Genomic DNA, 144179 nt, shown 5'->3' with positions numbered 1-144179 from the left:
ATGTTTTTGTTTGTATGGCAAACATCCAAGCATATACAGCACATGCATAGAAATGATAGGATTATGTCGTTCACTGAATATACGTGACTGGTATAATTGGCTAACAAAGGAAGCAGGCCAGATGTGGGAATACTGATTGGTTACACCATTTACAAGCTACCGTGCATCGTTTACATGCTCAAATCAATCTATTTACAGTCTCATATATAGGGTCCAGTCCAGGATCAATTTGAAAAGCCATTTTGTTTTATCCGTCCACACTGAAGTGACGTCCACCCCAGAATACGTGGCTTTCTGGAGTGTGTAGTTCACAACCTAGGCGATGAACTACACACATGCACACAAATTCACACCTAAATACACCTAAGTCAATTTATGCAGGTTTGGGTGGGATTAAAGTGCTTACACAAAGTTTGAATAATAATGTGAATTGGCTTAATTGAAGTGGAATTATGGTTTCAACACGGATTTAAACCCACTGAATAGTAGAGCGCTCTGCATGGTCAGGTGCATTGCTGTTGAGCTACATTTAGCTGTTGTCTATTGCCAAGGATACCTCCTGGTTCCTCTGGTGCTCGACTCTTTCACGGGGCACTGGCTGATAATTAACTTGATTAATTGTCCAGGTCCTCTGAGGCAACCAAGCTAATTAACACACATGAAGCAAATATTTACATCCTGCTCTTGAATGAAAAGGGTGCTAATTGTCAATGTGTAAAGCTCAGATTGTTTGTTCTGTACCGTGTGCTGACTGCTCCAACCATTCCTGTAGGTAATGGAGTGTTGCTCATGTATAAAAATCCTCATACATGACAATGTTACAACCACATAATGTCATCTGACTGTTTTAGCACCTATAGCTGTATCTCCCTGATGGTTGTAATTTGTAGTAACTGTCAAAAAACATATGAAAGCGTAAATCCGGTACTCATCTTCTCTGGCATATCAAATGTAATACTTTATTGTGAGGGTGTGCTGTGGTAGATTTGGTGCATATTTCATATTTCTGCCAGTGGTTATGTAATGAGGCTTGTCGCTTGAGGTTGTGTAGACACCAGCGACTCTGCTCTCTCCTGAGTAAGTGCCAAGAAAGAGAACATATAAGGGGGAGGCAGGGGGAGGCAGGGGGGTGTAAATGTCTCCTGTCTGAATCCCAAAGGCTTTATACAAGATTGAATTATCAACCATGTGAGGACAAAAGGGAGAAACGGGTAGAGATAGAGAGCTGTGCCTTACCTCGGGGCTTTGAGGTGTTGGGAGAGTAATATTAAGGGTTTGTCTATTCTGACCTTTAGAACGGTAAGGCAATAAAATGACAACCAAAGTTCAGTACAGTCAAATCGGTGGTTAGACTGCGGTTTTGAGGGAAACTTCGCCATAGCACAGTGACACTTCATGTCATCTTGAATGGTTGGCTGGAAGCAGTGACAGTGTAATGTAAGTCTAAACCGTCGCCTGTCAGGGTCTCATCTCCTCGAGTGATTAAAGATGGCAGGACAGTTAAACCCTCAACCACAAGAGCTCTTTGGGGCGTCATGTCACGTTCACTTTTTCCGGAGAGTCTTGATGGTGTTTTACAAACTTTAAAACGCACTGTTGCTTTGTTGCGTCTTTCCCTGGTTCTCAAACTAATGATTCCCTGTTATGCTCGCCCAGGGGATCGGCTGGCAGTTATCGTGTAATAACAGAGTTGCTCTCCGGAGTGGCCCTGTTAGTTTTTTATTGTTGTACGTTCTAATTAACACCAGCGTTTATTTATTGTGGGTCCTGCATTTGGGACATCCGGATTAGCGTTTCAGGTGTTGCAGCTCAGCACATTCGCCCTGAGATAAGAGCCTTGCAGGGGGTATCGGTGACTATATTTTGCTTTGAAGTTCTGAGGGCTGCACAGAGTTCGCCCTACTGCCAGTTTAATGGATTGGCTCAGACTTTGTACAGATGCCACAGAGACAGAGCTGTTTGCTGTGCAGGTTAAAAAAGTTGAATGAGAAGCTGCTCTTTCTTCTGTTTGTTGTCTATCTGGATCCATCTATACCTTAGTGGATAAATTCATGTATTCTCTGGCTCACTGTGTTACCGTGAAACGAATACTGGTAAACAAAAGCAAAACAGAAAATGAAAATACTGTAGCTGTCAGTCATTTCACCCTTCAGTCAGTCTCAGTGAGGGAGAACTGCATATATTAGCACATCTAACCTTTTAGATCTTGAAAAATCTGATTTCAGTCTTGAATTCATGCATTTTTCACACACGCCTCCAAGCGCCTATAATTGAGGAGCTTCATATAATTGAGGAAATACCTGACAGCAAAAGGATTTCCATTTCCTTTTGCTAAAGGACATACAGTACATTATAGCAGACTGTATTGCCTATTTTACTTTGCAGACAAAATAACAGGTCCCTGTATGGTGGTCAAGTATCGATCCTGCCACCTGCTAATTGACTCAATTGGTCCCTATTGCTATGGACAACAGTAGGAACAGTGTGATTCCAGTTAAAGAAAATATCAAACTAAAAATCTCCTCTATCCAGTACCAATTTACAGGGATGCATAACATTGTCTGCAAAGCAAATTTGGAAAAAAAGAAATGGGAGAAATACAATATGTATTGATGTGAAGGCATTTCAAGTTAAATGTACAGGATGTTGGTGAATGTTAAACTCTGCGGGACCTATAATGTTCTGTTCTGCCACGGGCTGTTTTACAAGACGAGGTGCATATAAAGATGGTCACACTGATTTCTCAATATTTTCCACAAGACAATCACAGCACCATACACACCACAAACAACGAGCTCAGCGGTGTTGTTACGAACAGCAGAATGACGTTAAACAGCTTATACAGACTCTACAATCACCAAACGTAGCATCATTAAAACTGTATGAGAACATCTAGAGTGCCGAGTGTATAGCTGAGACAAACCTTCATCGCTCAAAGAGCTGCAGGCTTTCTTTCCTCAAGAAATCTCAAAAGACCCTACACACACTTCTGGCAGCATTAAAGTGAGCAGTGCAGCTGTTCTCAAGACAAACCCAGGTCCCCCTTCTAATTAGGCAAACAATCTCCATATGTATGACTTCATTGCCCCACATGTATTGTATGAACATTTGCTAAAAGGGTAAACAAGTGACAAAGATCCACAAAATTCATTTCATGTTGCTCCGATACAGAAAACACGGCGTATTTGCATGTTACAGGTGTGGAGCAATGTTGGCGTCTACAGTAAATGACATGCGAGAGATGTGAGATACGACCTCACTCCCTACTCACAAAATGTGTTGCATACCTTAAGGACACTGCTGAAGAGAGGACTTAGACAGGACATTTGAAAAAATGGAAATCCTAATCTTCTAATCAAGCTTAGAATCAGTTATCACATTTCCCTTTACTGCACATAATGCCTAAGTTAGCTGATGAATGCATCCGTGAATGCTCCTTCCCTCAGCGCCTGCGTTCATCTTCTGCATGCACAACAATACGTAATTGCCATCAAAGCCCAATGGGGCTACACAAAATCTGACTTGACTTTTTGCAGTAATTATTCATAAACGCTGCAGTAACTTGGAGTTGTGTAAAGTGCGACCATGGCTGATGAAAACAGATTCCATATTCTGTCAATATGTGGAAAACATTAAGTCCCAAATTGGACACTTAAGGGTTTGTTAAGAATGTTGCGTTGGTGAAAAGCATGTCTAAGAAAAGTGTCTTTGTTTTAATAAGAAAGCACAACATATTAGTTATTTAAATTGAGTCAAATGCAAAAACACAATGTGCTCCCTAGCATCTGGTTATAGAACTCAGCCGTGATAAATAAAGCCCAACAGTTTTAATTAGTTGTCAGTTTGGATTCTGAGGTTGTGAATCCTCCTCCCACTATTCTGACACCCCTCAACTCATTTCCCTGCTTTCTTTCTCCTTCCTCCTTCTTATGTTCCCTCATGCACACTCTTTGTCTGTCTGCACCATTTTAGCCTCTTTTCCTTCTCCCGACACCTTCTATGTGTAAATTGAAGGAGGCATTTCAAGGCTGTCTCCATCTTTGATCATCACACATTGGACCCCAAAGGACGTATCAAATATTAAAGAAACAGAGTTACTCAGGCGCACACATTGTGCCACACAGCACGCTGTAAAAAGGCTTAGTGTGATCTTTAGTCAAAATGGAAAGCAGTGGTGGTGTAGACTTGACAGCAGCAGATCAGCGGAAAAATCTGCCATTACACACATTTCCCTAAGGATCCTGTTACCTTTATATTCAAACAGTAACAGAGCGCAGAAACTTTTCCCATCAAACATGAATAACAAACGACAGGCTAGACTCTTATCCAGGAAGGTCAAATCACTTGGCGTGAAGGGCTGAATGTTTTCAGATTTCTCTGGGTGATTTCACTGATTGGCACACTTTCAACATAATGTGGAGGAAGTAATTATTGAAATCATCTGAGGGTTAGCATACAAATATTTAAACAATTATCTGAGAGAGCTCTGATAGGGGAGACGTTCTCCTAGGACTTAGAGAAAGTGAAGCGAAGAAAAGAGGATGTGAAGTTATATTTAATGGATGAGGGTGGGGGATGGCCCTGTTTGTTGGTATGATGCCCTTTACTAGATGCTAGGAAGCACTGAAGGGAACACATACCTCCACCAATGTCTCTCTGTGATGAACTCTAACAGGTAACAAGACCAGGATCGCCCCCCTCTCCCCACTGACAAACTTGTCGGGTTACAAAGCTGCCACCAGGTCGATTGATGTGTATTTTCGTCAATTAATAAGTAGTAAGTGCACCAGGTTGAAGTGTGGAGTAATTAATTCATGAGATACAGCATGTTTTGAAGAATGAGCCACTCCCACTTAACTATGGCAGCCAATTGTAGCAAAATGGTAAGGAATCAATCAAATCACCCCAAGATGGAGGAAAAGACAAACCGAAAAAAAAACCTCAATATCAAACTCTGTCATTAAATGACGCTTTCTCACCTGACCTGGCAAGCCTGTGTAAGCATTGGTTTCCATTAACCCTGGACTGTTGATGGCACAGATGTTTGTCCCCTCATTGATTCTGACAACACTTAGGGAATTTTATTGGCTCACAAAGTGGGCAGGTGTGATGGGAATTAAATTAATTGAGCCTGTGAAATACTGTTAATGGTGTAATCAAATTGATTTATTGAGGTAGAATTTCCAACACATCCCTAATAAGATCAACCACAAATATCAGTGTGCAATCTAATCTTCGCCCAACACCTTACTCAGCATTTAGACAACTTTTCTGCAGTTTTTCCTGCTGTGCTTAAAAAGTGCAAAGCTCCAAAGCTACACAGCGGTTAGGAACAGCCTGACTGAGATGCATGCATAATTTCATATTTTTCATGTAATTTAATCTAAATGCGTCATTTAATCGTACATTGTTTACATTCAACAATCAAAGGTGAGAATTCCCCTGTGGAAACATCTGGCTTCTCACCTAAAAGGCATTCACAACACCAAACAGACTTAACACACTTAACCAAGAAACATTGCTGAATGTTTTAGATGCAACGTTGAATAAATGAAGTAAACAGACCTCATTTTGGAAATTTGTTTTGATCCCTCAGGCAATGCCATATGGAAAATGACATAGAAACTGTTTCTCTTGAAGCTGGTGTGGAAGGATTTGGGTTTGAGTGCCATTCTATTGTACTATTTCCAAGTAGGACATCAAAAAAGTTTTGAATTCTGGAGTTGCCTGGTTTGTAGCATTATCTCTATGAAGCTCTGTGAACATGGCCCCCAGTGGTGCCATCAGTCCCTCGCTGTGATGTTGCGCTACCTTCTTCTTCTTCTGCCACTGCACACTGCATTGGTGTATTCCCACTCTGCCTCCAAACCACCAGAGGCCTCCCGGCATTTAGTATTAAAATCCAGAAATGGTGCCACAAAACTGTCCTCCCAGGATAAACCAGTTTTGGGTCACATTCATTCATTAACATTATTGAAAATAGCATTGAAATGAGGAACGGCAGCAAAGATCCATCACATATCATTAGTTGTGATTAAAATTTAATGGAAACCTTGCCCATGATGTCAGCCCTGAAGACATACTGATGGACAGGAAGCTCATTAACTCTGTCTTCACTTTGTCAGCAGCGCAGTTTGTTTTATCTTGACAAAATGGTGGTTTTACTGTACAGACTTTTCTTTTACTAATTTTAGATCCATAATTGTAAAGATCCAGTGAATATTAGTGTCTGCGCATTTCTAAAGCCCCCGATCTTTATGACAGATGAGGCAGGAAGTGCTCAGAACCTCCAAAGGCCCTGGACTCTGGAGGAGGGAAGCCAAAGGAGGAAAGCCAAAGGAGGAAAGCCAAAGGGTTGAGGAGAGTTCACCTGACAGGTCCATGGAGAAATGTCACTGTGAGCACATTAGCACTCCGCTCCTCTCAAGTCCACTGTCAAATGTGAAAATGCTAATATCCTGAAATCCTTGTCAGTAACGTTGTCTGTATTACAGAACGCCAGGCCCCTTCGCCATCTTTTTAGAGTTACTGCATCTTTGCCCGTGTTCTCAGTAGCATCTGTGTGTGCAAGCGAGTTCCTTGTGGATAGAATCTAATGAAACATTCAAGTTTCACAGAGGGCTTCTGCTCCATATGGACGCTGAGCAGATGCTGAATCCATGTTCAATGGTTTAAATCAAAACCCTTTGAGCTTAAACTTGTGGGGGAATTTTGTCATTTAAAAAAAAAAGAAGCAGAGGAAGGGAAGATGCAATATTCGTGTTACATGGTAAAACATTTCCATTTTATTATCATTCATTGCTAACTTTCAAGGACAATTTGATGAACTCTACTATTTCAATTTCAGTATTTGTATCAAAGCACATCTTTGAAACTGGGTTTCTCTGACAAAGGCGCACACACACACACACACACACACACACACACACACACACACACACACACACACAGGCTATGCATTATGTGCCTCCATGTGACCTGTACACCCTCTATACCCACTAGGTTTCAGTTTACTTGCTACGCCTGTACAGTCTACATCTACAACAATCCACTGCACCAGCCCAGCAGTAACAATTGAAAATGAAAATGTTGGGGATTTTTAGCTCATTTACATCCAAACTAGGTCTCTTTTTTTTAGTTATAGCACTCTGTGGATATTTGGCGATGCAGGTCTGTAGGTCATGTGCATTCTCTCAAATACTCTACCTTAAAAATACACAACGTTTCTGGATAGAATTTCATTGCGAAACACTTTCTGATTCAATGAGAAGCATATTTGTATCTGACTGAACTGAACTAATTTCAGTCGCTACAGTTTCAATGTGTTTAAGACGTATCATCATACAAAGTCAGTGACCTAGTTGCAGATGTAATCTTCATCACGCCTTTTTATAAAATAGCCCCATAAATGTCTGAGGCTGTAGAAGGTGTGTTGTTGTGGGTGACACTATTATGATATCACATCTCATCATATTGTGCTCCCCTCATGTATGTACGTAAATAAGAGACACTTGCTAATATAATGCATGCCAATACATCAGCACACATAGTGGCCCCAATCAACACCTCCCTGTGTCAAGCACACACGAGCACACAGATGCACATGCACATATGCACACTGATCTGACGTGTCTCTATCAGGTGTGCTGGTTGACTGGGCGAGCCTTGTGTATATGGAGGATGGTTGAGCCATCTGCTGCAGTCGCTGAGACTGATGGAGGGGATTTCAGCGTCCAAGTGACGGAAGCAGGGAAGAAATAACTGAGACCCATATGGTTAAATATAAACGAAGCCATTAGGAGCCCACAATTACTAAGCAAGCTGACTTTGAAGAGATGAACAGCGATGCTCCAGGCGCTTTCTCTTGTCATTGTTTTTAGTCACGACATCAGCGTTAAGATAATAGTGGAGAAAAATACAGTCAATCACAACCTTACAGAAGCTGCACATACACCATTCTCTTGTTATTTGATATATATGCATTTCAATGTTAAACATATTTAAGAGTTAAGGTTGTGATCTGCTCCTATAGCATTACTGTCACGTCACCGATTAAGAGTCACTTGACCTTTGAGGAGGTCCTGTTCTTACAACATTGCTCCATAGAAACTGAAGCGAGCGATGATTATGCTGATTATGTAACGAAATTAGAATGATTACCGTAATGTGGAAACCTTTTGTGGCCCTGATGGCATCTACAATGGAGTGGACCCCAGATAGAACACGTTTATTCTATGTAGTAATTAGAGCTGTTCCGAAATGTAGTCTTGTCTTTTAGGAGAATGTTCCTTAATTGCTACCTTTGCTGCTGCTGTAAGAAAAGATAATAACAGCTGGTCAAAGTAATTGTTCCTTTATGATGAATTCATTTGTGCAATTGTACCTGAACGTTTCCCTGCATTCATACGGCTTTGCATCATTGCATCCATGATGCTAAATGACATTATTGTACAACATTACCAGCATAGAGCGATGATTTAGTTTGTTTAATTTTAGGAAGAAGAGGAAGGAACAACTGCGTCTTCGGACGATTCACCTCACCAACGAGCCAACAAAGGCTGTTTCAACAAACCACCAGAGACTGCATACCACAGCTTGAGGACCACTCATTTCAATCTATTGGAATATCCCAAAATGCATAAATTTCAAGCAGTTTGTTTTGACAGCAGCTCAAATTAGGTATGCAAAGTAGGAAACAATAGCAGGATGCAGTGATGTGCATTAACAAGCATACAGTGCACCGTTTAAGTTTCTATCTGGGATGCAAGTGGAGACCTGCATACTGGCTCTCTGAAACTGATATGCTGGTCAATGAGTGTGATTACCATCTCCCTCCCACGGCTTTCCTGTCAGACACACAGATAATGAGACAACACGCATTACGGCTCTGATCTTGTTTTACCTCGTTGATAGATCCAGCGTAGATAATCTGTTTGTTTCATTGGTGTTGTGCCATCAGCAAAATGTGATACACCAACCACTTTGCTGCAGACCATCTACTATTTGTCCGTAGAGACACGTGAAGCTATTGTCTTCTGTTTTGATCCGCAATATGGATTGCTGCACGTTTAGAAATTGCTTTATGTTGTCAAAAGCTATGCACATATTTGCTCTCTTAGCTTTGAACTAATCATTATATTTATCTGGTACTGTTAACCTTGGACAGCGGTCTCAACCTCAAATCAGTCTCCTTGACAGCCCACTGGTATCTTTTCTCTCAATTTATGACAATTGAATTCATACTAATACTTATATTTCATCAAAAATATATAGAGACAAAACTGGCTTTATCTTCTGAGAAACAATACATACACCAACAGATATAGCTACAGTATTTGTATATCCAGAACATTTTTCTAGTTAGGATTGGAAAAAGAAGCAGGCACGTTGCTGGAAAAAAATGCAGAAGTAAAATGATCTAATCAGGATGTGATGAGAGTTGACAGAGCTGCACCTGATGGAATGAAAATGGCCTTTGTATAATCAGCCGTCACGGTAGAAACTGGTAAAGCTACAAGCTTTAATTTGACTTGTTATCTTGTCCTTTCTCCATACGACGGGAAGCTCAATTAATGGGAAGAGGAGGTGTTTAGGATTTGCACAGAACACACTGTGATTACAACAGCTGCAGCTGCTTTACTTTTGTGTTAATATGTGTTTTTACACTAATTTCACACCATTAGTTTACATTTTAATAATAACAATTTGTCGTGCACCTTTAATTAGCAGAATTCATGGGAGAATGCTCCTCTTGCAATTACAAAAAATTGGGAAAGCAAACATTTTTTTTCCCCCTCTTTCCCATGTCTGAATCATTTGTTCAGGCGGATAAATATTAGCTCCGAAATATTAACAAAAAAAAAAGTCATACGGTGAAATGCAGCTTGACTCTGAGGGGTGAGCCTTTAAACCGTTGCATGCCTAATCAACATCCACTGAGAGTGTTCTGGCTCATTACGCAGGCTCTTTGTGCCGACATTAATAATGCAGAGGCAATGCGAGAGCCATGATGTGCTCAAAGACCTGCATCTTGTTAATGCACCATTAATCACTCAGGTTAAGACAACAGCCTTGGGTGGAGTTGACCCCCCTCTCTTTAGGGTGTGAGGTCAGCGAGCTGGGCACCTGGCCTCCCTGTCCCAGGCCACAACGACTCCACATGTAATAATACCACTAGGTACTTCATGCAACAAGGAGAAAAGCATTTACATATGATGTGTTATTCTAGCTAGGATATTGGTTAGTTTGTTTCCTCTTAGCATGTCAACGTGAACCTCACATTGCATGTAAAGACGTACACCTTATAAAATATGGACAGGCACATGGAGATGGCGGCAATAATGATTGTGGCTCTGAATTTATTCATTCCTCATAACCCAATGTGTTTATGTATAATCCTAATGGTGATGACACGTTTCCTTTTCATTTTGTTTCATCCTGCCATCCTGTCATGAGTGCATGCATCCTCAGAGTAAGGCTTAATTTACACCTCGCAATAAAATGTGATCTGCATCCCTCACATAAGGAAAAACACATGTCAATGCAAGCTGTAAAGCTGTAAATGCAGAATGCATCGTGACTGGAATGCAATTCAGTTTTGCCAACTCACATCACGGATATTCTCAGGCCTACAGTCAGACGTCGTGACCTTGCCTTATCCTCCCGGCTCCATACACTCTCACTAATAAAGATACTTTGAATTGAAGGGTTGGTGGGTAAATCAAAAATGGAGAAAGTAAAATTGTTAAGAGGAGTGGCTGAAGATCGCCCCGAAAACACAGCCTTGAATAGAGTGAAGACCCACTTAGTTATGCAAGATGATAAGAAAGAACCAAAATGTAAATGCAAGTCCAAACATTGGATGCAATTATCAAGATTCCATATCTGGATATACGTAAAGAGTCAAATGGGCCTATATCAATATTTGAATGCATGCTTTGGCATATTGTGGTAGATCTGTAAATGTTTTTTACGGATCCGGTCAAAGCTGAGGAGGGTTCTTACAATCGTTTTCTCCTGATATCCAAATGAAAAATTTAATGGAGGGAATTAGAGGCAGAGGTAACCACAAGAGACAAAAAGTGACCTGAATCATTCTCACTGTAGACAGAGCTTTGCCACACTTTGTCTGACTACTTTTCCTTCAACTGGGCTAGGCTACTAGTTTGAAGGCTTTTCTGACTCATTCCTGTTCCGTTTTCCTCCCACCTGCTTCTTGAACTGAAATCAATGTGCAGATTGTCTCCAGCAGAGCAGAGTCTATCAGGCCCCAGCAGACTGATATGTCCATGTAGCTCCAGCGCCAGCGTAGGACTCTATAACTGACTTATTCCCCTGTGAAGATGGATAATCCCGAGTTTAAACACACAGATTCTGTGATTAATATGTCTGGCGGTTGTGACCATTGTTCTCTTGCTGTGATGCCTTTTGTAGAGCTCAGGGAACACTGGTGAGCTGGCAAGAGAGACCTGTATAATTATGCACTGGCACAGCAAAGCAGCCCCCTGGCAACATAGACAGAGTTTGACAGGACCTTTATTAGCAGCAAGACACACAGGGCATATATTAAGAAACAAAGGCACAATAGCCGGAGTGATTCATATGCTGACTGAGTGGTTTGCTGCTTTATTTAAAATTTGTTTGTTTGTATAAGATATTATATATATACCACCCACACTCTAATTCCTTGATGTTGATGCAGATATGGCCTTACAGTTTACATTTTACACAGGTCTGCAGTTTAGGTCAACTGGAAGCTCCAAATGATGTGTAGGGTTGAATGTCATGTTGATGTGTTGGTTTATAAAGGACTGGAGATGTCTCATGTCCAAGTGCATGTTGATATGCTTTATGTTCCCCATGACCCTAATCAGGAATAACTGCTGTGCAGAATGAATGTGAGGATAGACAATAGTATTAAAAGAGATGGAACATGTCCCCTTATGTTTATTACACGTGTAAGAAGCCTAACAAGAATTAATAATAAATCTGTAGTCATAGCGGTGACCTGAATTGCCATATTGTGAAAGTTTTGGGGAAATTCATCGGAGCTACATTTAGGCATATGAGAACATTTAAGGGTTTGAATCCCTCATCGAAAAGTGTCAGACTATTTTAAGTTGGTCCCACCTCTGCAGAAAAGTTGTGTGTAACAGTCTGTTTCACAAAGTTTTAGTATTAGACATTCAGCAGCAGAAAGTGAGAAGAAACAGCTCTAGTAGAGCTGCTCAGTGGTCAGCAGATAAGCCTGTGATTGTACCACAGCTTCCTGCAGTGTTTGTATGTAGCTGTGTGTGTAGCAGGGTGGTGCTGAAAAACAGCACTGATGCTCAGGAAAAAAGTAAGAAAATAATTCAAACTTATCCGTATCCCCAGCTTGTGCTATGTTATTCCTTAAATTCTTCCTTCAAAAATTATTTGTATTCTATTTGATGGACTCATTTTCTGAGTAATGTTATCAGCATAGATAGAGAACAACCTGGATTCAAGGCTGCAAAGTTGCAAAAACATGACATGCAGCCCAGATGTGTCAAACAAAGTATTCCTGCTGTGTAAAATATGAGAAATGATGACACTGACCTTGTAACTGGAAAACTTTCTACTCTACAACAAAGAGAGCGTGTTTTCTTTATATCCAGTCACAAGGCAACATTCATTGCCTTTTGGCCAGCGCAAAATCCCTCAGACCCAGACAGCTCAGAGAGAAGCCTTGAGCATTATTTGAAGAGAAAAGAGGCTTCTGCTGAAATTCAATATTCATCTGACCATTAACCTCTGCCTGAGCGAAATACAGAAAATGCATCATTCCACTCAGATAAATTCTTACGTAAGTTGACTTCAGCGTGCACCCACAACAGTAAGCTTCGCAACACCTCTACATCAAATCAAATTTAGATAGTGACACAATCACCTTTTTTTTTTTTTTAGATAGAGAGTGATACAAATCTTATGCGTGAGGCCTTCATGGATCAAAGTATCTTTACTCTAAGCTTTCTTCACAGCAAATCTCAATTGCTCAATCAGACACCTATCTCTGCTGAGGCGCCTCTGGTTAATGACCTTATTTCTCATTTGGGCTCCTCCCTGTTTTCCTCTGGGCGCAGAGAGTGAATGCTTAATCTTCAGAGGGAAGCTGTCAGAACATGATAAATGCTGGTGCTAGACCGGCTCTCAAAACCTGCATTAATTTTTTAGCACGATTACTAGAACAATTTTATTTTTTGAATTCAACCGTATGAGATGACTGGAGAGGCACATGCAGTGGAATTAAACAGCCCTCCTAACCACCAGCACTTAAGCTTCTTTGAACCCAGCCAGTTCTAAATTAACTTTGGTTGAAATGTCTGGAGTGATAGTTTTAATAATAAAACAAGGGTTCCTTAAGCTCTTGTGGGGGTCCTGAGTACCCTGCAACTGGAACAGGTGTCCCATCAGTCAAGCAGGCACACTATCGTCACACTTTAGGTGCTATATAGTTACTGTATACAAATACTTTTCAGCAGTAAAATACATTAAGTATCCAAAGTCATACTGAAGAATATCAGTCCTATTCAAGTAAATTACTACATCAACATGTATCTGCTACATGTTCAATATTGGCCCAACAGTGGGGATCATTTTATGTCTTCAATTTCAGAGAGTTTGGAATGAAATAAGACACGTTATAATGAGAAGAAATTGCAGTGTTTAGACAGATGGCTGCCAAACCGTCCAACTCCGAGCTGTAGCTTCCAATCAATGTTCTGTTCATGCTCTGCCTTGTTCTCCTTTCATGTTAGATTAACTAGACTGATGAAAGGAACAATTATCAGGTCCTAAATTTTGACTTACACAAAGTTTGCACGCTTAATGCCAAGCTTTGATACAAAGAGACGTTTCCCTTCTCCCTCTGTCTGCTGTGGAAAATTTAACGAAAGAGACAGAGGGGAGAGATAAAGAGAGCTAAGGAGGCTGAGACAGGGCAGGAGGGGTGAATAATTAATGGGTTGCATTCAATTGTAAAAAACCCTAGATGCACAGAGCAAGCCTGTAAATATGGTTAGTGGGCGCGAACACACACACACGCACACACACACACACAGACAGACAGAAAGAGAGTGAAAACGCAAGTATGCCAAAAGCTCATGAGTGTAGGCTGCAGTCTTTTATCCCTGCAAGAGAGATTTTTGTGAGACAAAGAACCTTGAAGTTGTTGACGCACAAAGACTACAAGAGGAAGAAGCATGGACCCAAATATGTTTCATACTTCAGAGAAAACAACAGGAGGTAAGCACAAGGCTGCACACAGAGTGGAGACAATGAAGATGTGCTCTCTATTTTGCAGCAGCAGTTAAGGAAAGCAATGAGTCAACCTCCAAAAGTTCTTGTAATTCTGTTTTTACGGTTAGTATTTTGTTTGGGAGGACAGTGGCGACATTCAGAGCATCTCACCGTCTCCAGCGACACTCCGGCTCACGGATATTGTTTCGTATGTTCAGGGTTTCTACTGCATTGGGGAGCAAAAAAACAAGAAGTGATGTGGTCATTGAACCAGCAGTTGGTGCGATGAAGGAAGGTTCCAAATTAGTGGCATTTAATACTCGCTAACAAGATCCTAACACACTAGCGTCTAGGCTACCTGGATCATAGGTATGCAGGTGGGATGGGCAAGATGGCAGGCAGCTGGTTCTGTCACCTGTGAGGGAGTAAAGATTAATAGAACGTGTGTGTTATTTAACGCCCATAACGCAACCCGAGCTCTACGTAATCCACATCACAGGAGCTGTGGTTGTGAAACATTTTGTCTTTTGTGCTTGTGTGTTGCATGAAGTGAAAATGAACACCAAACAAGTGATCAAAGTAGCGAGTAAAGAGAACAACAGCCCAACGCGCTCAACCACTTCTGTTGTTGTGCGACAGAGCAGAGTGTGAATCGTGTGGCTGTGTTAGGTCAGCGGCTCCAAAGAGGGAGACGAGGTGGAGAGGTGAGTAAATAGGCTCACAAGGAAGGAAGGCAAAGAACTGTGAAGACAAAGAACTTATTCCAATTTGGTGATGCAGAGGCAAGAAGCCAACAGAGGTTGAAGTTGAGCATCGTGTTCAATGTTGGATGAGATGAAGAACAGTAAGGTGAGGATGAGGGCTGTGATCAGTCTCAAGTTCAAGTGTTGAAACATTGAATATTTTCTCAAACAACTTGACCTCGTAAAATAAAAGACAAAATACAATTTTTCAGCTAGGAGTAACCCAGAGGTTGGTGTATTTTTGGAGATATTTCAAGTTCACATATCACGCCTGTAGCCATTGGAAAAGGACCCTGTTCGAATTCGGCTCAATTTCTTCGACAGTCTTAAGATAGAAGTTCTGCGCGCAACAATACAAGCTTAAAAACAGAACTATGTTATGCCAAAAAAATGATTGTAGCGCCTTGTTTTGAATATATTTATATCTAAGTAAACATAGAACTTTAAATGCCTGCATATATCATTACATCTTTCAAAATCGTCCAGCATCTCACTTTAAACACACTAAAATATGTCAACTGCATTTGTATATCCTTATTAGTTCAAACTTGTGTTAAATTATGTTCATGAGACTGTAGTATTTGGGCACCGTCTGTGTTAAGTGACTCACTGTGCTCTGATGGGATTGATGGACAGCTGGACAGGCCATCATCACCTCTAATTAGCCCATTAACATCCTAAATCACCGTTTTATTCAAAGCACCCTGATATAAGCCCCTATAAAGTCGGACTGCAGTTGTGTCTCGGTGCTCAGCTTTCAGATGGCAGCCGGATCGCACGCTGACAGCCCTGCACTCTGGCTACGGGCCACTTTTACAAGGCAGTGTGTCAGAACTGCTCTGTGAGAAGGATCTATCATGACTGATGACAATATACCTGAAATTAAAATTCAGTTTAAAGGTCAAATTCGATGAAGGGTGCTCATAAAGTCAAGTGTATTTGGATAGCAGTAAATCAAGGTTATAACCGCAAAGGCCTTCAAAATACCAGCGCCCACGAAGAACATCACTGTACAACCTTACATACAACTACTGCTGGGTATAACTGCTATGGATGTATGCAATAAGGAAATCTTGGACAGGAGTATGCAAGATGTGTTCAATAACAAAAAGAAATTCAAAGTTTGTGGTTCACTAGCATCAAAGGGATGATACACATTCTAAATCTAAGCTACTGTAAGGCTCATTCGACTGTAATAACCGCCATGCACTATTTATATTCAGCTCCCTGTACCTTTGTAATGGTTGTAAGATATTTTCTGCCAAGCCTCCCGCAGCACGACTCACTACGGAGGGGAAAAAAAAGGACTGGCAGCCCAATTAGCAAAGATTGGAGGCATACAACCTAATGCCCTTTGATTCACTGTTTGTGTTTCTGTACTTAACTTCCAGTTCTACTCCTCTTGGCATCCTCACAATGTGCTCTTTCTACACTCCAGCAGCCCCTCATGCACATTTGACAAGAAGGAGTAGGAAAAAAAACGACTTTCATTAAATCTTTAGTCTCGGGATTAAACCCGTGACATCAGACCAAAGTCCATCTGAGCACGTTTTGAAGTCGGATAGAACCTTCTAAGAGGAGATGAATGGCAGAATAGAGGAAGGATTTCAGCGTTGGCAGATTGCATTAGGCGAGCCGGGCTGTGCTGTCTAGTTCCTCTTCGTAATGACACTAGTAAAGAGAAGAGAGCCCTCGGACGTGAGTATGCCTGAAAGGGCTCGGTGACAGACTGCGATGTTGACAGAAGTCTTTGATATGACCGGGTGTGCCCAAAAGTGAGTGTGGCCCGCTGCTCTAACAACTAAGCATCAACCTGCCACTGTCCAACATATCACTGTGTTGCCATTATACAATGGGGTGAAAGGAAGCAAAGCAGAGGAAATGATTGCAGCCACGTTAAACTCCTTTCATCCTTACGTAGACGTACCACGACAACCACACTGTCATCTCGTCTAAAGCTTAATGCACCAATTTTGAAATGTAATCTTTTTTTTTAACCTTCCCTCACCCTGAAGTCAGAGAATTCAGCTCAATGGCTTGGTACGACGTAGGGGCGTCACGGCAACCAAATGTTTGTGGTCGACACCAACCAGAAATGCAATTTTCGAAAGAAGGATTTCCAAACTTTCTCATTATTCAAATGGCAATTTTGTTTTGGAAGTAATATATTGAAAAATTCTAAATCAAATGTAAAATGTACAACTACTAAAACTAGACATATCAAAGCACAGTCAACATTTTACTGCACAGCTCAGTTTAGTTTTCTTGCTCCTTTGAGGTTTTGTCGTGTTTTGAGTGTCCTTGAGAAGCCTCAGCTATGGTTTTCTGTGTCTGCATTTACCTAAGTTTGGATACGAAAAGAAAAGAAGAGAGAAGCTTTGGTCATGGCAGCAGTATCAAACGAAGTTGGCACCGTAGAAAAATACGTGTTGTCACAATTTTAGTATCAACTCGGTAGAAAAGAACCAATACTTTTGACACCCTTAGTAAAGGCATGTTAATGTTTGCCACCAAACATTCAACAACTTCACCTTTAATCCCCTAGAGGGGGGAATTCACACATCACACTCGTCTGTTGATACTGAATGATAAGTGCACTTACCCAAGAGTCAATAGAATAAACATAAACACAAAAAAGACAGAGCCACGAGAACATTACAATCGATTAAATCAGTAAATAACATGAATGTAGTGAAAACATTAACAGTAAAAGTGATGAATACTGCAGTTGAGCAATAATATAGCAATATAGGAATCCAAAGATTCCTTAGAGCTCAGTGGAGCTATTTCACTGAGGACAAACAGAAAAGAAGGGTTATTGCATTTTTCTCAGCACATGCAGAGAATCATGTGATTATAGCCTCCTCTCACTGACCTCATGACACTCATTTGGATCCCAAGGGTCCACTCCATTTGTCTTTGTCGACGTGCCGCATATTATGAAGTGACATGAGGGGAAAGCTGCTGAATTGGAGTGCTGGTGGCAGGTATTACCGAGCAGATGATAATTATAGTTATTTAACAGAACAGGCTGTGTCACCTTGTTGAGTATGCTTTTTGCTAATATATACAAGGGACAGATACACTATCAGGAAGGAGAAGGTATTAAATGTGTTAAACCCCCGTTATAGGGAATTTAAAACACGATGAAAAGTGATCTGAGTGGTCAGATGATCAGGTGATGTTTCCCGTGATTCCTTTAGTTTTGTCTTTACTTTGTATTTCTTGAATCACTCTGAGCTGCACTGGATGAGTTTACTTGATAGATGTCTTTTTCTGAGCAGGGAGCACAATATCTATTCTATGTGAAGGGGAATAAAATTGGGATGAAATTGCTAAAAAATTGTAAAAAAAAACAGAAAACAGTGAGTTAGTTAAACATCACAAACAAAACCTCCCCTCACTGTTGAACAAATTACCATTTGGATTCCGTGGTGTGAGAGATTGATTTCTTTGTTGTGGTGTGGCTCACATGAAGCAGCATACAGACAGAAGTCATCAGTCCTAGCTGACACAAACTGAATGTGCGTATTTTGTCTGCCAAATTCATCAGACAGTTGGGCTCTGTGTTTTCAGTATTTCCTGGAAACAAACACTGAAAACAATGTGTCTCTGAGTGATATGTGGTCATCTGCATGAATCACAGTCTAGCAAGAATGAAGAAGGTGTTCTACAGTGAAAAATATGGCAGTGACACTGGTGAGACCCCAGCTTGGCTCCGAAGTAAATTGCTGCTCTATATGGAACAAAGTCAGAGTAACAGGTGGGACAGAAACATTAAAGGGAGTTGCCTGCAAAAATGGGAGGAGGATATGAAGCACTGGACTTGTGCTCTACAACAGAACTGGTGTGAAATAACTAAGAATATGAACCGCATATTTCAGTGGACTCTACCCTGAGGCGCACATCATTAATGCTCAATCAAACTAATGGGTTGAAATGAAAAATAACGATAAAAATGAAAAACTAATGGAATGGGTTTCAATTCATCTCATTAAAATGTACAAGTTTCTTACATTATGCAAAGCGTGTGGGAGGCCCATGTTAGAGAAAGCCCTGCTGAGTGGTTGGTCAAACCTGCCGTGCGGGACAGATTTGGCCTGGGAAAAAGGGTTTTGAATGTTACATGTCCTTTAACTTCTCAAATATAATGTTCTTAATGCCTTTGAGGCCTTAAGGAACGGAACATTCAGCGCCCCTACATGTAAAGAAATGCATGAGAAATGACTGTTCACATGAGGAAAAAGTCCTCTTTATCCATTCATGCATGCCTCAACACTGAAACCCTCTTTGACAGGGTGGCAAGAAGCAGAGGGATGCAGTATTCATAGCCTCTGTTTCCAGGAGCACAGATAAACTGGAAACTAAGACTATACTTAGATGCTCAATGTGTGATTTGAAATTTGTTGATTCCTTTACCGTTACATTTTTTTGACCCCTGATTGTCACCACAGAGGGAGGTGCACTCAGAGCGCACGCTTACCGTGACAAAACCATCTCGCCTGCACACTGTGGAATGTGCTGAGCACCGTTAGCCGGCTATTACTGGACTATTAGGATGCTGCACTTGGGGACAGATTTATCTGGTTGGAGGAGTGCTTTACCTGGCAGGTGCCACAGTCTTCCTTTCATGTGATTTATCTGCAGTCAATAAAAGAAATGCTTTCCTCTCGTCAAGGCTGGAAGAATTTCCCTTGTTGGATTTCAAGCTTTGATAAGCTATCTTCAGCATTGCTTAGTTTTTAAGCTGGAAGGCCATCAGCGCTTTACAGATGGAATATTTGGTCGTGTAAAGCAGAGTGTCAGCCAAAAATCAAGTCAATTTCATTTAAAAAGCACATCTAAAAACAACTCGCCTGTACAGTTGAGATAAAACATGAAACATGAGGATATCTCATCCCCAAGTCTGAGGAATACATTTACATTTCATTTTGCTGTTTGTGTCGCTCCCGTCACTCTGATCATCCGGCGCTCCTCGTATGAGATCATGTATTCATTTAAAGGACAACATGTGCAAAAAAACAACTCAAACTCAAACTCTCAATGACTCTCAATCAAAATGAGTTTATCATTCAGACTGGACTGTCAACTGTGGCAAATCAACAGCTACATGTGGAGAAACAGAGATTAAAAAAACATCCAATATTCAGCATTAACATCTCTTTTTTAGTATGTTTGCAGTTCTAAATGGTGTTGTTGTCCTCTGGGATGTGGTTAAGCAGCTGTTTTACAAACTACAGTATGAAATACTGAGGATGCCCTCAGGAAAGGAATGATTTTTTCTGTCTGAGCTTCATTTAAAGTTACATCACGCAGCATCGTGAAATGGTGTCCTGTATGTGGTGGCGAGGTGTTAGGTGAGCTGCTCTGGAGCTGAAAGCTTGTTCTGGAGAAAAAGCACTGAAGTTGAATCTCCATTAAGAATGTGAAGTCTGGCACATTCAGGACATTGTGATTCAAGCTCTTGTGATCCGCTGCGTTTGGCTCCTCAACAGCAACGCTCAAAGCTGCACACTGAGTGTTGATGTTGTAATGCGACATGAAAAATCGGTCCAAGCAAAGTGGGACACACACAGACACACACACACACACTTGTTCATTCCTTACCTGGCCCTCATGCATATTTCTCCCAAAAAACGACATTCTTGAATTACAAATACAGGAGCCACCCGGACAAAGTCACTCCTTCCCTCATACAATCCTTCCACCCTTAATTGCATGTAGTAGGTTGGTAGAGCTATGAATAATTCACATTTTACATATATTCAGTGGGGAGAAGACATGGATTAAAATGGCATACAGTGGAAAATGCATCACACGGCACAAAATCTTTATGAACCAGCATTTAATTGCTGAAGGAACGCATCACACAACCCAATTCTGTTTTATTTCTATAGTCCTGAACTTAAATAAACAATGTGTATATGCTGGAGATTGTGTTTTCTCCTTGCACAGAGCCAGTATTGATAGATTTGTCACTGTAGAAATTGTACATATATAAAAGAGAAAAGAAAGGGCAGATAAGGTTTTATCTAATTGTCACGCTGTGTTACCCTATTTAAAGCAACAGCAAGGAACTGTTTTGTCCCAATCTATATTTTCACAGTGAGTTTTACACAGAAGACTTGAATCATCTTCCCTGTTAGCCCACGGCACAAACCCTCGCTCGGCTGTTGATGGAATCTGCATTTTGCACTAAGAAACTTTTAATGAGTGAACAAGAATTTGCCCTATTATCTCGGGCTGTGTCGGAGTCAGCTAATGGACGAGGTCCTGGAAAAAGGAGCAGGATAATGGAGAAATCGGGGAATTAACATTTTGTGGGTGGGGGAAGGGCGGGAGTCCGGGGGGGTTCGATGTCTCTCATGGAAAAGGAGTGAATGCAGATATGCCAAACGAAGAGGTTACAGGGCATGTAATGAAGTGGCTTACACTCCTTCTCCTTTTACACACACACACACACACACCCCCACACACACACCTTGCTTTCTACTTCAGTACCTTGAACATGACTTATCATGCAGGGAACATATCACACTGAACTCACAGATCATTCTGTACTCTGAAAGAACAAAAACACAACACTTAACACACCTGAGATCATGCCATTGTCACCATTCAGATTATTATTCATAACTCAATGTAAGTATCCGATATGTAGTGCACCTTCCTCTCTCACAAACACAAACACACACACATACACACACGAGCACAGGGGACTAGTTTCACAAGGAATATAAAACATCCATGAAATCTGCCGTTGGATTTTACATCCCAAAACGTGATTTCAAGGATCACGATTTCAATTATACTAACAAAAACAAAAGGTGCCAACACGTCAAAGTCAACACCGCAGATAAAGATGTACGCTGCATTACACTCTCTCCTACAACATACTGAAGTGATGGTTCTACTCTGCTCTAATACCTCACTCAGTGAGTCATGTCGTGGAGGATCTGTCACTACTCTGTGTAGAAACGAGGGCAGGCTTATTTCCAGCTGCCTTTATTGTCTAAAAACAATAGTGGTAGTCATCAATTTGACGCCAACAACAATTAAGCTCCCGTTCCTTTCTATGTGTCAGCAGAGATTGACTCATTTGCTGTCCCTTAAAAAAATCCTTGAGACAACTGAGCAGCACAGTATTCTCATCTTTCGTTCTGATAATGGTCCTATTTTTCCTCCTCATTTAGAAGCCATCGTTCCCCTGAGGAGTTGTGCTTTGCAAAATGCTACAGCTGTGACATGAGGTGTCGTCAGCCACGGACCAGTCTGACTGGTCCGTGGCTGTAAGGCCGAGATTGGAACTTGTTGTTTGCTGCCACACATGAAGGAATTTGTTGAAAGCGTTGGTTGTGTGTGACCAAAATGACTGACATACATGAGCGCAACTTTTGAGAATGTATTTTTTCATTTTGCTCTGTAAGTTCAGTAAAATGCAGATCTCCTTGATTGTCGTCGTCTTTGTTTACAAGGATGAGCAAAATCAGAGGGTGTTATGATGCTCCAATACACACCAGGAATTATTTACATTGGCACACGCATTGACATTGTATTTAAAGAGTATTAAATACTGACGTTAAGTAAATGAAGTTAATCGTTTCGCAAATGTATGCGTGTTAAAACTGAGCATAAGCCTGGTCGAGTGTGTGGGAGGATCATAATACGCCTCCGGGACCATGTGGGACCCAGACAGACTAGCAGGATGAGAGCTAATTCATTCACAATAAAACAATGAAAACACAATCTGGAAATGAAATCTGATGTCATAAATCTAAGCTGCACTAACATGTCATGTATTTGCGCTTTGCTCTCCACGCTGAGGACTTTATCTGCATTCTCTACAGTGATCGCGTTGGCCTTTAGGGGGCTTAAGATTTTCCTCTGAAGCATAACGGCCAAAAGGCAGCTCCCTGTCAGATTAGGACCTCACTGTCGCATCCTGCCCAGTTACACTCTGATGGACCCATTAGTGGGAAGCGTGTCATGGTGAGGCTTTGGATAGAGGATGTCAAATTGAGTGGTGTGTGTTGCTGTTAAAGCAAAATTATTTCTTTTAGTGCATTTCACAGTCTAAAGCTATGTTTTAGAGAGAGAGAGCGGATACAAGCGGAATAGAATTAACACAACATGAAACAGCATTAAAGAGTAATACAGCGTTCTTTAAGAGGAAAATTAGTCCCATCATCTTATTGTTAAAAATAGGATACAAACGTACTTCCCTTGGTTTTGCTGCCGTATTATTGTGTAGTTTTGAGTTGCAGCAAATACTGAGCAAAGACAGTTACAGATTTATTATGAAGTTGTTGCATTGTGACACCAGAGAGGGAGCATGTGGTGGAGTGCGGCTGTCCTGATGAATGTGATATCATCTTTGCATAAAGTGAGGAGCACGTTGAAATAAAAATAGAAAAGAAATTAAATGTTAGGCGTCGCTACTTTAGAAGACTTTTTGGTGGTTGGCAAAAACCCAAAGGCATATTCCAAATGTGGAATCGCTTTCGGCAAGTTCTGATGTTTTGGCTGAGAAAAGAGTTTCTTTCTGAGTAGTTTCCCCATTATGAGATCTTCAATTTTACAATTTAATCTTTAAACCCCCAAGTGCAAGTTCCAAGTGGGTATTAAACTTTCTACACTTGTAATAAAGGCAGTTAGTAAATTGACCGTAGTTAAAATGTCATAACAGAATGCGTGTGTAGTTGTTTTAAAGCAAATAAATGAAAATAAAATTGCAAAAACCTGCAACAGATTGTAATGGAAACATGCAAATACATTAGTAAGACAGATGTAATGTTGTATTCATTAAATATTATCGCTCTGACCTGGAACAGCCACTGCACATGGGCAAAGACAACACGTCACTCTCTCACCTCCTGCCCCATTTTCAGCAAATTCTTAGATTTATTTTCCCCTTCATCAATGCGAAGTGCAGAATCCCTTGTAAATTAACAAATCATTTGCGATATGCTAAAGGAGGAAATGTCCTATCAGCTATTTACTGTTACAGTTCTGATTAATTTGCTCTCCACTGTCAGCGAACTGGTTGCTGGTAATTATTTCCAAGTGATTAATACAACTTTAAATCGATAAGTTCCCTCACCCTCAAATAATAACTGTGTCTGGAATTCGCTACACTCTGATGAAATACGATATTCAAATTCCAAAATAATGTGTAAACTCTATTTTAGTGCACAGTATTAGTCAGGCTAAAGCAAAGTTTGCCAGTCTGACAGTGAATGCAGCAGCAGGGGACTGAGGAAGTTCAGTGGAAGCTGGAGTTCTGCGAGTTTTCCCCCAAGTCATAGTGAGAAAAAACACCATTGCGGTGTGGATTTGGCAATTCCCCCCCCCCCCCCCAACTCCTACTCTCTGCAGACAGCTGATGTTTATCTCCTCTGCCCATCTGGGCCCTGTGACTAAACATCTGGTGGAGCTGCCACCGCGCGCGCCATGTTTCACAGAGTGACAGTAAAGGGGCACTCCTGTCCACCCCGACCAAACAGATATAGGGAGGCGGGGAGGAATTCATCACACAGATGTCATGGCTTATTCTCACAAGCTGGCTCCCTGACCACAGTCCTGTCCAGCACTCAGGAACTGCATTTTCTTCTTTGGCTCAGTGGTATATTGTCATTATCCTGACGGTTGCTTTATTAGTTTGTAACCACCCAATGAGGGAGATTTGAAGTACGGTGCCAATTCTGTGCCTGCAGCTATTTTCTTAATTCCCAGGTTTAGATTATGATCTGAATACAGCATTATTATCATGGCCCACAAAGACAAAATTAAGAAAGCTATTTCACCGGCCACCCATGCTCCAGATCTTTTGAAGGTAGTGTGATCAGGAGAACCATTAGATGCACCATTTTCCTTCTCCTTTGCGGTGCTTTGAACGAAATGTCTCTTAATGGTGCCACAAAAACAGCTTCCCCTCCATCTTCATTACCCTGAGCCTCCAATCCCACTTCTTTTCGGTAGCATTTTAACTTTCTACAATTAGAGGGTTAGGGTTAGGGTTAGATTAGATGATTCAACTTTATCCTAAACTAATCTAATCTCATCTTCCAGCCTTTTGTTAAAGAGTAAAAGACAGAAAGAATTGTAGAAAGTTAAACTGCCACTGAAAATAAGTGGGATTGGAGGCTCTGGGTAATGATGATGGAGGGGGAGCTGTTTTTGTGGCACCAGTAAGAGACGTTTTGTTCAAAGAGTAGACAGTAGTCACACATCCATGCCCTTCTCTTCTAGTCCATCCACTAGAATCAGATGCACTGGTAGCCTTCATACATTATAGATGCTACGTTTTATAGGGATGATCTGTACAGTGTGATATAAATATCTGCGTTTGGGTCCCAGCAGAATTGGAAAGAAGCGACATAAGACACAGCATAGTGTCGGTGCGGGACATCTTTATTATTTGATTTAATGTCCAAAATAAGACAGGAAAGGTGTGCGCATGACTTGCAGAGGGAAAAGCTTTTTATAATTCATGAGGCCTAGCAAATGTCTTGACACCTCAACTTCAGTGAGATATTTCTGCAAATATGTTCTAAACATTAGTGAAAAACATGTCACTGCCAGTCACTACACCACCATTTGCTTTTAAAAAAAAAAAAAAAAAGCTGCACTGGTTTACGGTTTTGACAGGTGCTGCAATCTAGCGCAACTTTCCAAGTCTAAAAACACGTTTTGCACTTCACATTGTGTCCTCTGGTACTGGCCAGACCACGGCAGGAGGCTGCACTGTATGTTACATTGCAAACGTGGCATGAGGAGAGAGCGAGAGTGAGTGAGAGAGAGAGTGAGAGAGAGAGCTAGAGAGCTAGAGAGACAGTTTCCCCAAATCTCTCAAGCGCAAACCTCACACCTGCTATGTTGACACAAGGAGTAGGAGGGATTTGATATGCAAAGAGCAGATATGTTCATAACTCGAGGAATAATGTCTCTTTGATTACTAGAATCCTGAACCCTTAATTCAGCGTTATATTTCATAACCTTTTGGTAAAACACCCTGGAGAGGATCTAGTACAGAAGTGTGTGGTTATGCAGTCTGTGGAACTGTGCCAAGCAGCAGCAAATCAGTTATGCTTAAGGCACGTACAAATAATTTATTGCAGCGCTCTGAAAGCATCGGGGCTGGGATGCAACAGAGAATAGAGCGCTGATTTCCTTGGTGGGAGCCAGAGGTCCAGGTATTATGTTTTTTTACACAGCCACCAGACTACAGTAGAACACTGAATGTGCAATAGTAATGTGCGGTGTGTGTGTATGTGTTTTTGAAAATCATGTCAAATGAAAATATAGAGTTCATGACAGAGCGGTGAAGGTACCCCTCAAATCCGTTGACATGAAGAAGCACTTTGTGGGAGATTTGACAAAAGAGACAAAACCTCTGATTGTTCACAGCTGTGTGGGAGACTCACATGAGGCAAACCTCCCGCGCACACACAGTGAGAAATCTCTTGTCAATCACATTGAACGCTTTTCTTTTCTTTTCCCTTGTTTTTTCTCTAAAATAAAGACTTTCTATTTCTGCTCTACATTCAGCATCTCACGGCCCTTCTCCTCTGATTTCTTGCAGGAGCCTGCTGTGGAGACCACTGGGTTGTCTCGTGACTTTCTGCCACCTCGAAGACCAAGAAAAAAGCTAAATGCATCAGAGTGTTTGCTGAGCGGCAGAGAAGAGAGGCTATTCCTCAGCCTTTGTTCTTGCCAGTTCCTTCTGAGACATCTCTCTGTGGACTACGTACCAGCTCAACCTGTGCTGTTTAGTTACTGCACGTAGCCGTCACTCTCAGGTGCAGCGAGAAAAACACAAAGACGAAAAGAAGAAACAGAACAAGATAAGGAGGAGGCTGCATAATTAGCATTGCTGAGTTTGTGTACAAAACCATGAGAAGACACTTCTGAAGACGGCTGCTGTGAAAAACACTGAGGCTAGCCTTCAGGACATTTGCATGCGTGTGTGTGGGTAGATGTGTGCAAGCTTCTTTTATTTTCAAAGGACTTGAAATTGTGTTTGGATGCGGATTTAGCCTCTCATTATGACTATGCTAGGAGGCTTTGGGAGAGGGAGGATTGGGTGCAACAGGGACGTCTGTTTCTGGGTGTTACTCTTGGTTTCTGATTGCTTGATTGCCTCTGCGGCCAAGCCAAAAATGCCAGGCCACACACACCTGAATTCAATACGTATCGACGGGGACATATCTCTGGGTGGGCTTTTTCCAGTGCATGCGAGAGGCAATGATGGTAAAGCCTGTGGGGAGCTGAAGAAGGAGAAAGGGATCCACAGGCTGGAGGCCATGCTGTTTGCACTGGATCGTATCAATAATGACAATGAGCTGCTGCCTAATATCACCCTCGGGGCACGCATCCTGGACACCTGCTCCCGAGACACCCACGCACTGGAACAGTCGCTGACATTTGTCCAGGCGCTGATTGAGAAGGACTCAACTGATGTCAAGTGTCTCAGCGGAGGGCCGCCCATCATCACCAAGCCGGAGAGAGTGGTGGGAGTGATCGGTGCATCTGCCAGCTCCGTGTCAATCATGGTGGCCAACATTTTACGTCTCTTCAAGGTCAGTTCCTCTAAATTTACTTTTAGTTTGACTTTCCTCACATTGGAATTGTAATCTTGCACCTGTGTTATCATCTGTACACCTTTATACAGTGTATGTACATCGCTTTGGATAGAAGCTTATGCTAAATGACTGAATGGAAATTTATTTAGACTTGTTTGAACTTAAATGGTTAAATTAAGATAAGAGTTCACACACACACACACACACACACACACACACACACACACACACACGCACACACACACACACACACTGCTGCTTTTCCTTTGACCTTATTTCCCTCCTCAGCTTAAGCATGTATCCCTAGTGTCCAGGCAGATCATTACACCAAAAATCCTCTCACTAACATCATTGACCAATATTCCTTCTTGTTGCATCCCTCTAATTACACCATGCATGACACCACGTGAGCTCATTACAGTACTATTGAAGATAAAAATGAGTTTCTGCGTTATGTTGGCTCTCTAGATGCAACCACAACCTGCAAATGAGAACAAATCATAAACAGCACTTGACACAAACCAAGGCAACAAGCAAACTAAAAAGAAGGAGTTAAAACATGTTAATTTTGCAGTATTCAAACCAGACTCAGCTGCTATGGACGTTGTGGTTGTGTGCAGCAAAAGACAAACACTAGTCTTCTCGATCCATTAGTCTATTTCTGGTGCTAAGTCCTAAGAGGAGGTCTGTCAAACAAACTCGCCTGTCAGGGAGGCACACACCTTTATTATCTTTGCTGCAAAGAAAAATGAAGCACTGTGGACCCAAACAGCAGTTCTATGAATTGAAAAAGAACACCCACAGCACGCAAGCAAAGATCATTGCTCCCTATACTGCCTGCTCAAACAGGCGGTGAGTGAGACAGAATCACTACCCAGTAGGTCGCACACAAACACGCGAACAGGGCTGCAGAGAAACATCAGTGCATCAACAGACACCTAACTGCTTCACACCTTTTCTGCAATGAAGATAGAAAGACAAGTAAGGCATGTACCAGCACACATCTTGTTGCTAAATATGGAAGCCTGGATGTCCAAAATCTGAAAAGCCTGTGGTGACCAGCACCTGATGCCGCCTCAGAAATGATTCAGTAATGTTGGCAGAACTGTCAGCGTTACCATATTTGAGCACTCAATGTGTGAAAAGAGGTCCAGCTTGAATAACAGCTTACACCTAACATGCTGTAGTGTGTATAGGTCACGGTAAACGGCTTGGCTTGAGTGAAAGGGTGGACAAATCATTGGCTGGGCCACGGACACAGCAAGCAGCAATGTTGTGTTGTTTGACAACAGCTTCATCACAATAGCGTCTGTACAACGAGCTTCATAAGAAACAGCCTCCAGCACCACAGGCAGTCCTCATATAAGGACAGAAGTGTGTGTTGCAGAAGACGGAGGACTTTGTTTCCTCTGAAACCTGACAACAGTAGATCCCTGGCAGACAGAGAACCATGCCAACCTACTCAGAAATGCAGTACAAATTTCATTTTTTAGATTTGTGGTCTGAGCAGTCTGCGCCGTAGCAGAGGAGAATGCCACCATCAACAGTGAATCCTTGACAGGTTCACAAGTCTCACAGAAAGCGTTCAGCACACAATGAGACTTGCTAATATTGTGGCATTGGCTGTGACAACACTGCAGCTCAGCCAGGTTTGGTATTTTGCAATGCCCAAAGCAGAAAAACCACAGCAGGCAGTGAGTGAGTCCCTAAATGAACAGTTCTCTCTCTCTTTTCAGCTTTTTCAAGTGGATCAGGAAGTTTTAGTCTCAGCAGGGGACACAAAAAGAAAGCGATAGACAGATGGAAAAATCACAAAATATGTACATCGCCTCAGGAAACGGCAAGCGAGGTTGCTGTGCCGTTCAAATATGAGAACTAATCTGAAATATAGCAGAGTGATTGGAGGGATACTGAACAGTGCAGGGAGGCTTTTCAGATAATTTGCTGTTCCGTGCAGTCAGTATTAGCCAGACTAAAAATAATACACATTCTCTGACATCTCCCGCATGACGTGAAGGCAGTGCCACACTAATCTGTCAGAAGAATGTTTGACAGATTTCTGGCTTGTTACGGAATGCCACTGTTTTGAGAACAGCACAAGTACAAGTCAGGAGAATGGATGGCAAATAGGATGTTGTTGGTAGGAGTGTTGCGATAAAAATAACAGAGCGAGAGTTTTCCCACTATGAAAGCATTTGAGTTCAGTATTGTTGGGGTGAGAACAATGTGACCCAACATCTAAACATCTAAAATTATATACGGATATTATATAGTCAGATCAATGAAGCTTTGCCGAAGCTTGGAGATGTGAAAAGCACATATGTTTGGTTTACTTTTAATCATATTTATATCAGATCTAGGCCACAAAATGGGATTTCATATGCATGAGGTCGACCTCGTGCTCCATTATAATCATTGTTTGTTTTGGCTCATTTGTGCCCTGTGTTCATTATTTCCTCCATGATTTCATCTTTATGCAAACAAGTAGAGAATGTCCATGTCTAGTGTGAATATAATTTGTATTGAATTCACTCTCTGGTAATACATATTTGATCTTACTTGACTGCCTCATATTATTTGGCTAGAGTAGTCGGATATTTTGTGACAGTTAAGTACATATTTAGTTCACAGAGGCTTTTAACGCAGTATAATGAAGCGGTTTGTTGTTTTTATTTTGAGTAAAAACATCAGTAGGTGAATTTGTCAAAGTATCGATGATGCTGACAACACAACGCACTTTTCATCACTGAAATGTTAATGTGCAACAGGATAAGTGTGTATTAAGTATGGGTGGATGGAAGGTTTTCTTTTTCTCTCAACTCCACTGAAAACAAAATTCCATTCTTTTTCTGGTGGCTGTCCAAAGGCATGTGGAGAATTGCTGGAAATCATTAGAAGGGGGAGGTGATACAGGTTGGGGAGAGTGGGAACGCTGTAGATTGATAATATCTAACAGAATAACAATGTGATGTTGTTATATTTTCACTTTATAAGCTTTCATGGGGGCTGTTTGAGCGGATACCCGACTACGTGAAATACTGTGGAATGCGTGAGTGTAAAAGCCTGCAAGACTAAGAATCACCCCGCTGCTGTTACATGCAATGTGAGGACATTGGCTAATAAGAACAGCTGTGGTAGTACAGTACTTTCACACTGTACAGCTCGGCAGGTTCCGGCTCTTTTCTCCTTCATTAAAGTCACATAAAACCATGAGTAGGAGTCCACTGAGTGGCAGAGATGGTTTCAGTGCTCACCGCTTCTCCCTAATGACTTCAGCAGTCGACTATGGCATCGTTCTACCTTTCCATGCATTTCTTTTCCTCACCTGAGCTGATAGGATGAAGCTATTATCAAGCTCACGTACTGAAGAAGATGGTGAGAAGTACTTTCCTTGCGTTCCCAGATATAAAAGGTATGTTCATAATGCAGCACAAGTATTAATATGGGCTATTATGTGCTGGTCAGTGGCTTGTCTAGTGGTTTTATATCTGTTGATGTACCACTACTGCTGCGGGCTCCGCTGTTGTCCAATTTTCTCACACTGTTTTGTTGGAGTTGCTTCATCAAATTTTCATGGTTAGTTGATGAGTAATACACCCAAAGAGCACAAGCACAACACTACACACTAAAACACAACATGTGCAACCAACATAATTCTGAAAGGGACACTGTTCACATTGTTTGCTGTCCTCATGAGGGACAATTTTGTTTCCTGACAGTAATTTGTGTCATGTTTGCTGTTGTTTTTTCCGCCACTTACTCGCAGGCTGTACCATATCCTCCTCACGGTTTTAGAGTGGCTGAGGGCAAAGTGTCTGCTCAGCACTCCAGAGCAGGCAGGATTCCGTCCCTGTGGTGTGTCATGAATATTTTACTATACTATTACGCAATTTACGCTTGAGGATTGGGGTTGAAATCTCCCTCTTCGCATCTCTTCATCACTGGGTCCTGCATTTGGTCTGTGATGTTTTCATCATTGGGGCATTTATACTGCTATATAAGCAGGACTTGAAGTCATTAGTGGTCGGTTGCTTATGATACTCTGGACAGACTGAGTGTAATTAAAGCCTTGGGTGTGTGATTGTTTCTTTTACATCACTGCACTGTCTGGCGTGAGGAATTCTTGCTGCAGCAGTCAAAAACTGCAGAAGTGTTTCAGGTATCCGAGCCGACTTGCTGAGACAATCACAAGCTTTCCCACAAAGAAGGGGGGCAGCTTGGGCCACCTCCACACAGCATCTCTCCAAATTAGCTACAAGTAGGTACAGTCAGTGTTTCCAGTGTAGCAGAGTGGGCTTGGAGCTGCACAGAGACAGAGAGGGAAGAGAGCAGAGGTTGTAGCTACTCAGTACTCAGTTCAGTGGATGCTCTGAACAGAAAGAGGGGGGTCAACAATTTGCCTGTTGTGCTGTCTGTGAAGCAGAGGCCTTGTTCCTGCCTCCCTCGTCCCTCATTACAGACAGAGGAAGAGGCCCTTAGGCACAGTGCCTCCCTCTGCCCCTCAGCATTTCACCATGTTGAGATGGGGTTTTATTTGATTAGGCCACTGGTCTAGAGTGAACATACAGTAAAAGCTTTTGAGGCTCTGAAAAAAAAAACTGTACATATTGGTAAATGGTAAATCTAACAACAAAAGAAAATAAGAATTCTTAGTCATGGCCAAACCTGAACCAAAGGATGTTAGCATAATAATGGAGGAGGAGGAAGTGTGCAAGTCTACAATAGAATTCAACCCATTTGCTACATTGTATATTTTTTAACAAGATCTGGTTGGTATTCACCTTAAAGGAACGCTGCGACAAACTGAAAAACTTTTGAGTGACAGGTTTTAAAAAAAAGCTAAATGCACAACACATTCAGTGCTTGTACCTACTTCTGGGGACATCGGCACAGGTGATGAGTGGGAACTGATTTGATTGACTGAAGTGGGGGTGTTGATTATTTCACCAACTTCTTCATCTTCAACATTGTGCCAACTCTCACTTTTCCACACTCGAACTATTCCTCATCAGTCTGAGACACCTCGTTTCAACTCACTCTCAGTTTGACCAATCACACTTTTAATTTGTCAAGGCATCACCATTGTCTCAGTATTCTCACCTGAACAATGAAACAGATTTCACATGGAAGTAGGATGAGGCCACCAATCAGAGTTCATTTGTTTGGTGTGGCCTGGGCCAATTACTGGGCAATTACTGGGCCAATAACGATTCTGGCTTAAAGGTCCTCCACAATCACACTGGTGTTTGGAGTCATTCCGGCTGACTAGTTCCATTTTTGGCTTTGAATTTGGTAGAACACTATATACCCAAGTGGTGTAAGCTATACTGTCCTATTAAGTATAGTAAACAGGAGTAGTCAGGAGAGTCAGAGACGTCCATCAACCTCAGTCTGAGACGAGGTGTAATCCGTCACATTAAGTGAACATGTGTGGGTGTATTGTGGGTGTTTTTAACAGACCTTTATCATTTGTACTTGTCAAACATAAGTGTAACAAATGCATGCTGCTTGCTTTCTGACAAGGCCTACACATCATTAGTGGAAAAACATTTTGCAGATATTTCCAATATGAATGTATTTACAAAAAAAAAAAAAAAGAAGACATTCTGCAGACATGTCAAATATGAACATTTTTTCAATACACAAATAAAGTCTGTGATGCTGTGTTTGCTTTAAAAGAAAGCATTTATATGAAAGGAGTTCTTAGGTTTGAACTATTGAAGAAGTCATGACACGTGTCCAACAAAAAGGATTTCATTTTAAACACAGTCGCAGTCAATTTTACATTCAGGGGCTGAATGCTGACAAACGCATTGTTACAGCATTCTGAAAAGGATAAAAAATGTCCCAATTAACGGTCATTTTGTCAAGTGGTATTCCAGTCAGCCACACAAGTTGCCTCAGAGAGTCTGCATCGATGCAACACTCTGTCTTGTTAGTGCCTCACCACCCACGGACGGAACTCCCAAGGTGTGACCTGTCACCTTCACACAGCCTCAACGCTGGGACTAGTTGGTACTTGAGGAGGGAGGTCTGGGCAGGAGAATTGATTCAGACTTAACACACTCTTATTCTGTGCTAAGAGTAATTTAGTGCACACTGCACTACATTAATCCATTCCCTGAAACTCACTACCCATGCCCAATAACTTCCACAAGCTCAAAGAAATTTCCACAATCGCAAGGTCCAACTAACACAAACAAGTGGGTCAAAAGTGAGCAGCAAGCAATTGTATACAGCCTCCTTCACAGATCAGTGGCCACTCAACTTGACTTTTACAACCGAGCAGAGCGAATTCACATTGCTGTCTTTCTCGACACTAGATTGCAGACGTTCTCCATCTACCATGCCCTGACTGCAGAGGAGCATCCCCTTTAGTTCAGGATTAGTTCTGACTCAACTCACTTTGCCCACCCAGGCCTGAATGGTCAATTCCCAGAACTGTCATGAGTGAAGCCTGCCCTGAACCTTCTCTTTTATTCTCCATCCTCTGCCTCCTAGTGTCTACAAATCCCTCTGCAGGCAATTTGCAACGCTGCCAGTAATCACCCAGCCCAGTGACAATACGGTACTTTGTGCATTCCTTCCCGTAATGTTAGGTTTCACTCAAATTAATTTTGGGCATTTAATTAGTGTGCACTAGCAGGTCTACTGAGGAAATGCCGGCAGGAGGGAAAGATTTTTTTCATCTTTTCTTTTAATGTATGATTTAATTCTGCTGAACAATGCTGTGAAATTCTCAAAGCCAACAGGGAGAATTAAGAGCATGTGACCTGGTAATTGACAGATTAACCAGAAAGGTACTCATTCAGGTTAAACCCCTAAACATGCAATGTTTACGTAAATGAAAGACAGTTGTAACACAAAAAGGAATAATATCGAATTTTTAGTTAAGCCAGTATGAATTGCATGTGTTTAGGGCAGTCACCATCACAGTGGCTCCTGTCTCTCTATATCCAAAATGTGTATATGCTACAAGTACCCTGCTGAGACTTTAAGAAGATAATAAAACACACACACACACACACATACAGAGCCCAACAAAAGAGCACAGTGATCACACAGTTTGGTTGAAAGGAGTGTGGGATTAAAGGCTTGGAGCTGTCCAACCTGTATAATCTCTCCATCAGTCAGCATCAATCAATGTCCTGCCGTGTGCTGCTGCGCTGCTTAAAATTTACACAGACTTAAACCAATGTTTGACGGAAGAGAAAACTTTGAGTAGCTCAAACATGTTTGTATTAAAAGTAATCAATGACACTGTGACAGCAGCGTATCGATTCAGAGAGAGTGAGTTTGTTTTTTCTTCTCGTGAGCAGTCAAAGTGACAGTCAGCTGGTAGAGAAGTGAGTGATGAAATGTGTGCTCAAGTGCGCTATGTGGACGATTCTTGCTAATAAATATCAATCATTCCAGCATGAAAAGGCCACGATCATAAACATTTAATGCGGTCACTGTAAAGCAGGCTGGGACTTTAAAGGGATTGTCGGGCTAATGCCGGCCAACATCCGCAGCCTGAGCAGCCACAGGGACAGAAAGAGAAAGTTTCAGCACCTCCTGGCTCAGTGGCTTGGACGTCAGCCAGGTCACGAGACAACACAGAGGCTCTTATGAGTCACTGGTGTGTCACAACAGAATTTACATTCTGGACAGAAGCAGACAGGATTTAGCCTGAAAATATAAAGACCAAGCTGTTATCTGGAAATAAATAGAGCTATTTAGTCAATGCAAACAGCAGATGTAGACTATTTACAGGTCTTTGTAGTGATTACGATTTATTAAATGACACGTATGTAAACCGGATATCCAGTGAGCCTGAACACAAACATAATGTAGAAAACAAATATAGCAGACCAGCCAGCTGGCAGAGGAGAATCAATTCTCATTTACGGGCTAATTATCGTCTCAAGAGCTCCCTCACTCACTAAAAACACAATAAATCCTGACAGACTAGCTGCCTGTCACCACGTAGCTTTAACCTGCCAGCATGGAGCAATCAAGGTTTGAAGATCTCTTTCCATTATAAACTCACACCTGGATATTGACTCCATGTCAACATTTCAGCTGTGACAACACCGTGTTCACTGTAATCCTTCTGTAGCTGGATACCAGTGTTCAGTAATACAGTGGAGGATTGGAATGTATTGCTATTGATTGCTTGCAATTGTGACATGTTGATACAGAAGTTTGCATTACTATTTTTTTCACGATTCTACACCATCAATCATTTTGTTCATCAGGCATTATTGGAATCTTTAATACATACAGTACATACATAATAGTCATCTGTTTATTCAGGGATACTTGGACTCGGTGCAAGGTGCTTTGTATCTGTTAGTTTAGTTGTGATGTGTATTTGGAATTCTGGTTTAGTTGTTGTATTTTATCTTTATGAAGCCAAATACTCTCCGAATTTAAGATTCAGTTTGAATAAATTAATTTGCAAGCTCGGGGGTGGTAAACCAAAATGTGACTTATGAAAGGAGCCTCATGTTTGAGCTTTCCAAGTGACCAGCTTATCTCATTTCGACACAGAGCTAATACCTTCATGGGATTTTTGCCCATTTAAGTTACACTATGAGTACAAATGGTGTAAAGAAAAGGTTTGGTTACTAGGAAATCAGATTTATGAACCCCCATTATACATGCCATCTATTCAATAATGCCTCTGCATATACAGCACTTGATCTTATTTAGACTGCTCCTATTGTTTAGATTTCTGAAACTTTATGAAATCTGAACTTTACTCCTGTAATTCCCCTCAGTAAAACCGATAAACTGAAACATGATCCAGGGTCTCCAAAGAATGAAGTCTTGCGCCACTGGCAAAAGCTCTCAGCACCGTTAATTCAGTGTAAATCAAACGTCATTGGAGGCAGATTAATCACATCAATGTCACATTCCTCACTTTATCATGCGTGACTTTCTACATCAGACAGACAGTTTACTGGTGTCTTTATATTGGAACCTGCTGTCCTCTGTACCAGCCCAGATTTATTGTCTTCTCTATTTCAATGACACTGCACTGTCAACGATACAGAAAGCCCCCACAGGTTCCCGATGACCTCATGCTGGAGCATGACCGTTATTTAAAAGCCACAGTATCGATAGAGCGGAGAGTACAGTAAGGAGATGGGCTATTCCAAACACATTCAAAGATGAGCCTTTAGGTGTAAAGGTGGTACAAGCTTGCGTGAGAAAGTCAATATCTGGAAATGAGAATAACAAATGAGAAATATCTTTTAAAAGCCCTGAGAGAAACCTTTAATAATTTCTTGTTCTATTTTCTCTGGCAGGACACGTGAAGGGAGGAAAGTTGTTACAGCACTGATTTATGCATATGACTCGCGAGAGCAGTTTGTTTTCTATTGTTATCATTCTATTGTTATCATTTTATTTCTACATAACACATCATAACCCTGTACTGCAGCAAGTCAAGGTGTTTGGGGGATGCAGAAGAAGAAAAAAAAGGACAAAATTGGACTGCCTGTAGATGAGAGACAGATGATAGACAAAGTGAAACTGAACATAATCCATTCAGTAAGACAATTTGAGGCAGGAAGATAGGGAAGAGTAGGTAGAGCGGTAGTCTTGGAATTGGAAGGTTCCTTATTTCCGGGCTCTTCCTGGAGAGCCTGTCGAAGTGTTGTTGAGCAAGATACTGAACCCCTAACTGCTCCTAATGTGCAGGTTGGCTCCAGGCATAGTGTGCCTCTGCCATCAGTGTGTGAATGTAAGTCACTGAATAGTGCTTTGGATTAAAAAACGCCATACAGAGTACCGAGTACAGAGTTATTATTTAAATAAACAGAACTGTGTGTTTTTGTGGAGCTAAAATGTCCTTTTAATAAGCAGATTTTACAGCCGTTCCAGTGGCTCGTGTCCTAACAGCATCTGCCTCCTTTAGAACTGATTACCTGCAGAGACAGTGACACACTTGTGTAAAAGCCATTACCATTGACTTGGTGAATGCATTACTGCCTGTGCTCTGTCCTAGCAATTAATCAACAAGTCAGTGTTAATGGAGGCATCACATCCTGGTATAGACACCTCTATTGCTGCAGCAGTGAATCCTTAAGCCGAATAAAGCAAAGTGCTTTGTTGTTTCAGATGGCAAAGCTTTCTCACACTTTTGTCTAATCTTTAAATGCATGATAAAAGACACATCTTAAACACACATCTTTAAAAATGTTTCATTATGGAGGAAAAATGGAAAATATGTTCAATATTCACATAGACTTTGTAAAACAAGATCAGTCAAGAATAGCCCCCAGTAAACTTCAGAACACATGAGATGAAATGATTGAAGAGCAGGCTGGTGAACTCACCCTTGAACATCACACACACGCTGAAAAGGCCTGAAGCTCTTTGTATGCCGAAACCCATGGCACACACATTTTAAACATTTTCTTAAATTCAAGCAAGAGACATTCTGATTGCCCAATGGGTCCAGCACCTCTGAATAGGATCAGGGGGTATAAAAATGATTTAGACAATTTTCCTTGATTTCTATGATATCTATCACATTGTAAGCGCTGTTGCTGAGGGAAATGTGTTACATGGTTCAATTGGACATTCTGTGGACAAATTGCACACTCATCATTATGTAAATAAAAAAGTGGGTGGGAGGGACATGTATCCATCATCTGCAGCCTAAACTGGTTGAACAGGGCATCCATATTTTAAGTGCTGTGTCATGACACTGAATATTTTCAGCGTATTAGACAGCGTTTAAACAGGGATTGGTTAGACCGTTAAGCCAGAATTATGCCTATTTGGAACGTTTCATCAGTTTGACGTAATGATCCCATAGAGAAGAATTTTTTGATTTCCTCATTTCCATTTGCAGGTCGTAAACTTTCAAGATCTGCCGCAGGTGAAAAGCCTGGTTTGCTTACATATGGAGAAGTTAACTGTCTGTTGGGATCAGTGTCAAAGCATACAAAGCAATGACTAGATTGAAAGACTCAGGCAATCTGCCCACACTGCTTAGAGTCATTAGTTAGGCACAGCTTGATTTTGAGCAGAAGAGACTACAGGCGCACTCCGTCTAACTCTGTTCACTGGTAAACGCTGCACACCGTATGTGCTATCAATGCTTTTCCTCGCTCCACTACTGTTTTCTGCAAGTTAAGCTGAGAAAAGGAGTAATGAAATATTTAACATCCAACAATTGGGGTTTGTAGTTCAGTGCCTCTCTCTCGCTCTCTCGCTCTAAGTCACTGTACAGCATCACAACCCAATATGTAAGTCAGGGAGGACATTTTTTTGTTTTTGTGAGACTGTAGAGGCACCATGATCTTTGAAGGCTGCACGTGTGCAATACCAATCTGAACATATCACACACTGAAGTGACCCACATGCACAAAAAAACAACTTACCGTCACTTACTACATGCTCATGCAGGTACCTATTGGATTCCAATTTCACATATGGAAGTGTCAACATGTGATGAGAAATGATCAGATTCCATATGGTTTTTTTGTTCACACTGTTCTATAAAAAAAATCAAATCCATGTCACACATGGAGGAAATAATCAGATCTGGGCGACTTTATATCTGCAGTCTGAACATAGTCTAATAGAGTGTGAAGTTTTCCTCTGGTTTACATCAGTGTTTCAACTGTAAAGAGGTTGCTGCCAAAAGATTCCGTTGAATTGGCCTCTGAGGGTTGGGATTTAATTTGATTAACCAATCTATGCAAATTAAGTGCAATTTGCATTTCCTTTCGTGGAGTTCAGCACAGTTACTTCTTGGCAATTAAAGTGCTTCAGAATAAGAGTGATAAGGCCACCCCATTACACTACAAAGACATTCTTAATACTGTGTCAGCTCCTTAGACATCTAAACATGTTTTACATTGCATATTTCCTTCTTCTGGCTGTGATACTCTGGTAATGTCATTGTTTAGCAGTGTGTAAGATGTCTGCTTGACTTGACAACATCACAATCCCTTTCTGAAAAAAGAACCAGTTTGATTTGAATAAAACCTTTCCTTTTCTCTCAACAGTGCTTCTTTACAGTTTGTCACACAAAATATTTAATATTTTATTTAGAAAAGGAGACTTAATTGCTTTGTAATAGATAATTAAGTGGTGCTAATCAGTGTCTTTGAAGTACTTAAAGGGTATTCAGATGAGACTCGAGTCCGTTAAGAATTTGCAGTTACACCAGATTTATTTTAGAGTTCTAGATTGACAACACATTGTCTACATGAAATGAAGTTTAGAAATTAGACCTTGCATGTTGTATATCTTAAAAATATTAGGAAGTTCTGAGGTCAAAAGCACAAAACCCCCTTTTTTTTTTAGCAATGTGCCTTTGATTTTGGTCATTCAATGCACAGCTGATGGGGTACAGCCAAAGCACACAGATCAATAGAGCAGGCAAAGAGGCCTTAAAAGCTGGCAGGATGAATGGATAGCTGAGTGCTCTGAATTATTCAATGGTGCTGCTCAATGTTTACACAGCTACATTCGAAAAAAGCACTGACCAAGATGTAAAATAAGAGAGCAGACATCCTTCACTAATAAGTTTTTATCACATATGGTCCGGAAACCAGCACCTGGCGGGTAAGCAGACGGGTCTGTCAGGTGACTCCACTCTGGGGAAACTTTGGTGGACAACTTTCAAGGTAACACAGTTGATAGGGAAGCCACTGCACTAACCTCACATTCAACTAAATAGGTCAGTCATATATGTACACAATGCATTTAACCTTATTTCTGTTTTATATACAGCCCACAACACACAGATTGGCGCTACCTCTAAATGTAACTCTTTTGTGTTTTCAGCAGTTGTGCACCTATTGTCAGTGTGTCGGTCTATAGAAAACACAGCAAACGTCTCCACTGTTGTACCATTTCCACCACTGAACTGCCAATCATTTATCCAGTGATACTGTATCAAGTAATCATTTGAGAGGCATTCTGGGGAATATAGATCATCACTAAAACAGAAATGAAAGATTCAGAGAAGCTGAATCTGTCCTAATAGGTTCATTCATCTAATGTTAAGTGAAAAACCAAGTTGTTTTTGAATTCTAGCCAATGAGAATTAAACCAATGATCCTTGATGGATAAACAACAGTGATCACTTGCCAATAGTTCCATCCTCAGGGAAATTCCAAATACACAGACTTCATCTACTCGGTTTTTGCAAGGTTGTCAAAGGGAATCTTTCGATTCAGGGTAATAATAATACTTTTTTTCTAGTATTAAATAAAACTCTGCTGATGTGCATACTAAAACACCAAAGCTGGTGATGTTAAAATGATGCTTTAACACCTATTCAATGTACTGAAATAACACTTTGTTTCAGACGCATGCTCCTTTCTGTGTGTTTATGTTTTAGCAAAAATGCTGATGATGTCGCAGCTCTTGGCCTTTGTAAGCATTAATGTCAGTAGTATTTTGCCTTGTTATTGGATTTGACTTTAAACTGAAACTGTGGGCAAGCAAATGAAGTTGATCGTGCCCTTTTCATTTATATTGACCGCTTACAATCAGTTTTTACACAGAGTGTGTACAATAGTCTTATTTACAGGGTGATGTGTTAGAGTAAAATGTTGTACAGAAGAAGAAAGAAGGGGCAGTTAACAGTCTAACAGTCTTGTGATAAGAAGTAATTTACTTCAGACCACTGATTGGCCTGGTGCAGCAATATAATGAAAGTCCACCATTTATTTAGAAACCTATAATTAAACCTCCCTTTTTTTTGCAACTCTCTTAAAGTTGTACTTGTAGGTTAGCTGCCACACTCAATGTGTTAACCTCAAAAACCACTCCCAGGACATTTTTATACATAAGTCTCTATTCTATTCCAATCAAGGCTATAACTCAAAATGTGCAAACATCCGGCATAACATCTCGAAATCTTACAGTAGTTCTGTTTTTTAATTTGTTTCTATTTTTAAAACTGCAAGTGACAGCCTTAGATTGAACGATGACAGGTTTGTGAGGACTCACTCGTGCTCTCTTCTGCTCGGCTCTGCTCAACACCTGCCAACACAAAAACCCTACATGTCATGTTGTGAACCTGTGCTGGAGTCTGACCGAATCTAATTATTTTTCAGTCCTTGCTCGGAGCCCCTGTCTCAATCTCCCAACTCCATGCTACAACTACCCCTCATTTCCAGACTCTCCATCGCCGAATGTAATGATCAACATCCACTTTTATGAGCTATCTGTAATGGCTCTTCACCAATTACAAAGTAGTGGGATAATTGGTTGCCTTGGAGAAAGGTTAGCCTCTCAATTGTTTGTCTCCAGGGGGCACTTTTGAGGAATCATTTGTCAGAAGAAGGACATGAAATAAAGCTGTGCAAGAGAGGGAGTATAAAAGTGAATGAGTGTGGCAAAAGAGATGCAGAGGAGGGAGTGCGCTGGCGCAGTGGAAGAAGGAAAACATCATCACCGGATCCACCTACAAGTCTAGATCCTGTTGAAGTAGCCCAGAAAATATTTTCCCTGTGAAGTTCTAAATCATTTAGACAAGAAGAGGGATATAAAGCTATGTACTGTGCCACCTCCTACCAAGCCTCTGAAATAATTGCAGAAAATACATAAATGTAGGCAGAGTCTTTAGGCTTTGTTTCTGTTTGTGTTTATCAGGCACCCACAGATCCCTTCCAGTGTAGGCGTCTAGGGTAATGGATTAGAGTGCTGGTGCCAGTGATATCACGGCTGAGAAAAAAACGCATATTTTTGAGTTTCTTTGTCTCCATGTGAAGCCTCTGTATTTCACTGCTTGGTTAAAATGTGACTGATATGCCCCTTGGTGTGGTGGGCCAGTGTAAATATAATTTAGTATAACAACATTGGCAAATCTTACCGTGTGGAAGAATGGTGCAGGAACAGGCTGGCCAGGCAGGGTTTTAGCCTTTGTAAACAGCTGTGGGATTGCATGGGAATGTAGTTATACCAGGATTCAATACTGGAGGTGTATACAAGGGCCTTTAGGACCCAAAGTTTGAAACTCAATTATTTATCCAGAGGGTGTGAGAGCCGTCTCCAATCTGAGATGTTTGGTTTTGTGAGATCCATCTACCACTTCCTTAACCACTGAATAGGAGCCATAAATGATTACTTGGTTTTGTTTTGTCAGACGACGCAGATAATCTGTGGTCTTTGAGGTTTCCTGCACTTTACTTGCTGTTCACAGACATTTAGAAATCACATTATATAGTGTCAATTAATTAAGAATCTGAAAATACATTTCTATTACACCTCCTGCCATCTCTGCTGCCTCCATGTTCATGTGCTTTCACAAGCAATCATCATTCGCTTAAAAAAGGAAATGGAGAGGAAATGGAAAGGAAATATGAGATGCAAACATAAAACAATAATGAAGTAATAATGAGCTGATTCCTGACTTCCTGAGAGGGCAACAGTGTGTTCAAACGCTATAGCTTCATTTAATGTGCTATATGTCATTCATACTCAGAATTAAACGCAGCTCTGTGGGTTGCTTGTGATAAAGTTATAAAAATGCCCATTCTTGTGTTTTGCTTCTTAGTAGTTTGGTAAGAACAGATCTGAGGGTCACACACATTAAATTTAATGAAAGTAGTTAATATTTAATTTATCTATACAGTACATATACACACAGGTTTTCAGCAATATTTCTGTGCAGACTTCTGATGACTTATGGGGAATATTTGCAGTAGGTGAAATGGCCTTAGTAGGAGGAATAAAATGGAAGCCCTGCTAAGACACAGAATAGTAATAGGCTACATGTAGTATCCCGACACCATTTATAAGGGTTAGATTTAAACAAATCAAACAATATAATTAATGCTGAGCGGATTTGCACAAAGACAGCCCAGTGCTCAGTCATTGACTGGGATCATTGTTGAATGAGGTGGAGAATTACCACATGCATTAGTGACAAAGCCGCTGCTGTGCCGCTTCTGTGTTTTAAGAACCATCTCACCCCGGACGTTTACATTTGCCACAACACTTATTCATGTATCAAATCGTGAGTTTCAATCGGCACCAGCAATAGCAGAGCACATTCCAAAAATATCAATGAGGTGCCCTTTAATCTGACAAAATACAGTCGCTCTGATGGCCGTTCATTACACTCATACAGTTCCTGGTTTTGCGGCCTGCCAACACTCAATACAAGCAGATTAATCTGGTTTAAACCAAGAGTCTAAACTGAGATTACTCAAACCAGTGGTCTTTCATTAGCTCTCATTCAGTAATGAATTCCTTCTTCAGGCCTCAGAAAGTACTCATTACCCTGCTCACTCCACTGGCGGCCTCACATGTATTTGCTCTCAAACACTGCAGCACATGTTACAGAATAATTTCATGAACTCATTACTTAACAGGAGCTTCTCTTCCCAAGGAACTGTCTTAATTCACTGACATCAGCAGAATTTCACCTGCGCCAAACAAACCCAGTCAACTGTCAATCGAACTGTATGTCATAAGACAAGATAAGATAACAAGAACTTTATTCATCCCAAGGGAAATTGTTGTATGTCCTCAGTAAGGAAATTATAACAGACATGTGTCAATATGTCACTAAACTGAATGTACTTTATTGTTTTAATTTGCAGCAGTCTCATGGCTGTCTTCAATTTGTTTTCATTCTCATCCACTTGGGACCACTTCATGCCTTCAATATTTCACAGCACACACAAGCAGCACCGACATCTGACTGCTTCATTTGGTGTGTTTTTCTGTGTGAACACATTGGATCACAGTGTTAGTGAAGACTCCCTGTACAATCACACGCAAACTGCACTGAAGCCTTGCATCAACATTATTTAATCAATCAATGAGGGCATCATTCTAATCTGACTGCACACTCACACACACAGTTGATCCTTTATGCCGCTGTTGTCTTGAAAAAATATTTGAAAGTTAACTTTACAACCAGATAGACAAAGTGAAGAAACCAAAGCTTCAGTAACACAAATCAAAAATATACTAATCAATAGCTCATAACATGGATGCTGACAAAGTATTTGCCCAAAGATTCTGTATTTTGCTGCTGTATATCTTTAACTTCCTTTGGAGAAATGGGGCAGGGGATAATTTATGAACGAATTCCCTGTGAAGAGCTTTAGGAAAGCTTTAAAATAATCCCATCATCTTTGGTCTGTCAGTCATTGGCACTTCAGCACTAATGAAATACAGATACCACGCTTTGATGTGGATTGGCTCACCTTGGACATAAATTGAAATAAGGCAATCACAACTGTGAGTGCTTAACATCGACAGCCTTGTCACCTACAATGCAGCATCTTGTTTCAACAGCATCAGACTGTGTGAGTCATTGTGGATGGGAGGAGAGGCGCTATGTTTGGCAAATGCAAATGCCAACAGTGCAAATGCGGTATACGATTACTGATAAGGTGTAAAGTCCTGGTATGTTCTACCGTTTTGTTCTAATTAAAGGTTTAATAAACATGCTGTCTGATTTGGAGCAGGTACTAAAATTACTGCCATACCATGAATAATGCATCCTATACTAAACACTGTACTTCTCAATGCATAAGCAGGCCAGACACACCCAAGGACATTTTGCTGTGTCTATTGCGAGAATTTGAGAGTTACATTCTCTGGATGTTTTTTTTTTTTTTTTTTTTCATTTTAATTTGTGAATTCCAGAGTGATGTGGTGGAATAAGTGCAGAGGGGGGAATTGGGAGACAGGTTGAGCATTGCTCACTGTTGATAGAGTTTAAAGAAGCAAAGAGAAGGGATACCCCGTTTGATGAATGAGATGAGTTTACCCACAGGGGAAGCATAATAAATTAAAATCTCTCGTGTGGTTTGCAAACAGGATTTATATTTGTATATCCAGTAAGAGGATATTCTGGTGGGTTTTTTGCCATTCAACTGCTATGCTTGGTTTACAGTTATTCTGTTGCTTAATGCATACTGTAGGTGCATGCATGAGCTTGGGAGAGGTGCAGGAAGCCTGCTACTTTCACTTGATTTGCATATTTCTACAAATGACTGGTGTCAAAGTAGAAGAGGCTGAGATTGTGCCAGATTTCCCTACAAATAGGTATTTGTGATTTAATATGAGTCACGGACCAACTTTCCCAGAGAATGAATGAAACAGCACAGATCTCTGCTCAGGAAAGAGAAGAACAATGAGCAGAAGGTGGTCTGTGTTTTATATGGATGGGAAGATTGATACTCTTGATCTCTTATAGACTTCTCCTGATCCTCTTTTCTTCGTCATCATCATTTTTGTTCTGCCCTGGCGATTCGTTGGCATGACAGCACACATAGGAGACACATCAGGAGTGGGCCTTTGCCTCAGCAGGGCTCATTAGGCAGGAAGGCAGAGGGAAGAAGCAGCAGTTGATTCTTTGATGAAACATTTGTCAACACTTCTGCATTTTGTTGTCGGAGCCACATGTGCAGCTTTGCTTTATTTGTTCCATTCTGCTCTGGTGGAATGGAAAAGAAAATGGGTTTACAGGGTAAGAAGAAGTCAAGTGATGTTTGTGATGTCAACTAAATGTCAGTATGTGTAAAGATGTTTAGAACTCTAGTCATGTGGAAAGTAGACAGTAAAGTGTGATGATAAGAGGCAGCTGTGTGTAGTGTATGGACTTGCACACTTTGGCCCTTTGGGACCCATGGAAAGTTTGTCCATACATCACCCCCTCTGTTTCTGCAGACAATCGGCAGAAGCATTAGGACCCATTTCCTTTTTTGTTGTTGTTCTGCTTTTGTTGTGATGGAGGGGTTTAGTTTAGTTCAGTGATAAAGTGAAAGACATAGTTTGTGGCTCATGAACACATCAGATGGAAATGTCAGATCATACACGACTGCTAAAGAAAGATCCCATTTAGCTTTGTTTCTATGAACATGTTGAGAAAATAATTCAAACTGGTTTATGGAACAAGTTGCTGTCACAAAGTTGTCTACAAAAAATGTTTGCCAGCTCCCAAACGTGCAACATGTCCCCCATGATTGTCTGAACTCACGTCTGATTCATGACACGAGTGTATGATACCCAATCTGATCATACCCAGGGGGAGATGTTGATGAATCCCACTTGGTGTTCAATATAACGCTCAATTGGTTATTTGCACAAGTAATTGTCCCACAGCTCCAGAAAATGATGTGTAGATGTACAGATGCTTAAGTAGTCTCAGTGGAGAAATGAGGGAAGCCCCAGTTTCTCAGAAATGACTTTAAGTGTTTTGAACAAGCACTGTGTCAAAGGTTTACTGCTTTAATGAATCCTCACCTTTGATTCAAGACTTCGGCACAACATTGAACTAAAAGAGAGAAGGAAAGCAACTTTTTGTGCAATAAAAACATATTAATTCTTCTTCTGCAAGATACCAAAGGTAGCAAATGCTAAATCTAATAACTGTCAGAAGGTAAATGACAAAAGTCTGTCTCTAATGGCTGACAAAGGAGCAATTATTAAAGCACATAAATGACTTGTTCCTACACAGATAAACATCTCATTTCTATAATTTAGTGTTTCACATCACATTATTGTTGACAGGATAGCGATGCTTAACAAATCTAAGCAGTGTTGAGTTATGATTTGAAATGCAAAGTCATGCATTCCTGGGATTTATATTCTCTACCCTTCAGCAGAAATATCCGCAGAGCGATCATTTGTTTTTCTCCCCTCCCCAGTGCACGATTTACCAGCTGGGGGGAGGGAAATCTCTTCAGCTAAATCAGTAATCAAACAACACGACAGAGTTTACAATACATAATCATGTTTGAGAGGACAGAAAGGGAAGAGAAAACAAATTGACCAACGTTAATATTGTATACCATGACATTACGCATGTGTGAATCAGCAAGTGAGATGATCAGGACCAAGAAAGTGTTAGTTGTGTTTTTAAAGGATCAAATCGAATATTTCATGACTTTAATAAGCACATCACTGGCTCAATGTATTCTGATTAAACACAAAATGACTCCACAGTCACATTCAGGTATCTTAGCCATCCTGCAGTGCTCCGCAAAAGGTTACTTCCCTTTTTTTGTCTGATTGCATAGAATGATTGCTGATTAGTGATTGTTTTTGGACAATTACTCACTGGTTTAACATAATATAATATAAGATAATATAAAATAATATGAGCTGTGAACATCACGAGTTGTAGAACACGAAGGAAAAAGCCTGATTTTGTTCAGTTGAGAGCTTTAGAGTTCATTATCAAAAACATGCACTCCCATACATATCGTCATCATACATGCACTATAGGTACACATTGCTTACACCAGGTTACAACAGATTGTTCCTTGGAAACAATCTGACAGCCAGACACGGATTCAACAAGGTGCTGACGTGCAACAGAGATCATGATCAGTGCTGACGCCTACAGGTTCTTTGCCACAAAGTTGTGAAAATCCTTATCCATGCATGGAAATACATGCATTCTATGACAGGGGTGGGTCAGGCTCTGGTCTCTTTACATAAACAGACAGAGAAAGAGAGATGGGGAAGGGACAGGGAAGGAGGATACGCACACCTACATATATTTATATAGTGTATGGATTTATATTTCAATGCAGTATTGTATGTTGTGTGTATCCTTTTCCTTATCTGCAGTACTTCCCCTTTACAATAGGAGCTGTCACTCACTTTTTCACATTGATAGCACATCATGGGAAAATGAATGCATGCGTTTCATTTTGTCAGCCACAGAGAAAGAGCTAAAAAAAATTCCTTATGAAACTTTATGATACCGTGTGAAGAAAAAATGTGGGAGAAATTAGAAAATATATATTAAAAAAGTCATAGGGGTATTGCCCAAGTTCAGATAACAGCAACTGCTACTCAGGCAATTCTTTGACTCAGCATGCTGCCGTTGCTGGAATTTAAATCTCTTCTGGGGCTGAGATCTAAACCTTTAAGAAGGCACAGTGCCGTGGCCCTGCTATTCCCATCATTTACAGCTTTTCAAAATCACATTAGTGTAGCAGCAAAGTCCCATTAGCTTGGTTATGATTGGGATATGTGGCTTAGGGGATGTAGCTGATGTCCCGGAGCCCAGTTTGACACAGCATTGCTTTGATCCAGCACCCGCTGCCTCTAACCCAGGGTGGCGTATGAAGTATCAAGCCCACAATCCTGCAACTGTGCAGCTGTGCCTAATGGTTCACCACCGCTTCATACGCAAGCAGAAATCTTTACAGGGCACCCACAGAATGTTAAACCGTTCCTTCTTCACATTTCATTCCAAAAAGGGTCAACTTTCTCTCATCTAATCCTCACATACTAATTAAAAATTCTCTGTCAGCCTCTGCCTGCTTGCATGGTGTTTATGTTCTGTGAACCACTCTCAAGGGGACAACAGTTTACTGGTTAAATAAGTAACCGTATGTTAAATTGGAATCATTTGTGTTGTAATTACAGCGGGAGTTGCACATGGTTGTTCCTCTGAATTGAAAATGTGAGGGACTCCAGCTCGAGAGCGACATGGGCATTCGACAAACTTCTCCATGCTGGTTAAGAGCAAACCATTTTTGTGTAAATGCTAGCTCCACTTCCTCTCCTCCTCCTCCACTAATGGCAAAACAACCACCATGTGAAAGTGCTGCAGTTAAACACGCTCTGCCAGAGGAGCCGCTTAATCGTTTAGGGAAAAAAAGGAGTTCTCTCTTGTTGGTTGGAATGACAATGAAGTGCAAAACCTGCTTGCAGTTTTCCTGCGAGTGTCTAATGAGAGAGCTGCCCTACTTTGGGAAAAAAAAAAAGAAGCATACTGAGTCTTTCTTTTTGTGGTGCACACAAAACAGCAGATAAGACAAATATAGATAACATCATTAAATCAAACAACGTGGAAAGAAAATACAAGCTTGGTTTTGACGAGGTGCTCAAAAATGGTGAACTGGATACTGAACAGCAAAACCCCGGAGACACAGTTCGACTGATTTCTGGGTAATTGTACAGTTATTTTTGTGGTGTGAGTTGACTGTGATGCTCTCAGGGATATAAATGCAGCTTTGACGTTCAGTGAAAAAAGGAAAAAAGAAATCACACTGGGTTCTTGTGTTTTTATCAGTTTATGACTCTTAATTAGTTGAGTTCAAATGAAGTGAGATACCGTATCGGTCTGTGAATCCATCTTTGTTTGGATGCTTTTTATATTTGAAAGCACGACTCTATTCAGCGCTCATAACAGATCAAGTCTTCGCACTTAAAGAGGCTCCATATACAGTATATATATATATATAACATATTAACAGGTACATTTCACACAAACTATTATTATTATACAAGTTCTTTTTTGGCCTCGCCTGTGAGTCATATTCTAATTCTCCTTTTGTGATGTATTTCTGTTCCTTCATCAGTGTGTGTGGCCAGTCCATCTCCTATTTTTCTCAGATTTCAATGCCAATAGGCTCCTGATTAGGTCTTCATTTATAATTTTGGCCGACCACCATAATCCTCTGCTGCATCTTAGTGGTGATTTTGCTCTTTGTGGTTTCCCAGGGTTTTGCATTCGTATTAAGGATGGAGAGCCTGTGTGATGTTTTTACCTCATGTCTTAAGTGGGAGGAATAAGACACGAAGGAAACAAGAAGCAGAAAATGGAAGGAACACATAAAGAGAAATTCAGCAACTTTGTTCCTAAACCATCGTCTGTTGTCGAGTTGTTTTGTGATTCAGACCTTCACTGCACGCACGTATTCATTTTATCAGTAACCGATTTCCACTAAAGCTGCATATGCGTGCGCGCGTGTGTGTGTGTTTGATAAAAGACTTTAAGCACAGGCTCGTCTTGTTGTCCAGTTTCCTCACCTAAGCCTCCTCTTCTCCCCCTCCTCCCCTCTCGCCTAAATCCTCTGAGCAGGGTTAAGAGAATTGCAACATCCTACATGATGAGGAATTGGATTGATTCCCGGGACACATGAGGAACAAAAGAAAGATGAAAGAAGAGCTGTGGAATGTACATTAAACACTCCAGCAGGTTGTCTGTGTTAGAAATATAATATAAAGAAAAGGATTATGATTACAGTATTCTGATTACTGCAAGCTAATGGCGTCTTTTTGAATGTGACAGCCTTGGTATTTGTAGGTCCCTTTCGTATTGATAGATTATGTATTTCGGAGTCCTTTGTTTACTCAGCTTGTCTCATGCAATGCTCTAGTTCACATTCCTAGAAATGAAGTGTAACAGAACTGAAAATGGATAAGATTAATGGGACATTGTTAAAGCGGATTGTTGCGAAACATTGTGTGCTATTTCTTTTCTGAACTCACACTGGGAAGACTTATTTGTCTGACAGGTTTTCTAGCGTGGATGTCAGTGTTATTTTACGATACAGGCGCGGTTAAAAGACTTGACACGAATATGAACGTTAGACACCGACAATTGTAGAGGTGTCAGTGGAAACATTATAGCTTGTGAGTGGCATCTCATTGCTTTTCATTGATGTCAGGTGATGTTTCACTGACCTCAGGGCTCTTGCTCTGCTGTGGCATAATCACACCGACTTGCATGGCAGCCTCCACAAAGAAGATAAGCTAATCAAATCCTCTGCCTGAGTGCTCCGGAGGGAATTTGTGTACGATGGCAATCTGTAAGTATCACTAGCAAAGAGCCATGATCAAAGGATCCAAACTGTGCTGCTGTGGAGACGTGACAGACGAGCTTGACACTGTGAGAACTTACACCTATCGACGCTGGCGCACTGATTGGCCCGGATAACCTTCAGCATTCATGCAGAATGTCATCAAACAGGTTCAAAAGGTGACGATGAAATGTGATGGAAATTTTAGAAATGGTTTATGGAACAAGTTGATAGTTGTTGACAAAAAGTGTTTGCCAGCTCTGAGACGTGCAACATGTCCCTCATGATTGTCTAAACGTTTGACTATTTTCATGCACAGCCACCAATGAAGATGAACACTTTTCTATTATGAAATAACAGAGAGTTGTGTAGTCTTGGCAGATATACACACCTGTGCAAACTGTTCTTTAGTTTTCTTCTCTATCTGTAATTGATGGCGTCGTTGCTTATTCCTTTAATAGTTCACTTCAGTTTACACGGCTAGGGGCCAATGCTTTTTCTTAGATATCTTTTCCTCCTTGTGACAAAAGTGTTTTGAGGGTAAATGTCAGAATGACATCCAGACTGCCTGCAGTGGTACAAAGCAGAAAACCATAACCCAGACTAATGTGTTTTTTTATGTATGTCCTTCATGTCAGGGTAACCATCGGTATCCGGCTTTATGGGTCAAGAGAGACACACCAGGCAACAAAGCACAGAATTTAGTAAAGGTTGCCATGTTGACCGAAAGTACATGCTTGTCCAGCCTCCGTGCTATGAGCCTTTCGAAGACGGATGTTTATTTTAGATTTCACCAAAGACTGTGTTTGTTTGTCCTCTGGTCATTCGAATCCCAGTGTGTCCAAAAATCACACACGCCACATTCCCATCAAAAAGATAATTGTGAGGTTTTGTAAGTAAAAATGAAAAATGTTATTAACCAATTATGTAAATAGACACATTTAAAATCCCCAGTTTCCACAGTCGATATATTTGGCCTCTGATCTGCAGCCATGTGATGAGATAGATTTATATCTATAATAAACTTGACAGATTGAGGTCACATACATACAGCGTGATGCAATCAAAGGCAATCAAGTGTCATTCGTCTTATAAAAGCACAACCACAAGTACAAATACAGTGAAAACGAGGAAAAATGAAAAGTACTATTGAGGTAATTTGTTCCGTCGGTAAAAACACGGAAAACACAGAGATTGCAAAGCATCCTCACCCATCAGCAGCAGCTACAACCACATTTACACACAGATCCAATAGTCTAAAACATTTATTTACAATAATTAAAACTGTAAGCATAAAATACAGACAAAGAGATGAATAGAAAACATATGTAGAAGGATTCAAGTGTTATATTCTCATTCCTGTTTTTGCTATTTTTAGCTCATTGTAATGATAAATACCAGACAGGATGAGTGGCATTTGGTATTTCTTGCCATTTCTCACACGTGGGGTGCCATCCTCCATCTGTCAAACATTGCTGCTATGGCTTAAACCCAGCAGTATGCATTTCTGCTGAGTTGTAAATGCATACAGCCTCTCATTAAGAACAAAATTGATGTCGCAAAGTAAATAATTAAGGAGCGATGTTTGTTCTGCGGCGTTGGAAAACATGTGTAGCGTTGCTATCACAAGGTGAGGCTGCTACATTGGTTTTCATTGGCTGAAAACATTATTATGACTAAGGTTTGGTGGCCTTCTGGTCAGATCACTGCAATGTGTGAGAGAGGAAGCAAAGCAGCAAATGCCTGATGGGATCTGTAAAATTGGCAAAGTAGTAAACTGTATAGGACCTTGATGGATGGCAAGGAAGAGAGATGCAGGGTAATATTTTGGGAGGGGAAATCTCATTTTCTCCAAGCTAGCTTAAGGGAGCACTAAACTCAATCAAACATAAATGTAATCAAACATGTCATCGCTCTTTGTAGCCGTAGAGGGATCTTTCCAACTATGGACTCCCTCTCCCCGCCTCTCTCTCTCTCTCACTCTCCCTTCCTCTCTCTCTCATACACACAAATCACACACTGTTCCTCCCCCCCTCGCTCCAGCCTTTCTTACTCCATAAACAAAGAGACAACAGTCACAATGACTGAGGTCACAGTGAGGTTACCTTACAGAAGTGCACGAGGGAACCACTATATTGCCTCTGTTTGGTTTAATAATTCTGTTTCATCTTGCTGCCTGAACCTTGCATTAAGGTGAAATTAGAGGCCACAAAGACACAATAAGGACGCTTTAAAATCTGAGCCACCACTAAATTGTTTTTGTATCAAAGTTTTAGTGTGGGCCTTTTCAAAATATGCATAAAACATTTATTCAGTGCCTGAGAAAACAACATGGCCGAGGATGGCTTCGTCTCTACACTGAGAAGATGACTGATAGTACCCAGACTTATTGTTGTTGTCGATATCTGAGAGCAACTATTTGAGCCCCTCAGCACCAACCATATGTCTCCACAGGATAACGGAGCTGCTGGAGTGTATTGATTTGCCTGGCTCTTCATCTGAGAGCCACCAGTAACACTGGAGGTCTTTTCAACTTTCTGTAGCAGGGGTTGGAATACAATGACAGAGGAACAGGGTGCAGCAATGGCTCTTCCAGAACACCACTGTTTATTGGTATTCAGTAACAGGTCTACCTTTAGGTTATGTCAATTGCTGTGTTGTGTCCCAGGTTCCACAGTCAAAAGCCAACCAAAATGTATTGGATCATAAATTGTAGAGAAAATGGGAAAGTGGAAAGTGGAAAAGGCTTTGTTCTCTTTTTAGTATTTCTGATCAATATATAAACCAATCTGTGATGGCTGCAAATACCGAGTCCCATTTATTCCAATAAAAGCTGCTCACAAAAAACATTTCTCCCACTTCCTCGTGTGTGTCCAAGCCAGTGCCCATTATGCATGTGAATTTGAGTGTTCCCCTGAGTGAGCCAGCCAACTACCCACACACTTGCATGGCACTAAAATATAATATCTTGACACAGCTTTTGCTGGCATTTAAATTATATTGGGCCTAATGGTTCAAAATAAACCCAATAATGCAGAAAATGTTCTTGTTTTACAGTCCTTCCTTTAGTCATTTGTATATTGCTTAAAAAATCTTTCTAGGCCAAAATGTTGATACTGAGGTCCTTCTGTCTCGTGTTTGTTATCTGGCCTGTGAATTCACTATAGCATGATGATGTGTCTGCAGTGGTGTTCAGACTATAGCACAAATATCAGGTTACAACAACACGTAATTTGCCCTTGGATGCCACTGATGTAAGGAGGTGGTTAGGTGTTTTATGAGGTATGAAGGCAGTATGGCTGTAAGAGGAAAACCGACTCAATGTACTGGAAAAAAACAGCCGCTCTACTGATCCTGCAACACTCCACAATGTTAGATAGGATATATACTTTATGTGCTGATGGCTACTGACAATCAGAACACAGTTGCCTTTATCAACACAAAGCATTGTGTACCATCTGCAGATTTGCTGGAGGCTGTAGAAAACCACTGGCTGTTGGCCATGAGGAATCTCTACTTGCTGGAGTTGCTGCACATTTTCATGCCTGGTGCACGCCGACATTGTGAATCTGCTCAGGCACATATCAGGAGAGAGGAAATTATTCTGTTTATAACACGACAAGAATGTAATTGTGAGACGGGAAGAGCACAGTCATTGTTTAGGCCTTTGAGCCAGTTGTATATGAAGTGGTCATTTAGGTTGTTAACACACTTTAGCAACTGACATTTGCCTGTGCAGGTTAATGAATATGTTTGCTCCTTTTCTGGCATGTGTTTAACTCACTCTAAATAGACCTGTGCATGATAATTGTTTCAGGATTGTAGGGAGCAGTGGCTTTATTAGAGCCACTTACCAGTCAGGCCGAGCTGGCGGGCTCACAAGTCAAACACATGTAATGATGTTCCCCTTCCCCTCTACGTTGCATGTGTGGATAGACGTCAACGTTTATTGTCAAATAATGCTGTGGGTGGGGTGAATGCATGGGCAAGAACATGAAGTAATGAGGTCTAATCTCTAAAGCAAAGAGTCCAAACTTTTGCTGCCTGCTAGTTATGTGTATGTAGAGAATGAAATATGAAAGGCAGCTGTGTAGATGCTTCTGTGCGTAAGGATGCAGATTTAATGATGCCTTTGGGCCTCTGGAGTCTTTCGTTTTATGTGTCTGAGACATCTTTTGGCAGAGTGAGACAAGGACAAAAGTAATTTTTACGCATGCAGTGTACAGTGTACCTATAATTTCCATCCAAACTTCCTCTCAACGTTGCCACGTCATCTAAATTCCTGTAATGTGTTTTACGATATGGTACTCACAAAAGGGAACAAATAGCAGCTAACAATGTTTAAATAATGCACACACACTCAGGTCTGAGTGTGTGTGTATTCACTGGCGGAGTCCAGTACAACTGCACGACTGACAATCAAGCATCACTGTTTTTGACACAGTATTTAAATAACACAAATCAGCACTATAGCACATTGACAAACGGATAGTTGTGCATTGACAAAGACACATTTATGAAAGGACAAAGTCTCTAGTGAAAAACATGCACTGTATATACAGTTTGTATATATATATGCCGTATACACTCGTATATTGTGCCGTGACATGATTGAATTGTTTGTGTAAAGCTGCCAGCACCTACCAGTCAAAGACAGAACTGTGTGTCAGGGTCTAAGCAGTCTGTGCCTGACAGAAGGATGTTAGGACAGACAGACAGCCTTTTAATTTCCTCAGACTTGTAGCGAGGTGGCACAGTTAGAACTTGGTGGAAGTGTCTCTCCCCCAACAAAGCTATACAAACACGACACATTTGCTCAAGGAAGGATTTTCTCAAATTGCAATTTCCCAATGCGGCTGCTTGATAAATAATGTTTACCAATGGTCAATAACCATATCAAGGAATATTATGAGCTGAAGTGCAGTAGTGTGGAATGAATGCGAGGAGAAAATGTTCCTAGGTTCATACAAAGGTCTGTTCTATTAGGGATCTACCATTTATAAAAGACTCGCAGGAGTATAGGTGCTGATTTCTAAGAAGGGTTCTCTGTTTACATATGAGGCACATCTAGACCAGCTGCTATCAAAATACAAAGATCACCTTGGCTTTCATGGAAATATTCAATAGATAATGACACAGGTTTTGAAATTACAGATAACAGATGTGTCTGCCTTCAAATTGACATGTGTACAACACACACCACCTAATCATCTCTCCCCTCAATGGAAATCATTACAGTCAACAACTTACTGGAGCTCTGTAGGCTTATAACCCTCAGAGGGAGGCTGCCCACATTTGTGACACCGCCACAGGAAACCTATCTGTGCAGCATTTCTTACAACCTCATGCACATGGACACTTCCATCATTGTAAGTTTAATAGCCATGAATTAGTTCAGAACAATGAAAGACATAATTTGAAATAGTCTTTGGCGAGGAGCTGTGATCCTTAGAAAAACATTCCATGGTGCATTTCCTCCTGTGAAGTACTGATAAAGTAGGCCTATGACTTTGAGGTGATTGATTTTGGTTTAAAGACAAGGTCATGTTTATTGACTTGCAAGTGCATCGTGGCAGCTTTGACCCACCCCAAGGTTAGGATGGAGAATATGTAGTAGAAATGTGTTTAATCAACGGTGAAAGGTTTTAGCCAGGCCTTTTTTATAGATGCTGTAAAAAGTATGCAGGCGTACACATCAACGACCTCTTATAGTGACATTGGATGAATCATTTGAGAGTGGGTGGATGGATTGCATAAAGTTTACACAAATCTCTAGGGTTGCTACACTTGGCAATAACCGGACAACTTCACAATACGTTTGCTTGCCCAGATAAATCATTGTGTCAACACCACTTATATGACAAAAGGTTGTGACAACCAAGCTCTGCACCTACTGACTGAATCCTATGATATCCTACAGCAGAGGGAGCTTAGTGGTTTTATACTGCATCTGCGGGACAAGAAAAGGAGTAAACAGACTGAATGGTGCGCTTGCAATGTAATTACAGAGGAAAAAGCTATAGAATAATAAAGTTGTAATCCATCCATCCATAAATAAATGGTTGCCAACTAGAAGTGAAATAAATAACATGTATCAATCACAAACTAATTCTAACTTCCATTGTGCCATTTTGGTTTAAACAGGCTGAGGATAGACTCCAAGCACGCAGCATTTATAATGTGGGGAAATTAATTACTTTACCGAAACAAGTATAAAAGAGAAAACAGGGGGAGGTAGTTTCAAAGCAATCATGCTCAAGTAATGAAAACTTTCAAAAGTTTCCAATCTCTGTATCACTACCTATTACAATAGAATCTTTGTCCTTTCTTGATATTTTCATATTACAAGGAGAAACAGTGGCATAAAATGAACAAATGGACATGGGAATGAAATAACTTCAGAAAGAAACAGTTTTGTGATTTCATTCTCGACTACATAAACCTCAAATCCAATCGCTCAGTGCCGAGTGTACAGCATATCCGTAAAACTCTGGAGAAGTTGTAAGTTAAAGAAGGCAGAGGGAAGTTGATGTTGTAACGGCTCTTCGGGGTCCACTCTAGTCCTGCTGTGCACACAGGGTGCAGAGGTACTAGAAGAGACTCTCATTTCACTTTTCTATTAACTGTCAGTCTCCCATGACTCTCTCCTTCACCCTCAAGTGTATTGATTTCTCACAAGAGCAGCCCCTCAGTCGCCACAAAGATTGCTTGGACTTGGATTGATTCTCTTAGATTTTTGGAATTAGGTCAGATACTGAAAAGATTGGAAACAAAAAGAACACAGCGACGAACAATACGGACAAAAAGACACAAAGAGTGCACAGCAAAAATCAGTTGATTTGTCATCTGCGTTCACCACTTTGAGATCAGCAGCAGTTTATCAGGAGGTTTTGAGCATGTTGATGTGGCCTCTCTGGTGCATGTTTCATTACTAACTCTGGAGAAATACACTCCTGTTTCAGCCAAATCATAATTTTTCGCCAGTGTCTTGAATTAGTGGGTGTCACACAGATATCACACGCTTTCCATCATAACATGGCCCTATTTATAAGATTCCCTATATGCCAGTCCTGCTCTCCAGGGAGGTCATTAATTTGCCATGCTGACAGCGGTATGCCCCACAAAAAGTCCATCAAAACTTACAGGCTGCTTATCTTATGGTTACTTTTGGAGCACTAGAAAATACAGACAGGGGAATCACCAAGCGGGAAATAGATAAATCCTCCTTTTGTTTTTAGACAACATTAGATTAACCAACTGTAGAGTGTTCACAGCTGATATTAAATGTTCGATCTTCCTGTTTGGGAAAAAGGAGAAACACACTTCATCATAGTAGCACAACCTACTGCCCTGGATTAGATGTGTAGGGAGACACGTTGTCCTTATAGGCCCTAAAACAAAATTCTCCTTCTGGCTTTCATTATCAATATACTGAACAATAAATATGAGGGAGAGAATAAGGCAGATGAACAGATGTTTTTCAGTGGAGATAAAGTGGTTTCTCTGTGAATGCAACAGTCTGTGACTTCACTGACCCCATCTGGTTGTTTGGTGGGTGGCTGTTCATTCTGCCTCAGCACTTATCAGTGAACCTCTACAGCAGGTTGACCCTGTGACCTATACAAGCCGATATGGTTCTTTTCATTCCGGGCATTGTGCCATGCTGGGTGTGAAAGGTAGTTAATGAAGTGCCCTGTGAGGAGGGGGCTGTGCTTGCCCATCCGCGCTCATCCCTCCGTCTATCCTCCCTGTTTCAGCATCACTTTCTTATTTACGGCCATATCTCAGCTGCATTCTGCTGAGCTACGGCGTTTTTGCCCCCCGAATTGGAAAGCCTTGGAGGTGTGAATAGTTCATCTGTAGAGAGATAGATCATTTGTCGGGATTTGCATGTTATAGAAGGGAGCGAGAATACAAAAGTACTACAGAAATATAGCAGTGATACCTGATGTGTATTTGCATAAATATTCTTCTGTTTCTGCACAGCGAATCGATCAAAACAAAGGATTGAAAATGCATGGAAAATCTGAAACACAAGAAACGTATCTTTGGTCTTGATAGCTACAATCTAAGGGTATTACAAACACTACTCCTGCATGATATGAACACTGAATTTCCATGAGTTCATACATAAAATCAGCTAATGATTGATGGCTCTTTGTTAAAGAAATGTTTAACAGAGATCAATGATCGCTTTCTTCGCTGATCTATTCTGTATTGATCATTTTGTGTGGGACACAGAAATAGATAAAAGGTTTTAATATACACTTGTATATTCCTTATATATCACATTGAATGATTTTTGCTCGTTCCCCCACAGAGATTGATTGCAGTCTGTTGCACATCTTTGCACAACAATGGGGCGTCTCAGAGAAGCATTTGCTTTGTGCAGAAAAATGCAGTTTCAGCTACAGAACAAATTGACCATGTCAGTATTTGAAAACAATATTTGATGTCATTAGTCGGCTCAGAGCTGAAGCCCCTTTTTTGTTCTATTTTCAATTCTATTTTCATTTTTGAGATCGTAGTATGGATACAAAGAGATGGTGTTTTAGAGCTACAGTGGGAAGTAACAAAGCACAGCGAAGCAACTTTTTAAAGGCAGGATTTTTACCCTGATTTGGCAGCCGCTGAGTAATTCTCGGAGTCAGGCCAAATTTCAGTCTCAACGGCTGTCCATTGATGTTGCGAGTTTGATTAATTGCCTAACCCATCTACAACTGAGTGACCAACTGTTCTGACATGTCAGAGATTTTATCTGGCTCTCTTACATTTTTAGAAGTCTCATGAGTCGGCTTCTTGAAGTCTTGCAGCTTCACACTGTCAATATGGACTCTGAAGGCTTTGGCCATTCAGTACGGATGATGATTTTGTGTGTTTCAAATGGGCAATCATTTGAAACATACAAAGTTATTTCACATATTTTCCTGGCTTTAGAGGTCTGAGCCACAGATCTGGAATACTAGGAACTTTGAAATTGACTTGTGACTCTCCTCTGTCTTGGTGTTAATGGTGAAGTACTCTTTGGTTGCAAAACTTTTGATTACACTTCTCCACCTGCAGAAATCTCACATACGTGATAATGGGACACAACCAGAGCATAATTGCTGAATGACAGTGAAGAATAAGCTTGCCACCAGCTGTGCTCAAATCAAAGAGATGCTTTTTATAAAGTAAAAGGAAAAGTCTTCTTGAAGTCATGGCTTTCATCCTGCTGAGTAAATGACACTACACAGCATGTCTGAGTGTCTGAGTGTCTGAGTTAGAGTGTGTCAGGTTATGGCTGTTTGTCAAACGAGCAATAGGGCCCTTCCATAAAGATATTGACTCTTTATTTAAGACATATGCAGCCGGAGTTTTTTGAATACGGACGTCCAGCTGAAGATGCTCAATGCTCACAGGTGTGAATGTGTGTATGCTTGCTGGATGGATAAGAGGTAGAGTGTTGCTGAGGAACCATATTTGTGCTACCCTGCATAAATATATTTGAATTGCTAAATAGAAATTACTGAAAGCTAAAAGCAGGCATTGTTTTATTTTATTATATATATCATTTAATCATTCAAATAGAAAACCCAATCCAAACTGACTCTTAGAGGAAATGTGAGGGCCATTACCTAAGAGCTTCACAGTGATTTTACTCTTATTCATCTTTTTGCTGTTTCTGGAGGCATTCTACTTTATAATCCACAAGGGAGCTGTTGCATATGTAGACAAGGGAACTGGAAAACACTTCAATAACATCATAAATATATAATAACCGCTCCATTGTTAAATAGCTTTGTGCTGGGCTCTTTCCTGGCCATGCAGGCGATGGTCATGAAAAGGACACAGTAACCATCTCAGTAATCATCTGTTATGGAAAGATGGATAGGCACTCATCCTGACCACGCTTGTAAACTGGTTCAGTAAGCAAATCTGCTGCGAATCCCGCCTTGAAAAATTGCAAATCAGCAACTACATACCATCAGAGTAGCATAACCGGAGATCTCTGGCTAGTCCCACCCTGACGGAAGGGCATCCCGTCTTTGAGGGTGGCTCAAATTGCAGTTAGATTTAGTTTAGTGTGCTGTAAAACAAACACAATTAACGCAATGTTTAAAAGAGTTGTTAGGAGGAACAGGATGTTGCCTGGAGTAAATTTTCCCATATTAACAGCAGCACAAAAGTATGTTGTTTGTCCCTGCATAGATCCAAAAGTTGCAGCGTAAGGCGTACAGTTCATATTAATCTTTCATGAAATCAACTACACAGAAAATACAGTGTACTACTTCTCCCCATCTACTCCATTTGACTGCACTACAGCAGAAATCCTTAAGTTTGCAGTTTGTGTTAAACGTTTAATCACGTGAAACTAACAGGAACGCCAAACGCGGTGTTCTAAAAGATGGTGGATAACTCAAAGCCCAGCCATGTTTCATTTATGATGTTTGTGATGTTTTACATTTTCCTGTAGCTGATAGAGTTGCAATAAAATGTGCCAGAGTTCTGCTGACATACCCACAAGTTTATGTTGGTTCCAATTTCATCACTGCGCATCAACACCAAAATGTATTTACCTTAGGAAAAAGGCTTCATATTACGCCCTGAAACATTTGTTGGGTTTTTTTGTTTGTGTGAAAAAAACCACTCGTCTCTCTGATCTGTCTCACACCCAGACCCTGATCATGAACAAGCCTACTGCCAGGGAATGTCTCACAGATACAATTTCATATGTTTAGCAATTTATGAAGGTGCAAAGAAGTGCCGACTAGATACTTAAAAGCGTGCTTAGATGAATATAGTATAGACACATGCTTCCATAGAAGTAGAACACACAAATATATATGTGCCACATAGAGGATTGCAATAATATCTCATACGCTCTGTGATCGCTTGCTGTTTGTGGAGTGTACAGTATAGAAGGCCTCATTCTCATCTCAATTGGTGCATAGCTGACCTATTGGGGAAGGTCGCAGTGGATTGAGTCAACAGCTTAATCCCATGTGACATTGCTCTAATGGCAAAGATCCACAAGCCTGCACAGGATAACAGAGTAAAGAAATTGGGTAGGAATGATAGATGATAGGTTGATGGATGGCAAAAGCTGAATGGAAATAACAGAAATATTAAAAACTGCAAATATAACAGAAAGGCTAGGAACATAAGGGGGAAGTTGGTATAAGAGGCTGAAACAAATAAAAGCCAAGGCAACAGATTTTTTTGAATCAATAATCACGCTGGGAGACCTGCTTCTGCTGCTTGTTCTATAGACACATCGACATATTACTATTGTTACATGTCTCTGTAAGTCCGCAGGAAAAATAAGACAAAATAGGGATCCAAACAAAAAAGCCACACATTTAATTGTGCAATCAATGTAAACTTGAAAATACCTTTTTGCCACCTTTTGTGCAAGTGTCCATACAGGTTTTGCCACTATTGTTCTACACAGACTGTAGAACATACTGCCTTACTGTGGCTTGCTTTATTGTTCTGCTGTGTGAAAAACCAAAAAAAAATGATCGTCGGCTTCACGTGCAGGTTAACAGCCGCCCAGCTATCAGTTCATTTAACCAATCAGTACAACCAGCAAAGCCAAAGGAAAAGCCCACATTTTACATCTTTGTATGGATTTAACATTGCCCCATTGTATGACACGCCTCTTAGAAGAAGGATGTGATCAATCCCAAGTCCAGTGGTGAATAGTATCTATTAATATAACTAAATGTGTTGATTTCACCGTGTTGACCCATATAGGAAAAGTATTATGAACATTAAATATGGCAAGAGTACCCGTTAGGAAAAAAAATCAGAGTTAAGAGGTTTGAGCCCTTATTAAAAATGCCCTGTGGGCGTCTCCTTTGAGAGGTGGAACAGCGTGTCTGACTGGAAAGAGACCCTGGGGCAGACTCAGGGCACACTGCAGGGACTACATCCCACAGCATGTCTGGGAGCAGCTGGAGGAAGCTGCTGGCAAAAGCAGGGCAACCTTGACCTTGCTAAATAGACAGACGTCCACTTGATGATATGGTAGAAAAAGAGAGAGAGAGAGAGAGAGAGAGAGAGAGAGAGAGAGAGAGAGAGAGAGAGAGAGAGAGAGAGAGAGAGAGAGAGAGAGAGAGAGAGAGAGAGAGAGAGAGAGAGAGAGAGAGAAGCAACAGGCTGGATATTGGCATGAAACTTGGTTCCACACTGAAAATGGAGCCAGGCTTTGAAGGCAGATGGTTTTGTGAAATCAAAATGTTCCAAAAATGTACAATGCCACTGCACTTTTCCTTAAGCAACACTTTTTGCTCCACTATTAGCCACTATTTTTGTCTTTTCTCTTTTTCAATAAAACCTGAGATTTTGCACATTTGCAAATATACAGTGGAACCTACCGCGGAAGGCTGTCTGTGTACAATATTTACATAGACTGATCCATATGATCACTCAAGAGTTACCACATGAATATTCAGGGCTGAGTCACCTGATTGCAATTTACATAATACATACCGATTAAAAAAGTTTAAGTAGAGGCCAAAGGCACCTCAGCAACTCATCATTGATTATCAGTTCTGAAGCTAAAGCAGACAAAGTCTGAAGTCACTTCTTTGATTTGACCTCTGTCTCTGTCTCTCTCTCATTCTGCTTCACTTAGTTCCTGATTGAGCAGGAATGAGCTGCTGTTATACCCACCGTGCAAAGAGCTGATGAAGTCTAATTTTGGAAGTGACTCACTGAAGTCCATTTATTGGGACAACTATTCTGAGTCCTCAATCACTTTAAATTGGAATTTCTCTAACCATCCTAGATAAGATAATGTTGTTCTCTTTTCTTTATCCCAGTTGGTTTCGTTATTTGTAGAGTCTTATCCATACCAATAGATCAATGAGCAAAGTTACCAGTGGGCAGAAGTTCTTTGTCCACTTATCTTGTTATAAATTCCTCCCCTTATTTTGGTTTATTACACCACAAATGTTATACATTTTTCAGCAACATGTGGTCTGGCCAGAGAAATCCGCAAATCCTCAAACTGTTAATTATAAAACAAAATCAGGAAATGGCTTCAATTCTCATTGTGACCAACATTTTATAATGTCATTAATTTCTGGAGAATTTGAAGGTGGCAGAGGGGAAGTACATGCCTTAATTATCTGTCGGCTTTAGGCTGCTTGGTATTGTATCACTGATAGAGAAGTGCAAAACAGATGTTTAGCAGGCACACACATTGAGAATAAGTGTGGGCGAAACAACACTCAACCCTGCTTGGCTAGACAAAATTGGCAGTGGTCATGGGTGCAGAGCATCAACATAATTATTGTTTCAAGTTCTTCCAGGATTAATGATTTACATTTTGAAACCACAGGCAATCCAGTATAGATCGGTTGTGGACGACTGACCACATGATGTTCAAAACATTTTTAATAATAGGCTTGATTAATCAATAAATCAGTGAACGGGCCTGTCATGCCACACAACACTCTTACTGAACCTTCCCCAGAGATTAAATCCATTTTTAGCGAACGGATACAGAGAGCGCTGGTTTAGAGACGTTGAATACAAAGCAGATATCCATTGTGTTAAGTGCAAATGCATCAAGGCATTTCATATTTCAGGTTTATTAATCATCTGCTGTGACTCTCCCAGAGCTCTCACATAAGAGGCTGACCGTTCTTAGCTGAGCAAAACTTCATTGTGAATCATTGATTTGAGATGAAGGGGGATTTTCCTGTGCAACAGTTATACGGTACCTTAACACACATTCAACAGTTTTTTTGTGTACTTTTAATGATAGTAATGTGATGATAATTAAATTAGAAAGTCATATTTAATCTAACCAGAGGCAGAATCAGCCAACTCTTAGCAGTTATTGCTCTTTTTACAACATCCTTTCATGTTTTATGGTAAACCAAAGCATTATTGTCTCTGTAGCAATTCATTAATCACAGTGTCACTTAGTTCAAATCTCAAAACATTCTCAACCTTTAGTTGAGATCATTTGCATGTTTAATGCAAGTAATAATTCAATTTGTAATGAGATAATTAATCACTGTTGCCACTGTGCGGATTAATGATTGCCGTTGCTTAACAAATACAATAACCACCCCATGTAGGACCCACAGAGAGAAATAGAGAAGCTCTTAGAATACGGGATAAACAATATGTGCCAGGCCAATCACATATTTAATTCAGCTGCAGCATTTTCTGTTCTGTTTTGTATTTGCTATGGCAAAGTATGAAAAATGACTTACCCATTTGTTGCAAAGGGTTGGAAATGAAATGAAACACAGCGCCCCAGCCACAATAGGAAACACATTCTTATAGGGGATTGCTTGTGTGTTTTCTTTTTTCCGTCAATGCAGAGATTTATGCAAGCGCTTACAATGCAGAAATGGCTGCTGGCTGCTGCTTTGCACTGTCTCGCACATGTGTTTGGCATATGTTTTTGTGTAAGGGTGTACAAATGAATAAAAGAACAATGGAACAAACAGTTGTGCTGGCTGGTTTGCACATCAGACACAGAGCTTCCCACAAGTGTAAAATATGTTAATGAGAGTTAATATGACCTGTGAGTGTTGAGATTCCAGCAATGAAACTGTTACTCATGTAGGGCTGAGAACAACCTGGAGCTGTCATTGCGTTAACTGGTTAATCAATTAAAGTAGCAGTCTGAAGGATTGTGGAGTGGGTGGAATCACAGGGGAAACAATTCAATGGCTCCATCCTTCACCTTCCTACCGGCTCCATACCAGAGTGGCATCCTCCCGCCCACACACACACGAGACATGACTGACAACTGAGACAGGAATTCCCCTTGTGCCAAATGGGGATATTTTTTCAGCTCCAGGCTTTTTGAGTACATCAGATTCCATCAGCAGGACGTGATACTGAGAGATGATTGAAAGCTTCTCAGGATGTAATGAGGATACAAGTATATTCTACAAAAAAAGTTTTTATTAAAAAGATCCGCTCTGTATCTTACACTCCTCCAACAAGTAAACCTTTGAGGAAATCAGATATTTGAGATAATGTGATATTTCTACAGTATGTGTCAAAATTAAATGATGGATGAAAAGTCAATAACAAAGGAGATGATGTTATTTATTTTTTTCTCTTGATGTTTTTTTTTCACTCCAATATGAAACTCATTCATTGTCATTGGATAAGCAACATTCTTTGAAATGATGTTGTGCTCTGCAGCTGTTATTTACAACCAACGTGATCCTATAGTCCATTCCGGTCTTTTTCTAATGGAAAATATATGAAAAAGCATTTAGTTTCATCTGTGATACAGGTAATGTATTCAAATGATGGGAATGCAGGAAATAGGAGCTCTGTCCTGTAAAATGGTCTCTTCCGCGGTTCGATAAATTGCTCAGTGTTCAGTAAGATACAGAAGACTCATCAGAGTCGTGATAAATAAGACATTTACGCAGCATATGTAGGAACATCTGCCATGTTCATTTCCTGTGAACACGGTTGTCACACTCATGGATCCGAACAGCACAGGAGCCAACGACTGAGCGGGGAGAGGAAATGTAAGAGGCGCTGAGATGTAACATCATATTTTTAGCGTTGCTTGGTACTTTTCTGAAAGAGATAATGTCATTAACTCGGAGTAGCTTGTTAAACTGAATTGACTTTTTTTGAAGACAGACATCTAGTGAAATAGATAACAATGCATAAGTCTGATTCCATGTTTCTGTGACTGGATCTCTATGAAGCATATTTTATAACCTATAATTTAAAACTCCAGTCCCTGTTTTCATTGATTTGGGCCTCATTCTGATTGATTAGCTCACTCAGGATCACATTAAATTACATGCAGAATTCCCATCATTTCCTCATATTGGAGGCTTTCATAGAGACACTCACTAGCATGTACACAATGGATCCAAAAATGTTAAATAAGTGCTGTTGAGTGTACGCTTTTTCTGCAGATATGCACTGTGTAGTGAAGCTGGGAGCAGCGCCAACCTGCTTTAACGCAGCTCTTAAGTTGTCAATAGGTAACAATAAGAGGATTTTGTTGACAGTTATGTCTGAGGGTCTGTGTCTGTCTGGGGTTTTACAGCATCCTGAATGTATTAGAGATTTTAAGGAGAAGACTACAGGGTCTAGACTCTCGATCTGCTGACTCACATTTCAGTCTAGACGTATAGTTGTATAAATGTCATTTTTGCACACTAGCTGACCTAAACCCAATTAAAAGGAGTTGTTAGAAAGCAGAAAGTTTCATGCAAATGTAAAGAGCAAAGCAATAGAATGAATTGTTAGACAGAAGAGCAATATATACCACAACAAAATATTGATTTAACTATCCATAATATTGTTCAGTCTGAGCCTGAACAATATTATGAAAATTATGAACACAATTAATTTGTCTAATCTGAAGTGAACCATTAGTCTGAACACATTACAGCTACAAATCCATCAGAATTTATTTTCATAGTCAGGATTCTAAACAAAAACACCATCATGCTGCACACCAGCACTACTGTAGAGAGATAGTGTTCCACCATGGCCGCCAGAGAATCGGTGCAGGGCGATATCGATCTGTCACTACTAGACTTGTCCAGCCAGAAACGGTAGAGATTACAGCTGCAGCTATATGCCTCGAACTAAAGACGCCATGTTATTGATCAAGAATTACATCAATCAGACTGAAGTCACAAAATAAAAAACACAAAATAGGTGTCAATGACATATATTAAGGTGCATACGCATGACAAATGACTCAGGGGCTAGTCTTATTAGTGATTCATATACAAAACTACTGGCATTGCCCAAAGAGATCATGTTCCATACATGACAAACTGACTTTAGAATAAAGAACAATCTTCAAGAGGAAGTTCATCTACCTCAGAGGAAGTTTTGGGGATGCTGGCCATTGCAGACTGTTGTGCAATAGGAATTCAGCAGTGTGTTCCCTTTCAGACAGACAGGTCTATGTTTGATCTTTGGCACTGGCATTTCTTGTCTAGAGCTTATATTGTTCACTTCCTTCTCACCATATTGATCTCAGTAACAATGGGTGGAGGGATCTCAGTGTGCTTTATGACTCAGCAGACTGGTTCTGCTGAGTCAATCCAGGTTAAGCCAGGTTGTAGAGAAAGCAACCTTCCTTTTCTTTTTTTTTGACTTGGCACAGGAGAAGTGTTTTAATGGCATAGAGGCAGAAACTGTTGAGTGGCTGAAAATAAGATGGCACATAAAAAATTCTTTACAAGACAATGGATTGATCAGTCCGTCCACCAAGAGGCGCTTGGTGCGACTCATTACTGTCTTAAATTGGAAATGTACACCACAGGGCTCAGGGGTTAAACTTTGGTCAAACCTGCTTTGTCTGCCCAGTGAGTGTCTGTACAGCCACGTGGGCCAAAGGGCTCTACTAAACACATTTACCAGTTACTTCTTATCATAAAATTGAGCACAACTGCAACGCTTCCCTTTTATTTTATGTCTCATCATCAAAGGGTTAACGAACACTTTGCTTCCTGCATAACTGCCACCAGCAGTAAAGTAAGTTCATCTTAATATGCTAACATATCTACTGGACTACTTACTGAGACATTTCCAGTGCCTCGCTTCATGCTATAGAGTTTCTTTGCATGCAAACAGTGTCTATGTTTAATATTTCTGTTCACTTCTAATGAGCATCATTACTCCTGCATTGATGCCGAGCCAAATGAGCTTGTTGAATTTTTAAAAAGGCTCAGTTATTTAAAGCAATGATATGAACATTAAATCTGCATCAAAAATCTTGCTTGAGACTTGCATCACAGCAATGAAGCATACTTCCCAAGCCCATTAGCTATTAAATAGATGGAGTTTAGGTGAGGGGGGTAACCAAAACAAAATGGTGTTACCTTCAGTTCAGTTTCGAAGTTGCATGTAAATTCTCTTTCATGTATTTCATGCCTGAATGAATGGATCACAAACACCCCGCATCAAAGTGCAAGAAGCTCAGCTGCTTCAGTCTGAAGAGATGTGTGCATAGCTTCAGTAGAATGGGGTCATACTGGGACAGCTTATTAAGACTTAACCCTTCAATCTGTTTGTGAGCAGCGAGCCTTCCTGAATTGAGTTGCACTTCTCTCCTTGCTGGTATGCGGCACATTCGCTTTGTGAAGTCTGTGTTTCTACCCATAATCGCTGTTTTTTTTTTTTTTAAATCTGTAGAAAGAGATCAGAGGGGATATTTGCAGAAGAATGACATTTCTGGAGTAACAGCTAAGAACAGATTGTGTTCTATTAGAAGAATCGCAGTGTTCAGGACTATTGCTGTAGTCCAGTGAGCAAGAAATCTCCCCAGCAGAAACAGAATAAGCTTTGCCTGTCCGGCTTCTTGACAGAATGCTGAAATTGAGTGATTGTTGCAGCAGTGAAAAATCCCCCAGGTGAAAAATACAAGGCGGTAGATTCACTGCATCTTACCCATATTTGGTAGATACGGGACCGGACATGTCACAGCAGCACCACAACACATGACAGCAGCTAAATTTAAAAAAAAGCTGAATATACTTCTAGAACAACGTTAAGGCCAGACTCAACAATTTTTCCGATACAGTTTCTTATCACAGATTCTTACAATCTCACTTCTGCTCCTTTAAGGTTTTGGAAAGCTACTGTACACAATGGAAACAGAATGTGAAGGCACAGTCATGTGTGACTTCAGGGAGAATTACTGATGATCTGTTGGCCCCCTGGGAGCAGACCTGAAATAATCATGTTGGTTGGCTCAGAAGAAAGATGATGGGTGTCATTTTGATTTATGCCGTGTCACCTTATGTTTTAAGATACATATGCATTTGGCAGCGTGGTTGAAAAAAAACTGTTCATCATCTTCGTTATCTGATGTGGAACTTGAAGACTGTATTCTAAGCGTGAATTAGGGAAAGGCCATTTTTCATTGTGCAAATAAATGCAAGTAGAAATCTTGAAAAATGAGACATGATTAACACCTTCTCAACACATTTACACAACACTTTATTTTCAGTTGGCTACATCGCGCTTCATGACGTCAAACCAGTGTGAAGGGGGGAAAATGTTTCACACTTTTGTTGCTTCCAAGACAGAGAGCGACACAGATGCAGAGAAAGAAAGCTTCTGTATAGCATCAAAAAGAGGTAAAACTGTGGGTGTTTGGTGTCTCTCAGCCTGCTGTTACAGACAGGTGTTACATCTGCATGTCTGCTGAGTGCTACCAGTCCCTAGGGGAGCAGATTCAACACATGCATGCACAGACATGGTCAAGGTCTGCCTCTATAAGTGTACCCGAGTGGAACTTGCGCATAAAGCATGCCAGCCTTCAGCATCGATGTCATTCAGCCCTCACAGCTCATGAAACTGTGCAATTCGCACAAGCAATTCCAGCTCAAATCAACAACAGACTCAGAAATGCTGGGTGGGTATCACAGTGTGATGGCATGGGACAAATGAAAAAACTTCGGTCCAGGAAGCTGATATGCAACGTGCACTCGGTCCGTTGCAATTGATTCTTTAACAGGGGAATTTAACAAGGCAAATTCTAATTGGCATGTTTGTTTCAATGGTATATAGGATAAACTGCTTTGATCCATCGAGGCACAAAGAAGGCCAGACTGCAGCAGCTCAGTAATAATACAATGATTTGACAAAAGAGGTCTTTATTTTATATGAATTCATTTCAAGTGTGTACTTTCGGTCGACCTCCTTGTGGCTACAAAAGAGGAAAGTTGATGATCTAGTTGCTTGAGTTATTAAGAGCTGTAGGTCAGGGTTGCAAATTGAGCAGCTGTGCACCTCCAAACGCTGAAGTGCAGCAAGAAGCAGGGGGGCACAGAAGCAGCCAGATCAGTGCGGTGCTGCAGCTGACCACATCAAAGGCGGCAGTGTGAAGTGAGGGAGAGAGGAGGTTAGGGGAGGGTCTCAGCGTGCTTTAACTCCGAGGGGTGTACCTACAGATATAGTAGGACTGCTGGCAAGGGGGTATATATACTATGATGTACAGGGAAGAAACTATAAAGAACAAGTGGGAATAAGAAAGGCAAGTTAGTGCTGTAGGTAGACAACACTAATGAGTATTCCGACAAAAATAGGCTTTCTAAACCGTACTGTTCTTATATTTAATTTCAGACCTCACAGAAAAAGAAAATGTGAGCGGTAATTAAAGGTGATCTAACATCCTGCAGGTCCCTGTGAGTGTTCACAGCGCCTTGTTCAGCATAAGGCCGCCACCAATCCCTCCATCTCGGCAGGGAGGCTCGAGGATGGTGGCACTCTCAAGAAAGGCGAGGATAATCTCGTTCACTTGCCAGTCACCAGCTGAAAAACAATAGGCAGACCCAGTGACTGTTTGCCTAATTCTTGTAAAGGTCACTGCATTTCTAATCACTTTCAATCAAAATACAGCTAAAAAACATATTCCATCTGCTAGATTCCCACATTGTATGCATCCATGAGAATCCAACCAAACCCTTCTAAAAGGTCTTTCTTAAGGTGAGCAGGTTAACAGTTTACTTTTTATTCTTTGTACATCCGACACCTTTAGAAGACATCGGCATGCTTTGACTTTGACAGTATGTGGTCGCCCTCTGACTTTATTGTTTTTATACCTTCCTGTCAACAAAAATATATCTTTCTTGATCCAGGCTCTGATCATTTTGAACCGATAGTTTGCCCCATCATTAAATGATGCTATATCCAGGTGTGTATATTCAGCCTCTTGTGTCACATTAAAGGCTACTTTATACGTATATTACTTGAAATTCTTGCGTTAAAATGTATTCATATGGAAAACGTGATCTACAAGGAAAGTGCTCTGGTCTCATAATGGATTGGCTCATGCACATTACAAGGTGTTCAAGTCAATGATTACAGGTGCAGCCAAAATCCATTTCAGTTCAAAGTGATTTTGACTCTGCCCTCTACATCTTAATGCATGAATTTATCAACTCAAGGGAATTGGGAGTGGAAAAAAAATGCATCAGCATGAAACAGTATGTCCATATTTGAAGTTAAAGCATGAAATACATTACTGAAGGTCATTAAATCTGGTCAGTTAACTTTCCAAACTGTGCAGCATAGCCGAAGAATGATCACACAAACGTTGAAAGACGTAAATCTGAAATTGACGTGCACGAGCAAAATTGGATTACACACCATGTAAGAGTCACCACGGTGATGGCCTCGGCTGGATAATGAAACTAGGAATGTAGTTCCATTTTGCAAAGCGTTAATTTCAGGATAAATTCTGACTACCGTACAAAGCATTTGCGCAGGATTACCCTCAATCATTTATAATTATCTTAAAAGATTTGAACCTATTTGGATATGATTTTACTGAAGCCCCATGACAAAGACTCTCCCATATAGATCTAACAACGTTTCCAACTTCTCTCCCATTAACCACGAATTGCTTTGTGAATTCTAACAGGAACATTGAGCATTATTGCACCTTTTTAGGCACTTTGCCATGTGTTATATGTTTCAACACTAAATATAACCCATATTATGTTCAAGACAAGTGTGAATTCATATCATAATCATATTCAGTGTTGCCTGATGGGTGTGGAAAATCCTTTTCGGAAAGTACTGTGGCTAAGCCCATGATCATGGGGACGATTTAAAGTAACACGGTGTCAAATGTAGACGATGAATTAACCACTGAGGAGCAGTTGAGGAATTCAGAAGACGTTAGGTGTCTTATAACAATCATATATTTGAGATTAAACACTTGAATCACATTTTCTGCCAAGCCTTCTTACAGTACATCATCTCCACAATGTACAGTATGTAACCGACTGTCTATCCATCTCCCTTTCTGTCCTTCTCCCTCACAGATCCCTCAGGTGAGTTATGCCTCCACAGCCCCTGAGCTGAGTGATAACACACGCTATGACTTCTTCTCCCGGGTGGTGCCGCCGGACACCTACCAGGCCCAGGCGATGGTGGACATCGTCAAGGCCATGCGTTGGAACTATGTATCCACGGTAGCTTCAGAGGGGAACTATGGAGAGAGCGGCGTCGATGCTTTTATTCAGAAATCACGAGAGGACGGTGAGTGTTTCTTTTTGCCTTTAGAGTTTAGTTACATGTATAGAGCATCCTAGTTTTATTTAAAATGACATGAAAGAAGCCACACAATATATTTATTATTTGGAGAAATAGTATAAGTGCCTACCTTTCATAGCTTGATGTCTCATTCAGTCTCTAATTGATTTGCTGTTCACCATTAGGCTTCAACCAACGCAGCCTGAGGGTAACTGTGTTTGTACCTTTACCCAATGCCCACAATCTGGAAGGTGGAGCAAAAAGCCTTTCAGCATAGAGTGTGGTGGTGGTGGTGGTTGGTGTGTGTGTGTGTGTGTGTCCTCTGTGTGTTTTTGTAATCTCTGCATGAGTATAAGCAGGGATAACAGCTCACACTTTGATTTTCACATTTCTCCAGACAGAGTGTAGACACAGAGATCGCTTAGAGACTTGCTTAATATTTGCATTTGTATGTCATTAGTATGCACATGACTTTTTTTGTATTAAACATTGTCGCAGCTTGAACTAAACACTGAGATTAACACAGAATTAACAAAAATGTACGTTTGAGATGCAAATGTTTCATGCAATTTTTAAACATGAATACCGGGTATGAATAATGTGGAAATCAGACTTCCTTTCATGAAATCTGAGTTTGCACAAGGCTCTCAACCTTTATCTCCAGGGAAAACTTTTAGCCGCTTCAGAAATACATTAAGGCAGCGAGGGAATTGAATCTGACTTTCAAAGACTGAGATGACGACAGTGTGAATGTGAAGCAGCGGGGCTACACTCAAGCAACGAGTATTCGGAATACAGTCAGTTTGGCACAGGAAGCTGTCCGCACATGCTCAGTCTGACCCGTGCCCTCTTCTGAGGCAGAATGTAATCACTACTGACATGTCCAGTCCTCTCTGTGGCACTGTGGTCCCCTCAATGCTGCCAGCTTTAAGCTGCTGCCCATCACCAGTGGTTCTGGAGAGGCACCAACAGCAGATTATTCCTGCAGAGCTCTCCACACTCGGCAGCTGAGATGGATAACAGCTAGAATGAAGTGAACTCAGAACACAACAGTGTAAACAACAGTGCTGGGATGAATTACATTTTGCAGTTTTGCTTTTCAAATATTACATAATTCTAAGATTTATTGCTGCAGAGTTTACATACATGCATGATAACGTCAGATAGGTTGCATGTTAATGTTTATGCCTCTATGAGCTCAGGCCAGATGAGACTCCACTGAAAGTGAAAGGATCGTTTGTATCAGTACCTACACCATATATATCTCTATGCAGCTTTCAGCTGGGTTCAGCTAATTGTATTGGCTTACCGCTCAGTCTAAGTTCCTGTGGCTCTCACACACCTCTGCCTTTATAACATCATGAGCAGCTGCTCCCAGCACTGAAGTTCACAGAAGACAATCTAATACTGCCAAATATGAGAAAGCACAGGGACAAAGACAAGCAAGGCAAGCGTCTTGTGAAGAGACCGAAGGAAGCAAACTGCTCACTAAATGGTGACTTCATGATACCTTCATAAATATATAATATTAGTACACTCAAATGATTGCATTGTGCCGAGGCCCAGGGGCCATGACAAAGGAGTTGTGACCAATTTCTTGTTTAGTGAGAGATTTCACAAATTGAATAATGTCACTTGGCAGCAATAGACAGCATGTCAGGCAAATACTGTCAATCACACATGCAAAATTGTTTGGTTGAGTTTTGTGTGGTATGAGTACATAGAGACAAACGCTCTATTCAACATCCTGCACTCTATTCACTGCCTTTAACTGCAGGGAATTTTGAAGCTGAAACAATCGTTTGCTGCAAAAAAGAACTTTTCCCATGTTGCGTTTCATTACGGGGTTCTTTTCAGTAAATCAAGCATTGATTATGCAAGAAAGGCTCAACAGAAGGAGCTGTCAAAGCCACAGGTACTTGGTTGCTAAATGGTTCTTGGGCTTGTAGGCTCACAAAATGAATCAGGCAGATCTGAAGGGCTGTTATGTTAAAGCCAAAGGCCATACTGATGTCAACCATCTGAAGTCGCTGGAGTACCTGTTGGAAACCTATTATCGCTCTCAGTGACACATTTGAGAAGCTCAGAATTAGGTTAAAATAAATTGTAGTTCTTTGAAACTGAGGGAAAAACTAAAAGCACTGGTGGTAATGGATCATATTTTGGGTATAATAAGCAATGGATTTTTAAGCAGAATTTTTTTATTTTACTTCTGTCTTTATGTTCTACTTCAGCTGTGTGTGAAGGAAAAAGCTTCACAATTATGGACACTCATTACTGTTTCCCTCAACTAATTGGCAATCAGGTGTATTAAGATGTCTTGTTTACTGCACTCAAACAGAATATGCCTTTTACACATTATGTTCAAATTATGATTTCGTCATAAACAACTGGAGAAAGCACAAGACAAAATTTGACACATTGCAGGAATTGTTTCTTTGGGGATATTCAATTTTATTCACCGTCTTGAGTGCCTCCAGCTTATAAATGGATGGTTAATGTGACACTTTATTATGATTTTAGTTTTCATCGTAGAGAGCTATGTTTTAATGTCGCTGCGCTGACTTTAACACCAGCCAGCAGCATCTGCAGTTATATAGTACCTGGAGGCAAATTTCTGCATTAAATTTCATTTAAGTAACGTTTAATTCTACTGCATATCTGTTCCCCGGCTAAGGGGAATATGAAAAAACAAATGTCTTCTTCAGAGTGCAGATTAAGAGAATAATTGCATTTTTGGCCGAACACGTGCATTAGTGGATAGGTGTTGTATTTTATGTGAGATGAGTCAAGGCCCTGCTGATTTCCTTTCCGTCTGCTCAATTGGTTCTCAGGTTGAAACATAAGACATTATCTCAGTATTTGTTCGGACTGGCCTGACTGCACAGAATAAATCTCAGAGGAAGTTGCAAATAGGTTTTATGTGTGAGCATGTGTAAATGTTTGGAAAAGATGACAATTAACAGAGGGGTCAGGTCTGTTTCTGCCTCCATTGCTTGTGTTGTTTGCAAATGCTCATTCTCTAAAAATGGACAGTAAGTATTCTTTATATGCTACGCTTATTTAGATGCTGTTTCTGATGACGTTCATCTGAGAAATTGATACATTTTTAGTCACAGTGTACAGAAGAGGAATACATTTCTTCACAATGTTGTTCAGTGTTTTCACAGCTGTCAACAGCAAGATGTCCTTAACCATGACTTGTAAATCCAATTTTTTACTGTGTTTGAAATCTGTTACCCTGCAGAGACAAAGCAGAGGATAATGATGCAGTAATGCAAGCTTCTTAGCATCTACATGAGTAGGATTATGTCAGTTTGAAGTTAAATTGTGATCTTCATATTTTTCAGCTGAGCTTTTTACTGGATTTCTCTTTTGAATGTCGCCTTGTGCTTCCCTGAATCCCACTGACCCCACAATTGGAGAATAAATAATGTTACTCTATGAATAAATGCATGATTCCTCTGTAGGCGATCCGTCTCAAGGGAACTTAGTGTTTTGTACTCATACAAATAAGACGGTATTCTTTATTTTGAGCAGATGAGATATGCTAATCATAGACAAAGAGGTCACTTAAGTCTTGATATGTATGTTGTCATTCTGAACAATCAAACACTCTGGGAAAATCAATGTTACAGGGAAAGAAAACAGTTTTCCAGTGATGCTGCCATCTTTCAAGTGGTGGTGATGCTGATTAAAGCGGCTAAATGTATAAAGAATGAGAACCACCCAACTGACTTATCTGCTGTGATGTTCTCCATGTTATTTTAGTCACAGATGATTAGAACCAAACTCCTAGTTAGGAGTGGATTCTCTGCATCTCACTGTACATTTAAATTAACACTAAACTCAAATTAGTGTCAGTGATGCGATTAAGGGAAAAGCTGCAGAATAAATGAGAATACACGGATGGAATAAATACGATTTCTGTAGTTCGGTGGATATACATGAGTTGCTTCATCAGCGAGTGAGAGGAAGGTGCCAGGTGAGGAAATGCAGGCGCAGAGTACTTAAGCTGATTGTAAGCCTACATGTTTACATGCTTGAGTAAATCAATTTACTTTCTCATTATCTCGGTGTGGGAGTACACAAATATTGAATTAAGCTGATTTCAATCTTATTATGGTGTTTACATGATGTTTGCACTGATTCAGTAACAAATAATATATTGAAAAGAGCTATGTAACTTCCATTTCTATTTCAGTTCAAAGGAGAAGAGAATGAATTTCAGTTCAAAAGAGAGATGGCAAAACAAACCCAAACCAATCTAAATGTACTAATAAAGTTTTAAGTCAGAGTTTATACATATAAGTAAATAATACTTTCCCCAATGTAAATAAATAGTAAAGCTACAAGGATGATGTGAACTGTTGAGTGTAGCAAACTTTTTCTTGCACTTCAAATTGTATATTCAAATGAAGAATCTCTTCCTTATTGACAATTTTGGCACTGAAAGAGGAAAGAAAATTGTCAGCCAACGACCTAATGCTGCGACAAAGAGCTTCATCTTTCAAGCCAAATTGTTTCTTTGATGTTGAAGTTTTTACTACACATTACACAAGATACAGTGTGTTTGATGCTGACACGAATTAAGTAACTGATAAAGAAACACACGAGAAAGCGGGTGGAAGCTGATAATTAAATAATGTTAGAGTAATTAGAAACAACAATACGAGTTTCTGATCCTGATGGAAATAGAAAGGCAACAAAAATGAAGACATAAACAAAGAAAATCCTCAGATTCCAATTGAAACATTGCACATATTGGTTTATACACTGCAGTCTTTTCCCCCCCCTAACATACAGTATTTTAAATTTCTGCATGATCCAATCTGTAAAGAAATTAGAGTGTCGTTATCATTTGACTCCAGCAGTGAAGCCACACAAAAGGAAGGAAGGCACAAAGGCTTAATTCTCATTCAGACTACACACACCCGTTTGCATGGGTCCTTGAAGTGGGTCGCACCCAGCATGAGGTCAAGGTGAATAGTGTCAGCATTAAGACATAGTGGCAATTTTGCATGTGACTTCACAACAGGCATCACTTTTATATCCCTTTGCCATGAAGGCTCGAGTGTAATTATACAGATATACAGATTACAAGAGAGGAGGGATAAGACATTTGCTTTACCCATGATGCCGTACCCTTGTCACACACTCTTGACGTGCACGACTGCCCTTGAAGCAGAAGTATTTGCTGCCTTAAAAGAGTTCTTTGTATTTATTCTTCTTTCTAAAACACTTTTGCAATCTCCTGTGTCCTTATTAGAGACTATAGGATCCTCTGAAGTAATGCAGACAGATGCTCTGTGTCCTTTTATTGACACCATGACAGAGGAAAGTCACTTTTTCAGTTTCTATTGCCTTATGTAATCAAGTTTAAGGGCTCTTAAATCAGAAGAGGAGATGCTTTCATTACAAAACACATTAAGTCCATTTTATGCCAGACAGAGCCATAAAATATAATTTCAAATATCTGTAATCAGATTTTGTGCTTTCTCAAACTCGTTGACCAGGACTGTTGTAAAATTGAAGTAGGCAGGAGGGCAAAGACAGAGAAGCACAGGGATGACAGGGAGATTATGTAAATGTTAGAAAGTATTATAGCTCTCACCAAGAGGGAAATGTCAAGAAGAATTATCTCAATACTCATTAGCTTCAAACGCGTGGCAACAAATTCGGACTGAAGAAATACAGTAGTTTTGTTAATATTTAGGTATCAACACATCACGTTTTATGTACACAAATACCATGGAGTTGTGCTGCAGTTGTTATAGATAGACTAACCAAGGAAAGACGAGCAAATCACTACACTAGGTTGGCATAATGCAAGAATGAGAGAAAAATCTCGTCTCGGTTCAGGCAGAATCCCTGACAGCTGCTGCTTCAGCTTCAGGCCTCATTGAGTCGTGATGATCGCTGCGTTGGGCTTCTGGGGGTTAAAGGAAACTGAATTTATTTGGACTTTATCAGTATTCCCCCGTTTTCCCAGCAATGAGCACCTGCCTGCATTGTTGATACCATGACTATCCACAAGACTGCAGGTGGAGCAATGAGCATTCAGGCCAAATTGCTGAGCTGATGGGCTGATGAGCTTTAACACACAATTTTGACGACTATGCATTATTTAATAAAGACAGAAAGTACGATTTGTGTTACATTAAAACACTAAACACATATGATTACGTTTCGACTTTGTATTAGATAAGAAAATAGCGTTGGATAGATTACATTCATTTAAGTTCTGTGTTCTATTTTTCCAGTTTAATAGCTTCTTTGATTACCAGCATTTTGCAACTACAAAATGGTCCCTAGGTCCCTCTCTTTAAAACTGTCAGTTACTCTAACAGTGGCAGCTTTACTTTCAAACACATGGCCATTGGTTCCTCAGACAGTTTGAAAATCAGCGAAGGGTTTCATCTGCAGGTGTGCAGGAAGATCCATTGTAAAGACAATATCACATGTCGTGTTTGCATAATGTGCTTTGTCTCTGCAATGTCAAAGGAGATGGACCAACACTGCACGACAGGTTTTCATTCAGTTAGGAAAAATTAAATGGGTCTATTAGATTTATCTTTAGGTTTTTCAACTAGCCTTAGTTTTTATTTAATATAGGGTTGAAATTCTCACAAAAATGTGTTTTGGGATCACCTGAGGACAGTTCATTACTTTATCTGTGAAAAGTTTTATGTCCTAAAGTTCTGTTCTGTGGCTCTGCAGGAAGCTGGCCTCGAGCATCCAGCCTCTCTCCTTGCAGATGTCTAAATAACAAGTGATAACACGAGGAAGAAATTCCAGATGTGATATTAAAGGTGAAGACACTTTATCACAAATTGAAGGAACCCTCAGGTAGCTGAGATAGTGCAGCAGCTCAGGGGGAACCTCTGAACCTTGGCACAACCTCATTATGCTGCACATTTTAGAGAGAGGTGGGGATGGAGAATATGTGTCTGAATTAGAAATCATCTAAAATATGGCTTTAGAAATACCTAACCTTGTTTATGTATTGTGAATTGCCAATGATGTGAGCAACTGCTTGGGTAAAATGATGTATCCGTTTTTAACTTTCTACATTAATGTCCAGAATAAACTCTCGTTTGTCGTTATGAATAACAGATACATGTACGTACTGTATATAAGGTAGAAGGAGTCCATTCAGTACTAATGCTTCATATTTGGCTCTTACCACAGTCTTTCTGATGAATCCATACCAGTAATTGCAGATGTGTCACTCTTTGGCACGCACACAGTCTAACAGTGGGAGATGAACAAACTTCAAAAACATATAGGATAAATAAGAGGTGCTGAGGAGCCTCCATATGTGCTTATGAGCTCGGTGCTTCATGCAGGCAACACATTTACTATGTGAACCTCTGGCCAGCACATGAGTGAACCATCACATTACAAATACAAGGACACTACATAAAGCCACTGAGTAATACTGTATATGTCAGTTGGAGATGTTTTGCTGATAAAAACGTTAACTGACTTTTGAACCAGAGGCAGAATGGAGCTAAAGAAAGAGTTTTGAAATCTAAACCTAAATTATAGAACGCCTACAGTTTCAGCTAAATGTAATGGAGAAACGGGAATAGATTAGTTAGATGGACAGTAAAACTAGAATGCAGCCATGATGGCTCATACCTCTGCCAAGCCCAACAGCCCCTTTGTTTGCCTATATAAAGCTAGCATTTTAAGATCGTAAGAGGGATGTGTCGATTCCAAATGGCAGACGCCTGAGGCAACGTTAAATGCTTTTATTGCTGGTGATCCTCACAGTACACTAAGAGAATTTGTGATAGGGATTTTAAGTACAATTTAGATGAAAGCATTGTTCGTTCCTTAGCTTAAACCAGGCGACAACTTTTATAGGTTGGTCCTAAAAATATCGCCTGCATAATCATACCTGAGTGCTAGTATAACTATGCATATTCAAACTCTTAACTCTCAAGTCCGGGACGATGAAGGTCGCTGCTCTCCACCAACCAAACAGAAGATTTTCACATAGATCAGAAAAACCAGATCACCAGTCTTATCAGTTGATTAGACTTCCCTAATCTGAGCTACAGGGGGGTTCAACTGTCCTGCAAGCCCATGAAGGAGTTTTATGGCCGGCAGTGGCACTGAAACCATCAAAATGACACCGAAGATGAACATTTTTTTCAACCTTAAATCCTTAGTTTTACACCAAAGTGATCTGAACTGGGATATGAAAAGCCCACAAGAAGACAGAGGAAGTGAACAGGTCAGCACTTTCTCACACCGGTGTGTCTCTGGTTGGAAGCATCATTGATCAGCCCTGGTCGTAAACCCACGGTCATCCAGAAATCACAAGACTTCACCACATTTTTATCACCCTCCTTTCCCCAGTCGTGCAGGCTTTTTGTCAAAATATCAAACCCTCCAAACTTTCGGCCCCGTTGCAAATACGAGCCTGTAGATGAATGTGGTCGTATCAAAATGCCGCCGTCCGACATTTCCGTTTAAAGATTTTGCTCGGTGTAAACATGCCTTGAGGTCTGTCGAGATCTGTCATGCGAATTCATCATGCAGCAGTGTTGAATCGTCTTCTGGATCTATAGTCATAACTGCTGATGCATGTTTCTAGCATTGTGTATGACTATACACTGACTCCATAAATGGGACCCCTGTGTGACCCCTGGATCTGGATCAATATCTAAATCTGGACAAATCTGCACATGATGACGGTCTTTCATTGGTTTTACATGTCAGGAACAAAATGCCTGACACCTGCGACATTAAAGAAAATCCAGATAAGATGAAGAATGATAGAAATGCCAACACTGCCATTTATCACACGTGAGCACAGAATTGATGCAGAAACGCCTTCTGGTGGGTTAAGATTTGTCTTGTAAGGAAAAAAGAATTCCAACCATTTCATTCATCTTTTGTTAGAAATCTAACCGCCTTTGGGATCAATTAAAGGAAACATATCACCTGGTAGAAGCTGACAGAGAGCATGAGAGAGGCAGACTGGGACTAATCCTTTACCTCAGCTCTTACCTGATAAAACAGCTATAACATTTGGTTTGCCTCATGAGAAAGAGCAAACTCTGGAGTTAAAGTCTTTCAGTTACATCATGTGGCGCTACATGGATTCCCAGCGTTGTCAGGTGAGGCATTTTTAAACAGAGGAAAGCTCATTTCACAGCGCTCATATGTCATTCAGTCATTTTGAAATGCCTTTTATAGTTGCCACAGACCCTATTTCAGCAATTCCCTAGGGATAAATAAAGTTTTATCTTGTGTTATCGTATCTTATGTACCTTTTAACAGGTTCTGGGAGTTGAATAGAAAACGTGCTCTCTGGCAAAGGGACAGAAATGACATTAAATTGCAATTGTGTCCTGAAGAATATAAAAGGTATTTATCTAAATGGCTGCACAGTCAGGGTGCATGCTTGGGTCAAAAGCAAAACAAAAACAAAACACAAAATGATGTTAACCTGTTCTGAACTGGATTAATAGCTACTGAAATAAAATGGACAATGTTGGATTTCTAAAGCATCTACTCACGCAGACAAACCATTTGTTTACCCAGTTGCAGGAATCACTCTTATTGTAGTTCCAGTAAAGTAAACTCTGTTGTCCCAGCAACAACATTTCAGATTTTGGAAAATGCTACATTTTGGAAAATGCAATTAGTACATTGAGTTTTATCTATGGTTTGATACAGTCTACATGTTTGGATTGAAGCATTTGTTGCCAATATTACTGATAAATCCAACTGGGACATCCCAAAGATATTAACATTTCTTTTAATTAGCATTTGATTTGAAGGTTAAAAAGCCCCTGACACCATATGTTGACTTACATGAGCCACATTGCCAGATCAGTGACATTTGTCTTTAAGTAAAACCACAAAATTGGTAAAAAAAAAGTGGTTTGGAATTATTAGCGCATGAATGCTTACACTGATAAGCAGGTGGAATTTCATGATAAGATAACTCGACTTATATTTGCACATCCGAGTCTTGTCACTTGATGATGTTAATTCAGGCCAATTTCAATCTGATTATGGTGTTTACATGATTAACTCATTATTGACTCAACAGTGTTGCAATGACACCTGTAACATGCAAGTAAACATAGTGACGGAGAAATATTTGCGTAGAATGCAAGCAGATTGTGCAGCAGATATAATATCTATTCAATATTGATGATTTACAATTTCTGTGTATCATACTATCAATCCTAACACTCATGTAATTTTTCAAGAAACATCAGGTTGATATATTCCCATAAACTCCCACAAACGATCACGCTTCTGTCGGAAACACATAATAGCAGGGATGTGCATGTTTATAGCTTGCAGTAAACACCAAGCTGAATGAATGACTAATGTCAGTGGTGCCCTCTTGCCCTCCCTGAGCTTCCTCTGTGCTGTGGGGGTAAATAGAGTGTGGGTCCATTTCCTGTGGGACTTGAAGCATGCTGATATCAGAGGAGGTTGCTGACAGATGTAATACCATGACTGGTTGCCATTTGGCTTAAGAAAATAGCCATGTCAACAAATACCTATAGTTGATCCATCAACTTTGAGCCTAGAGTGTAGCTACGGTTTCACCCCGGTGTGTTTTCATATACAGTTAGTGTAGTCATCAATACTTGTACAAGCTTGAGATGAATCATTTTTGACTTCAGAGAGACCAAAGATTACAGCCATGCAGGTCATGGTTCCCACAGTTTAACAAGTCCTGAGAACAGCACCCTTTGTGACACTGTAGTTGGCTTTTAAGTGCATTTACGAATGCAGTTTTTTCCACTCTCAAATGAATTGCCTCGGTCTTTATGCAAGGCATGTGTAGCAGCAAAATGTTGAAGTAATAACTATGATGACAGTTTGTTATGATATGAGGTAAAACATATGATATGATATGAGGTAAAACACTCACATACATTTCCATTTGAAATATTTTGATCTTGTGTCTACAAAGGACCTGTAAGCATGCAATTATGCATTGTCTCCACATATCTGCATGTAACCAATTAAAATGACAACAACACCAGATACGATTGGCCACACACGGGCAGACACATCATCTTGTCAATCTAAATGTGGTTTAGTTTTTATTGTTTCCAGTGCTGTTGCTGTAAAAGAGGCTCCGCGTTCTAGTAGTCTGTCCTGGATTAAAATGAAATACAGATGTGTAATATCATTATGGTGTGATATTAGATCATTTCTACGTTAACAGCTCAGGTACGACATTATGACACACACGTATGATTATGGATGAGGCCAATCAATCACCATCAAGTGTTTGTAGGCTGCGCTGTTATTCATTTATTCTGAATATCACATAAACAACAATGTACTATAGTAATCACAATCTTCTTCAATCCATTTTAATATCACATACCTCACCTTGACTGGTTGGATTGAGAGAGAAAGAGAGAGGAGAGAAAGAGAGAGAGCGAGAGAGAGAGAGAGAGAGAGAGAGAGAGAGAGACGCACAACAACCAGAGAGGTAGAGTAACAACAAGGATAATATCAATAGAACACATCATTTATATTATAAATATTATCTTATTAATTATAAAACACAATTGATTAGGCAGCAAAACGGTCTCCTATTTTCTTTAATTTTCATCTCCTTTGATTGTGAAAAGGCAGCACACCTAATGGGTTAAATACCCATAAAACTGGCAACCTGGCAAAAATCAAAGCATAATCTGTTTGTTGATTACTGAGATTGAAATCTACATGCAATCAATTTCTTGTATTGGTTATAGTAAGTATATTTAAAGGGAGGCTATGATATATTTGGAGGAATCACCATAGAAAAAATGTTTCGTGTTCATTTTCTTAAAGCTTGATGCAATAGAAATTAGATCCATTAGTGCAAATTACTCACTAACCTTACTGCAACAAAACAGCTACTATACAGCTATTTCATGCAAGAAATCGTTTTCAACCACTATATTCTTCATTAAATCATTTTCAGTGCAATGAGCCAATGATGAATGCAGAATTTAAAGTGAGAGATTTCCTGTTTTGCTCAATAACATCCCTTTATTATTTACTACTCCATGAGTCTCATTTTTTACTTTTTATATACAGAATTGGAACCGAGAGGAAAGAAAATGCAGTTTTTGCCAGTTGAATAGTTTTGCTATGAATAATAATGTACTTGAAATTCAGCTAAATGTATTATGGCCAATTCTACTTTGGTTGCCCTTGATAAATACTCTGCTGGAGCCACTTGCAAAAATTGCAATGAAATCAACTTTACTGTGTTTTGGTGCAATGCATTTTATTTTGTAGTTACTCAAAAACAGGTTTAAAGCATAAGATTGAAGCTAATACCTTTTTGAGAAAATGACCATGGCAAATAAGAGTCTCTAATCTGTGTTGCGAAGCCGCATGTGTGCAAGTGCATGTATCTGTGCGTGTGTGTGCATTCCCCAGTGATATCTGGAGAGAGAAATTGAGTCTCATACCAGCCTGACTTTAAATCACTGTTCAGTCTCATTTTCCCAACGGTACACAATGGTGAACCCGGGTCTCATGACATGATCTAGTCCAAACCCACTCTCTGATATTAGCCTGTACACTCAGTAACCTGAGCAGGTGTTTGGTTCTTGGCAACTCGTCCAGGCTCTGTAGAGGAGGCTGACATATCCACATACATCCATATCTCACCTGACAGACTACATACGCAAGGTGGAGTTCCTCTTGGAAGGCTTCTCCCAACACTGAAGATGTGAAAAATGACTCAAATGCTTGGGATAATGAAAAATAATTGCAATGATACTTGGGTGAAATTGGGGTCACTCATGTTCTCTCAGTCAACGCCAGAGCCATTCATGTGGTTCAAATAACATGTGATCGCAAATCTATAAATAAGTACTCTGCTTTTTCTTTCAGTTTCTTTTGTTCATTTTGGTCCCATGTTGTAGGCAGCTGAGGGTCAGTTCCTGTCTTTAAATTAAACTGAGACATCCTCAAAGTATTGCAGATATGGGGGAAATTGTTAATTTGGTACATCTTCCTGACTCGGCAGTCTGTAGTAATTACAATAAGATATTACAGAGGTAATTGATCCCCTGGAGAAAATAATTTCATTTTATCCCATCACTCCTGCACAGAGAGGTGAGAGCACAGTGTCAACAGACCCTCAGGGGCCCCAGAAGTGTTTCTGTTCTAGGACACCTCAGTGTACAGTTGCTGAAACAGAGGACTAAACCTTCCAGTTGAGGGTTGTTCTCTGTAATTATTTTTGCAAACCTTATTTCTTCCTATAATTTCCACCAGAATATTGCAACTTCTACACTTATATGCACCCATTTATGTCCTTTCCTCAAATACTACAATCCAGCCAGTTCTTGTATTCACATATTTCTTTTTAGCCGCCTGTGCGTGTCCCAACATGAACTGGATGAAAAGCCAGGGAACACTGGGTGGGCTGCCAGTCTACTGCAGGCCTCTGACCAATTCATTTGCATAAATTGTTTGGGATACAGTTTACCAAATTGGAGGCGGCCTTATTTATCTCCAATGTAGTCATAGCCACATCACACTGTTTTGTTGCACAACATTTTTGATCATGTCAGACAGCATTTGTGTATTGTGAAGTGCTGTATATCTGGAACATGGACACACTGATGACAGCACTGTTGTAAACTGTTAACATAAATAGGAATTCATATTTCAGTGCAGCTCAAAACAGACTTTCTAATTATGTTCTGACTGTGTATGCTGCATAATAAACGGTATGAGTACAAGTTGATGAGTACATGTTTTCATTAGGAGTTAAGGAAAGCGACATTTGGATTGTCGTGCTCACTGCTGCATGCATTTGACTATCACAATATGAGCATAGCAGCACAATGAGCAATCATTTCCAGCAACTGCAAATTATTAATGATTTACCTTTGTGTCAAAATGCAACACAGCCAAACACAAAAACCTACTTCCAATTGTGTTTGGAGCTGTTGTTGATGTGGAGCTTCATATTTGGCCTGTGTGTTAAAGTAGGTCCACTGAGGGCATTCCAATAAACAAGCTATTTTATATCTGCTTCTGCAGAATCTAAAAAAAACACCCACCTAAAATGTTATGCTTCTGCACTTCAATTCACAGGGTACAAACACAGTGCTGTAATCAGCTACAGTTCCTGGGTATGTTTAATGGTTAAGACAGCGTGGTTTCTCCCATGGGTGTCAAACAAGTGAATATTAGTGTTCTGGACCATTAGGAGAGCAGGGACTGAAGCTAACAATGGAAGACACGAAAGAGGAGGCTCAAAGTCTCCTCAGCAACGGATATTTTTAGAGATGGTTCTAAGACGTGGCTCAGATGTGAAGAGTGGTATGGGGTGAGTGCTAGGGGAGAAATACATCCTCATGAAGTTTTCAGCAGTGGCTGCAGCATAATGGGGATTTTACCTTGTGGATATAAATCTCGACCTATGCTTTAATTTTCTGTGTGTGTGTGTACATGAGCGAGAGAGCGAGAGAGTGTTGTGTGAGCTGTGATTAGTCAGAAATCTATTTACTCATTTAGCTATAAAAAAGGGAAATAAATTCAGTTCAGTTTGGTTTTATATAAGCGATTGATTGTTAATCTGCAGGGATCATTTTCAGGTAATTTTGATATATTACCATAATTAATCAACAGGACAATCTGTAGTCCTCTGGAGACATAAACAATGTGGGATGTACATATTTTTACAAGGGCTGCTACACATTGGTAATAAATCACATGAAATTGCCTTTTAGTGTATGTTCTTGTGTTAATGAGATAATATTAGTTGGAGGGCTGTGGTCTAATTTAGTCTACGGGAAGTTACACTAATTAGACGACGTGTCCTATAAAATGTAATCTATTGCTATGCTTTTTATTGAAATCAGATAACCTGCAAAGAGATGCAATTCATTATATAAATGCATATGAAATGTAATGTAATGAGCAAGGATTATAAATAGATCATGCAGAATAAACAAAGACCCAACACTCACTGGGTCAGCTTTGTTTTTGTTTTTTGTTTTGTTTTTTTTTGGGGGGGGGGTTGTTTGATTAGTTACAGAACAGCAAACCTGCACTCCTTACTTTAAGAAGGTAGGGATTGAGTGTCTGCTTTAACAGCTGCTCCCTCACACTGAGTTTGAATTTAGGTCCTTCAGTCAAGGGATCAAGTCTTGAAACGTGCAATACTTACGAAAGAATGGATGGATGCATGGTATACGTAATGAAACAAATTGGCGTGTCTACACTACAGCTCAGTGGCCCAGTGGATGGCTCTGTTCAGTGTGTCTTAACTCCCAGGATCTGGGCTCCAATCCCTCTGCCCCACTGCCATCCTCTCTAGAGGTGTTTTGCCTGCTGCTCGTGATGTGAGGAGAGAGAAAAAGGGAGGGATGAGTGCTTCTTCACAGCAGATGTTGAGGGAATGGGGGAGTGAAGTACCAGAGAGAGTAAGACATAGAATACATGTAATGATTGATAGGGTCTCTGAGAGTAGAGAGCTACAGCTACACTGCTGCTATATTTCCCATGTGCCAGGTTGGGAAGTGTAAGTTTAATGGCAGGAAGAGGTAAGATGGATAAACTTCCTTCATTTCAATCAAACCCTTGACAATCAGGAGAGGCTCAACTGCAGCAATGTATTTAAATATTGTGCTCTATGAAATGCTTTACCTGCACTCATACTATCATACATTCTTTTTGACTGTGTATGTTGGACAAAGACAGAACAGGCCAGTGTCCTAGAACACAGTACACTAGAGTTGTGATTCAATAGCCAGTTGCATCACCGCATGTTGAGACTTTTTGTGGTGAAAGTTCATATATATTTCATACAAACTCAGACCTTATACTGTATGTGACATTGTAATCAGGTTTGTGAAGTGGAAAAAGATTAATACATTTGGAATTTCCTTGTGGCTGTGCTGACAAAGGAATCTGAGAACAAAGTCTATCTCAACAACAGACATGGACAAGTGCATACAATGGAACAAGTCCATTTCTCCCATGAAGGAACTCCTAATCCATTAACCGCTCGAGTGAACTTATGAGCCCGCCAACGCACATGTTGTAGCTGTGACATGTGTGACAGAACACACACACATGTGCAAAAAAGCCCCAGTGGAATAAAAACACCACATATTTGAAGAAGAGGAAAACATCATTAAATGAGACCACTGAGTACAATCAGCACAATAGTTTAGGCCATTGGCTGAAACCACTGAGTGACTTAACCGAATCTGACTTTTGCATCCATGGGAAAACCTACCCGACATTCGTGTTAATTTAATGGCATCCCTTATTCTTTATTCATATTTTCACTTTCCCACCCTATTACTATCTGCGCTGGGGCCAGGCTTTGTTTTATGGTGTGATTCTGGCTGCCATGCGTTGAGCTAGAGAGTATTGTTCCTGCATTGATTGCTCATTGGGCTGTCTCTGCACTGGGTCACGAGAGGGAAATTCATTAGAATGCACATACACACTGTGGCATTTTGGCAGGGAGACAAAAAACTGTTCTTGTGAAATGTTGCATTGAGAATTAGAAAGCCTGGGCTTGTTGGTAACCAGTAGATGCTCCCTGCTGCTTTTGGATTTGTATTCAATAGCAGAGCATCTCTTCTAGGCAGAGGAATCTGTTTATAGCACTCTGCAGGGAATTACATAGTGCGTTATCCAGCGCCTAACAAGCAAATAACAGAATTAATCAATTTCATTAAACGATTCTGTGGTTAACTGGGATTCGACTGAAGTGGAAATCGAAGAATATTTTCACATTTTACGCTGCTTTTTCCAATTCAATTTCTCATTATGACTGGACCAATAGGAGAAATGTGTTATACAGTAGCTAGTAAGTTTGTAACATTATGTGCACTAAAAATAATTGGAAGACTGAGATGAAATGGAAACAGTTTCAATTATTAAATATATACACTTCCAAAATGCTAGAAAATAGGCAGGACCATAAATGGGATTTGATAGACTTCCATATCTGTAAGATGCCCCTTGCAATCTATAGAAAGATTTTTAAATACCTTACACCCTTCATGACGTGAAATATTGCACATTCACATGTTTAATGGTGATTACAGCTTTTAAGAAAGTCCAAAAGAATGATAAGGAGAAGTTGTGACTAAAATTGTGACTGATTTTGCACTATTCGGTTATAAATATTTATATTTGTACCTAATTATGACAATGTCCTGTTTTGCCTTCAATTTAGGAGGTCTGTGTATTTCCCAATCGGTGAAAATCCCACGTGAGCCAAAGTCCGGAGAGTTTGACAAGATAATTCGCCGACTGAGTGAAAACCCTAATGCCCGAGTGGTCATTATCTTTGCCAACGAGGACGACATCAGGTGAGTGCAGTGGGATGGCTCGTGTCAAACTGAGTTTCTTCTTCTTCCTGTCTTTTTTTTTTTTTTTAAATCACATGTACCAGAGAATATGAAGGCAGAAATTGTCAAATGTGTGAAGTTTCGGCAAAGCTGTGAGAGTTTGCACAATCTGTTAACATCCTGCAGTGAGACATAGTGTGAAGCAATGCAGTATCTTTGGGTGCCTGTCTATGCAGCAGGCAATAAAATACAGTAGGTGCCTTTTTTGGGGAACCAACAGATTTGTTCCCCTGTAAAATCATCTGCTACTAACATGTTAATATTTATCAGTCAGATGACAGCAAATCCGAAATTCTGGGTGTATGTGCATCTCATCACATGCAGGAAGTGTTAAAGATGTGTTACAGATGACGTTAAGCAGTTTTAATTCACTTCCTTCATTTGTCCATTTTGAATGACTTTGACAGATAAACTTCACCTGTTCTCTCTATTGTTCCTTGTCAGTGAGGCAGATTGCATTTCTGTATTTTATTTTATTATTAGTCTAAAATGAAAGAAAGAGATTAAACAACTAGAATGTAGCCTCATATAAACGTGTTTCTGGCAGTCTTGGGGCAGTTATTCGGAACTGTTTTGGCGACCAAGAGCTGTAAGTGTTTTAGGTTGCATTGCTAGTTATTCTGGAATCAGTCAATTTTCAGAAATTACATTTCTACATAAATAGCAATTACACCCCTCAGTCTGGGAAGATGTAAGACGCACTGGTGAGTATTTATAAATAGCACCAGTAATTTACCTAAGGGACTAAGTAGCTGCAGGCCTTCAGACATTGTGAAACATGAGATAAATCTCAATGTATCTTTATACCTTTGTTTATTTTGAAATTGGCAACAGAGCTGGATGTCTCTTAAGTAGTGCATCGTTGGTGAAAGCACAAAATAGAAAGAACAAAAATCTGTAAGGGACAAACAAACAAATCAAAGAGAGCAGTTAAAACTCTCCGTGCTTTTCATTGTCGGACCACAAAAGCATCAATGTAATTCATTAGAAGGAATAATAGGCTACTGTTTTAAAGATTTAAAGGTTTCCCAGCAACCAGTAAGTAGGCGAGTGTTGCAATTGGATCTGACTGGTGATTTGGGGTGGTCTCCTGATGATGACCGGAGCAGGAGTCCCACTGCTCATTGACTTAATCCGGTCCAGATAACAGGTAATAGACTGGATATACAGTAATTACAGAAAGCCAGGGGGATTTCTGCTCTGTATGTCTGCACTATCCTTGAACCCAGTCAACGTGCGCTGCCAGCAGCCTAATAAGATCCAACATTGTAAATGTAGGGAGCATATGAGACCTGAGCCCTTCCGCTCAGGGTATATATAGTAGAAGAACAATTTAAAGGAGCTAGTATCATTGGGGAATCGTCTCTAGCCAGGTAGTTATCAGTAAGAAAAGGAATACACAGCTATTTTGTCATTTGATTTGAGGTATGTGAAAACCTCATTCATCTACCTGATGATGTAACAACAAATCAGACATTTTCCCATATTTGCATATTTAATAAGACAATATTTTGATCAGGACTGCCAAAAATTCCTATCCCTACCACTTTACTCTCCTCTACAACAAACTACTGCCCCTCTCACCAGATTTCTATTATATATTATCGCTTGATGGTAGAATTTCTCTTATTTGTTGAAGTCAGAGGAGAAATTTGCACCTGAAATGAAACCTCATTCCAAATCATTTCCAGAGACCGGGCTTGGTGGAAAGTCATTATTTATCAAACATAAATCTTTCAGGTCATAAAACTATGACCACCTATACCACAGTGTACAAAACAACATCATATAGTGCTGCATCGTGATTCTATTTAAAGGATATATTGTCCACCTTTACACACCAAAACAGCCTATCTTATATGAGATGTTGAGACAGCATGCATATATTCCGTGGAAAGCTGATATTGACAAAACACTATGTTGCTCAAGAATCATTACAGTGATATGAGGGAGGAAGTGCTTCCAATGCCAGGTGGCTGTGTTTAAATTTTATGTTACTGTGCCTGATGTAACTCTGCCTCTGCTTGCTGGCAGCTTGCTAGCAGTTTTTACGAGATACCCAAAATTAGTTTCTTGGGCAGGAAATCTGGACAAACGAGGCAAGGGTGTCGTTCTGTCACCAACCAGGGAGAGAGACTCCTTTGCACTGGGATTGGATGGAGTTTCTATGTGGGCTTGTGCAGGACTCAGAATAGCATATCTTTGTCAGGGATCTGGCTGTACAGCAGCTTCCCTGTCAGTTTTCTGTTTAAAATAAAATAGAATTCCTCTTTCACGGTGGAACATAGCACAGTATAGGTATGAAATACTGTATATCAGAAAATAAAAGGCAGTGTTGGAAAGAAAGCATTTCATGACCCTATTACTTTCCTCTAAAGGCGACTCCTTCAAGCAGCTAAGAAGGCCAATCAGACGGGCCACTTCATATGGGTAGGTTCAGACAGTTGGGGCTCCAAAATCACACCAATACTGAACCAGGAGGAAATGGCAGAAGGCGCCGTCACCATCCTACCCAAACGACAGTCCATCCGAGGTATGCACAGAATACTTTGCTGTCTTCAAACATACTGTACAATCATTCAGACTCACCATTTAGGCTTCTCTCTCCAAAGGGAATAGGGACTGATTTCTACTGGGAGAGCTTACGGTGGGCAATGACTTATAGAATTGGTGGAAATGTATTTATATCAAACAGCAGAGTTACCCTTACTCACAATGACTTTCACTGCCGCTATCCACGCCATTACTACATACTACAATTTTACAAGGCTTTTTAATGCTGTTGAAAGAGTGTTGGTAAGTGCAAGTGTTGTTGGAATATGATTGCCGTTGGCTGACAGAATAGGAACTCACAGACTGCAGCTCGGTCACCATGTGAAAACACTGTCCTGGTAACAGGTTGGATTAAATTATAAACTTGCCGTGAAAAATATGAAGTCCTGGGGTCATTTTGAACTGCCAAACTGAATGTACTGGCTGTAATCTAATAGCCTATCCCTGTATTCTCTTATTGATGCTTGCTTTACTGATTTACATGCTCCTTATAAAACAAACATCCAAGGAACACATTCCATGTAGTTATTTTACTGGTGAATTCATTTGAAATCACTACAAATGTGTGTGTATGTTCTTATGACCAGTGTGTGTTTGTGAGCGCTCTAACTGCAAATGTTGCTGATTCCCTTTCAGGTTTTGACCGCTACTTCATCAGTCGGACATTAGAGAACAACAGGAGAAATATCTGGTTTGCAGAGTTCTGGGAGAATAATTTCCAATGCAAGCTCAGTCGGCACGCTCAGAAGAAAGGATCAGGCATCAAGAAATGCACAAGTGAGTCCACACTTAATAGCCAAGGAGGCACTCAGTCAATAGAAAACACTCAATCAACGGCAACCGTATTGACTGAGGATGCTGTGAATACATTATGTGTGTGTGTGTGTGTGTGTTTGTTTGTTTGTTTGTTTGTGTGTGAGTGAGTGTGTGTGTGTGTGGTAAGCATAGGTACATATATTTGTAATGAGGGAGAAAAACTATTTCACGCCTCCAATTTAGGTTAAATGTAGTGGGCATAGATAACTAAATGGGAATCCCTAATTTTGTCTGAGAGAAACAAATGCCCCCATTACTCCTCTTTTGGCCTCTTCAATTTGCCGGGAGCGACAAAAAACAATCACAAAACTATGCCAGCGCATGCACTGAGAATATAATCAATAGTGAGTCCAATCAGCCTATTAGAAACAAGCTTTAAGGTCATTAAAATCAGTAGGGTCCCCAAGCTTGTCTCCCATCCCCCTGCGCAGTGCACCAGTGCAGCAAAGATAGTCTAGACTGCTTACAGCTGTTATTTGTGGTGGCTTAGTTACTACACTGATGAAATATTTTCATATCTGACAACGCAAACATGCCTGCGCATTAATGCTAGAAGCTGTCTGTGCTCAGTTATCAAAAACAGTGAAATTATTCTGTCTAACTCTAATCTTAACACAGCATTTCTTTTCATGGAATTTTCTGTGGGTCAAGTTAAGCTTTCTGTAACAGCCGTTTTTCCCCCTTTCCTGTTCAGCAATAGCCAGCAAACAAGGTGTCAGGTCATTAAAATCAGCAGGCTCCCCGTCTATCTCCTATCCCAGCATAGTCCTCCTAACACACTGCTGCTTTCAGTGCTCACACATTGCCCTTCCCTCCCTTATGTGTCTGCATGTTCTCCCTATGTTTGAGTGTTTCCATCTCCCGGGTCCTAAGAGAGACAAATGAGGTGAACTGAAGACTCTAAAAGGTCTGCTGACATGAACGCGGCAGTGAGTGATTGTCCATCTACGGTCGAGCAGTGATGGACTGGCGACCTGTCTAAAAATGTTTCTCGGCTTTTGACAAATGTAAGCAGGGATACGATCAAGCCCCTTGTGCCTACAGGCAGGAAAACAGCAGACTATCAGCTATCTCCTGAATTATTTATTAGCCATCCATTAAACAAGTAAGGGGTAAATCATTGGAAAATAGAGTTCTGGTTTAGTTTTTTTTACAGAATCACAAGTCGCTAAACATACACAGGTAATAAGATCAGTTACATAAATAGATACTAATGCTTGAATTCCACAAGCAGCAAAAAAGATGATAGATGTCCAATGGATATCTGCACAGTACTAAAAATATTTGTAAACATCTGCAGTCAAAACCATCAAAGCAGGGCATGAATGGGTCTTCCATTTTAGAGTCTATAACCAATATGAAGGATGTGAATCATCTGCTTTTGTTGTTGGCTGACACATTTCAATTTAAAAGCAAAAAAATAACCCTTACGTAAATGGGAGATTATAGAAGACGCACGCTGTGACACACTTATGGAAACCAGCGGTGGACCATATGCTGTAAGATTCTGTCCTTTAGTTTTCTCATTTACCTCATATATATAGGACACCACCACCTCAAAATGTCACCACAGACCATAGGAGGCACTCTAAATTGGCACGACCGTCAAACTGGTAAATGTTAACCAATTAAACAGTGACTTAATTGTCAGCTCGCTTAACTACATTGTGTCCTTTAGCAAAAGAGAGCAATGCCAACAATCTGGACTCACAGCTTTCAGGAGAGCATTTGGTCCTTCTATGTACTGTATATATTTTACCCGCTGTCATGGTGGCTGCTCTTGAGCTAAGTTGCTGCTGCCCCTTTTCTTTCTGTGAGTACACCCAGAGGCACGGTAAATTTTTACAGGGAAGAATTACAGTCATTTCACTCAAGCTCCAATGATTTCCTCTACACTGCTCCATCTAAGTTCTTGTCCAACTTGGGTCTTAGTTAGTCAGTCTTAAACTACATGCACCGATTGTAACAAATCAAGCCCATCCAAATGCAAAGTTATTACACAAATAAGGGTTAAACCTAAACAAATTATTGGATAGAATCTAATATTCATATGTATACTTTTATGAATAAATTTGTTGTAGTGTAGTAGATTAAGAATGGGTGGATTCCTCTGTTGAAAGTATGTAATCTTTAAATATTAACATGGTTGAATGGGCTTGGAATTGATCAATTTCTGTGCTATTAAGGCTTTAAATCACGCAATATGAATCCCTGGCAACTGATTTTTGTGCAATTGCAATAATAATAAGATTTGTAACATCTTCTAGTTCAAATGTATTGAAGTGTACATGACTGAGAACAGGATACAGATACACAGATGTATAATTCACATCCTACTGCTGCTCTCTTTACACATTTCTTGTATCTGCAGATCCGGAGGCCAGGGTTTACTTTTGTACTCACCTGAACATTGTCAACAGCAAACCTGGAGGTAATTTCCCAGCTCGGTGTGGGTATTCCCACATGGCAGCAAAGTGCAATGAAAAAGTACCTGCAAGCAGGTCAGAAGCTGTTGGCTGCTTTAATTCCCTGCATGGTTTAAATTTGCGCAAGGAGCAACAATTGTCGTGGAGAATTTCTAGCTGGACTTTACTGATGGAAGTAGATAACTTTAATTGCACAGATAGAGCCAATTAGGAAAGTAATTTAAGTGCAATTGCTTTTGTATGATGAGATCATGATTTAAATGAACTGAACCGTATTTCTTTCTATCAGGCAGTTTTCAAATAACTACTTATAATAAAATGCTTCAGTTGTTAGTCTGCAATATTACAGACTACTGTACTTGTTTGCCCTCTGATCTGATTACACCATTCACTTTTTATCTTTATCATAAAAATAGAGATTTTGCTTTCCACAAAAGACTGATTGTAACCAAAAATGACAACTTACTTATTCATTCTTAAGACATTTAGACATAACCTGACATTACTTAACCATATCCCTCCAATTATGTTAATTCCAAGCTTTCCATTTGATCTCAGTCCATCCACTGCACATCACATTGTTTAAAGCTACTGAACCATTATGTTTCGCAGAGCAGAATGAACACGTGAACTTGTAAAAGAAAGAAAATGATAATAACAGCCTTTGCACAATGCCATGTTATGAGATTATGTTTCCCATTACAGTTCCATGGTTAGTTAAGAGCAGGGCTGACACATCAGTGATAATTACTTTGGGTTGAATGGACAGCAAAGTGGCCTCCAACTTCATCATGTGGAAAACGTAGTTGCTCAAACGAATCGTACTTTTTCTGGGTGTATTTTTCTGAGTGTATTTTTCTGGGCTCCATTTATCTGTCACACAAGTCTAAATAAAGAAAACAATCAATGTTTTACATTGTAAATTATTATATGTGCATATATACATATATTTCACAAATATAGAGCAGTGTGATCCTCCACAGATTTCATGCATTGTTTACTGAAATAGGTAAGCGTTGCTGGGCTGCTGGCCAAGGTAACAGCCTCGGCAGGTGCAGTGCTCATTGCTGACGTCATTCCTGCATAAAGTGACAGATTTTGGGGGGTTGAGGAGTCCAGCAAACTGGCCTGAGTCAGTTTATTACTTTGCATCCCTGTAGGTATGAGTCATCAAGGCAGCAGGAGCCTGATAGGAACAAGCCTGTGTGCTTGCTCTATTGTGTGACGCCTATCGGTCACTGAAAGAATCTCATCAAGTGCAACTGAGCAATGGTTGGCACGCCTTTGATTCTGGTGATGCAAAGTGAATGTTGTGGTTCATTTAACACACTGGCAAGACAACCATACAGAGTTTTCTTCTTTGGTGAAAAATGATACTGACCTACAGCTGTGTTAAATCGTTGCACTGTGTAGTGTGTATGTGAAACAGACAGCTCCAGAGAACATTTCCCACTTAAGAGAAATTTATTTTCATTAATTCATTTGCTCTGATTATTTTTTTATTCAAATGTGAAAAAATCCATTTGGACGCAAGCATAGTTGTTCAAATTTATGCTCATTTTTAGAAGCCTGTACTGTTTGTAAAACCTCATACTGAGAGCATCAATTCTCATTTTCTATTTGAGCCAGAGATGCCATAAACACACATGTGAGTCAAACCACAAACTCATTGGAAGTTTGAGCACAATTATGCAAGGATTCTATCCCGTCAGGTGATAGAATAAGCAATAATGAATCTAAGTTATATAGCGAAGCATGAGGGAGTCAGATAAAACCGTTTGAAATCCCCAAGGTTATTTACAACAACAACACAGTTAAAAGCTGCACACCATTTATTATTCATCATTTATGCTCAAGCACGTTTATGCCTTAGCAGTGAATCTCAATCACCTTCATTCATTAAATGCAAAAGAGAGCCGACTTGATATGTGACAAGAGCTTTCGTACGTCAAAAAGCCTTGGAATTAAACGATTTGCGAGAAATATACACTGAATGCCCTCTTACCTCATGCAACAATCAGCTACAGTAAGAACACAATTTTTTCACATGATGTGGTATTATATGAAGTTACCCCTTAGAGAGACGGGCAACGTGTTCACTTACATTTGACTTGTCCTGGCACAATAGTAGGCGACTCACTCTTAGCAGGGTTGCTGGAAAGAACTGCCTTGAACTAAAAAGGCAAAGTTTCTTATGGTGCACAGCTCATTGTGTGACGCTGTAAAGGCCAAAAATATAGTTTTATATATATATAGTTAGCTTTTCTTCCTGAAAGCACAAGTCCAGGCAACCTTTGGTACCAGAATGTTATAATGTTCGTTTACTCTACTTGACTTAAAGTGGAGAATAAGAAAAGCAGAAAAACAGACAAAGTGCCTTCACTGAAAGGAATGATCAGCAAACTTGCTCATTTATGGATCTCGGACTGTCGGACTCAAACCCTCCAGGCAGCCTCACATCCCGTCGCTGACCCTTTTATCCATTCTCTGTGAATAAAAGCTCAGTCTGATGGGAGTGAATCGTTCACATGTGTTGTGGCACATCTTTTGGTAGAGTCAAAGGAGGATATCTGCTAAAATGAAAGACAACCTCGATGATCTCAATCTCATTTATCTCCCTTAATTAGACAGGAATGTGTCAATACTTCCCAAACCTGCCTCCCAAAAACCCTCCTTGTTTTACTCAATGACCCACACATTGATGCATTCACCACCCTGTTGTTTGCCTCCTCAAAAACAAATCCCTGTAGTGTGGCATAAGAAGGTGGTTCCTCCACATTAAGTCCTTTTTTAGGGGTGGCCTCAGTGTGATCATGCGAAGAAATACGACGCCACTGAAACAAAAACATGGTCACACTTCTAACTGAGCATGTATTTTGAATTTAGTGTGCATTTAAACGCTAGTTATGAGCATATCATGGGCCTGGGTTAGCAGATAAGTAACGACAGCACCTCATAAGATGATCATTAAAACATCTCCCCCACCACTCCATTCCTCCTCTCATCTCTTCCTGGTCACATTCTGGTGGAGTGCAAGTGAGAAAGATGAGGAGAAAAAAGGGTTGGTGCATGATGTAATAGACATCTATACTGACAACTATCAGCAGATGGAGAGCCCTCAGTCTACCTGCACTGAATATGTTTAGAGGAGACTGAAGCAATAAGAGCAAACACCAAGCACGTCTGAGACAGAATGCTTGCCAAAGTGCGCAACATGTTTCTATATATTATATCCGTGAGGTGGAATGATGATGAATAGAAGAGTGTCTGTGACAGAGACAGAAAAACCTTATTCTGCCTCAAGCACACATTTACAGAATAACTGGCAATATTCAAGCTCCTTAAGCATTCAGAGCCTTGTCAGTGATGGTAAATTGCCTCTTCTAAGCAGGCAAATACTGATGCAGGGAAAAGATACTACACGCAACACAAACAAAAACAATTCATCTGTCTAGAGCTAGCACTTGTTAAAATTAAGTGTCTCAGATAAGAAATTGCTGTAACAGGCACTGTGCAATTCATGCGTCTACTTTATCAAATTCAATGTTTTACCTTATGTATCTTTATGAGCCGTTTACATTCATTGTCTGGTGTTGAACAATGGGTCTTTGTGTGTCCCTATTGAAGGTTCCAATAGCTAGAAAAATGAGGGGAACAAATGGCCCGTTTTTGGTTTTGTCTTCTTCAAAGCAGCACTGTGTCATTTTCAGAGCCCCCTAGTGTGTGTTATTGTTAACTGCGTCCACTCATTTAGCATTTCTTTTATTGGTTTCACTTTTTTCATGGCGCTACATCCTCTGAGTCTAATACAATCTCTGGGCCACACACAGATCGCTGGACGATGTCAACAAACCGGTGCCATGACATGTCTTGGCATGTGTGTGCTCGAATAGAGACACACAAACACACCCGAGACTCACGGTAGTGGAGACTTTTATTATTAGAAATCGGCGCTGCACAGAAAAAAGAAAAAAACATTTTTGGAACTAAAACAAAAGTGAAATCAAGATTAAACGTGGGCTTGAATGGATGCTATTAAACAATAACACGATAAGAGGGGCTCCAAAAACCACATAGTGCTGCTTTAAATACAAAAATGAAAAACCAATAAAGAGCACGCAACCGAGCAAACCAAAATAGACAAACCGTTTGTTGAGTAATATGCAGATTCTCCTTAATTGAAAGCAATGATGCACAGCTCTCAAATGCTTCTCCCTTGATGACAGTAAGCAGTGTATTTATATTATATATTTACATATAATTATTAGCAAATGTCAGAGCAACGAGAGCCCTTTAGTAATGAGGAAGCAGCCTGAAAAAGCACAGTGGGGCCACCTCTCACAGGAGCACACCCATTAGCACACCAAATTGATTAGGGTTCCCACTTTTCTGTGTCATGTGTTATAAATAGGAGCTGTTGGTCAGAATTGTTCTCTCTGTATGTGACAGAAACAATAACTTGCAAAGTACAGCAGAGTTGCCTGGAAATAAGAGAATCATTCTCACATCAACCACTGAACGCAAGAAAATAGACTGAGACCACAAATTAAGCTATAACAGGGTGTCAGCGATACTTGTTTGGGTTTGACAAGCTCTTAAAAATAGTCACAAATAATGAAATGTGTCAAATGGTATCTGTAGCGTCAACTCTCAGCTGTCCTCCTGTCTTGTCTCTGCATACAAATAAGATCACATTTCTGCTGAACATTACTTAGCCATCTTCTGAATGCCACGTAGTAGTTTCACAGTGACAACGTTAAGTAAACTTTAATTGGCTTTCAGTTGAAGCTTCAACATCATTATGCTAAAACTTTATCATATAAATGTGTCCAACATCTGTCAAATGCCTCCCACGTTCACTGAAAAACAAAACACACAATAGAGACGGTTGAAAGCTCTGAAATTGGTTTACGGATACAAGACTGCTTAGAGCAGCACACATGTGCATTGGCTATATTTACTTTGCGTTCTTCATCACAGCTGTAGCACTAAGATTAGGGACAGAACAGTGTGAGATCATTTTTCATTAAAAGTGAGCTGTAGTTGCTATTTTAGTCTATGCTTGCTATGGAAAGGTATATGTGATGACAAAACAATTACAAAGCAATTGGGCAACAAACAAATTCACTGCAGTAGATAACAAATGCATTCAACCTCATACAGTTGCACTGACTCATTCTTTCTACTCCAGCGTCCTTTAAAGGGCAAATGTCTTCATCTCTTTATTCCTGTCAGCTGTAAATCACTTAAAACAGTAACTGTGTCCTGTCACTCTTTCTTTTCAGCCTATCTTGCAGGATTAAGATGTTAATTGAAACCTTGCTTGGTGATTAACACATTTTCAAAGCAATAGAACGGCCCAGCTATGATTAATATACACCTGTCATAACTAATTATATTAATACTGATGAATGATTAGGCCTGCCTTGCTCTGTCTTCCACTCCTCCTCTACCACTCGATCACACTCAGGGCTCTTGATTAATGGATTTGAGATGGCACATGCCTTTGAGGGGATAAACTGAACCAGATCGCATAAACAAGATGCGAGGACACACCAACAATGTTCCACCCTAATCAAATTAAATCTGCAAGTAATCTTTGCTTAGCTAAAAAGTTGATACTATCTGATTAAGAATATTAGACTATGGTGAACAAATATTGGAAAAAACAGAGGTAGCAGCAAGAAAGGCTTGGCAAAGGCCTTTAACAAGTCAATGTCCAGCAAACCAAATTTAATGCCATAGTCAGTGGTGTGGACTTTACTGACTCATTATTGGTGTAAACAAAGACTCACATTTGCAGATTATACTTGACATAATCACAAAAAGAAGACAAATTAGTTTTGACTTTGATACCAATGACTGGTGACATCGGTTGAACTTGTCAGTCTTAACTTGTGACCTACATCCTGACTTGTAAAACAATGACAGGTTCCCGTCGCTGTCACTTTAAATGCAGATAGGTTACTTTCATTCTCCCTTTGTTGTTTGGAGCAGAGCAAAGACAGACTGTTTAGGTCTGACCCCAAACACAGATTAAGTGTTAAGATTCAGCAGCTGACAGAGCACAGTGAGAAATGTTCCATATAAGACTATTTTAGATTTTGTTAAAAAGACATCCTTTGATTGATGTCAAAAATAAATTGCATGTAATTAACAGCAAACTTGTACCGTATGCCAATCTGGAAATAAATTCAATACAGAGAAAAAAAAGATGGATTTACAATTGAGTAATCAGTTTTCTTCAAAGGCTGTCATTTGCTTAATTTTATACCTCTTACAATCATGTTTTGGTTCTTGCATTGCTGATTGAATGTAATGAAGCTTTTTTTTTTTTAACAGTGATATTCATGCGATGAAGATTGAAACACCCTGCGGTACCCTGAGAACAAAAAAATAAAAGGCGATCCGATAACTTTCAGCATTCACTGAAGTCTCTCGCAATCACACATAATTCCACAGCACGAGACGTGATATTCTTGTCTTTTCTTTTAGACCATGAGCGGATTGGGAAAGATTCATCTTACGAACAGGAGGGGAAGGTCCAGTTTGTGATTGATGCGGTTTACGCCATGGCACATGCTCTACACAACATGCACAAAGATCTCTGTCCTGGAAAAGTTGGCCTCTGCCCCAAGATGGAATCCATCAACGGCACACTGCTGCTCAAGTACATCCGCAATGTCAACTTCACAGGTGCGTATTCCTAATTCCATCAGACACAAGTACGTTTAGAAACCAAAATCAATAATTCTATTGTTAGCTTTAGAAAATCTCTGTTTCACTTGAACAAATGCATACACTTTAATTTAAGATGTTTCATTTGCTAACATGAATATGATTGTTTTGGCTGTACTGTATGAATGAGAAAAAGAAACCAATTAAGGATGATACAAATCTGTTATCAACACATGAATAAATAATAAGCTTCTGTCATATCTAATGCAACATCTTTGAATGTACTGAATATAAATTAGTCAGAACATGTACGGCTGAGCTGATGCTGACATGACATGTTCGGCTCTGTAGGAGGGCTGACAATCAGGAGCAGAACAGTGTTTTTAAATCCTAGTTGATGATGTGCAGAAACTGAGATTTACTCTGTTTGTGCTCATCTTTCCTCTATCTTTTAAAATTCAGTTTTACAACGGGAAGGATGCGCCAGGTTTGCTGATTTTCATCACTGGCACTGTGTATGCAATGCCTCTGGAAACTGAGGGGGTTAGAACACTTAACCACACAAAACATGGGTCAAATGGCTTTTAACCCCTCAATAAATCAGTGAAATTGCCTGAGAAAAAAGACAAATATTCACTCCTACAAAAGCACAAACAGCATCTGCAGAATTGACTTTGGTAAAGACCAGCGTTAACAATTACATGTTTGTAAAAATGTCACTCTTCTGTATGCAGAACAGGGTCTAACCACAAGGTCAGCGTTAGTGGATGTGCCTATTTGTGCCAGCTACTATAATTATAGATCATATGAGTGGAGGCTCAGAGTGACATGGGTGTTAAAGTAGTAAGCAGTGACAGAGTTACAACACTGCTCCACCCTCACGGATAATTATACAACAATAAATACATCTTAGATGACAGTTGCAGTGTGTGGGTCTTTGAGTGAGGTGAGTCACAGTACCTGAAGGAACTGCATTCAATGATCAATCAAAAGCAGAATCTAGGTGTGAGGGCCAGGATTGAGTATAATTTACCAACTTCACAGGTAGGAAGTGAGAGGCCATATCCTAGGGCAGCTGGCTTGTGGCAGGTAATGCAAATTAAATCTTGTGCTCTCAGGTGAGACTGTCAGAGTGAAAGGTTACACGCGTCACACTGAGATAACAGACTTGTGATCTTATGACTAAACTGAAAATGGGCGAAAGTATTTCTGAGGAATTCCTTTGGATTGTGGATTTAAGTAATACAGTTTTAATAGAGATAAAGCAAACCGTAAACAAGAATGTGGATCAATATGTATTTTTTTATATAAAAAACCTGATAACCTTTATCCCCTGTGATGATATAATAATTATGAAAAAGAAATAAGTCAAGTTGATAAATAAAGTCGACAAATATATTTTCCCCCCGTTAATGGACACTGAAAGGACTACACAGCACACACCAGTGTTTAACTGTTGGCCCAATCTTCAAAGTCTTAAGTTGTTGTTTACGTATTTCTGAATGTGCTTATTACTATGTAATCAGGTCAGCGCTCGTTTGTGTAAAAATGTCTGGAGTTGTATCCTGAAGTCATATTTGTTGAAAGTTTTACAAGAAAGGGGAACTCTCAGTGCAGTGGAGTAAAAACTTCATCAGAATTATAATGTGCTTATTAAATAATCAAAACGCACTCTTTCATGTCTTTCATGCATGGTGCACATCACTGGAGGGATTCTGTGCACTGAAGCCATTGGGGTTACAAGTAGCTCGCTGACTGGCTAGATAATCAATGTTACACATTACCAAAATGCTGCGATGCTTTTAGTCGTCTTTCAACACAGAAGAATGGAGATTTAAAGAGGTTTGAAGTAAAACAACAGGAAGTGTCCACATTATCCTGCTGTATTCCTGGAATTGTCTGTGGGCATCCATGCTGAGTAAAGGAAAGAAGAAACCCTGGTGTTGTAGATGAAGTTGATACTTATTGATGCATGGTATTTACACTGTATCCCTGTGTATCCCTGTGTTACTGAAGGAAAGTGCCCTGTTCAGAAATAGCTCTACTACTGTTTTAATGATTTCTTTCCAAAAGACATTTTATTGTGGGAAGTAACAGTGCATGGCCTTTTAATCACATAATACCCTTTACATAAAGTGAAGAGTAAAGTGGTGACAAATAGTTAGTTTGACACCAAAACTCTGCAGTGTCATTTCTAAAGCTGCCTGCGTAGAGGAGCCACTCATTCAGACGCACTCGTCACTCTTCATTCACTAAAAGGCGATACTGTCGATGTGTGGTGGCACAAACTATAATAGCCACTTTCCCACTTATCAAAACAGCATTACTCACTTCTCTGCTCAGACCAATGCAAACCATTCTAGCAGCTCATAACGGTATCTTAAATTAAAGGGTTGAGAAGCATTTATTGCCCATAAATACCTTGAGCCCGACTAGAAAAGTAGAAATACAAAGCAGCAAATTGTGATGGGATGATACAACTGAAACACTTAAGTATTTCTGAGTCAGTGTTGTGAAAAGACGAGTGGAAAGCTGAAAAGATAATCAACCCCAGCAGTGGCCCTTAACTCCGCTCAATTGGATGACTAATTACCATGCAAGGCTTGGCCTCCATTTAGAGTTTAGAGTAGAAATAAATTATAGCCTTTGACATGGTTGAATCTTGGTATTTTCAAATAACCGCTTTGCATTTACAAGGAAAAACATGGGAATTCCCTTTTTTTCAACTTGTATGTTTGGCTTTGTTGCAGGAGTACCCATCACAGAAACAAGAGTTCACCCAATCTACCGTACCGTTTTAATTTCTATAAAAGAATAATATGACTGCTTTGATGACTTTTATTCATCACTGCTCTGACTTTTAATGGAGTAGTATAGTAATAGTATAAACCATGACATCCTAAAATTACTCTTTTATTGTCATTTTAAATATAAAAGCACACTTTAAATTGAAAATTAAAACTAATGGTAAGGTCGGGACTGCAGTGGCCCTAGTCAATGGTAAAAAAAGTTTGTTTTTTTACTTCCCATCTAATTGCCACACGTCAGAATTTTCCAAACATTTCCCCTCACACCCAATTTAGCTCTTAGTTAAATTAACAGACCATTTACTCATTTGGATAGAATGCAGGTAATGTCAATAGAGAAACTTTGCAAAAATGCACAAGTTTCAGTCTTGAGCGTTAGCATGAAATCCGATCTTATAATTAAATGTGTTTTTTGTTCATATTTGCTGGCTATGTGGGAAAGTTGCAATCTTTTTACAGTTTAATAGGTGAGACCAACAATCGATTACAGCAATCAAATTAGTGGCAGCCTACATTCTGCTCAGTTCCCTGTATTGCTGAGGTGTGCACCAATAAATTTAGAATTGCATACACGTCAAAGTTAAACACATTTAGATATTAATGCAATTAACTAACTTGGAATTTGGGGAGATCTCTGGCCTTACACAGATTTTAAGTTGCTGTATTGTTCATAAACTGACTCATAGGTTACTAGCTCTGACTCACAGGTCTCATTAACAATCAAGAATCAATATTGTGACCTATTAAAGAGAAAAACACCCTCATAAATAATTCCTTTCATTACTATGGCAGGAGGACAGTCAAGTCAAGAGGAAAGTCAATAATTGTTGAACATGCTCCAAATGCACAAGCATGAGAACAATGACTCAAATATTGTGTATTCTTTCTCTATTGCGAAGCAGAAAAAAATGTGTTCTTACCTTTGTCCATTGTACTTTGGGTGTAGGTGTAGAATTTCTTGTACACTGGAAAGAAAGACAAAACATGATTGTTAAATCTCTGCATTTCAAGTTATAATTCTGTGAACTATATGATTCTTTTACAAATATAGCAAAGCTGAGTATCAACAGATTGGATTGTGTAGTGGTGGCAAATAGAGATAAATATCCTATTATTGGTCCTTTCCTCAGAGACAGAGCTGCTCTGTTTAGTCTCTTCCCCTCTTAAATCCAACAATCCTAATTCCCTCACACCATAACGCTATAACAAGTTGCAAATCGGGAGTTTGCAGGCTGGCGTACCAACAGGAAGCAGAGGGATGAGAGAGACGTCAAAGTGGTAATTAAATCAGTGTTGTCGTTCGTTAGCACTCCGAGAGGGGACCTTGTGGATAACAAGCAACGGGGCAATAGGCAGAATGAAGAGTGTGAAATGATAAGGGAACATGAACAGACAGCAGCCGCGGCCCTCCTCAAAGGAGTAGGACAACATGGCTGTCATCAACCATTTTGTTCTCATCATTAACACTACAATAGCACTGGCTTGAAGTCCCCTTATAACCTAATTGACCAAAATTGGGATTCAGCATTAAGTCAAACTTTACACTTTATAGTTTAATCCATATGTTCAGAGGTTTGCATGAGATTATAATGACTTTTTTTTCTTAATCCTCAGGAATTGCTGGCACCCCAGTGATCTTCAACGTGAATGGAGACGCTCCCGGTCGCTATGAAATCTACCAATACCAGTTGAAAAATAATACCCCGGAATACAAGATCATTGGGCACTGGACAGATCAGCTTCACTTGGATGTATGGTCACCTGAAATATTCATTGAGTCATCTTTTAAACCTAATTTGCCAGAGTTTTAGGAAATAATGAGAGAACAGATGGGTTGTTGTGCCGGCTATCGTGTAATATGCACATCAAACTTCAACAGTGAGCCAGATTCATTAATGAGACGCCCCCAAATTGACTTTTTTGCATTCCATTATCAAAGCGACTCATTTGGTTTTGACAAGAAATACAAAGCAAATGTCAATGAAATTAACATATGCTGCTCCACCAAATGGGAAGATCAGTTTATCACAGGCATAAGATAACATTTGTGACAAAATGCATCGGTTACAGCAAGAAAATACATATATAAAATCAGAGCAATTCTTATGCATGGTGACACAAATTACGGCTTTCTGCATTCATCTTCGCACAATTGCCGCTTTTAAAAACAGATAACGTTAAATGCATCTCATATATGTCAGGCTTTATAGGTCAGCGGTTTAGTGATATAATAAATCATCTTCTCCCTTGCAAAGTTTAACATTTATAAACATACAGGCTAACTAATAATGTCGGTGAACCCAGAGTGTGCATATTCACAACATTTCCACTGAAGATTATGCTAATATGATTAGGTGTCAAGGGGAGCAAAAAGACCAGGGCATCTTTTCACATTAGCCTTAGTTTGACATTGGCCTTCATTTGTGCGTTATACAACAGCTTCCACGACAGCAGCAACATACACTAAGTTCTGTACAGAATGCACAGAATCAATTACAGTACATGAGGCCCCAGGCATTCTTATTATGATCTAGCACATATAGTAGGTGTGCCATTAAGTTATTGTAGACGTCAATGTCCCGACTTCCTTCTGCACACAGATTCACTTAACAGCTTTGCCTGGCAGAGAGCTCCAAGGAAAATCAAGAGTGCCATATGGACATATCATTTTTTTAGATACAAAACCAATCATCCAATCTACCCAGATGTTTATTTGAATAATTGAATATACTCTATCCCTTACCCAACCCTATTCCACTTAATAAGGTCTCTTAAGCAAACCGCATCATATTAAAAATGAATAACACCAGTGCAACAACACAGGCATATGGTACTGCGTAGCATTGTGTTGACACAACAGTATCACACGGCCACACAGTATTTACTTGTCTTTTTTCATGCAAGTACAACATGCTTTGTAAGTAATTAAAAAGGAAAGTAGTTGGTGGTTAAATAATAATTCAATGTGCGCACACAGTAATGTCTTGATTTAACAAGACTGCTGATTTCAAGTGGTGAAAACCCCATTTACTGTTTTCCCCTTCTTTCATTGCAATGTTGTTTGTGTACTTATCTTCTTGAGTCTTAATTAAATTGCATCCTCATGCATTATGCATTGAACCACTTAATACGGAACTAGTTAAACAATATGCAGTAAATTGTCCCAATGTTTTGGCTACGCTAACCCAGAAAAGCTACTTTAATCCTATTTTCAAGCACTTTTTTAGTCTGATTATGAGCTCGTCCCAAAGCAACGCTGTCAGGTCACACAGTGCTTATTTCCTTGTCTTAGGTTTAATGGATGTGAGTAAATCAACTTGAGTATAATGAAGTGGAATAAACTAATCATTTCTGTAAATTCCTCTTCCTCGTGCAACACGCAGATCAATGACATGCAGTGGCCTGGTGGCACAAGGGAAGTCCCATCCTCTATCTGCAGCCAACCCTGCCGACCCGGGCAGCGCAAAAAGACAGTGAAGGGAATCCCATGCTGCTGGCACTGTGAGAACTGTGACGGTTACCAGTACCAAGCAGACACCTACACCTGCAAGATGTGCCGCTTTGATTTAAGGCCGAATGCGAACCACACTGGCTGCGATTCTATCCCAATTGTCAAGCTGGAGTGGAGCTCTCCTTGGGCAGTCATCCCTGTCCTCATTGCCGTCCTGGGCATCATGGCTACTCTGTTTGTGGTGCTCACCTTTATACGTTACAACGACACACCAATTGTTAAGGCATCAGGCCGGGAACTCAGCTATGTGCTCCTGACAGGTATCTTTTTGTGCTATGCGACGACTTTCCTAATGATCTCTGCCCCTGATGTGGTTATTTGCTCACTGCGAAGGATTTTCCTGGGCCTTGGTATGAGCATCAGCTATGCAGCGCTGCTCACCAAAACAAATCGGATCTACAGAATCTTCGAGCAGGGGAAAATGTCAGTGAGCGCCCCTCGATTCATCTCTCCGGCCTCCCAGTTAGTCATCACTTTCAGCCTGATATCAGTGCAGCTCCTCGGGGTCTGTATTTGGTTTGGTGTCGACCCTTCACAAGCCATCATCGACTACGAGGACCAGCGTACATCCAATCCTAAAATGGCCCGTGGTGTTCTGAAATGTGATATATCAGACCTGTCACTTATCTGCCTGTTAGGGTATAGCATGCTGCTGATGGTCACCTGCACAGTCTATGCTATCAAGACCAGAGGGGTTCCTGAGACATTTAATGAGGCCAAACCCATTGGCTTCACCATGTACACCACCTGCATCGTATGGCTCGCCTTCATCCCCATCTTCTTTGGGACCTCACAGTCAGCAGAAAAGGTAAATGAAATACATAAAAAAACTTTTTTACTATTTATCATTTTAGATCTGTGCACATATTGTTACTTAAGATATCCCAGCAGTGACAGATGCAAATCCCCGCGAGTCCCTATAGCAAACACATAATTGCCCGTTAGTCGTGAATTTTGGGGTTCCTATATATTCCCTGAGCTCTTCATTGTTCATCCTTCAAAAACAGCCACTCAAATGATGTTGTATAGCATCCGCCTCTTGTGTTTGTGGATGCGGGCACTGCTCATCATGAGATGTTGGGCTTTCTGCTCCTCTGTCAGAGTTGCAGGGCTTTTAGAGCCGACTCGTGAGCATAATTCATTATAGCTCAATTTTGTTGGGATATGTTTTCTTTAATCGTGTTTCTGTGCACGTTTAATTCATATTCACGGAATACCAATCACTGCACATTCATGCTCAGAGAAATAGATTGTGCCAAGTAGCATAACTCAGTGAAAATGACTGGTTGTTGATGTTTCTTGTCAGTTGAAAGTGAATCACTGATTAGCTCTTTCAAGTGCTAATTTTGAGGCTTCTTGAGACAGATATTTAATTAAAATAAGCAGCCTGAAAAGTCAAACCTCGGGATTGCAATAGAAGCATCAGTATGGGATTATTAAGGTGCTGCACAAGAACAGATTTAATTGCAGTGTGCAGCTTTCCAACAAGACAAATTGAAAATGAATTGTATTATCATTAATTGCAGTAGCACCAGCGCTACTAGTAGTTTAGTAGCAGCAGTAGAACTAGCGGTGGTAGTAGTAGTATTATGGCAGCTCATTACCATCTTGGGAGAAATATAAGCCACAGTCCCTTGCTGACAGAAACCCTGTGTGGAGCTGTCATCAGTCTTTCTCTGGCTGACAGCATCAGCCAAGTCAGGAAGCACAGGAGGAAAAATATATCAGGGGAAGTTTGGGAAGAGAGAATGTGGAGAGAGCACAATACTGCAGGTTGAGTCATGATTTTCAGTTTCCTTTGTTTTGAGGTCTGCCATGCTCAATCAATTCAGTTACTACTGCTGCTGCATTTTACTAAAAACACACGTCAACTTTTAAAATCAAGTTGTGTGAAGATCCCATCAAATCCACACTGCCAGACATGTTTCATCACATTTTGTTGGATCAAGGTTCTCCTACCAGTCAGTCTAATGCAAGGGGTGAGCCAACATTTAATAATGTCTCAATAAGCTTCCAAGCGATCCTGGCTGTCTGTCTCTCAGACTTCCCCTCATTCTATTCCTCAAATAACCACCTTGTTGGAATAACGTATACACACATTTAAATTGATCTTACAAATAAATATGGTGCCCCCTGCTTTAACCCAAACTCAACTTCAGGTTCTTAAGGATGGATGTAAGTAGAATAACCCAATAACAACATAAACAGGGTTAGTCCTTGCAATTTATTTTACCATGTAACATTATGGGAACAACTTTCTTAATGTTAGTGTTATTTTCAGTATCTCTTGAAAGCACTTTACTTTAATTTCCCTAGATGGATCTGACCTTTTTTATTCATTATTTATTCATTCATTAAATGTGACCATATGTCCATAATACACAGTCTAGCTGTAGTATGACTCAATAGCCAATTAATATGAAAAAGTCGCCCCTCAAGGAGGTAATAAAAACTCTGTGTAATCTTTTTGAACAAACAGCAGCTACACTGAATTTTGTCCACATTTGTAAAATCCTTAAACAATATCTAGATAATTTTTTCAGCTTGAGGTCCACTTATACACATGCTTTCAGTATAGGTACAGGCAGACTTGCCATCTGTGTGGATAAGGGACACAATGCCTTATAACAAAAAAGGAGCAATCCTGCTTCAAAGAAACTTGATAATGGTTCCCCTGCCGTGGTTTCTGTCCTCGGCCCTGCTCCCTGCTGTTCTGATGGAGCAGATTGGCAATCATATCGACATGTCAGGGAAAATTTATGTCACCAGGGCCAATGGAAGTGGACAGGGGTCTTGGCTCTCCTCACAGAGTGACTCCACTCTGTACTCCAGAGGGGCAGCAATATTGTTCCGAACTCACCCCGGGCCGCGTGTAATCTTCTCAGGAGATTACAACGCTCCCCCTCTATCACTATGGAATGCTGGTGTACTGCTTGCAGGATGATGGAATACAATGCCCCATCACTTTCATTCTGCACTGACATCTGTTTTTCTAACCTGACATGGCTTTAAGGGTGTAATTTGTATCATTCTGCTTCATAAGTTTTATTATTATATCATCATATATTATTGTCATTGTGTGACAGGTAATACATTTTATGTCTGTACATACTTGCAACCAACCTACCTACCAAAACTAGATTCTCTATTTTTTTTAAAGCAGCGTCCTACCTGTAGTATGTGAACATGTATAATTCTGGATTGAATAAGGATCTCAATTGCCTTATTCTAAATGATTTATTATACAAGTGTGAATATCTTATTTTGGGTCAATCAATACAACATGGTAACACAAAGTGACGTTTTCTAATCACTCACAGCTTGGTGTTGGTGTTGTCACTGAATCGCATGTGTAAAAAAAACAAAAAACAAAACAAAACCTGTCAGTATCTTGAATTTAAAGGATAAATGTTGACCACACTCACGTACTAACAACATATGTCATAACCCTACGATGAGAAACACATCATTTCTGAGGTCTGACATGCTTGTGGCTCAGTGCCCTGTGGGCTTTTCCCATGACATACGGCTCAGTCATTTGTGCCTTCTGTGAATGTAATGTCAGACTAAACCTCAGGCAAATCTCTTATGAACAATGTCTGCCAGCTGTGTTTCCAGTACACACCACTGGCTTCCTCACTTGTTCATCTGTTTTAAAGAAACATCCGAGTAGGGGGGTCAATTTCCTTTTTTTGCTCTTGTTTTGTTTGTATTCTGTGCAGTGAGGGACTGAAATGTCAAAGGAGGATCACTGTTAATGCCTAACTTCAAATTCAGTGTGGTTAAACAATGTAATCACCTTGGTGGATTCTAATTGTTTGTTTATGAAATGAAGACACGTTTTCTCTTTGTTTTTTGTGTCAAAGTGCCCTAAAGTCGACACATTTTATCAAAGTCATTTCGAATCCATCGCTCTAACTGTTATTGTGCTGACGTGCTCACGTCTCCGACATTAATACATCACAGCTGGACAGTGTGTACTTTTTGAAGTTATCATGAAAAATCACTTGCAGCCTCTTTTAATAAGCTGTAGGGTGCATCTCCCCATATTTGTCGCCTCGAGCTATAGTATCTGTCTCCTACCCAGCTGTGGGTTGCAGCTGTCATTGTCTTCGCAGAGCAGACAATTCTAATGTTGTTCTATAAAACCTCAAGGCATCTGTACATAGACACCCATCAGGAAGGCTTTCAGCTATACATCATAAACAAACACAAATAAAACTCCAATGAAAGCACAAACAGAGCTCGAGAGTGATGAACCCAGAGCATGAACATAACAGAATATGAATGTTGCCATAAATAGAGTAGCTAATGTACCAATGCTATAGCTCATGATGTGGTTACCGAAATAATGCAGTGATTCAAGAAAGTCTCGGCCTATTGAAAGTGACACTTAATCGTCCAAACCCCATAGAATTCCCTTTGTTGGCTTCTTCATAAGAGAAGAAAAAGACATAGCAGATATGATCAGAGGTCTTTTCTAGATTCATACTGGGCTTAATGTCACACAGCTGTGCTTTGTTTACCTTAACCCAAGATTCTAAAACTGGAATATAAAACAAACCATTTTGCTTTTGTCCCTATTGTCTCTTACAGATGTATATCCAGACCACAACCCTGACCATCTCTGTAAGCCTAAGCGCATCCGTCTCCTTGGGAATGCTCTACATGCCAAAAGTCTATGTAGTTCTCTTCCATCCAGAGCAAAATGTACCTAAACGCAAACGGAGCCTGAAGGCAGTGGTCACTGCGGCCACCATGTCCAACAAGTTCAACCCTAAAGGCAGCCTGAGGCCCAACGGAGAGGCCAAGTCTGAACTCTGTGAAAGTCTTGAAACACAAGGTTGGTATTATTTTTGAGGTTCAAAGAAAGACAGAACAATTGTGTGATCATACATGAGATTGGAGCACAGCTTCATTGATAACTGAAGTGGTATCGGTTGCTATGGTTTCGCCTTGATCATGACCCAGGGCAGGCAACACAAAACTTAAGGAATACAGTTATTTAGTAATCTTATATCCAAGTAATAGATATGATCGATGCAAGGCAAAATGTATGTATCTATAGTCTATTAACTTAAAGGTTCAAGCAAGAACAATCTAAACATTATAGTATAATGTATGAATATATATATCTGTTATTTTTGGAGGTTTCATACATGCTTAAGGTATTGCAGAGATAACTGTTTGACAAATGCAGCGGATATGTTCTCTACTTGACCCAGAGGATTCTACATTTCACAAGAGACGAGAAATGTATTCCAACTTCACTGGATGTGTGAATCAGGTGGTGTGACAGGGGGGCCCCACTCTATCCTGATTTTGAAAGGGAAGATGGTGATGTGTACTTTAGTGTTGGGAAAGAGAACATTTCAATCACTGCGATAAAGATATGAGTAGGCAGTCTCAGTGTGGGGGCAGGATTAAATCAAATCATGCAGCCTCACATGTTCCGAATGTTGAACACTAAGGGACGATGTGGATTAGGGCAGAAACAGCCTGCGCCCACACACTCATCTCAGCCTTTTTTTTCACTCTCTCTGAATGGAGATGGTTATGTCGTCTCCTATTAGAGCCCGGTAACACATGCTGAACCTTGATTCTGTCCCTGTGGTTTGAACTGTGAATCTAACAACTGCTCTTTGTGCTTATGTGTCAGACTATATTGAGGGAGGGGATCCTTGTGAGGGACTTTAGACACTCAGGTAACATGATTGGACGATGACTTTTGCCCTTTTATTATATGCCACCACTTTTCTCCTGTTGATTTCTGCTACTAATGTTCACCTTAAACCCCATGCCTGCCTACACTATGTACAAATCATCCCTGCTGCCCCTGGCAAAAACAGCGCCCTGAATAATAGGGACAGTAATCACGCCCTCACAAATCCACCCTTGACCAGCACACATCAACGTGGATAGACAATATTGGTGCATGTTGGTGTAAATGTCCAATCAGCATAGCAAAGCCTGTTAATGTGAGAAGATGACACCACTCTGCCTGAGTGCAGCAGACAAGCGATAGCCATGTGTCCCCTGTAATTTGTTTCTCTGTTGACAAAAGAAGGAATTTGCTGCAATGGGACAACAACAACAATAAGAGTGAACAGGAAAAGACAGATGGGTCTGTCAGGTCCAATTCTTTCTGGACCATCTATTCTTTATCTTGGCCTCGCAGCACATAAATATTCAAATAAGGTTCATTTATCAAGGCTTCTCTACGAAGAGATGCATTGGATGAAATGGCGAGAACCCCCGCCCCCATTCACACAGCCAGCACGGCACTGACAAACACACAGAAACATGCATTTACCATTTCACATCTCTCCTCTATGGCACTTGTGCTCGTACTCTGGCTTTCAGCTGTCTTTTGATTGGATTCATCCCCTCTGACATATTCAATCAGCTCAGGCTGCTGTGGGCAGATTGGCAGATTGGTGGCGTGATTACCACCACCGGGCATGCTGGCTGAGAAATTGTATTTAAAAGTGACAATCGTTGATACAGTATACACACAGACATACCATCTCTGTGGATACAAGCATGACTTCACACACACACTCAGACACACAAACACTGGAGGTATGAGTGGCAGGTTTGACCAGTTATAAACCGTGACGTTCATGAAGGCTATGATCAGTTCTGCTCTGCCCTCAGGCCATATGCCTTAGAGAATGTGTTTACTTCATAGCCGATAAGAACACTGAACATTGACTTTGAACTCTGAGAAGCATGTTAAGCCATAATAAGATTCATGTAAATTGTTATCTATCAAGTGACCACATTACTTTGCTCAGATGTGGCACGTGTTGGATATGCATCGTTAACATGTGGAAAGGCAAACAAGACTCAATTCAAAGATGCTGCAGGAAGCAATACCTTATAGAATTACTTGTCTTATCATCCATTGCAGCATTTTCTTCACCTCTGTCTCTGAAACTAAACCCCAGTTTGTGAATACAGGTTCACATATCACAAAACACACAGTAAGATTAAAGGACTAAGAAAAAACTCCCTGCCTTTAACATTGTTTATATGCAATAAATGTAATATACAAGTGATAATGTTAAACACAGACTGCTGCATGCTTTGCTTGGTGCACAAAGCTATCTTGGGTCTTTGCATGAGGTAATAGACTTGCATTTGAATGGGCACTATTGCATTTTATACTGTACCACTATTGTGATCTACACGGTTACTCTACAAAGTGCTAATGCTGTATAGATACAATAAGATGAGACTTTTCCCCTGACTTGTGTGGTACAATTGCACATTAATACAAACTTTGCCACAGCCTATGTTGACTTGGTCTGTATCACCATCTTGTTCTTCAGTTTCACAGTGTTGTCTAAAAACTATGAGGTTGTGCATAATCTATATAATCTTGTTTTATTTTACATCATTGCGAGTTTTCAGTGTGCATCCAAATTTCTTAATCGCTTACTTTGCAAATTGGATAGATGTACCTATCAATTGACACAATCTCTCCCCTCTAGGTTGTTTAATAGCAGTAGAATGATTGCACAGACACATATATTTAAAAATGACACTGTTTGATGAATAATTTAACATTCACACACTGGACCTATTGGTTCTCCTGTATGATGAAGTCCATAAACAGAAATCCCCACCAATCTGGACACCACATACACTGAAAGTATACTGATTGACACTTATTTGAATGCCATCCAATGAATTAACCTTTTCCTTCTTTCTCCTACGTCTGAATTTACAGTGTTGGCCTCCAAGCAGACATACATAAGCTACAGTAACCATGCCATCTAAGACACAGACCAACTGCGGAAGCTGAGCAAGGGCCTGCCTGTGGAGTGAGCACCTGATTCTGAGGAACACTGGAAATCTGTTGAAGGACTTGCTAGAACAGCAAGGGGACTGGGTGGAAAGATGGGAATTGTTAGTCCATACATAGAAAGGATGTCATATTTTTCTAGTGAATCAGGTAAAGGCTTGGATGCCAAATGAAATTAGTAGATTGTGGTGAGGGAGATGAGCGATGTCAGTGAGATTGGATAGTTAATTTTCCTCTTGCCACCCTTTCTGAGACATGATAAAAGTGTTGAGCAGTCACATTTCCAGATGCAGGCTGAGTGAAGCACCTGGAGCCTCCGGTTTGTTTTCCTTCTGAAGTGTATAGCACATAATTTCAGCTCGCAATGAGGCTGAATTGTTTGTCTCATTTCAACAAATTACAGGAAAGAAATGTTTTAGCTCGAGTCAAATTCAGGTGACAAGTGGATGCAGTATGGAAATATAGTAATTATTTTTGGTTACCCGCATCAGAATTGGGAGTTTAAAGCTGCAGTATTCTTCAAACTGTACATGCCTTACCACAACCGGTATTCCGAAACGAACTGAGCACATCTGAAACACCTGAAAACAAAGCAGTGGGTCATCCATGTTCCGTATAAATGTTTAATAAAAGCGATGATGAATACCATTATCCTGGCAAACCTAGTGTACAGTCCCAGAGCATGCTTGTGGGAGCATCACGTGTACTGTGCTGTGTTGTCAACGTCTTTGAAATGCAACATTTGTCATGGTTGTCATTCACAGTGGCGATGTCATTTTTAACCATTACCCGCTGGGTTACCCACTGCTAAATAAAGAGTTATCTGAAAGATATCAGAATCCAAACGTACACAAATTACCTTAACACTTTCATATTTTCCACTCCGATGCGCATTCAACCGTAAATGTCAGCGAGGACTTGGAGACTCGACCATGCATACTTGAGACATTCAAGATTTAATGACCCACATTTATCATGTGCTTATAGAAGTCTTTGAACATTCAAGGATTTTGATGAACTGAACTTAAGTTGCCCCATTTATGAAACATTCCTATCAACAAATGCAATGGCCATAATTCTTCATTGTTGCATTTGGCATTCCCTTTATTAAATTACATGTATGGCTTGAAACAACTAAATACAAAATGGTTATGCTCACATGACTATATATTTCTGTATTCCAGTATTCAAGAACTGCACAATTTGTATAGCAGACTTAGTTCCCATCCCTGAGCGGGATAAAATGCTTAATTCTGAATGAATAAAAGATCAAATCAGCCAAGTGTCAGACAAAATCTATTCCTAACACTTGATCCAGGACTTGAGCCCTATTCACCCAGGACTAGTGTTACCTGAGGAACTGTCATTTATTAGAATGAGGGGGTCATAAGTGTTCTCGATCCTCTCCAGGTTTGCTATGTTTTTCCCCTGCTGGATTGAGAATTGGCTGTGGAGGAAATTATTAATGAGACGTTTAATAGCATCTTGGATGCAATTTCGAGAGGCTCATCTATCTGCTCTTTTTAGAGTGGGATCAAGCCCAAAACCATCAACGGGTGCAAAAGATATAGAGATAATTAGACGGAATTCATGCATAACATTTATTAAGAGGACTTTACATTTCAACAAGCTCTTTGGAGCACACACAATAGCCTAGATAAGTTGTTTTTGAATCACTGCTGTAATTCTTTGGATTTGGCAAGTTGGGCTGAAACGCAGATTGGTTATCAGCAGCTCAGCACAAAACACAGATAATTAAATTAGATTGGTAAGTATTTTTTCACATTAAAACAAGTCAACAACAGTTCAGACAACATGGGATTTCTAACTCTATTAGAAAATCTAGTTTGACTATGTTACCATAAATGTCTACTGAGAAATATGACAATTAGACGACCAGCCTCTAAAGCTCTAGAGTGAGGGAAAGCTCAATTCAAGTCCAATTAAGTTTATCCATATAATTGATTTTCAAACAGTTTCTCATTTTAACAGGACTGAGACGTCTGGTCACATGATAAATAAGGGCCAGCATCATTCTTTCTAGCCTCCGTGATCCCACTCGTTTCGTTCTTTCATCAGTCCTGCTGTATTGTCACCCATTTCTTTCACAGTGTAGTTTGCTTTACAGTGCTGTTCAAGTATGTTCAAACACAGGAAAGGAAGGAATTGTATATTTTTCTAAGTGTTTGTAAACTCCATTTGTCTCTAGTCTGTAAAGTAACTCCAGAAAATTGTCTCATTAAATGTTATTCTCAGCAATGCAAAAATCTGTATGTTGCATGTCAAAGACTCATAATAATCATGTGAAGAATTTGTGAGAAAGGTGTAATGTCCAGAGGGAAAACTACTGCAGAGGAGGGATATAAATAACTGACTAACATTTTGGTTTAATTAATGATTCTCCCAGCTTCAACAAAAGTCCAAGGTGTTGCTGCAAATGCTGTTTTTCTCATCATTTGATGAATTTGAATTTGAAGTATTTTGTGGGATTGTTTGTGTTTGTGAAAATGATTATTTCCTGCTTTTTTGCCACACTCCCTTTTATGTTTTTTTCAACACTTTGTCTGTGATAAAAAATAGAATATGTAAGTTCTGACTGAAATTAAATGGCAAGTTAATGTATGTTATTAAAATGGATTGATCATGTCTGCTTTATGTACCGAGTTATTTGAAAAAGAAAAAGTTTAAAAAAGAGAATTACAGTGCCTGGATATTTATGAATTATCTATAGAAAAAAAAATGTGTAGAGCATGTTCATTTTTTATACAAGATATTTCTAATAAAAGATTGTTTTGCTAATAACGTGCTGCCGTCTCTTATTACTGAGCATTCATCAGCAATTCAAAAACAAAATACACAGATTTTCCCTTCAAGAGAAATAAGATATGGTCATCAGCAACATGTAACTAAAGCTGGAAATTAGTTGAAGAAATTAGAAAATTGAGTTTCTTCATTATATCATAAAGTTAAGACGCATAAGCCTTTTTCCCATGTTGTCTTGTGGCATTCATTCAGTGACATCTTCCACTGTGTGAGTGTCACCTGGAGAGTCCAGTTCTTGCTACTGGTTGATCGTTCATCTATCATTATGATTTACAAAGATTTGAAAGGGTGCATTCTGATCACACATTTTTTTTACTGAGTTGGCCTGGGGCTAAGCCTTGGACTTTTCCATCCCCTAGTGAGTGCATTCTGGATATTCCAATTTGCCATTTTCACAGCTAAATCATAAAAGTTGTGTGATTTGCCAGAGGAGAACCTGTCAGGGGACAGGGAGGAGGAATGGATCTCACCATCAATCAGCGATACGTAATTGGAAAGCAGCATGGCGAAGATATCAAGGCCAAAGCTGATAGGTGACTTCTTCAATGAGGTGTACACGTGTCACTGTATTGACAACTGCATGGAAAATGTAATGAAACCTGAATACAAATCACATACACCACATTGCTACATATTACAAAACTGTCAGCATTTCATCAGTAATCAGGAAAGACACAACCTGAACCTCTGTTTAATGGCGGATCGATACGGTCAGCCCCACCTGCAGTCTAAGCCTTGAAGAAATTGAAAAGATATCATACTATCTATAAAAGGTGACAGAATTATGAGATCCTCTAAATGAAAAGTAGAGCTAGTGAAACAATCTTTATTGTGGATTTATTGCAGGGTTGATATTGCCACCTGGGTGATCACTGATGGGGCAGTATCATGAGCGTCAACAGCAGCATGTCACTCTGTAGGTTTCAGATTTAAAGGGAAATTGTCCAAAGAGCTACGACACATATTTACATTTTTAATTAAGTTCTTCCCCCCGTCTGGTTTTGTTGTTCCCAGAATACACCAGTTAAAGCACATACGTCAATGTTTTACATCTATATAGTAACTCTTTAGAGAGTATATAGTGGCTTTAGAGTCTTTAGATTGTCTTTTGTGGTCTACAAATGATCGCATTATAACATTATAACGCATATATACATAGTTTTTCTAGTTAGACCTTGGTACATAAAGATAATCACAAACAAATCAAACAAACTGTTGGTAGCAGTTTTGTATTTTCAGCGAAAACACTAAGATATTGCAATAAATGTTATTGTATTCTATATGAACAGCAGTATCCATTGTTAACTGCCAAACTACAATGTGGTTTTATTTGGTGAGGTTCAGGTGAGATTTTGAGCCAAAATTGAAAACGAAATTAACCTGCCACTCTCAATCAGCCTCAACAAACCGCTGTCTTCCCCTGCAGCACACTGCACATCTTGGTGTGTAGGCAAATTCATTTTGAGACCTAACAATATAACACAGGAAAACCTGAGCAACAAATTGTACACCATCACCTCGCTGTAAATGAAAAGCATGAGGGCCGTTTTGCTGCTTCAGGACTTGGACAGATTACAGTTATTGTACCAACGTTGACCTGGACATTTTACGGAATGTCAGGGTAGCAGTCTGACTCTTGAAGGTTAATATACTGTAAGTGGAATGACACAACAAGACAAAGACTGAAAACGCTAACGAATCAGTCACAAGATTACTTTAAGAGACAAACGTTTTGTGTTGTGGAGGGGCCGGGACAGAGACAAGACTACAACACGAAGTACAATCCTTTACGTGTTATTAGTTCAGAAAGAATGTAATGGTCAGTTATCATGCTATCGGAGGAGAACTTCTACTGTAAATTGGTCTCCACGGTCATTTCCATCCATTATGTCTCGTGATTCATGTAGTTAATTGCCAGAAGAACGTAAAACTCATTTACATGTCACCAGTGCCGTTAGGATTAAATGATAAACTATGGGAAATTGTGTCAAATGTGGCTGCCCGGCTAACCATCATATCTGCCCCTGACACAGTGAGCCATGTCATCCTGAACGAGATTTTTCCTGTTCAATTTTCCATGCATGTTTCATCAGCCCAGCATGCACCGTGCCCTATGTCGATTCCTCTAATTAGCATGAAGACAGCACCTTTTGAATATTTAAATCTATCGCTATCAGACCTACACCCCCCCATTGTGCTAATTAATTAATTCTGTTGATTTGTTCATTTAGGAAATAGCTGCTGAGAATAAATGTTTTCTTCACTTTAAATGTCACGTTGATATCTATAATGAATACTCCCAGTGATTTTATTTCTTATTTTCTTCCCATGGTAATGAAAAAATGAAGAAATAGATCAAACGTGGCTGGTGTTTGCTTTGCTCTGGATGAGGTGCAGACATTGCCAGCATGCTGGTAGTAAGTGTAGATTGAATCAACCTCTGCAGGATTGTAGTGTGTCACCAAGTGCAATGTCCTGAATGAATGTGGTCAAACATTCTCTGCTGGTTCCAACAGCTGTGTGTTATGGACCATTAATCTTAACTCGGCACATGATGCGATGTGGCCTGTCTACTAAAGCCGGCAGTGGCTGCTGTGGTTTACTGTGAGCGAAGACGACGCTTGTAGGCGACGAGCACAGATGATAAAAGCCATGAAATCAGGCTAGACTTACTCTACGATGTGTATCCTATATGGAATTTAAAGAGCAAACGTAACACACACATTCCCTATCTATTTTGTTAGATACATGCTGCCAAATAAGTATTGCTAATCTTATGGTGACGCACTTGAGCAATTTAAATTTTTGCATCAATTGTATCTAACATTTCTACAGCTCTATCACGTTGCATATACCCTTCTTTAACCCATTTGCAAACATCCTACGATAGGCAGGAATAAAATACAAAAGACTGGAAGGGAAAAATTCCTTGGTAGTACAATAAATCACAATGACAACCTATAGGCTGTTTTGTGGCCCATTACAGGCAGCCTGTAGCAGGAATTTCATTTGGTCCTCCTCCCTGACTAGTCACAAAAATGCAGTAAGCACTATGAAATAATTTTACTCTAATTTCCTGTCAAGGAATGGTGTTCCATCTTGACTTCATGTTTTCTCCGGTAAGGAGAAAAGACGTAGCCGATGCATCTCACAATGCCCCACTGCTGATGAAAATGCCATGATGCATTGTGAGGAAATGCAATAAAAAACTCAGGTCAACTACTGGCTGTAGAAGGCACGGTACACACAACACAACACAACACAACACAACACAACACAACACCACACAACACAACACCGAGAGGCAATAGCAAAGGATGTTGGTTCAGGGCTGGTTTGTAGTGTGAATTTCTAGCATGGGATCAGTCTGCTTGTCTCCAAAGGGTGGGCAGTTGTTGTTGCTCTGTTTCACAACTTGGCGAAGCTTAAGAAAAGGTCATGGAAAACAGCTTTGTACTCTTCTGTCAGTTGTGTCTAGTAGTTACAACATTGTTAAAAAAAAGAACACATTGCAAAACTGCGTCATCACACCACGGTCAGGCCGGCAGTGTGAAAAATGCTTTTTCCTAATAGAACCCCTATTAACCCAATGTAATTGTGTGATGACACATTATTTCTGAGTATTTAGTCAAACTCAGCTCATTGATGTCTGAGGTAAGTGCGACTATAAGTCATTCTGCTGCATGTTTGAGTCATAAAACCTTGTGTAAGGTTTCCTCAAAGAAAACTAACAAGGGTCCAGCAGGGCGAGTAAATATGAAACACAGAGGGATTACATGCTGTTTACAGCCATCACAGGGGAAGATCTGCATCACTGACATGAGCTCAACAGACATCCGATGGGAATCTCACTTGTAAATAAACTTCAGAATGAAGTCAAGTCAAGAGCTACAGTAATATTTCTCAACCTGTAGCAACAGAGGAAGAACAGGAGCGGACAACATCTCTATGATAATAACTGAAAAAAAAGGGTTAGTGAAGCAGTTAACAGTGAAGAAAAGCCATTAACAGTTTATGCATGTCCCAAATGCTCCTTCTCTGGATGGGCCTGCTTCTTTACAAATGTTTAAATGCCTTGTGTATCTTATACTGACATGAGTTTTTTCCGGTTGTGTTATGTCTGTATAACAACTTTAACTCTGTCATGATTGTATCAGACATGGTCCACCAAATCAGATGGAATCGTCAAAGTGCTGCCTGGAACGTAATAATTGAAATTCAAATGAGCACATCTCTACTACGAGCCTCCATCACCCAGGCCCACATTCATTCTGGATAATAGCTTATAGTTTCTCTCTCTCAAATAAACAAACTGCAAAACAGAATATTATAACCTTATTTAGCGTAGAAATATTCAATCAGCAAAACTGGCTCTCTCTTAAAAAGAGGAGACATACAAGTATGAACAAGTTGTTTACCACTCTTTAACGCCTGAAAAACAACAGTGAAACCGTAAAGTCATTTGTTGTTCAAACATTCTCATAATAAACCCTCTGAAATTTCCCTAAGGTCCCATAATTCAACCAGCTGACAGAACTTTGTTAACAGGGTTTGCTTTTGGCAATCTACATTCAAATACATTAGAAGTTCCCATCACCAGATCATGGACAGAATAATGTACATTCCCAGTACATCCCTTGCGCAATGATGTCACTGTGCAACACACGGGATGAATTAATGCACCTAGCGACTAGAGGAGACCCATCAGTCTCCTCTGAATCTGTATGCACGCACACGTCTAGGCACCTGTATGTATAGAGTGAATCGGTGTGCGTATGTGTGCATTCACGAACACGCCCCTCTGCCGTGTCTCACTGGGCCGCTCACACATCATCTTCAAATTGGATCATTCCCGCAGACTGCAAAAACGATAAGATTTAACTAGCCAATATGCATTTAGGTTAATGTGAACAATAAGTATGTACACACATGTACACATACATGTGGCCACAGATTACCATTCTGGCTCCCCCGTTGTGTGTGTGTGTGGGGGTATGCATGTTTACCGCTAACGTGGTGACACTATTACAGCTCATGATTAACTAGTGCCAGGACTGCATGCCATCACTCTTCACATATACGCCAGATTCCCTGCTCGTTCCCCTGCTTCAGCTGCCCCACAGAAGGTATTTACGTGTTCAGTTGGCTGTGCTCCTGAACGGACTGGCCCATATGTCTCCCTGAACTCTCTGAATAATTTAACCCAACAGCCATTCCTATAAAAACCCCATTTATATTAATGAGCAGCCTCCAACCATTTGGATCACTGCACGAAGGTTGTGGTCCTTCCATCATACTCAAGGTGTCGCAGGAGTTCCGCCTCCGCCAGACAATCTGACGCACGGTATGCGGAAAAAATGTACCGTGTGAAAACCTGTTTCTTGTCATTTAAGACCAGACGTTCTGTGACTCATCAGTTAGCCTTTGCAAGTGTGAAGTCATTGACATCAGAATCTTCCCCCCCACCAAAGCACACCCTACTGTATCAGACGGCCATGTTAACTATCAAGTGTTCAACCAAGAAGTTAGAAATGAACAAAATATCGCTACTGTATTGAAATGTAACAGAAAAAACAAAAGCCACTGCTGAATAATAAGGAATGCAAACATCATTTCTAACATTAATTCAGATTAAGATAGTTGCCTAACAGTCGCAAACTCTTCCATCTTGATACATTGCAGTTTATTTAGCTTATATTTAGCGTAATAATGTATGATATATATATGCTGTTATTGTTTCCCTGCCATTTAAGTAAAGTTGAGTAAAATTGGAGACTCAAAATGTTCTTCAGCACATTTCACATACAGAATATATTATTATATATTCACAATTATAACATAATTCACCAATAAGAGGCAATTTTCCATCTTTGCGTTCATGATAATAAATTTCCCCCCTTAAATGAAAATTGTAATTGTAAGTGTTTATTTGCATACTTGCGATTCGATTGAGTTTGTTGTGATAAGAAATTTAAAAAAAATACAACAACATAGGGAACTCATCTACAGTTGGTTCAGATTTTAAACCGACGTTGAGTTCATCATATAAGAAGTGTCTGCCAGATGGATGAAAGCGTCTGGCTTCATTCTTTGCTCACACTGTCTTTGCCACAGCTCCGTGGTAATTAGGAAGTTAACTCAGAAGACATTTGGCTGCCGGAGAGATTGCCGGAGATCCTGTCCAAACTCAACACTGCAACGATTTGATTTAGTTCATTCTATAATAATCTTGTTGAGTTAGATTGTTGGGGTGTCTGGAGTAGAGACAATAAAACATAATAACTGTAATTTGCAGTCACCTAGCTGTGGATTTTTAACACAACTCCCAGACATCAACTCTTTACATGGATTTAACTGTCTGGGTATGACACTGACATTCTAATTCACACTCTATTTGTGGATTATAGTATAAATACATATTTTCACAATCTATCTGTAGCATAGACAAGCATAAATGCTGTTTGCAACTGTGCAGCATGTACTTGTGTACAGGCCTGTTTGTCAAATATAGCTGAATTTGTTCATACAGTATATTCAACTATTTACAACTATGGAAACCAATTGAGTTTGAGTTTGAAGAATAACCCTTCAGCTTTTATTAGGTGGAATATCTGCTTTGTTCTGTCCATAACACAGAAAATACATTTTCCTAATTGATTTATGGAAAATAGTATAAAACAAAAATCTATACATAAGAGCTGTGCAGTGAATTATAGTTTTCATCAAGTAAGACACTGATGTGGAATTTAACATCCTCCCTCTTCTCTGTATTAAAACAGTCATGCTGCTTTGATTGGTCACTTCAACAAATTTCATGGTTTTAGTTTATTATCAATTGTTTTAATGTATTTTCTCTCCGACAGTTCAAACGTAACTAATGAATGTTGCAAAAAATAAGCATCACTTGGCTCTCTCCATGTTACATTCTGTGTGAGGCTTTTCAGTAATTAAACACTGTTAAATCAAATTTATAACATGCATGTCATATTGTACCAGTTTACCTCATTGGTAACTTCATGAAGTGTCGGGCTCAAACTCTTTGGTATGAACCCACTGCAGGGGGAAATCAGTTGTTGATCACAGCAGTTGGTGGATTGCCTCGAAATTAAGATTAAAGAGCTATACTGTGCTGCATTAGTCCAACTGCTCTACCCTTTCAATCTCTCTCTTTCTCGTTTCAATGAACATCCAATAACACCATGCCATTCCTCAGCACAGCATCTGCTGCCATGGCTGGCCATTTGTCTTTATGGTTAGTAATTCACATACTAAAGGAAGCAGTGTATGGCCAAAACTTCAGCGGAAATGTGTAGTAAATGAAATAAATACAGTGGAAGGACAAGGCAAGGGAAGAAAGTGGAACTAAAAGAAAAATGAAAAACTTCTTATGGTCAAACGTACAAATGTCTCCTGTAGTGCTGCTGGATGCTACTATAATGGTTTTGTGGCAGGAACTCTTATTCACTGTCAGCATGCAACAGCTTGCATGCAAGTTGTATGGCCACAATCCAGTGGAACAGTTTGCATTCCTCTCTACCACCTGTCCTGTCTCTGCTCTGCTGACAAATCTATTAGGAGAATATGAACTTGCCCTGGAGATTACATTCAATGCATTTTGGCTGTGCAGTCAGTGTCAAACTGCTGCAATCACAAGTCTGTATCAGAACAGGCAACACTGTCTCTGCATTATTCTGCCGACAGGAATGAACATGAGAAGAATTTAGGGTCAGCTGTACGGGTCCCTTACCTGCACAGACATTCTGAAAAAATGTCATCAAGCTATTTAAAAATTTTGTGGCTTTGCAAATTTAAAAACAAATGACCAAAAAAGAGCCGGTGCGATGCTAAACTTTCAGGGTACAGTTAGGTGATAATTAAAGTTGCATCAAGTTGTGGCAACAATTTAAGAAAGAAGCAAGATGACCTTTGAGAATCAGATTAGTAAACTAAAATGCTTCTCCAAAGGACATTTTCTTTCTAAGAAATAAGCTCTGTGGTTACCAGCAGTACAACATTTGAGAATATCTGTAATTTTCTGTATAATTAATAATCTTTGATATAGCCCCTGCAAACAATTCAGCCATAATGTTTTTGTATGGTATTATGATGCTTCATTAAATAAGGACTTGCACTGAGAAGAAATGTTATGAAAGGCAATCTCCATGTGCAGTCACAGGGAATCATCTGCTCAGAGTGAACCTCATGCTGCCTCCAGGACGCAGCATCAGACACAATTATTAAAAATAAAAAAATAATGAAAAGATCATATACATGGATACACAAATAAGGACGCATTCCACTTAGGAGGGAAAGTATTTTAGGGACAAAACATCGTCATTCTGCTTAATTTGACGCACAGCATCATCAATGTTCCTTAAATACCGTACCATGCTGCTGAGTAACTGGATGTACCTATAAAATCTATTTTCTCTGTTTTTAAACGAGGTAGATGAAAATAAGTGATGTTCTCCCCAGGCGTTACAACAGCAGGGAGACAAGTGACAACTTTCTGATGCTTTTCAACAAGAAACAATCTGCCAATGAGCCATCTGGGATAATTCTGTAACTTGAAATGACACACAGGGACAACAGCAAACTTAAGTAAACAGTCACTGTAATAAGCTACAAAAAGCAGGAATAACTCCATACATTGTGCTGACATATGACTGTTCTTACGATGCTGGTTATGAGATACAGTCGGAGGCCATATGAAAATATTGTTTTGTATGAACAGGAATTTTAGAGTTTAGTCATTGGAACTCAACACTGCTTCCAATCCACATTACAGAATTACAATATAACATTGCATTTAGCACATTACTGCACAATGTGTATTTGTTTATCTTACAATAGCATTAACACTGCATACTTAACTTCTTTTCAGTGTGATATATTACTGAATGTGGTACTTTCATTCAACATACTTAAGGAGCCATCCCTTGGAATAAAAACTGATCTTTAAATCTTTCTTCATGCACCACCTAGCCTCAAACAATTTCACTCCACCATAAAACAAAGGTGAGGGCAATCAATAGCACACAGTTAAGTCTCAGGCAAAAAACGAGAATTGTAATGTGCTGTGTATAGTAAAAGAAGCATTCCTCTGAGGAAGATATCCATTTGCTCATTTTTACAGAAGTGTTGATTTTGTATTGGGCGAGCAAACGTTTGAAAGGTGATCTCTTGTTTTAGGAATAAAAGTCAATCAGTGGTTAAAAAGAATGTGGATTTCAATGACAGTATGTTTCAACTGGCCTGGTCTTGGAAAAATAAGTTCTATTTATTGTTGTCTAAAAGGATATAGGAGGGATCAGGGAGCTTTGAACTCCACTGTGTAGCTGGTGGTGGATTAGAGTGTGTTTGCGGAGCCTGTCTTACCCCTGAACTGCAGGCAAGATGAGAAGATGAAACATTTCACAACGCTGCAAAATCAAACACAACCCACTATGGCACAGAGCTCGCACCTGAGGCTTAAGACAAACCAGCAAGAGATGAAGCAGCACATGCACCCATGGCTAAGAATACAGGGGAGAGGACGCTGATTTGAACCATCATACCACACAGATCCATAACAATACATCGATCATTATCTTCCTAATGTCTGTTCATATAATTGCACGGCTTGATGTGTGTTCCTGATTACAAAACAGTTGTAGTTTGTTAATGATGAGGACATCAGTCAGTGTAACTGTAATAGCAGATTTGAATCTTCTGGTGATAATTTAAATTAACAAATGTTGCCTTGTTTGTTCTGTATATCAGATTTATTACATATATAATTATTTAGTTTTGAGTATTTCCCAAACACCATCAATGGTTTCATCTTCCTTTTATATGCGTCAGAACAGGCACTCGCCATCATCTCACATTATATATAGCAGATATAGGTGATTCATAATTTGGTATATAAGGAGGGTAGAGAAAATTGAACATAGGTGGTCATGTTTCTTTGTCCTCACAGATGCAGTGCATTAGGCTCATGTTTAGAGCCAGGGCTTCTTTTATAGTGATTAATGGTTTTCTGTGCAGGGAAAGAGTCTAAACCCTGCCAATAATATGGTGGAGGTATATCATAGCCCTCATTAAGCAGAGCTATTATGAACCTGCTGGTGCACAGTGCCACAAGACAGCATGAAAAACTGGCTTTCAGGACTTTGGCCTGAGTGAACAATACAGCTTTGATATCATTTCAGCAGCCCCAATAAAATGGTTGTATATTCATGCGCTGACATTTCTTTTTAGCTGTAAACCATGGGCTTGGTAGATTTACCAACTGAGCAAAACATATGGCAGGACTTTTTGCATTTGATTTGACAGAGGATAGTAAGTTTACAAGATAATACACGCTGTCATGTAGTTACACCTATGAAATGAAAATTTGGGATCTTGATGTTGTTGTTATATCATTCATCTGACCATTACTTGGAAAAATACAGCGTTCTGCACCACATAATAGACCTTATACACATCACATAATAAAAAGGGAACTTGCATTGCCTGAAAAGTCAAAGATAAATTCTATGTGAGTAGAGTGAGGCTTTGTTTTCCTGTATAACTAGCCTTGGAAACACACTCAAAACATTTATATACAAAGTATAACTCATATGTTTCATAAAGAGAGCGTTTGGTGCCACTATCTCAAATTGTAATTGAAGGGGCATAGTCAAGTGAATTCTATCTATGAAGCGCGTTAAAAAACAACCACAGAGCAAACTAAGTGTTGTGCAGAGCCACGTACTTAGTTACATGCTATATGTCTGCTTAGTTATTGTCAACTAGATATATGTTGTGGTATAGTGTTTGTCCTGTCACCTATTCTCAAAGTGGTGCTGTATATTTTCATCAAATAAAATGTGCCTGGTTCAGAGTTTTACACATGTGCAAATACAAGCTTGAATTTGCACATTTGTACATCTTACTATCAACTCTGTCCCTGTGGTGAGAATGAGCAGACCACAGTGTTATCAAGGATGTGAAACACACATTTGTAACAGAATGTTTCTCGGTGATTTTTAGAGCCCCCTGGCACCCTAAATGTCAGAAATGCTTTATTTGTCTAAACTGAGCAGTGGTGTCATATTCATTTGCCTTAGGAGAAACAAGCACCGTTGTTTTGTTTACTTTATGCACGAGGTAGGTGAAGGAACATGGCACCAGAGCGTAGTTCAGACAAAAAGAAGTAGTGCTGGTCAAACTAGGGTCAATTACACTAGTAAGATGCAGCGAATTCTGACCTGTCACTTGTCACAACTGTCAAAAATGAAAGTGGTGTGTCTCCTGCATCCGTTCTCACAGATCCCATCTAAGCAGCTGTATTATATGACTAAATAGAATACTCAGCACAAAATTCTGACGATCAATATTTAATAACATTGACATTGCTCTCTAAGTATCACACTAATGCAGCCTGACCATTATTGTTGTGTAGTGTTGGTTTCAAACAGAGGAAATCCCAAATAAATAACCTTTGTGCCTACAAGCAAGACAGATTCTGTAATTAGAGGTTCCCTGCTCTAAAATCGCCTGAGGTCGTCTAAGGTCAGCTTAGTTACATTGAGAAAGTGCTGCTGCTTGAACTGGTTGTCCAATGCTCTTGAACGGAGCAATTGTCCCTTTTGAGCTTGTTATACCGGCTATGTTAGAAAGAGTTGCACAGACTATATTGTTTCTTTCAAGTTGGTGTGCTCCCTAAGACCCTCTTCGGTTTCACAGACCACTGGCACTTAATCACAGAATGCGTGACTGAAAGCTAAACTCCCAGCACTCCTCAGCACTAATCCCTTGCATTACTATGCTTTGACAGGCAGCTCTCTCCTGTCAACCCCTGAGGATGGGATTTCTGCTTTAATACCATTGACATTTTCACTCATTAATTCTCATCTGGAAGTTTCCCCCCATCAGCAAAATGTACAATCAACCATATATTTTAGACTCACCCTTGATACTTAGTACTTACACTCTTGACAGCGGCTGCTATTAATAAAGTAAATACAACTAAAGGTCCTAAAACGGTGCATACCTCTGCCAAGGTCGAGTAGGGCTCCAAATATCATCCCAATTCAACAGGTTACGGACGACACCAGAATCAACCCGTTAACCAACATAACCACCTTAAACAGCAGATTAGAAAGTAGCTGCAAGCAGGGAACCATTTAGTTTCACAGTTATACAGGAATTTTTTTCCCCAATTACAGCAATATTAGACATTACATAAATGGCTAATTTGATATAAAAAAAATTCTGATGCAAAGTAAAGTTACCATAACAATTGTAAAAAGCAAATATGTGACAGAAATACATTTTTCGTTGTTGTAGAGGCTGATATGTCTGTGGTATAATATTAGATTTGGAACGCCTGTAGCATAAAATGATGATGTGCAGAGAGGACGGCGGTTGCTAAAATATCACAAGCTATCATCGTTATTGATCTGTTATTCAATAATTGTGCTTGTTTACTGGATGGCTGAACCTGAGGGGTGTAACTAATAGCTGGGAGACCCACAGGGGACACATCAGGAAGTAGATTGGAACCAGCCCTGACACAATTAAAAAAACAAAACAATTATTACATAATCCATTAGCGAGCTGAGCAGATAATAACTCCCGTCTATTAAATAAATGTAATGTCATAATGTTATTAATGTGCTTTAGTCTGCAATTCAAAGTACACTTTAAGACACTTCAAAGCCCATTTCCATCAAATAGATTGGGATTATAGTGCCTGCGCCAATTTCAACATATACAACATTAAATCTGACAGCACAAATATGAGTCAGCATTAGAGTGACTTAAGGCGCCGATTCTGCTCAAAATATGCACTCATTAAACCCAACTCACCAACAATAGAGGTAAATACGGTGAGGAAGAGGTGTCCACTCCAAAGTGACAAGACGTCCGAAAACACATTCCCCCTGTTGCGTCTAAAGTGCTCTCACTGACTGGCAGCAGCATATAATTTCTGTCGATTTATTCTGCTCGGTGCACCCACCTGACTCACAGACGGGGCATTTGTCCGGTCAGTAGAGTGCAAACACAATTCATTTGGCCTTCACTCTAAAGCCTTCACTCTAATATGGCAGTGAAGAAATGGCATCTATGAAAAGTGAGGGGAACTTCACATTTCCACTTCCTATGAAGTGCCGTGTCACAGGCACATCCTATTTATCTCACAAAACGTCACACTCAGTTAGTTAGCCTCAAAGTTAGTCACAATCCACTCACAAACTTATTCACTGTGAGCAAGGTTAAACATAAGGCTGTGGCACAACTTTTTCAAAGATCTTTCCAGCTTTGTTTAACAATGCACATGGGGTGAGGGAATCACTTATGTACATTCTGAATTTGCGTTTCTTTAATTATTATTTGAATTGTTGTCATTTTATTTTTATTGAATGATTCAGAACAGAAATTTGAAATTATTAACTGAAATAAGTAAGAGAATGTACAAATGTTGGCGGAGGAGAATTGAGATAAAATACTAATCAGCTAGAGTCCCTTAAAGTAAAAGAACATATGGTTGAAATACCAAAGCACAAATGGTTCTAATGCTGTAATTAAAAAGGACCTGACAGCAAGAGACAGAGAGCGCAGGAGAGATAGAAAGTATTCTCCAAGACAGAAAAGTAAGTACATGGAAACTTACATTCCCATTTGTTTCAGGTGATTAATTTGGTGCAATTCTACGGTTGCACGGTGAATTAACTGCCTGTACTAAAATCTCTCTGAATGGTGATTCTCTTAGACAACAGTGACATGCAAATGGTTCAAATAGAGGTTCAACAAATGTTCAGCAGAGCATGTCAGTGAGTTTGAATGGGCTCTTAGATTCTTTTGAATAGACTTTCTCTGGTAATTCTCGAAAGTCCTACTATTATATGACAAATACCTTTTCACTGCATTTGCGATAAGTTACCTACCTACACCTTTGCCCATTTGCAAAGGTGTAGGTAGTGGAAACAACTACTGACAGCCTTTTGTAAGAATTGCTCTGAGCCCAACTGGAGCGTGTACATGTATTTTTTTCATATTAATTTGCCTGCAGCAGCACATGTAGCACGTGCATTGTGTCCAAACAGAACGTGTGTATATACGCGGTAAACACTGCTGCATGTACACTTCAAAGACTACTATACTTGTAAACTGTTATCTACCAGGACAGACATCATGTGGGCTGGAAATAAAAAAGATCTCGTTGTCGTTCTCTTTAGGAGAAGACAGAGCACAATGTTATTCCTCGGCTCAGGTCCTTTAACGTGTCCAACGACCTTAGCTGTTGTGTGCTGGAGACAAGGCATTAGGAGCGCTGATGTCAACAGATCAAACAAGCCAGTGAGGAAGGCCAGCTCCATTGTTGGTCTTCAACTAGACAGCCTGGAGACAGTGGCAGAGAGGCATATGAGATCTATCCCGCAGAACCTCTCTCTTCCCCCCTGTGAGGAACTGGCCACACACTCATCTTGACACGCTGCAAAACTGAGCACCTCAGGCATTTTTTCGTTAGTCGCCATTAGATCTCACAACAACACCCCGTGCGGCCCCCTTACACCACCTCCCCACTGCTCCCCCAACAAGGAGCAGTATATGTACAACACACTCCCGTATTTATGGCTCAGTTCCATGCTCGTTATTGTGTTTTATACTTTTAAATTGATTACTGTATTGCGAATTTTACATTACGTGCTGTGTATTTTCTTTACGTTTTAAACAGCACAAGCTTTGACACCTGTCTAACTCTCAGAGCAGTAAACGCAGAGATCAAATATGAGGTTCTGCTGGTTACTATACTGCATGCTGTGATACATAACAAATACATGTTTCATTCTGTATATATCATCGTTAAAGATTTGCCAATGGGATTATGTTGGAGCAGCTTGAGCACATTGTGGCTTCTGCATTGTAAACAGAATTACAGTTCCTGCAGCATCACAGGTTCTGAGGAGGGAGATGAATGTGTGGGGTCTTGGTGCTTGGGGATGGATTCAGTAATTTTTTTTAGTGTGTGTGTATATATTGTCCTACGTTTGTGGGTTTTGTTTTAATATATGGCATATATTAAAGAGTAATGCATAGTATATGCTGAATACCTGGCAAGAAGTAAAATATATCTTATGAGCAATATAATAATAATAATAACAACCTGACTGTTGACTACCCTTAACCTGAAGCTTGCATTTAGTAATGTAACTTTTACCTAATTCTATTGGAAACCGAGATGCAAAAATCAAAAATCAACTGCTTTCTGCAAGAGCTTATGAGAAAAACTGAATACTCAATAAAAGATTTGAACAATTATTAGAGCAGAGATCCCAACAGCACAGTCTAGCGTCTTGTGAAAAGGTAAATATCACAATATAAGGCACTTTTTTAATAACGCTGCTTTAGAACAAAATGAGGTGCAACTCTGCCACATAGGCCATTAACTGCTCCGTGCAGGCAACCACTAGTAAACCATTTCGGTATTGATCAACAACCCCATCAGCCTCCACAGGCTGATTGACATTTCTAGCACCATGCTTTCACCGTACTGGGGTTTTTTAAAATCATAGTTGTTTTTTTTTAGTCTAGCTCTTTCTAAAATGGTGGACATTCACACCTCTGTTTTGTATCATGGAATCAGAAAGTGCCATCCTCAGGCTAATTTTAGATGTGTTTGAGAAATGAGGCAGTTTTTTTCCCATTTGTAAATCATTTTTTATCTCATTTATTTAGATATATAAATCACTTAATGTATGCTTCTCATCTGCTTTTAACATATTATGTATACAGATTAAGATATGGATTATATATCATGTAACACTAACAGTAAACTGAGCCTGGCTTCACTCTGTTTTATGTATGTAGTATGAAGTATAAGTACGAAGATTATTTTCATTCTTCAAACCAGTGATTCAGACATGGCTGCTGCATTTTTCATGTGGCATGATGAATGTGGCTGAAGCTCAATAGTCAATAGAATTCTGCTCTGTAAGTTCAACACACAACATTTAAGAATGGGCAAAGTCCCTGAAAATTAATTAGTGATAATAATTACTGGGCATGTGTATGACACATATTTTCAAGATGGATGGCTATGAAACTCCAGTTAATCTCGGGCTGCCTTGCTGATGTGTACAGCGTGGGTCTGAAACTACTGTATATCAACGTTTCCTAATCCCAAACACACTGACAACAATTATACAGTAATATAAGCATATGCGCACCAGTATTCACTGTATAAGCGGTGTGTGTAGATCAAGCTAAAATTACTTCAATTAGTATAAAAGAAGTAGACTATGAGGTCCATTTGTGGTGACTGAGGATCAAACTGTAATACAGCTCCATTTCTTATTCAATAGATGTTGGATGTGGGATGCTGGGGACGTGGATGCCATTTGTATGATGGATACAAATAAGAACATAGCATTTACCTACATGATTCTAAAACCATGAGAGTAGAAAATAATGATAATGGAATTCTTGTTCATAAGAAATATCTCCAGGAAGCTATGGGTGACACTTTAAATGTAATTATGTCCTATTCCCTGGCCAGCTGGAGTTTCCCCTGCATCAGCACACAACAAAATAAATATTGTGTTGCTAATGGAGGCTCTGTTGTTTAATAAAATGAAAGCTTAAAAAGGTATTTTTATGAGCAGCTTCTTTCATCATCACTGAAGAGCAAAGGCCCATTATTATCACAGGATTATTTGTTGCTGTCATTCCGCAGCATTGCCTACTTAAAGCAGGAGCTGTAAAGAAGAGCTATGGTCTCTAAAGGCATAGATATACAGCAAGCAGGGCTTCACATGACAAATGAGGAGCTTGGCCCACGCTTATTTATGGCTACTTAAAGCTGTCAGTTGGAGATGATAAAGGGTGACCGCTTGATTAGAAAGTGTTAGATCGGCCCAGTCCTTGTGACCCGCTACAGGAACAGATGAGCAGAGGGGAGAAGGTGATAGTGCCGGTGAGACTGGCTACTTTTTCATTTTCACCGATTTGGGATTTTGGCAGGGGCATGAAAAAGATGAGTGAGGAGGATACGGCTGTCAGGTCCTTTTGAGCGATGTGCCAGTTGCGGCTGTATTTTCTTCAGCCTAACCTAAATTTGGCCATGCAGTGACTGACGCTGAAGAGGAGTTGAACAGGCTGTGGTGTTTCCAAAGACCGACAAATCAAATGTTACCTTACCTGGAAAATAGGGTGAAAATGTGAAAGTGAGGAATTAAGAGGGAAAGGCATAATAGAATGTGCTCTCTAAAGCATGTGGTGTGTCTGGAAGTCTCTGGTTTCTACTTTCACTTTCCCTACTAATTCAAAATTGAGTCAAAGGAGCTAAATGGGTAACAAGTGACTTTACATTTAATAGATTTTCCTTATCTCTTTGAGCATCCAATGAATATTGCATTTGGAAACTAGTCAAAGATTTTTTTTGGCGATAAAGTTGTGGTGGAAATGGAAATGGCTGTCACTGCAAGTTCTGCTAAGAGTGAACCTCTAATCAGAGCCTTCTGAAGTTCAACTTATAGCCTCACAATTACAGTGGCTTATCTGCCATCATCTGTACGAAGTGGGTCTTCTGCTGCAATGCAGTTAAGCAGCAGTCCAAAGACTAATAGGCACTTTGAACCCTATTTTTTCTAAACTGCTGCTGCTGTGCCATCTTGTTAAGTGGAAGGTTAAGTATCATGGTCTCACTGAAGTGTGTTCTGTTGGTTGATGTACCAGGATTTGCTGAAAGATAGGGAGCCACACCACATATTACCAGCAACAATCTCTCCGGTTTGATCCCAACCCAATCTGCCACACAAGTCTTCACTCAGAGCCATTAAAAAGAGATTAAACTGTGCTGTTATTTGTTTTTCTCATAGCAGGGAACCCACGCTAATGTTTAAGTTAAAGAGGACACTTGCAAAGTGATAAGACAGTAATGCTGTAATTTGCATTCAGTTCACGAGAGATAAATATACACTCTTATTAAGCTTTAGAAACAGCCGGATAATTACTCCAGCAACATGACATAGCCACTATTCTACTTCTATGATTCTACACTGTACGATTAATCCTCCTATTCACATGGCTCCTTTTTACGTGCCATGCCAACTTTACGCCCTCTACCCTTGATGGGTTTGTGATGAAGAAATAATTCAATGTAAAAGTTCTCATTAAATTAAGAACACCCTCTGGAGGAAAGCAGTTGCCCGGCTATATTTGTCTTCCTTAAGAGCTAAACTTGACTGACAACGGGAGCACAGGAAGAATCTGCTGGGATGTGCAGATTGTGGATAAACCATAAATACAGACTGCCCTTGAACCACCAAGATAGCACTGGCTGTGCCTCTGAGTGGATTACCAGTAATATAGTGCTCATCTGGCGAGTATCTGCCGGATCATGTTCATGTGTACAACGTTCTTATCAGCGGAACCGACTTGCTTGTCAATCATCACTCAACAACTTCAGACTTAAGTCAATTAAGTTAACTCAATCCATAAAATTAGAACAGATAATTAATTTCAGTTGATTTATTTTTCCTATTTGACACCATTTAATTTCATTTGCACTTCTACTCAGAAAATATGTGTGACTATAATTACTGAAGTTTGCTTTGCAGCTGTGTTTGTAAAAACATTCAATTTTATTTATAAGATAAAATGAACATTACTGATTTTTAAAGTCTAAATTCAGCTATCCGCTCCAGTAAGTTTGGAATTGTGCTATAGTTACACTGAATGATGTGAATCAGTACTCAAGGTCATAAACTTGCAGCAGGAAGGCCAAGAATGTTCATCTTGATATTGGATGCCAGCATATTTCAGCTTGCTGCCTCTGAAACGAAGACAGGCAAAGTTCCAAAGAAGAGGAGTGTAATCCAATGATGGCCATTTTTCTTGGTGCCTCAGTAAATGTTTGTGACGTTGATACATATGTTGAAGTTGCAACAGAAAGTTTGGTACACTTGCTTTCAGGTGTCACCCTGGAATGTTTGCTTGTTTGCATCCCAACAATTATTTATAACTGTTTACTCCATTGATTCATTTATTATATTGGTCATTTGCTGTTGCTTTACAGCTGGATGTCATAAAATGTCATCTAAGTCAAAGTAATCTGTGATTTTGTTATATAAAATGCATTTGCTATGCACTGGAGTCTGAAACAAATAATAATATGTATAAAACTGAGAGAGGAACTGATAAGGAACCTGTAGAGAAACCTTACAGAGGAGAGGCGGAGGCAATGTGAGAACAGGAGGTGATCGTGCTTTGTATTATGTTGATAGTACAGGTCAGCAAAAAAGGGAACACAATTGATACCTGATGAAAAAAAGAGGCGATGAGTAATATAGCACGGACAATAAACCCTGATAAATGTGGTAATATGTCAGACGTAGTGTTGAGGATTTTTTTTTTCCAAGCTCCAGCTGCTGGGTCATGATCAAAGAATGACGGTCTCACATTTCTCCAAAGAAGCTTTTTCATTTATTTCACCGAGATAGCCCTGCTATATCATCATATATTGCCTTTCTCATATTGAGCAAAATGAGACGGCCATTCAGTGGGTGGAAAATAGCCTGGAATTCAATGAAGAAAATTACTCAATCAAATTTGAATTGATATAATGTGATTAAATGTATTCTTCTTTTTTTACAACCTACTTTTTGTAGTGTTGCAGTTGAATTTATTTCCAGTTTCAGGTGAGAATTAAAAGGCACTGAAGCCGACAGAAGAGAAAATAAGTTTTACAATGATGTATTGAGCAAAAACTGCACGGGACAATAACAATATAATACAATGGACAACGCTTCTAAAGCTGCTGCACAGCTGATAAATCTTGTGAATTGTACTTTAAAACAATAAGCTGTATATGAAACAGAATCAGTCACACTGTTTGATGGTGAACAGAGGGTACTTTAGAATTCAAAATACTGTAAACAAAAATGTATATATATAAAATGGTTTGTTAACATGTGACATGATTTAGAAGATATTGTCTTAAATTTGGAATTTAATTTCACCATGTTTTCAAATAAAGGAAATCTACTGCCATCTTGTGGAGTCTATCTGAAAAGACCAACCTAGTTTGAAATTAGTAAAATGACTAGCATTCAGACAAAAATCCCCCCAGCAAAAAAAAAGAACCTTATTTTGACAAGGTAACTCCGACATATGATGCCGAGTTGTTGCTCCGGGAAGAGCTCAATTTTAAAATATTAATGACAAACGACACTTCTACTAGTCATTAATGGATAAGAATTTACAGGTGGCAGATGATGTCATGTTTATCAATATGTTGACAAAACTGAAACTGTATGTCTGCTGATGTTGTGACTGAGGATGACAGACTGAGATACTGGGTGAGACAACAAGCTGAAGGATGTATCTGAAGTTGAAGGTGCCATGTTGATGCCTGGCTCTTGGACGTGGGAAGCTGTTTATCCCGGCCTGATGAAGAGACAAGCCAGCTCTTCTGCACATCTTTAACAAACCTAATATTTGTGCAGGGGAGAAATTCATCTGCCATTCAGCCTGAGCTTTACTAGCATTCCACTGAAAGCCCCCTGGTATTTACAGCCAACAGTCATGGACTTTGTTGTCAGTCAGTACTGAAGCATGTGATAGAAATGCAGCTGTACGGGGAGGAGCGTTCAGGAGACCATCAGAGTGCCAGAGAGTTTAAAACAGCAATTATTTGTCAGTGAGGGGAATTAATCAAACTTGGAGCCTTTGGAGTGGTGAGCAATGAGGATGAAGATGGGCCACCAAGATGTGATGAGGATTTAGAATGCCATTTGCTGCAGGGGCTAAAAGCTCTCATCTCAAAGAGAGAAGGATCGCTTTTTTTTGCCTATACACAAAGAGACACATCACTCTCCTCTTAGCTAGCTCACAGAAAAACAAGAAAGGCAAAGAAAAGAAATACAACACAAGTTTGATACAGTCCTGTCACTATTTATATGACACTGTTGACTTACATAACAGAAATGAACAGTTTTTGAAATGATTTAAATAATTGTGTTTTGACCCGATACAACAGATATACTTTTACAGGTTTTAAAATGATATTCTACATGTCAGGGGTATATGACATTATGAAGGGAAGAAGGCATCATGCTCTTCTACCAATACTCTCATCCCAGTTATTCATATAAAAGTAGAGTGAACATGCAGTATACACTAATGCAGCAATGCAAACATTTATTGAAGACGATTATTGAATTAAAAGCATGTAGCCTTGAAACTGTGTAAAAACTGAAAACTTCAGGATAAAAACACCTCGAAAATGTAAATCAGTTCTGCAGATTTTGTAGAGTTTGTTAAAATACGATACTTAGTATCAACAAACACTGATTATGAGCTGTGTTCATAAATGGGTTAATGAGCAACGTCAGCTCACACCGTGGCTCTGCTTGGCCTATTGATATGTTGATATATGAATTCATCAATATCCATGAGTAAAACATGGAAAAAAAACACTATTCCAGTCCGAATGTATGAATAATCTCATATCTTTACTTATTGATTCATATGTTTAGCTCTTCTACCAAATTTGCCATGGCACCATACTTGTTCATAATTCTCCCTATCCTGATTCTATCAATGTAAGAAGTTGAAAATCTTTTATTCCGTGACGTGTCTGTGGTTTCTCTTTTGGACATCACATCCCTTCAAGTTGTTAGTAATCTCATCAAAAATAGCATTTCATTACTGAGCAAAGATGCCTGGGCTGCAGCCCAGAATCCAGGGATTCAGACTGCATTGTACACATTTCACCCACTGCCTTTTTAAGCCAATGCCTAAAAATGGCAATAAACACCATGCACATGGCAATTCCCATCGTTGAGAGATGACAGACACAATAAATGTGTCGCAATCACCCTTCCTTCACTGCTTTCCTCTGCCTTGAGTTCACTGTCATTTATAAAGCATTGGTGGTCTATCAGCATTGCAGTGCCATTGAAAGGGACCTGATGTCTGAAAGCAATCATAGCTCTTTGAGTAGACATGCTCTGCAGAGCTATGATGAAAGGGTGAAACCGCACAAGTAGATGATAGAGCATGATAGAGTGTCAGGCAGCCTTTTAAGATCTGACTACTGAAGCTATGGTTAGGCAATGTACTTTAGAGCTACATCATCATTAGAAACAATAAAACTGGTTTTTGAAGATGACGAAAAACAAAATACATTCTTGACTTTGTCCAGATTTATGTGACAGCAGGCCTGGAATCCTTGAGGGGGGGGTTGGCCTAGCTGTGCATAACAAGTGCATCATTGCCTATTATGACACGTGTAATCCTGCTGGCTATGTCATGCAGGGTGGTAGATATGTAACCTTGAAAATAAGTAAACTTGTTGAGACAGACGTTGGATAATTAAATAGGTATAAGGAATCATCTGTGCCCGCAATAAATACCTACAAAATGGGAAAGCACACGTGCAGTCACAAGCAGCTAACATGAGCCGTGTGTACGTGAAACAATCTAACAAAACCTAGCAAAAGGTATGGAAAGGCATTTCTATGTTATCTGCAATATGGTTCCACTTTACATTGCTAAACTGCATCACTGAGACATTGCATACCATCCATTATGAGAAACCCTGACCTTTCCCTACCCTTTCACACCAGGTTTTATGACCAAACACTGACCATTCATTTCACCTTGATTTATGCCTTTAACGCAATCAGTGTCTATGTCTCAACAATGGCAAGTAATAAATCAAGTGTAAGGAAGAAAGGCAGCTTCACTCTGAATGCCATGTCACCAGCATATCACCTCAACTGTGTCTGTTAGATAGTATTATCATATAGGTTTACATGTTTACAACCTGTTGATAGTCCTGATAATACTGTTATTAATAAAATGATCATTTTAAAGTATCCCTTGCCTACTACTTAGATTATGTCATTCATCCAAGCAGACTTTGTAAAGGTAGTTATTATTCTGGAAGAGGCCACAGTAAAACCATAACAAGATTTTTATACAGATCATTAAAGTCAATCCTAATTGTGTACAACAAATACACAGTATAATGTATTGTCTTGTTCTGTTATATAGACCTTGTTCCTCAGTTAAGTCAAAGCTCAGCTGCCAAGAGCAATCTAACATAGGAAAACAGAATAATTATTCCAACAACAAACTCCTTAATTTGTTGTTTTGTCCCATGCTTTCTTTTTAATAATTCAAATGAAGAACATTCTTTTTTTTAACAGTGTATGATGCAATACATATATTCTGGGTTACATCTGAAGGGCAACATCTAATGAAACTGCATAATGTATCTTATGGAAACAACATACGCCTATACAGTGTGTTTATCTTGTGTCCTTGTTGAAGAGTGACTGACGAGGCCTGGACTGGTGTACTGTTAAGGCCTTCCGCTGCAGAGCACAGGCCAGGCTGTCTAGTTAGCACCTCAGCGGCTGCTCTCAGTGGTTCCCCATAACTGGAATGATAGCTATGCAGCGTGACATTTTATCAATATAAGGAGGATAGCCTGCAGGAGCTTAATTTCTAATCCAGCAGGTTTATGTGGGCTCAGGCTCAGTCAAGAGCCTATTCAGATGCATTAGGTACTGCACGTGGAAGGACAAGCATGAAAGTACACTGGCACCACTTGGACTTTATGTGAGAAGATTCTAAGACTGTCCTATGGAGGGCGATACATCCGGCATTTCCGAGGCCTGTGTTTCTTTTCACCATCCAAGCCATCAGCAGTGACCATGGTTTTCTAACATTTGGCTGAGGGCTCTTTCGAAAAAATGGCACAGGTTCAGTCGGTCTAGACTCAGCATGTTGTTAGGACGGTCCAACTAAAGCAGCACCAATGAAAACAACAAATTCGATGTTTCAATGTTACTAAATTGGGAGGGATTAGGACTCTAAAATATGTTGACAATCTAATTGGTTTCCATGGAGCGAACAAAACAGAATTAAATCTAGGCCCCTCCAGAAATGGAAACAGATCAGCAACTGCAAAAACAAAGTGTGTGAAAGTCACCCATTATTGTTGAGCCCATGCTGTACTGAAGTTCTTCTGGTACTTGTTTTTCTATAGTTAGAAATTTAATTTGACACACTGGACATTTTTCAAAAAGTGTGTTGAATTTACAACGCTGTGTTCTTCTGTGTAAGATTAAAAATGGAGTTTGAGGCTTTTTGATTTTATGGTGACTTGTCCTTGGGACCATCAATGCCTTGATCTTAATTTGATCCTGTTTTTCCAAAGGCACAACTGTCTCACCCCATGATAAGAGGAGCTTACACCAAACAAATGCCATACCCTTG

At 39.9% G+C, this 144179-nt stretch overlaps 1 protein-coding gene across 1 annotated transcript; it reads left to right on the top strand.

Annotated features, from left to right (window-relative positions):
• The first annotated feature begins 27046 nt into the window (after positions 1–27046).
• On the top strand, positions 27047–117070 carry LOC143013257 (metabotropic glutamate receptor 4-like). The gene is made up of 10 exons (XM_076166814.1): positions 27047–27580; positions 72900–73116; positions 90320–90455; positions 92873–93027; positions 93684–93824; positions 102785–102985; positions 107389–107525; positions 109158–110093; positions 113882–114128; positions 117021–117070. Exons 1-10 carry the CDS (start codon positions 27047–27049, stop codon positions 117068–117070), a joined length of 2754 nt encoding a protein of 917 aa, XP_076022929.1.
• Positions 117071–144179: the final 27109 nt, after the last annotated feature.

This window comes from Genypterus blacodes, unplaced genomic scaffold (genome assembly GCF_046128005.1).
Source record: "Genypterus blacodes isolate CSIRO-AG114 ecotype Tasmania unplaced genomic scaffold, CSIRO-AGI_Gbla_v1 ptg000156l_1, whole genome shotgun sequence".
NCBI classification, from domain to species: Eukaryota; Metazoa; Chordata; class Actinopteri; order Ophidiiformes; family Ophidiidae; genus Genypterus; species Genypterus blacodes.
Note: the sequence above shows the minus strand (reverse complement) of the source record. Positions and strands in the feature narration are given on the sequence as shown.

Excerpts from the sequence above, each read along its gene's own strand:
- LOC143013257 (XM_076166814.1), top strand. The coding sequence starts at position 27,047 with ATGACTATGCTAGGAGGCTTTGGGAGAGGGAGGATTGGGTGCAACAGG. Across the intron at positions 90,456-92,872 it reads GCCAACGAGGACGACATCAG|GCGACTCCTTCAAGCAGCTA; the intron begins GTGAGTGCAGTG and ends TTTCCTCTAAAG. Across the intron at positions 93,028-93,683 it reads CAAACGACAGTCCATCCGAG|GTTTTGACCGCTACTTCATC; the intron begins GTATGCACAGAA and ends ATTCCCTTTCAG.